The sequence below is a fragment of the Nelumbo lutea genome, chromosome 4 (assembly GCF_056320005.1).
Source record: "Nelumbo lutea isolate HS-2025 chromosome 4, American lotus-T2T, whole genome shotgun sequence".
Classification (NCBI taxonomy): domain Eukaryota; kingdom Viridiplantae; phylum Streptophyta; class Magnoliopsida; order Proteales; family Nelumbonaceae; genus Nelumbo; species Nelumbo lutea.
The window spans coordinates 9,599,073-9,739,352 of record NC_142687.1 but is presented as its reverse complement, the minus strand read 5'-3'; the positions used below and the strand labels follow the sequence as shown (position 1 = coordinate 9,739,352).

The 140,280-nt window shown below is 38.7% G+C and overlaps 7 protein-coding genes across 9 annotated transcripts; 5 read left to right on the top strand and 2 right to left on the bottom strand.

The window, feature by feature from the left end:
* The first annotated feature begins 15,579 nt into the window (after nt 1–15,579).
* On the top strand, nt 15,580–22,059 carry LOC148853815 (kinetochore protein). 3 transcript variants are annotated; one of them, XM_088986515.1, is made up of 8 exons: nt 15,580–15,890; nt 16,509–16,574; nt 18,555–18,701; nt 19,708–19,815; nt 19,906–19,995; nt 20,129–20,251; nt 20,554–20,728; nt 21,665–22,059. In XM_088986515.1, the coding sequence occupies exons 1-8, from the start codon at nt 15,722–15,724 to the stop codon at nt 21,678–21,680; spliced, it is 894 nt and encodes a 297-aa protein (XP_088842641.1). In that variant the 5' UTR covers nt 15,580–15,721; the 3' UTR covers nt 21,681–22,059. The 3 variants fall into 3 exon arrangements, with proteins under 3 accessions (XP_088842641.1, XP_088842639.1, XP_088842642.1); XM_088986513.1 differs by having other exon boundaries at nt 20,554–20,798; XM_088986516.1 differs by lacking the exon at nt 19,906–19,995 and having other exon boundaries at nt 15,598–15,890; nt 20,554–20,798.
* A 1,156-nt stretch (nt 22,060–23,215) lies between these two features.
* On the bottom strand, nt 23,216–28,745 carry LOC148853814 (short-chain dehydrogenase TIC 32 B, chloroplastic-like). Its single transcript, XM_088986512.1, has 8 exons — nt 28,594–28,745; nt 27,706–27,937; nt 27,422–27,501; nt 26,590–26,743; nt 24,366–24,444; nt 24,200–24,287; nt 23,501–23,547; nt 23,216–23,398 (listed from the first exon to the last, which is right to left on the bottom strand). The coding sequence occupies exons 1-8, from the start codon at nt 28,730–28,732 to the stop codon at nt 23,216–23,218; spliced, it is 1,002 nt and encodes a 333-aa protein (XP_088842638.1). The 5' UTR covers nt 28,733–28,745.
* A 7,854-nt stretch (nt 28,746–36,599) lies between these two features.
* On the bottom strand, nt 36,600–41,409 carry LOC148853813 (short-chain dehydrogenase TIC 32 B, chloroplastic-like). The gene is made up of 8 exons (XM_088986511.1): nt 41,108–41,409; nt 39,666–39,897; nt 39,382–39,461; nt 38,313–38,466; nt 37,791–37,869; nt 37,610–37,697; nt 36,987–37,033; nt 36,600–36,876 (listed from the first exon to the last, which is right to left on the bottom strand). Exons 1-8 carry the CDS (start codon nt 41,235–41,237, stop codon nt 36,694–36,696), a joined length of 993 nt encoding a protein of 330 aa, XP_088842637.1. The 5' UTR covers nt 41,238–41,409; the 3' UTR covers nt 36,600–36,693.
* Nucleotides 41,410–60,301: 18,892 nt separating this feature from the next.
* Nucleotides 60,302–93,538, top strand: FIP37 (FKBP12 interacting protein 37). Its single transcript, XM_088985708.1, has 14 exons — nt 60,302–60,704; nt 60,823–60,874; nt 60,975–61,036; nt 67,229–67,296; nt 67,423–67,459; nt 76,179–76,266; nt 76,467–76,531; nt 76,621–76,698; nt 77,101–77,148; nt 89,747–89,800; nt 90,666–90,827; nt 91,524–91,593; nt 92,425–92,480; nt 93,203–93,538. Exons 1-14 carry the CDS (start codon nt 60,678–60,680, stop codon nt 93,359–93,361), a joined length of 1,026 nt encoding a protein of 341 aa, XP_088841834.1. The 5' UTR covers nt 60,302–60,677; the 3' UTR covers nt 93,362–93,538.
* Nucleotides 93,539–101,775: 8,237 nt separating this feature from the next.
* Nucleotides 101,776–105,470, top strand: LOC148853811 (galactinol--sucrose galactosyltransferase-like). The gene is made up of 4 exons (XM_088985707.1): nt 101,776–103,316; nt 103,775–103,952; nt 104,208–104,575; nt 104,804–105,470. Exons 1-4 carry the CDS (start codon nt 102,108–102,110, stop codon nt 105,365–105,367), a joined length of 2,319 nt encoding a protein of 772 aa, XP_088841833.1. The 5' UTR covers nt 101,776–102,107; the 3' UTR covers nt 105,368–105,470.
* Nucleotides 105,471–119,808: 14,338 nt separating this feature from the next.
* Nucleotides 119,809–123,625, top strand: LOC148853810 (Raffinose synthase family protein). Its single transcript, XM_088985706.1, has 4 exons — nt 119,809–121,299; nt 121,720–121,897; nt 122,396–122,763; nt 122,923–123,625. Exons 1-4 carry the CDS (start codon nt 120,097–120,099, stop codon nt 123,481–123,483), a joined length of 2,310 nt encoding a protein of 769 aa, XP_088841832.1. The 5' UTR covers nt 119,809–120,096; the 3' UTR covers nt 123,484–123,625.
* Nucleotides 123,626–127,107: 3,482 nt separating this feature from the next.
* Nucleotides 127,108–138,425, top strand: LOC148853809 (uncharacterized). The gene is made up of 3 exons (XM_088985705.1): nt 127,108–127,783; nt 135,666–135,935; nt 137,001–138,425. Exons 1-3 carry the CDS (start codon nt 127,526–127,528, stop codon nt 138,135–138,137), a joined length of 1,665 nt encoding a protein of 554 aa, XP_088841831.1. The 5' UTR covers nt 127,108–127,525; the 3' UTR covers nt 138,138–138,425.
* Nucleotides 138,426–140,280: the final 1,855 nt, after the last annotated feature.

Sequence of the window (140,280 nt, the reverse complement as noted above, 5' to 3'; positions counted from 1 at the left end):
TACTAATCACAATTCACAAGTAAACATGTTATTATTCCATATACATGAGTGCGGATTATATGTTTACAGAACATTGGTGTGTTTACTCCTAATTGGTTACTAAGAGTTTACACTTGTACAACATGGTGAGCAGCAGATCCCGAGTGATAAGCTAAGCCCAGATTACAGTGAATCAGTTATTTGAAGGGAGACCCAAGCAATTGAACCAGCTTTAGCTGAATGTTCAGCATCCTCTCTTTCATTGCCCATTTGTGCCCGTTAGCCCAATCACAGCAGATATAATCATGGTTTTTAAAACTGGACCGGATCAGACAGTTTGACTAGAAAAAATCGAGAACCAATCAAGTGATCAGTTTTGATTTTCCCCAAAACTGGAAATTTGACCAAAACTGTTGATTTTTGTTAGAAAACCGTTGACCCAGGTGATTAATTGTAACTGTTACCGACCAATTTCATGCTTGATTTGGACTTGGGCTTTTCTATGTCAGATTGAATGAAATTGCCATTTGTTTAACAAGATGTCGCACCACACCTTATATAAAGGGCCCATTTGGGAGGGCTTCAGGTTAGATTAAACTGCTTTCACTAAGAGGTTGTTCGGAATCGTGGGTATTTATTAAATAAACGTTGTCACATAGGCACCATTTCAGCATTTCCCCCAATATGTGAATCACATAGGGACTTACAAAAATAGGCTTTGATTTATGTGCATACTTACCATTGGGGGAAACTTCATTTTAGTGCTTCCCCCTACGGATAGGTGTTTATTCACTATTTTGCTGATATAGTGCCTAATGGCACCTAAGTGCCAACAATTGGGTTTATTATTACTTTTCTCGATTTTTCAAACAAATCAAATACAAAATATTTAGTAAATAAATGTCCATGATTCTAAACACATACTAAGGCATTACTTGATACCTGAGACATTGCATGCCCACTTCGAGTCCACATAAACACCACATAAGATAGTCTGCTTCAACAGTCAAAAAACCTATTTGGTTAGACTGTTTTTAGTGATAAACAAGCAAAATCGAAACGCCTAGGAATCCACATAACTCACGACCGTTTGCAACACCAAAAAGGTGCTTTAAACAAGAGTGTAGAATTTCTCGCAATGATTATGTGACATGGCAGCAACATTATCTATGTGACCTTTTTAACATAGATGAAAACATTGCATGCTATCCTATATGGCAGCAACATTGCCAAACCATTGTTGTTTATTGTATAAAACACCTCACTAAAAGCAGCCACGGTATCAAATACCTATTAAATCAATTTCTTGGCTGAATGAAAACATGTTTCGACTTTCTTTTCTTTTCTTTTTTTTCAATTTCACCAAATGTAACATCAAAATTTTCCCTATGAACTTGCAAAGCCAAAACCGCTGTATATGAAATTCCTCCCATAAAGGCAAGTAACTTGTCATAATTGTATCTCATGCAATCAGGCTTGTCGATGTATCAAGACTTAGTTATATGTACCATCTGATGGCTACATTTTATTTAGAAGAGCAGATGGTTGAACAATAATTAACCAGAAACCGGGCTAATTCCCCCACCAACTTTCAATTCTCAAGGTCACAGATTTAAAACCAGTTTAGACTGTTTCGGGCTCCAGGCTCCGTCTGGTATAGGAGTTATTATTTAGGTATTCCAATTCTAATTATTTGGTTAGGTAGAATCAGAATTCTATTCTCATTTCTGTTTAAATAGTATTCTTATATTTGAGTGAATGGTCATTTCATATTTCTCCTCTGGAAATGGAATCTCATTCCTGTTGATTTCAATTCTCATTTTCATTTTTATCTGAATCAAACAAACTATAAGAATAGACCATTTTGATTCTAATTTTAAAGGATTTTAATTCTAATTATAACTAAAAACCAAATGAACCCTTAATGTAAAATATATTGGCCATTTGATCATTTTAACAACTAAATGACACCGCTTAAGCTATTATCAAAAGACTCCTAGAATCTCATACTTGCAAGCGTCAGACCTAATTTACCCTCTCAAAATCACAAACAACTGGGACCAACATTAGACAATAACGTTTTTTAGGCTCAGTTTAAAAAGAGTACAAATGCAAAATATAAAGTTTTGCACTCTATATATTTGCATTTATACTTTTTTTAAATTCAGTCTTAGGCTCAATTTAAAAGAGTATAAATGCAAATATATACAATACAAATACATATAAAATATAAGATTTTACACTCTACAAATTTGTATTTATACTCCTTCCAAAATTGTTGTGACTTTTAAAATTGAAAACTAGGAAGGGCTCAGACATTTAATGGATGTCTCTGGTTCAGTCTTCGAGTATTTGCTCTATCGTGAGCTGTGATTCAAGGGGCGGAACACGATATACCCAATTGAATCACGTAAAACAAAGAATTAAACGCGGACAAGATTTAAAGTGGTTTCGGCAATGTCTAACTGCCCACATATTAATATCTCAACTTAATTTCTTAGCTTTATCTCCTGCTAATAGTGTGCTTTCAATTACATGTTGAAAGAAACCGATTGGCTCGGTTTGACCTACAAATAAACTCCTGTACCCATTCAAATTTCAAACTATTTTCTTTTTAAAGGGGTTTAAACTTTAATGGCAAATAGGTTTAAGGTTATAATCCCAACCATAGGTTTTATCACCATCTTATTTCGAGGTAGAACCATAGAATAATGTTGCACTGGTGGGGCATGAAACATGCTATTGGGCCGGTATTAAGCACAGGTCTAGAAATTGGAGTTGGGTGTTTTTGCTACGAAGAAATCACTTTTCATAGCATAAAATGAATGACATTGATTGCCCATTTAGAAGGGCTTTTGGGATGCGGCTTTTAGCTTTTTGATGTAATTTCAGTTTTATCTATTGGAAAAGCAACCTGCTTAATGATTATTTTTTAAATTGAGCCTAAGGCCGTGCTTGATTGCAATACAAATAAATTAGCATTCTAACCTATTTTCGTCTCAAATTTTAACTTATTGATTTCAATACAAATATATAAAAAAAAAGTAAAATCCAAAATATAATTAAATGAGAATTTGCATTTCTATATATTTGTACGAATGCAAATAAAATTACATTGCAACCAAATTCAGCATAAGGTTCAAATCGAAAAGTGATGAAGGAAGATTTGGCCCGACCTCGTAATCACTCGACACATGGCGAAGGCAATAGCTCGGCACGACAGCACGCCCAAGACGCAAGCTCCGAAAAGGAACCAGCGGTCTGGACTCCCTATAAGGAGCCCGAACTCCCCGTAAGGAGCCCGAGCTCTCCCTTAAGCCCCGAGCCTTGCAAGCACAAAGGGCAACGACCCAAACTGGCCTGCCCCAAGGAAGTTCGGGACACACCTCTATCCAAACCCAAGACATCACCTCGCTCACCACTCCAGCACTTCGCCTCCAGGACGCCAAACTGAACAACCGTACCACGCCTGACATCGAGGAATTCCGTACCCAGGGGCGGTGCACCTAACTGACTTGGGATCTGACGCTTGACAGCCGCACTCCAACGGCCACCTGCCACCGCCACCTGCTACCGCCATCTCTAGTTGCAGAGATGGCTCCGACAAAGAGAGAAGTGGCGGTTCTGTCCCAGCAGAGGTGATGACACCCGAACTGGTAGGAGTGCAGGGATAATCATACCCGACTTGATAGAAACTTAGGAGTGAGTGTGCAAGGTGATTATAAAAGCTCCCTACCCCCCAAGAACGAGGTATGTGAACTTTGCGCCATCTGGTTTTATCTTGCCTTTGAGAGAATACTAACTTGAGCTTCGGAGCAATCTCACCGGGTTCCCCCCCGGAGTTCCCTCGTCTTCTCCGTTTCAGGTTCCCTGTCGCTCTGTTCAGAGGCAAGGCCGTTGACAGCTAGGACCGGCCGGATTGCACACCATCAGTTGATGTCGTCTGTGGGAAACGCTTCTAAAAGCCTCCCTCTAAAACTCTCATAACCTCTTCTTCTTCCAAAAACGCCAACACTCATGGCTTCTTCCAGCAATGCCGGACATGGCATAGAGACGAACACCACCGGGGAACCACTCCAAGTCCCCGTGGTGTGCATCAGACAGTTCACCATTCCCCTTTCGGTGGATGGGATCCTCAACTTGAATGCACCACAAACAAGTGGCGCCCGTAGACCTTCCTGCCATGAACATCCCTCTTCCACTCCCTATCAAAACAACTTTTGTTGAACCAACTGTTGTCCCCCTGGCGACCCGCCAGAACCAGTTCGACGACCTAATGCAATGCATGCGGGCAATGCAAGCCCAAATGCAACAATTCCAGCAGCATCAACTCCGAAACTGGTTAAGGCCTCCCCTCAGGGTGGATGCTCTCATCGAGGAGAAGCCTCCCAACTCCAGAACCCCCCTAACAGCCAGGCCTCATCCCCAGGCCGAAGGGAAAGGAAAATCACCCCCGCCTCGCAGCTAGCAGGCGGGTCAGGAACCTCACCCGCAAAGTCAGCACCTCGGCGCTCCAAGCTTGAGTTCCCGCTCACAGAGAACCGATTCAGCGCCCTAGCAGCAGACTACCAACATTCCGGGCCCATCGAGCTCGGCAACACAGAGGCCAGCAGTGCCAGTACCAGGCCCACTCAACAACGAAGGCGCCGACAAAGTCGTCGAACTGCCACCCGTGTCCTACCCGAGCTCAAAGGTAAGGAATAGACGAGCTCGGACGAGCTAAAAGCTGCCCCAATTCTCTCAGTTCCTTCCCCCCTCGCATCAGAACTCCTGGCAGTCCCCATGCCTAGAGACTTCAAGCTCCCACCTTTGGACAAGTATGATGGGTCCTTTGACCCCAACGACCACGTCAATGCTTTCCAGTCCCAAATGCACCTTGCTAGGGCCAGTGAATCATGCATGTGCGTGGCCTTCACCACCACCTTCAGGGGGTGGCCCGCACCTGGTATAGGAACCTAGCCCTAGGGTCAATAAGAAGCTGGACCCAGTTCATGCAGGTCTTCACTGCACACTTGGTTACCAGCAAGTGGTGCCCCAGAACCAAACAAAGCATCTTCGGAGTAATCTAGAGAGAAGGAGAATCCATCACGGGCTACATCAAGCGGTTCAATGAACCGTGCTTGTAGATACCATGATTAGACCCCGCGGTACAGCTCGCGGCGGCCAAGAGAGGAGTAACGCACAAGGAGTTTAAATGGCACATGGTAGCCAACCAACACGCGACCGTTGCCGAATTCCTCAAACTCGCGGACAATTTCATGAGAACAGAGGAAGATATTGAAGGGATAGGATATCCATCACATGGATGCCCAAAGATTTCGGAATAAGGGGGCGAATTTCAAAAATTTTTCTCTCCCTTCAATTGGGAATCGAATTCCCTATTTAGAAAATCATATTTTCAATGATCTTTCTTAAACCATAAACTGAACCAGATCTGAACCAAAAGGAGTAGGGAGGGATAATACCTGGTACAGATAAGCAGTATCTCCCAATGGAGGTGTTCACACCCAATGAAGGATCCAAAATCTGCTCCCACTGAAGATGGCACAGTGCAAGGTGGAGCAGAATCAACATTGTTCTTCCAAAAGAACTTGACACTATGCAAGAATCAATTGGATGGCTTGTGAATACAACTCCCACCAATCTTTTCTCTAGAAGATTGATATCAAGATCAAATCTTAATTTCTCCCAAGAACTGGAGATCGAACTGCTGTAGGCGGCGGCTGCAGGAAGGAAGCGGCAAGAGAGTATTTGCAGGGTGCAGAATTCTCTCTTCTTGTAATCTCAGCTCTGAAGACAAGAATGTGTAGCTTGCATGTCTAAAGGTTGCCGCCCCCTCCTCCTTTTATAATCTCAAAGGGATCAGCTCCTAATCCCATTAGGAGTTGCTAACCCAAATCATATTTGGATTAGAAGTCCCCTTAAGTGACAAGGGATAACCCTTATCTTATCTGCAGATTAGATTAGCCATCTCCTAATCTAATTAGGAGGCTTCCAGATCTAAATCTTATTTAGATCTTGGACTCTCTAAGTGGATAGAGTATGGGCCCAATCCTATCAGCTGATCCATCTCAGAATTCGCCCCTTAAGTGACTAATCAAATTAGCCCAATTCGAAATGGGCTTAAGGCCCATTTAAGGTTATGTATTCATTTAGCCTTCCAAACTGCTGCCCAGTTAGGCTTCCTTGTATGGTGTGGGACCCAAACATTGATCTACACATCAGCCACATGGGGTCGGCCCAGCCTTTGTTACAAGGCCTGGCCGAATACACGGTTATGGACAGTGCACCCCCTGAAACCCATCTCATGAGCTCTATGGGCCCAACACTTACCCTAAGTGGTCCCTGGGCCAAGCCACCTTGTAACACACAAGGACTGTGGGCAGATGCAAGATTAGCCCATCAGGTATTATCCTCAATGGTCTTACACTTAACCTCTCAGCTCATAATGATCATACACTGCCCGACAAGAGAGGACCTCTCCCTCGGCTGCAAGGAACAGTGTTGCACTTTCTGCTTATATGGATCCCGGGAATTAAAACATTTTGCAAACCTTTTAGAAACCATAATATATATACCTTTATATCTCATATAAAATATATTTTGCAAAACAAATCTCAACGATTGAAATCGGCTGCCAGCAGTCTTGGTTTCCATCAGAGAGAGTGCATCCCTGATCATTACCTTTGTCCGACAAAGGGGCTGATCCTGTCACTATGATCACCCACTGAGATGAATTCTCAGACTGTCCCAACATACCCAGGTTTTGACCCCCGCTAAGGATTTCACTGATTGGTACATCAAAGATAGCCTAATCCGACACCTAGTGCAGTATCATAATCGAGTCTAGGGGTCGGGTGTAACTTTCCAGTTTTTCCCATCAATCTCCAAGGTCCAGGGCAATACTGGAAATCTGCTCCAGTTCAAAGATTCAATTATTCCTACACTGTATGTGCTTGGGGTCTTACCCCGGCAGTTGAGACAAGCCACCCAACCGACTTGGTGGCACCACAGTGTCAGCCTTGTCAGGATAGGTCTCCCCAGACTGACCCACTGGCTGCGAACATTCTAAAATAACACGAGTCTCATTAAGTGTCCAGTTTAAGGGTATTACACAAAAACATACCAAGGGAACATGAATCAAATATGCATTTTTATTCATTTACAATAAATTCATAAAAGTACATCATCTTGATTGAAGCTAAGGGCATACAAAACTGTATAACAGAAGGCGGGGTCGAGAAAAGGAAAAGAGAAGGTGAGCCCTCCAACCCAGGTGACAGAAGAAACCCAGCCCGGGAGGCGAAGCCGAGCCAGCCATCCCGAGCTCCCTTAGCAGTTCGAATGGATTACACTCCATTAAACACGAGGCAGACCGAGATCTTGATGACGATGAAAGACGCCCCATATGTAAAGTGGCCACCTCACATAAAGGGGAACCCAAATGAGAAAAATAAAAATTTGTACTGTAGTTTTCATAGAGATCACGGTCATAATACCGAACAATGTAATAATTTCCGGGATGAGATAGAGGGACTCATCCGTCGCGGATACTTGAGAAATTTTGTACATCATAATAATAATAATAACAATAAGGCAGGTCGGCAAGGGGAGCACGGAAAGGATGCCCCTGAATCCAGCAGCAGACCTGCTGAAGCGCTGCAACGACAACCTCCAAAAGAAAGGCCAGTTCGGGGAACCATCCATGTGATAGTGGGAGGTTCGGTTGTAGCAGGGTGTACTTCGGCAGCAGCCCAGACGTCAGTTCGCGAGGCAGCCCGAGAAGAACAGAACCCTCCAAAGAGGCCGAAGACAAAAAAACCGATATTCTTCACGGAAGACGATGCACGAGGTGTCCACTACCCCCACAATGACGCACTCATTATAAAACTAAGGATCAGCGACTACGAAGTCAGGCATGTACTTGTGGATTCAGGTAGTTCGACGGACATCCTCTTCAAGTTGGCATTTGACCAGCTACAGTTGCGAAGAAGCGAGCTGAAGCCCGCAAACACTCCTCTGGTAGGCTTCAACGGAGAGAAAGTCAGGCCCCTCGGGAAGATAACGGTACCTGTGGAAGTTGGCACATGGCCTTGTGCAGTCAGACTCAACCACGATTTCCTGGTGGTCGCGACCCCCTCCCTATACAATGCCATAATAGGGCGGCCAATTACACATATTCTGCGGGCAGTGGTCTCCACCTACTATCTGACAATGAAGTTCCCTACAGACTTCAGTGTGGGGGTAGTGCGGGGCGACCAGCTTGAGTCCCGCAAGTGTTATGTTGCCGCCCTTAAGGGAAAAATCAAGGCGGCCAACGACCTCGAGCTGGAGCGGCCTACGGAGCAGGGCGAGGAACGAGCTTCGCCCACAGAGGAAACTATCACAATCCCAACCTCGGCTACGGATCCGGCTCGAACGCTACAGATCGGTGCTCCCGTCAAGGAACCTCTATGAACTGAACTAGTGAGTTTCTTACTTTAAAATTTAGATATTTTTGCATGGTCCGCGGTCGATATGTCTGGTATTGACCCCAGCCTTATAACTCACAAACTTAACACTAACCCTGTAGTCAGACCCATTAGACAGAAGAAACACAACTTAGCCCCAGAACGCTGGAGGGTGGTCGAAAAGCTCCTCGCAGTAGACTTCATAGCGGAAGTTCATTACCCAAACTAGGTAGCCAACCTAGTACTGGTGAAAAAGGCAAACGGAAAGTGGCACTTGTGCGTTGACTACACCGACCTAAACCGAGCTTGCCCAAAAGATTGCTTTCCCCTCCCCAGAATTGACCACCTAGTGGACGCGAACTCGGGACATGAGCGGATAAGCTTCTTGGATGCCTACTCAGGCTACAACCAAATCAGGATGGACCAGTCCGATGAGGAAAAAACCAACTTCATAACGGAGTTCGGCCTGTACTGCTACAAGGTCATGCCCTTCAGACTGAAGAATGCTGGGGCGATCTTCCAGAGACTTGTAAATAAGTTGTTCCGGCCCTTAATTGGCACAAAAATAGAATGTTATGTAGACGACATGGTCGTCAAGACGCAATTTTCACAGGAACTAATACAAGACTTAGATTCTGTCTTCCAAATTCTGCGTCAATTTAGCATGAAACTGAACCCAAACAAGTGCATCTTCGGTGTCACCTCTGATAAGTTCCTAGGGTACATTGTCAACCAACGCGGTATTGAAGCCAACCCGGACAAAATAAAGGTCATCCTAGATACGAGACCACCCAGAAAAGTAAAAGAGGTTCAAAAGCTAAACGGCCGTGTAGCTGCTCTGAGCCGCTTCATGTCCAAATCGACAGACCGTTGCCTGCCTTTCTTTAAAGCAATCAAAGGCAAAGGGTTCGAGTGGACCCAAGAATGCCAGCTCACGTTCGATGAGCTAAAAGTTTACCTCGCTAGTGTAACGACCTTAGCCCGGCCCGAGGAGGGCGAAGTCTTGGAACTGTACCTCTCGGCAAGCGACAAGGTGGTCAGTTCAGTACTAGTAAAAGAGGTAAATCGGGTCCAACGACCCATCTATTATGTTAGTAAAATTTTGTAGGGAGCCGAGACAAGGTACCCGTAGATAGAAAAGATAGCATACGCATTAGTAGTAGCAGCTCAAAAACTCCTCCCGTACTTTCAGGCTCACACTGTCATCGTCTTGACTGACAAACCTCTGAGGCAAGTCTTACTCAAGCCCGAGATTTTTGGTCGGCTGACAAAATGGTCCATCGAACTCAACGAGTACGACCTTCAGTACAAGCCACAAACTGCTATTAAGGCCCAAGCCGTAGCAGATTTTATTGCCGAATGTACGTTCAGCCCCGAAGTCCCCAGGCCGGTCGAGCCCGAGATCCCCAGTTCTGGTGAGCACGGTGCTCCCAAGCCAACAGAGTCTGAACCCTGTGAAGTAGCAGCCAATGTGGCATATCTTCGGATTAGGACAAATGCGAATTGGGATGAATAGCCCTGGATCCTTCACGTAGATGGCTCCTCGAACCAATAGGGCAGTGGGGCTGGAATAGTACTACGCGGCCCAGGTGGCACGAAACTGGAATACACACTACGCTTTGAGTTTGCGGCATCCAACAATGAGGCAGAGTACGAGGCACTGATAGCCGAACTGAACCTAGCGCAAAGAGTAAGGGCAAAGCACATAGTTATCTGCAGCGATTCCCAACTTGTAGTTAACCAAGTTACGGGCGAATACGAAGCGCGTGAGCTGACTATGATCGCCTACTTAGCAAAAGTAAAAGAGGCTCTACTTAACTTCCAGTCACACTTCATCAGGCAAATACCGAGGTCAGAGAACACTGAGGCTGACGCCCTGTCCCGGTTAGCTAGCATGAGTCACAACACCATGAGAACCGTGTACATAGAGGACTAACCTCAGCCTAGCATTCTCGGTGTGGCAGAGGAGGTCGCTCCCGTCCTTGAAGCAAAGCCGAGCTGGATCGACCCACTCACGAGCTTCTTGCTAGATGAAACCCTCCCTGCAGACCACAATGCATCCAAGAGGATGCAGTGCCAGGTAGCCAAATACGTCATAATAGACGAACGGTTGTACCGACGGTCCTACACGCTGCCCTACCTGCGTTGCTTGCGACTTACCGAAGCCGAGCTCGTGCTCTGCAACACTCATGAAGGTCTGTGCGGCGAACACTTGGGAGGCAGTGCCCTCACTCAAAAGGCACTTCGACAAGGGTACTACTGGCCAACGATGAAGGCAGAAGCCGTCGAGCTCGTCAGAAAATGCGACAAGTGTCAAAAGCATGCCAATATCCACCATCAGCCTACTGCCGACCTCAAGTACCTCACCAGTCCATGGCCCTTTGCGCAATGGGGCATCGACCTCCTGGGGCCATTCCCGCCAGCCATAGGTGGGAGAAAGTTCATAGTGGTGGCAATAGATTACTTCACAAAATGGATAGAAGCTGAATCTCTGGCAACAGTTACAGCCCGAAACATACAAAACTTCTTTTGGAAGAACATAGTATGTCGCTTTGGGCTACCTCGGGTACTGATCTCTGACAATGGCAAGTAGTTCGAGGATATCAAGTTCTAAGAGTGGTGCTAAGATATGGGAATTCGTCAGAACTTCACATCGGTCGCACACCCACAAGCAAACGATCAGACAGAAGTAATGAACAGAGCCATCCTACGCGGACTGAAAGCACAACTAGACCGAGCTAAAGGGTTGTGGGTGGATGAGCTACCAAGTGTTCTATGGGCTCACCAAACTATGAAAAAAACCGTCATGGGAGAGACCTCCTTTTACCTCACCTACGGCACTAAAGCGGTAATCCCAGCGGAAATCAAAATACCTACAGTGCGACTAGAAACATCTGACAATCTAACAAACGGAGACGAGTTACGTACCAACCTCGATCTACTAGATAAGGTAAGAGACCTCGTGCACATCCGAACAGCGGCCTACCATCAAAAAGTAGCTCGGTACTACAATGCCAGAGTAAAGAAGCGGAGCTTCCGCATCGGTGACCTGGTTCTCCGTAAAATCATGGTGCCCGAACCCGGTGTGGGCAAACTTGGACCAAATTGGGAAGGGCCCTACAGAGTAAAGAGAGCGCTCAGGGGGGCATACGAGCTCGAAACCTTAAAGGGCAAACAAGTACCCTAAGCATGGAACATCATCAACTTAAGGCGATACTACTTATAAACCGCCAAGCGAAGTGGACGGAATCGCTACCAAAGCCAAAGGGCTAGGATGCCAAGCTAACAAAGGAACCTCGGCATAGGCAAGTAAAGAAAAGTGTCAGCCAAAGGCTCAGGCGAAGCGGAGACTTAAGTATTAAACATCAAAACAGGTCGTGCGAGTGTAGTAACCCAGGCAAGAAACAGATCGAGCATATGATCAGTTCGGAAAATACGATCAGTTTGGGAGAAAGAACAACCAACACTTAACCAAAAGATTCATTTCATTTCAAAATAAGATTGTACATTTCAAAAAAAAAAAAATATATATATATATATATATATATATTGAGCTCGCAGGCCCGGAGGTACTTATTCTTCATTAGAAGTCACTTCAACAACACCCGAAGGTCCTGCCTCGCCCTCAGAGTCCGGCTCACCATCAGCAGTGTCGCCCATCTCCTGAGTGATGTGCAAAGTGGATATCGCACTAATATCAAGCTCGGGGTATGTATTCTGGATCATCCACCGACTTAGTTTAAAGCTCTTTCTGTACGAATCCACCATCAAGTCATCGAAGCACGACGAGGTGATATATTCATCGACGACCTACTTCTTAGCGTCCTCAATGCCTTGGGAAAATATCCGTGTCCTCTCCCTAATGTCCTCTTGAAGGTATTCAACCCGATGCTACAAATCCAGCCTCAGGTCCGCAATATGCTTCACAACAATTCCCATGGCCTCGGCATCTCTCTAAGACCTTGCCTACCTGGTCTGTGCAACGCGAGCAGCCACCTCAGTAGCTCGGGAAGTTGCCTCGGCAGCACGGAAAGCCTCTTCGGCAGCTCGCGCTTGCCTCGAGCTCCTCTCCACCTGGGCTGCCAAAGCATGGATAGAAGAGTTCACCTACCAAAAGGAAAGAACAAGTGATTAAAAGAACGACAATGAGAGGGATAAAAGCAAAGAAGCCCGACAAGAAATCTGACTCACCACTATGACATGAGTGGCAGCACGACAGGCCACCTAGTTCAATCAAAGATCGGTCCACGCCGCGACCTCCTCAAGGAAGGTGGCCTTTCTACTCTTCTAAAGAGCATAGTTCGGTGATAACACACTCTTGAATTCCCCTTGGGCTCCCAAGCCTGAGGGCCCAGCTCGCGTATAAGCGGACCCAGAGTAAGTGGGAGCACCGGAGTAAGTGGGAGCACCAGAGTAGGCGGGAGTCCCCATGTAAGTAACCTCGGGCTCCCTGGGCAGATCCTCTGATGGGTAGCCTGGTACCTCGGGCTCCGCATCTTGGGGCAACTCGTCACGAGTTCGCTTGGCGACTCGCTTCCTCCTCTTCATGCCTTGAAACAGGTGCCCACCATGAGTCATTTCCGAGTCCATCACACCTGCAAAAAAGAGTTCGGCATCAGAAAAAACAAAATAACAAAGCAAAACAAGAAACCTCTGAGCAAAGAACCTACTTGAACTCAGGCCAGCTGCAATGAGCTTGGCCTCCGTCAGATACTGATGGCATTTTAGCCCAAGCCGTGCCCATTGTCAAAGGCCCTTCACCGTCTCTTTATCAAGCGTAACACCGGAGTCAGGGGTGGCCATCCCCCACCCGGTCTGAAACGGCCACCCTAGTACACTTTGCACCCCGAAGTAGTCCCGCTTCCACATCGGGACCTTGTTGGGAAGTTCATGTAAGATCTTAAAACCCGGGTGAGAAGACATGTAATACGCCCGCCTACGCCCGGGAAGGGGACCCGCTTGCTTCTTAAGCATTAAAATAGAAGAGAATATCTCAAAGTCTAAAGGAAAGCCCTGTTCGCAAAATAAGGAGATTGTCCCCACCAAGTTATGAATGGAGTTCGGGTGAAGCTGACCGATAGTAACATCGAAGTGGTTCATGACCTCGACAAGAAGGGGGTGGAAAGGCAGTCGCAGCCCCGCAACGAGCTACTCCCGGAATATCACGATCTCTTCAGGACCGTGTTCCCAAGGAAAGCTACCCGAAGGTATAAAGTAGGCGTACTCCCTAGGCAAGTTGTAATAGGTAATAAGGGATTGGAGCCCCTTAGGCGTCATGGTCGAGGGACCAAACTTGTCTAAAGTCCGACCTCGACGAGAGGTGGATGCCAAACTACCCGAGGTGACTCGGCCTACGGGTTTGGACTCTTCCTCGAGCTCTACCTCCGGTTCGCTAGGATCACCAGGGGATGCAATTCGGTTCGTAGAACTTGCATCTGACCCACTTGAAGAACCATTTGAGCTATCCGAGCTAGACATCGGGGAGAAAAGATGGATTCCAGGAAAGTACTCACCCGGAAAAAGGCTTGAACAGACTACGGGAACTGAAACACGAGCAAAAAACCTTGAATGCGAACTAAAAGCTTGGACACAAGCTGAAACTTGGACACGAGCTCAAGAAGCAAAGCGCAGAAGTGACAAAAGCAACTGGGGTCCCCCATTATTTATACCCACAGTGACTGAGAACCAACATCGCAAATCAAAGCCAATCCGATGGCCCGCAGTCGCGCTGACCATACGTCCCCTTAGACCGAGATGTGATTGGCGCAGGTCTTTTTGAAATTGATAGAACGCTGGCGCATGTCTTTTTGAAACTGGTAGAACACCAGCGCACGTCTCCTCGCATTAAAAGCAACAGCGGCGCATATTTTCAAATTTGAAAAGACCCACTGTCACGTCTCCCAGCGGCTCGCTTTTTTGAAATTTAAAATAAGCGCGCGCCGCCACGTTTGTCAGCATTTTTAGACAGATTATCGCGCTTCCCGTCTCTTTGGCGCTTGAGAAACCCGAGAAATCCGGACTAACTCCTCACGCTATCAGTAAAAAATAGTTCGAAGTACGGGGCAAATCCACTTGCCACCTCGCGAACTCCTCGCGCCAAGGCAAGTCCCTTAAACACGAGGAGTGGGGGGCAATTGATGAAGGAAGATTTGGCCCGACCTTGTAATCACTTGACACATGGCGAAGGCAACAGCTCGACACGATAGCACGCCCGAGATGCGAGCTCCGAAAAGGAACTAGTGGTCCGGACTCCCTACAAGGAGCCCAAACTCCCCGTAAGGAGCCCAAGCTCTCCCTTAAGCCCCGAGCCTTGCAAGCACAAAGGGCAATGACCCAAACTAGCCTGCCCCATGGCAATTCGGGACACACCTCTATCCGAACTCAAGACTTCACCTCGCTCACCACTCTAGCACTTCGCCCCCAGGATGCCAAACTGAACAACCGTACCACGCCTGACATCGAGGAGGTCCGTACCCAGGGGCGGTGCACCTGACTGACTTGGGATCTGATGCTTGACAGCCACACTCCAACTGCCACCTGCCACCGCCACCTGCTACCGCCATCTCTAGTTGCAGAGACAGCTTCGACAAAGAGAGCAGTGGCGGTGCTGTCCTAGTAGAGGTGATGACACCCGAACTAGCAAGAGTGTAGGGATAATCATACCCGACCTGACAAAAGCTTAGGAGTGAGTGCGGGAGGTGATTATAAAAGGCTCCCTACCCCCCAAGAACGAGGTATGTGAACTTTGTGCCATCTGGTTTTATCTTACCTTTGAGAGAATACTAACTTGAGCTTCGGAGCAATCTCATCGGGTTCCCTCCGGAGTTCCCTCATCTTCTCCATTTCAGGTTCCTTGTCGCTCCGTTCAGAGGCAAAGCCGTTGACAGATAGGACCGACCGGATTGCACACCATAAAATAGAATGCAAATTACAAATATGTATAGAACAATCTTGAATCTTGTATTTACCTTGTATTTGCACCTTATATATTTGTATTTATATTCTTTCAAAAGTGAGCCTAAGGCTATATTTGGTTAAAAGGAACATACGAGTTTTGTGCTTGTTTTCCTTCATTTCCTTTCCCTACGAAACCAAACACAGCCTAAAAGATAATTTAATATGCCCGCCAAGGCGCCAGCACGCCCGAAAAAATGATGGAAACCGAGCAAAGGACCCACCATCGTCACTACTTCGTCAGAATTTGGACGCCCTCTCCTGCAAATGGCGGGCTAAATAAACTCTGAAACATTTCAAAATAAAACAACCGCACGCTACCTTTCTCTTGAAGGCAAATGGAGAGAAGAGCTGAGGATTCGATACTGAGGAAAATGGAGGAAGTACGATTAGTCTGCGACAGGGAGATTTCTATTCAGCAGAAGAGAATGGACTCCGCCATGATTTCTTTTCGAAATATTTCGCAGTCGATCAAGCTCAGGGCAAAAGAAACAACTGAAAATCAAGGTAAGATTGTTCTAGGGATTTCAGTTCCGTGATAGTTTTCTCTTTTAGACGCCGAATGTCGGAATTAGGTTTTTTAAGTTGCAATTTTGATCACGTTTAGTAATTGCAGGGTATCCTGAAGGTCCGAGGGTTTATTTCGCGATCCCGTTATTACTAGAATTATCTTTTGTTTCATTCGAATGAACTTTCTTTTATCTTAGGGTTTAAATTAGATTACGTTGATCCGTGGTAATTCTCGTGAAGTTCAGGTACATTTAACTGATGAAATTACCACCACTAAACTGCTTACAAACGCGAATAACATTTGAAAGGGGAAAAAAAAGTCGCCTTGCTTTTATGAGAGCGAAAATTCATTGCAAGTGTTTACTTTAAGGTTGCAGTCTAGTTTTCCCTACCAGGGGTTCCTATTGTTGCATACTAGGAATTTCGGTGGTTTGCATTCTTTAGCATTTTAGGGGAAAACAATTCTGTAAGTGTTCTTTTTCTTGGAAGTTCTGTAGTAATTGCTTAAATCTACTTGGTAAATGAAATGGAGATTTTATACCGCCAAGTACCAGTGTGCTTCGTTTATCAAGTATAGTAATTATGCTTGTTTATCTATCATTTTTTTTTTTGCAGTAAAACTTGGCAAGCTTAAAACTGAGCTGAGAGAACTGGAGGATGATTTGGTTAAAGCTCTGGCAGGTATGTCTGACAGATGGTAGTTTGCTGTTACCAGAACTTTTTTATTGTACATAGAGCCCATCCATCGAAGCTTTACGAGCAAGGGAAGGTAGGTAGGCCCGGCCCCCGTGACACCTCTCTGGGAAAACTACGTGAATTAGTTTGGACTAGCGCATTTCTGTCAATGCAATCTTTAGCTCCACTCTTCCTTCTTTATCCTCCTTACATAAGCATATTGTTTTACCTGCCTCACTGGAGGTGTTCTTACAACATTTAGGGTCATGAGTTATCACTGAAACATCATTGTAGATAATTTAATTGAATTAGTAGAATCATTCTGTTTTATCTATTGCTGGGGTATGGCACATTAATGAAGTGACAAATTAAAAATTCTTTTATCTGTAGTCTTTTCTTTTCTATGTGTATATGTTTTGTATGAATTACCAGCAAATTAATTAGCATATCAGTTACTTATGTTGAAGATTATGTAAGCCATTTCGTGTATTGGAGTCCTTAAAGAAGCAACAGGAAAATGCATTCTTTTTTTGGTTGGTACCAAGAAATAAGTTTACTAATCAGAAACAAGAAATACAACTCCACCCTCCAGCAGACTTTAGAGAGATAGAGGCATTAAGTATAGAACAGCCATTGGCTGTCATTACCAGTACATGAATTGAAAAAATGGAGCTGCTAGAGACTTATCCCTGTGAATGGCATTCCCCATTCTAAGGCTTTTTTGTTCACATCTATTCTTCCTAAATTGTTAACCAAACTGTTTGCTGACCTTAAGATCCTCCCGAATAGGAAGTTCAAGGTGGATACTAAAGCTCTAACTTCCCTAATCATAAATATTAGCAACCTAGGCTTATCTACCCTTGAAGGAAACCGACCAACTTCCATATGACAGTCTCCTTGTATAAACATCTGTTCCATCTAACATTGACAGTTAATTTCAACACTTGAAAAAGTGCAACAAGCTCAGCTTGTAAACAATTTCCCGATGATTTAAAAGGCACGCCTATGCACCATGCACCCCGGGCGCAAACTGGCCCTTGCACTTTTAAAACACTGCAATTTCCACTTTCCAATGGCCCTGAGCTCATTTGAAATTTCCCTCCATGGTCTCTAACCCTGCTTTCTTCCTAGATTATCCTGGATTGCCAAGAGAATTACAATAAAATTTCAGTTTTATTTCTCCTCTTTCAGGCATGTCCAAGGATTTAGGTGCTGCCTATCTTTGATTAGAGTGGCTTGCCAATTGTCATCATAGATCATTCCTGGAAGATTGAACCAACTGTGATCCCTTTGCATTCTTCCATAGTTGCTACACAATGGATCACTTGCATTATGTATAGGTCAACAATAATATTTGCTTCTTGTTCTCAAATATCCTGGAATTATGATCAGACCAAACACCCCAAAGAACCACTGCTGGTTGCTTGCTGCTCTAGTGCAATGCCAAAGACGCTCCCTGCTTGTGGTGTTAATAGGAGTGCACTAAGTAGAAAACAGTCCAACAATATCTGAGGGAGAAGGTCAAGTAGTCCAAAAAAAAAAGTGGTTCCATACCTTTGTAGTGAAGGAGCAGACAAATGCACTTTAATAATGCAGTTCAGAATATTGCATATGTGAAGTATTGGTCAAGGATGTTGTTGTGGCTTGTTATTTGGCTTGCTTCTTTGGAAGTGGCTATTTTTCTTCCCTTCTTTTTTGACTCTAAAAGTTTAGTATTGCCTGGTTGAGTCCATAATCTGTTTATTTATTTAATTTATAAAAGTATGATAACTTATCCTTTGTAAAATTCTGCCAATATATTTCCTTGTTTGGCATTTATTGTTTTGAACATCAAGACTTTCCATGTAAACCTTTGGTTTTTTTTTTCTTTTTCTGTTTTCAGAGTAAATATAATAGTTTTAGTGATATATATGGTGCTACAAGTGATCTTTTAAGTGGAAATGTTTTATTCACTAACAGATTGTTTCTTATCCATTGCATTTATAGTGAAAACCCGTAAGGAGGCCAAGCGTATGGCCATACTTGATTCCATTTCTGCTACAAAAGCTAGACTAGAAGAGCTTAGAAAGACAGTGCATAATCAGAAGGCCAGGAAGGATGAATATGCATCAATAATTTCTCAACAATCGGTTGGTAGGCTCTCATTTTTCCCACTTTTTTTTAAATGCTAGCTGGCCTTTTGCTTTGATCAATACTAAAATTTTGCATGCTCATTCCAGTGTTGTTGCAAGCTCTTATCTGAGGTTATCCAATTGAAGGAATTACTTTTCTTCTAATTAGCATCATCTTATTCTCCTTTCTTCAAAATGAAAATCAAATCCCAAACTATTGGCCATTAGCCTTATAGTAAACACCTCAAGATTACTTTGATGTAGAAGGAATGAAACATAAACCTATATGCACATCTATCAGTAACGAGCTTATATTTTGCTGTGTTTTCCACTAGAACTTTGAAGACTTGCCTGCTTAGACCTTAAGTGATTTTAAAGGAAAATCAGATCTTGTATTATTGTCCATTAGCATTATTATAAGTAACTCATCATTAGCCTTGATGTACAACACATGTTCATATTGACTATCTTATGACACTCCTATGAGTAGTTGATATTTCTCTTATGCAACATTGATACATGGCAATTGTTTCTTTGGAGAATCCTTCTATTAGAGTATTCGAGTTGATCTCTGAAGAGTAAGGATTTCTTATGAAGTAAATGACAAATCTTACTCTAAGAATTTTACCATATGAAGTTTCTTGAATATTCCAAATATCTGTATTTTACCATATGAAGTTTCATATGAGTATTTTGTACAATCGTTTGTCTTTTTTATTAGTTATCATGCCTTTTACCGAATACAAATATCTGTATTTTGTACAATGTGCAAGTCCAAGAAAATATGTCAGTGTAAGGGTAATTTCTTCATTGTGCTGTTTGGCCCTTACACCATTTTCCATCTTGAATCCATACTCTGGTTTGTTTCCCCCCTTATTTAATGGGTAATGATTTTCATTGTTGAGAATCTCCACTGCTCATATGAAATATATTTTTGTCTTTGTACCTTAGTTCTCAAATCCATTTTCTTTCTTTCTCTTATTATTTTCTTTTGTCTTTTTTTTTTAATTGATATTTGAAAACTTTAGCAACACTCAAAGAAAAGGATGACCAGGAGACCAAAAACAGAGGAGACATAGAAGAAGCCATTTCGTGGTACAATAGGGTCCTTGGCTTCCGGATTGAAGGAGGACGTGGTAACTTCACATATCACAGCTATCTTCCTTTTGATACAACTCAATTTGTATGTTCCTTTTGTAAACAAGTACATTGCTTTGCTTGTTTAGGAGTAAAATTTATATTCAGTAAGATTAACTTGAATGATCCAACTGAAGAGTATTCTTTCACCATTCGGCATGCAGATGATACTTACACTTGTAAGTAATAAATGCTATTATATCTATGATTATGAGCAATATGTAAAATTACTGTTTACCTGACCCATCTATAGTTGAACAGATAAATTGACATGTGCCTAACATTCTAGTTAATTTTCCTGATAATCCTTAGTGCTAGATTGTGATCCTCATTTGGATGGTACCAAGGAATTGATCCAAGAATTGAACCAAACAAATGGTTTGTTCAAGTTTGTGAGGATCATGAGAGAGAGGTTTCAAGCAGCTGCAGTACAAGGTACTATTCTTTGCCTCTTGTCCCTTGTTGCTTCCATCCTTTCTGCCTATGGCCCATTTTGTAGTTGTGTCCTGACTCTCACCCATGTGATGTCTGCTCTTAGAATCTCCTCATAAATGTGAAGTGCATCTATTATGTTAAAATTGATGCAACCTTTTGGGTCATGTTTATTGATACCATTGCTGATATTAGTTGAATGAGTTAATAAACGTCTATTGTGCTATCCTATTTCATATTTAATTGATGTGTATATTCCTGTTATTTTCTAAAATATGCTCTTCATTTCATTTGTGCTTCACCAGGAGTGTTGCCTCTGTCCACTTCTGTCCATCCAGAGTCATCCACAATCTCTGTATCTGCTCCAGCTTTATCAATCTCATCTGACAGTAAAAGTGACTCCCTTGGAAATGCTTCACAAAGTGAGCTGAAAGTCTTAAACGGAGAGTCCAACAGACCTTCCAAAAAAATTAACCACAGGCGAGTTGACAAATCAACAATTCTTTCTCCTGCATCTGCATCATCTCTCCGTCGGTCCCCTCGTTTTAAGGTAACCTATCAAGACATAGTTAACAACTAATTTACTTTTCCCCTCTAGTGTAAAAAATCTAACCAGAAAAACTAAGCCAATATAAGTGGATGGACAAAAGTTCTGGTTAGAAATTGGAGGTCCAATGCCTCAAACTCATACAACACCTCTGCTTTGATTCTTCAAAGTTATCTTTGTGTGAGTTTTCAACTTAGTATAGAATATGGGTTATGCAAGAACTTTGGTAAGATACAAAAAGGTTAAGAGATCATGAAGGTCCTCAACAAAAAGAACTTGATGACTGTTATGTTGATGGAGGACCGAGGCTTCAAGAATGCTATGCATAGGTGTTTATCTTGTATGTACCTATCGTTGTACCTACCAGATATACTCCGAGACCCCCCTCCCCTCCTCAAAGTAGAGAGAGAGAGAGAGAGAGAGAGAGAGAGAGAGAGAGAGAGAGAGAGAGAGAGAGAGAGAGAGAGAGATGCCAAAAGATTGATTCCCTTATTTCCCGTGTCTGACTATTTATACTGTTTTACAGAGCTCCTTCTTTCTTGCATTCTTTAATTCCTTTCTATTAAAACCGCTGCAAGTGGACGGTTAGTTAGCTGAGCTGTTGTGCTGATGTGGCCTCCTCTTGTAAAGCTGACTAACTGTCTTCTGTTCTGTTTCAGCGGTCTTAACAATTCTATTCAATATTCTTTTATCTGTTAAATGACCTCTTCCTGACATTGTAATATCTCTTTTGCTAGAGGCTACAAATTCTCTTTTTTCCCTTTTTGAGGCTATATTATAATTGCTAAAGAATTTATTCATTTTAATGTAAGACAACAAAGGATATATATATATTGTTAGTGCTTTAAGACAACTCTTTTATATGGCAGGTCAAGAAATAAGTAATGGAGTAGGGTTCATCTTTTTACCGGAAATTAGACTTTGCTCCTGAGATCAGTCATGTGCCCCATGCTCTAATTTGCTTATCTAGCTGAAACTCCTGACTGATGATAGCATGGCTCTCGAATTGGAAGCACAAGACCCTATTTATTATTTTTAGCGATATATGCTGAAGTTAAGAGTGGAAGGAACTTCTGTGATCTGACTGGAGGAGCTAGAACCAGAGATTGCTACCCATCTAACATTAGGACTTAACCATGTCGGTAAGGCTATCTGACCTTGCTGTGTACTTTCCTATATCAAGGTGTCCATGTATGAAATGTAAGGATACTAGTTTCAATACCATAATTTAACGAATAGCACCATTTCCCTTGGTTTGAAGTTAGCTCCAGATTTTGTTTTTTACTTGAATAGTTGAAGTTGCACATGCTACATCAACTGTCAGTGGATTTAGGTACTATGGAGAACATGGACACATCGAAGAGGAGGGACATCTCAGAGAGAAAAGTGTAACATTAATTATCCAAGCTATCACAAACAAAAATAAAAAGGAAAAGATTCAATTCATCAACACTTTCTCTTCTGCTGCTTAGAGAATGTCATCATCTTTGATCCTCTAGATGAATGTGGGTATTGGTTGATTACATAATGAGAGGGCAGCTTATGGTGGCTAGTTTTTATCCCATAATACATGTAACCTTTGTTTCTTGAATAGCGCTATCTCTGGCTTTGGTGGAACTAAACTTTGATGGTAGTTCCCTATGGAACCCAGGTCAGTAGGGTGTTGGACAGGTGTTTAGAGATCATAATGGTAATATTTGATTAGCTTACTATGGTCCAGCAAGGGTTGGCTGCAATCTCCTTCTGAGATGTCTCTTAGATACTTGAGAGTTAAAAGGAGTTAAAACAAACTCAAAAACTCATCATCCAATCTGAACTGCTCATTCAGATGGATCCCCAAGACTGCTTATAGTTAAGCTGATGGCTTAAATACAATGAAGGCCAATAAGTCTGAATGTCTGATTTAGATTGGGGTTTACCAGGGCCAGGTGCCTTGGGATGTTATCTTTCTGCCCGTTGCTCCCAGGGCTGTTGGGAGATGGGATGCCTTTACAATCCGTTAATTCTTTTATTGATCAAAAAAGTTATGAAAGTTATCTTCATTTACCTGAATTTGGAAACCATTCAGTTTTGACCACCAAATTGCTTTGATTTACCATGATTTGCATTGTAAACTATAGCTGTTGAATAGTGTATCTTGCCCTTGTACAACTTGCTACATATCTTCCTGCACAATGGTGAGTATTGCCTTGGGTCTTCTTGCAGGTTTCCATAATACTTGTGAGTTGTGTCAAAACTTACTATTTATTGATGTTATTTTTATTACTCCGTTCACTTTTACATTATTGTGTTGGCCGATACCTAGTCTGATGTCAATGATACAGTTCTTGTATTGCTTAAGCCAATATACATGTCTGACTACATGAATATGCATTATGCAAATACGTTACATCTGTGAATTGTGTTTGAAGAGAACCATCTTAGATTGTCAATTGGCATAATATGCTGTGGATAAATTCATGGGTTTGCTCCCAAAGTTTTTTTGCTTCAGACTCATCATTTGCAAGACTTGAACAGTGACTCTCATTACAGTCTATAAAATATTTCCCATTCACTCCATTTATTTGTTGGCTCAGAGCAACATAGCATGTTGTTGATGCGCCCTGTATAAAAATTAAAGGAGAAAAAAATTGAAATTAGTTTAGAACATGGATCTTTGAAGGAGAATAGGCAATTTTATGCAAATTACATGGCCTGGAACAAACCTGAGATGTTGTCTTTAGCAACTTTGATGCAAGAAAGAAGATTAAATCTGTGAAAGAAAATGTTGAAAAATTCAGATATTTGGTTGCTTAATTGTATCTCTGGTTTAAGTAGAAAACTAGAGGAGAATCCCTGTAAACACTAATGTCTAATCATATAACAGAATAGTACACCCCTCCCCCCCTCCCTGTGCTTTAAATTATTGAAGAAATCAATTTCTTGTCGAGGGTGGTATTACTTCTATCTTTATGTAATTTCTATGATGGGATAGCAACTGTCGATTGATGCAATTGATTCAGATGCTAAAATATGGTCACTTTTCAATGGTCTCACCAATTGAAGTGAATAAATTAGTTCAATTTTCCTTTCCTTTATTTATGCCTTTTGTGCGTTTTCTTGATTTAATGCATGGTCTCTAAATTTAAACCCCCACAACTTAGATGGTGCTTTTCAAATCAATGGTGCCAGTTCAGGCCATGTAGGCGTTAATCAGAAACCGAATTTATTGTTTGGTTGAGCCATTTAGCAGATAAATGTTTTTCTTGATATACGTGAGAACTGTTTATCAAAAAACACCAAAAATGATGTTTTTTTTAATGACGCTTGGCGCATGTGGTGCCTTATGGCGCTGATACCAAATATCCCCTTAGTTGTGAGCTTTAGCCCCAAACTATACTTCCCTTTTGTCAAACGACTCATACCTGTGATAAAGCCCTTATGATCGCTCATAATCCCAGTCTTCACTATTCCTGGGTGGACTGCGTTAATAGTTACTCTCGAATTCCTTGCCTGTAAAAGAGAGGAGATGCATTTGATTTGTGTCATCAAAACACGGAAAGAATAACGAGGACTATATGTATAGTTTACCTTGAGCTTGTTAGCCATTTCCTTTACATGCAATATATTAGCCAATTTTGATTGAGCGTATGCCCGTGTTCCATTGAAACTGCATAAACATACAAGCACCAGGTTTGAGCAATACCAAATGATCATGACAACTTCTAGGTCGTTGGCTACAGGCCTTGTTTTGAGTTGCTAGAAAGTTTGACAGCCCCTTCTTCCACAGGCTGTCTCCTCGTGACATATAAATCCATACACTAGCACTGTTGTTGCATGGAGTTCGTATGTACTAACGTATCATCTACGGAGTGCCTTGCTAAATTCCTAGGCTGTCAAATGTAGACAGCCAAAATTTTCCACCTTGGGGTGTAGTCCTGCAGTAACGGAGAAACTGCCTTGGATCTTATACTTTATGTTGTTGCAAAATGGTGTTTGGATCTACCCACTTAACACTGCATCTGCACATCAAGAACATTTCCTGTCTTTATATGTTACCATTCATGGAGAAGATGTTCTCCATGTACAGCTGTAATGTCCTATGGGTGTGGATAGGGTTTTTGTGGGTAGGAGATTTGGATTGTGTAAATTGCACCTTGTATTATATGATGATTGCAGTTCTATTTGCATCTTGATGAGGGGAAATTTGGTCTTCTGAATAATATCATGACACATGGCATCCAAGAAGGCACTTTGGCGCTGAGTAAGTGAATCACCTTGACAAGTCAACTTGTATCACCTTGCATAGATCGACCTAGAATACCTCGGATTGGTCTAGTTAATAGGGCTTTGAACTTGGGGCGACCTCCCAAACTGGCTGAGCTACGAAAAGTACAAGTGACCTACAAGGCATGCTCATTGGCTTGCCACATAGATCTATTACAAGTCTGAGATCTCTGGAGCATTGATGAGTTGATCGTTAGGCCAGCCTACCTGCACTGCACGCACCTGAATTAATCAGGCGGGCCTCAATCTCCATGCAGATTACGTAATCGTCGTCATTATTTTTTTGACTTAATAGAAATGACTCTACGAGAACATGAGACCCGTTGTAAGAGGTCTCTGAACACTCACGCCTATATAAAGGTCTTATTTCTACTTAAAGTGGTACGTGCGATTAAGTTCTCATACTCTAGATCTTCAAGAACTCTTAAGAATATCTTGCTGACTTAAGAATTAGAGTGCCCACCCCGGGTACAAATAACCCAGGCCTTCTCTCTCTCTCTCTCTCTCTCTCTTTCTATTGCAGTAACATCACAGCTCAGCCAGCCTAGTTTGGCCCAATTCAGCTCGGCCATCGACAAGGCAAGCATCCAATTTGGTGTCTGAGTCATCAAACACGTGGGAGCTGTCAGATCACACTACATCACACCTTTCGGAAGGAGTACAAATACAAATATATAAACTGCAAGACCTTATATTTTGTATTATTTTGTATGTATTTGCACTGTACATATTTGTATTTATATTTTTTACAATTTGGGAACAGTGAAAACACAAATATGTACACTGCAAATACAATACTCTTCCCAAACTGAGCCTTGTTTCTTCAGTTATAACCTAAAAGAGTGTGTGTGCAACTTGAAATGACGTAGACCTTTTGCTCCTTTTCTCACTACCATACCATGAAAACTTTGGTCTGATTATCCAAAGGAATTCGTGATCAAGTAACTAGTTGGATCACTAATCAGTTGTGGCTCAGTTGACAACTTCTTTGGCTGCTTGTAATGGAGACTTGGGAGATGATATATTGGCTGTAAATATGGTGGAAGGAATGAAACGGCCTTTCACTTTTTTCTAACTTTTAGGCCCCATTTGCTTTTCGGTAAGTTACTTACTCGCGTAAAAGCAATTATTTGGGTTAGTTTTTCCTAGGAAACACTTACCCGGGTAAGTGCATTTACCCATGCTCTTTTATTTCCCAGATAAATAAGGCAATGACCATTTTAGCCATAGTAATCTATTATTAAAAGGGGCATTTTTTGTCTCATTCAAGTGTTGACTACTTTCCCCCTATGTGAGGAAGTTATTTACCCACTTAGGAGATGGGCATCACTTTCCTGGGTAAGTGATACTCATGAAAGTAAACTTTCCCTGGTCCCCACATAAAGCTGAAAAAAAAAATATGGGATTCTTGACCAATGGAAACAAAAATCCCATTAACCAACTTCCCCCTCTCAAAATCCATAAAAAGAACGCTCCCTTATTTGTTTCTTTGGTTCTTTGTAAGGAAAGATTGAAATAAGAAAATTACTTATTGGGATTCAGCATATCATTGAAGCAGAATTCATCTCGCCTCACCCAGCTGTGAATTACGGAAGAAACGTTGATTATTCGTCCTTCAGAGCCTGTCTGAGTCGCTGTTTCTTCGATTTTGTCTAATAGCATTTCAATCAATAAATAATGTCCTGCCAAAGTATGATAAAACAATATATTCAATAAAGGCTAAAAGGAAAAAGTAAAATAAGAAAAACAGAACCTTATTTACAGAGAAGAAATATGAAACTCTAGTCCCTAGGTACTAATGCGGATGTTTCCCAAGCCTGCATTTTTGTCTACCGCATTCATCTACAGACTACAGAATACACCAAACGTTAGCAATGGAACTGGCCAGGAGTGGATGTTGGCTGGACCGATTTATTATGTAAACATCCATGGCCTAGATTCTGACTCAGCCCACAACATGGCCCGGAAGTATTAATTTGGACTATGGCCTATGCCCAAATATTGGGACGGGTCCATATCTTTTGCCACAAGCACTTAAGCCCATCTTGAGTTAAAGGTTGTGGGATTCAGGGTTATCGTGAACTTTACTGCCTGGAGTTCTAACTTCGAATCTTACGCCTAGGGCTTGGGGTTCATTGGGGTAACGAAAATATGGCCTAATTTCATGGATGGACCATCTCGTGGCACATCTTCAGTCACCGCCAAGACAAATAGGTTCTGTCCAATGTCTTAGCAGGACCTTGGCTCTAAACGGTAAAGATATCTAAGCTCTTCTTCTTCTTCTTCTTGTAACATTAATCTTTTCCCTCTCAACTTGTTCTAGTTCCAAGAGAGAAGGGATAGGAAAGTAAGGGGCTTACCCAAGTAATTTGTGGCAAAAGTCATCTCGATTTTGTCTTCAGAGAATTCCAAATTTTTTGAGTATTTCCCTGCATTGTTTCTGCGAAGCAATTTTAATCGAATAACTTCAGTATCAACTGGAAATACTAATAAGTGTGGTGTCACTGGTGTGAGTGTGACCACAAAAAAAGAAAAAAATGCTAATAAATTAATGTGAAACAAAACTCTATTTCCCTCCACAATTCAATTCAGTTGGAGTCTTTTAGAGATGAGAATGGTTGGAAGAAGGATATGTATGACTCACATGAGGATATTAAGTGGTAATCCTAGAGAAAGAAACTGAGAGCAGAATCTCTTGATTGAAGCAAATGAGCTAAGATTAATCTCTAACAACACAATTTCAGCTCGGGGGCTCTCCTTTTGGATCCTCTCCTTCACTTCACCCCCTTTCTTTAGGTCCCTTGCTGCAATTACAACCCTTACCCCTCTCTTTGCTAATACTCTGGCCGTTTCAGCTCCAATACCAGATGTTGCCCCTTTTACCACAAAGCACAAAGCAGAATTAGTACGATGTTCATCAAGAAGTTCATAACAATTGCAAATTGAACAGCGCATTGACACCCTGTCAGGTTAGGGTATTCTTGTAATTTGCTTTGACTTCTAACACCATAGCCTCAAGGTCTAAGGATTTATTGTCATGTTTACTTTGATTTTTTTTTTTTTTTAACCCTTGAAGGAAGTGCCACATCAGAACGTATAAATGAATAAGTTGCTTTTAAGTTTTCAAAATGTGTTATTAGAAATGCAGCTTCATCGGGTCGGGTCGGGTGGGAATATTGGGGGTCCGAATAGGATCGAGGCAAGCCTGTACGCTGTACCTAAGCAAACTCGTTGGCATCCGTAGAATCAACCCATCCTTTAGGTTTGAAATTTTGAACCAAGCAGAAGAAACCATGATAGCAATGTTATTAACTTACATTCAAAATTCTGGAAGAAAAACTAAATATCAACTGATCAACTCCAAAATTCTTCTGTACTAAGAAAAGAAAAAAAGATAGAAAAATCAGCTCAGAACTAACTGAACCGATGCTATCCGCATCCAAGCACATATCAAGCATATTTAAAAACAAACAAGAACAATATTGAAAAAAATTATTGTTGAAATTCCTCTAAATGAATCCTCTGTACTAACCAGTGATTATTGCTGTAAGCTGAGAAGGAACTAAGCAAGAACAATATTCAGTAACTTGTTCAGCAGTTGAATTCGATCCAAAACCACTTGGACCTGCGACACCTGCTAAATACCTTAATATTTCCTTCATGGAAGTCATAATGCAAGACAAACTCTGAGGCCAAGTAGCACAAGATACCAGCTAAGTGGATTATAACACCATATATACCATCTTCTCCATGTTATTTTCACTTATTTGTTGCGAAGTTTTCGCTCTTGTTTTACTTTTTTTTTTTTTTTTTTCATTCGGATTTTGATTTGTGGCGGACAACCGGGCAACAGGAAGTTGACTTTGGCTGCTTTTGTGAAAGAGGAAACGGTCCCATTCACGGTCGATATTAGAGCCACGTCATGGAAAAGTATAATAAGGAGGCGTGGCCTTCGATGAAACCTCACGATCAACGCTAGTGATCCTGTTTATGCCTCTCTCCACACACTAAGTGCACATTACCCGTTGATTCATATATGCTATTGTCATTGTCTCATTGAGGTAGATATGATCATGAGCTAATTAGACATTCAACAAGTATGGTGGGTTGATGAGTTGTAATCATGGTTGATGATGGGTTGTATCCATGAAGGCTCATTCATCAATCAAGCCATTCGCATGAATCAGATTATTCTGTGTGTCCTTCGTGAGCATGCCATAATCGGAGGAAGTCAAATGGGTTGTGGTTGGTAGTTTGGATTTGCATTGCTTCTTCATTGGAAATTATTAAATTTTAATTAATTATATATATTAATTAGTTATTCATTAAAATTTAGATTGTTTGGTTGCAGTTTGTTTGACCAACCGAACCGACGTAATTGGGTTAAGGAATCGGCCAATCCGAAATTGACCGATTATTAATGAAAGCCAATCAACTCAACTCATATTTGTTTAGTTGATTGATTCAAAAGACAATTAAAAACTAATTTGTTAAACTAGAAAACATATGGTTTGATTGGATAAAAAAATTAAAACAATCTAATTAATAATTATAATAGTATTATTTAAAAATATTTTTTTAATTTTTAAATTTAATTATATATAATATCAAATTAAAAAACCAACCACTTGAGTCAAATTAAATTAAATGGGTCGGTTTATAGTGATATTTTATTCTTATTTTTGTATCATTACGCATCTAATAATTATCTCATTAATGCTTGGACAACGATTGTTACCTGACTTTTATCGTTCTTTTTTATTATTATTTAATTGAAAATTTTAAAATAACCTCATGATCCAATGATCTCATGAAAACTGAAATCATCAACCGGAGGTGGAACCTTAGGTCATAGAGGAAACAAGCATGCCAATACAAAGGAGGGGATTACGTGGTTACAGCTTGCATTTCATTTTCATATGCTATAAGATTATTCTTTTTAACATATTTATGCATGCTTGACAGTAACGATTCTCTAAATTTGTATTTTTCTTTTTCTTCTTCTTTTGCCGCCTGATTTAATTTAACCGTACCATCTCCTTTTGAGTCTTTGACGAGTTGGATGCATAGTTTTCGAACCACGGTTGATCTGGATGGTCGGATCATTCGGCCTGGAACCGTTTAGGCAGCCTATTCCATTTTACCCTAAATTTGATTTTTGATTAAAAATTGTTGAATTGGTCAATAAATCATTGATCCAAGTGGTCAAACCATTGACCCATTCAATAGTTTTTTACCATTTTTTAAATTTTACTTATTTTTTATTTTGTCATAACAGACCATCCATTCAGACCGGATGGTTAAACCACCAACCTGGAAACCAGTGGTCAGAACGGTTTTGGTTCCAGTTCCGAGTCGTTTTTTAAAACATTGGTTGGAGGACGATTGACCATAATCCAACATTTGGTGAGTACTGGAATTATTCACTGAGCCACGTGGATGAGTGGTGGGTTCAGTTGTTCAAAAGAAGACCCCACAATTATATTTATACTACTTATAAAAGAGCCCATTCTTTCTGGAATTTTCATAGGATGTTTTATATTCCCCTTGTCTAAATATACAATGGGCATAAAGAGGGCATATATGTCATTTACTATTATTTTAGAAGATGCCTACTCATAGCTATCCAAAAACTATCCACTTAAAATTGTTCAGAAAGTGTTCATAAGTTATAAATAGATTTATCTTAGAGATACTGTCACACGAAAATACATATACATATTTACTAGTTTGATGAAATGTATTAGTCCCGAATCCTTTTGATCCAGACCAGCAATGTGAGGATCGTCTGACCTCTATTGGCCTAATGATATCAAAGCCTATCGGCTTTGTGTGGACGTCTGAACTTAGAAAGAAGCGATGTCGGAGATGGTCCCAACTTCGAATTCTATTTTTAATACACACAAGGAGCCAATAACATAGATCTTTCACCAACTTGCTATGAGCCATGGTATCTTAAAGGGGGTGTTCTTTTTTTGGATTTTGAGAGGGGGAAGTTGGTCAACGGGATTTTGATTCCCATTAACCAAGAAACCCATGTTTTCTTTTTCCAAAGGGAAAGTTTATTTTCCTATGTATCACTTACCCCCATCTCCTAAGTGGATAAATAACTTTCCCATTTAGGGGGAAATTGTCAATACTTAGAATGGGGAAGTTGGTCATTGATTTATTTACATGAGAAATAAAATAACATGGATAAATGCACTTATTACCTGGGTAAGTGCATTTACTCAGACAAATAACTTACCGAAAAACAAATGGGGCAAAAAAAAATGGTTTATATTAAGGAAGAAAATAACAAGTTAATTACTAACCGTTAGTTGCCAATTGCCGTTTTTATTGTTAAGCAAACTGATTTTATATTCAGATGCCATTTATTTATTTATTTATTTTTGGAAGGATTATACAAAAGCACAGGAGTAGCCCTCCCCAAACCCATTAAGGGTTGTAATTCGAACCATGGGTTTTAAATCGCAGGGGTTGACATGCTTTTCACTAGAGGATTTGGGTAACATTGACTGTTACATATATAACCCCAACACAAGTGAAAGCCTTATTGCCTTATTACCAACAAGCCAATTGGGAATTGGTATCTACTCCTCACAGTCCTATCACAATGTGTATTGGGAATCAATGTTTGGGTCACTGGTTTGACCGTCTGACTTGAATCAGTTAAATCGTCCCATATATATATATATATATATATATATATATATATATATATATATATATATATATATATGTATGTATATATATATATATGTATGTATGTATATGTGTATAAATATATATTTTATCAATAAATAATATAATATATAATTATATTTTAGATATGTTATATGTATTTTTTATATTTAATTTATATTTTTAAAATTTTATTTATAAAAATATTAAAATTATAATTTAAGGACAAAAATTTTTTCGCAAAAATAGCGGGGCAAGGGGCCTATGGCTCCTTGGAACACATAGATCTTGAAAATTTACCCAAAATAAAAAAAAAAAAATGATCCCAATTGGACATCAACAAGAAGATTATGGCCTCCAAAAGTTTGCATGCATTGAGAGTGCAACCTACAACCCGGTGGGCGGGTTGGACGGTTCTTGACCAAGTCAACGGTTAGTTTTTTATCATCTAACAGGTTTTGACTGAACCAAACACGAAACCTTGGTTGGGTGACGAGTCAAACAGTTCAACTAGTTGGATCAATGGCAGGTTGAAAACACAATCTCCCAAACAATAATAAATACAAGGGAAATGTTCCCAATGCATGACCGGATCTACTCCTCACACAGGGCGCCTCACACGCACATCTTACCATGCATTGGGAACATCTCTCGTACTTATAAGTTATTATTCACGGGAGATGTTCCCAATGCATGGTGGATGTGCCTGTGAGTTGCCCATGTGTGAGGAGCATATCTTGTTCCAATTAGGACATGTTGTGAGGTCGGTGTGAGGAGTGCCCTATGAGGAGCAAATCTAGGCTCGCTAAGGTTGCTCATGGTTTGGTTAACCGAACTGGTGAAATTGGTAACCAAAACCGAACTGGAGCCGATTGGTTAACCGATTCGATTAGCCATTGGTTCAGTTTGTCGGTTTTTCAATTTTTTATATTTATAATATATATTATAAAAAACATATAAATATATATAATGTTATATTTTAAATAATAAATAATATATTATATATTATAAATATATATATTTATATATAATACATATTTATTAATTTATAATATATAGAAAATACAAAATATATAATATACATTAATATATATATATATATATATATATATATATATATATATATATAATATGTATACTGATCAGTTCGATTAACCACCTGTTTTTTATATTGTTTAACCGAAATCAAACTGCTACCTTCGATTCTTTAAAAATACCAAATCGACCAATCCAGATTTTTTGTTTGGTTTTGATTGACTTTCTTTGTTTGGTTTCGTTTTTCAGTTTTTGTTGCTCACAAATATCACCCTGTACTTAATCCGCCCCCCGAAACTTTCCTTTCTAACAAAGACCTACCGTGAACTTTTATTTTTCCTTTATTTTATATTGTTTGTTATATTTTATCAGCTTTTTACAAAATGGTTAAGATAAGAATCTTTTTTAAGTTATTATCTGACTGAATGCTAACAGTGGAGAGGTGGATCTTTGTTGTAAATGAAGGAAAGTTTGGGGGGGGTAAGTGTTAGTGTGTTACTACTACCTCATTTACCCGATAAAAAGGAAAGATCAATTCTTCAGCAATTTTCCTTCTGAATGAATGCGAGAATGCTGATCATTCTTAATCGTCTAGATGAATGTGAGTACTGATTTAATTATTCCATCATAAGAGGGCAGATTAACGAGGTTAGTTTTTCTCCTCTTGAATAGCGCTATCTCTGGCTTTTATTAAACTAAATTTTGAGGTAGTTCCCTATGGAACCCAGGCCAGTAGGTTGTAGTGCAGGTGTATAGAGATATAATGGTAAGATTTGATGAATTACTCTGATGCAGCAGGGCCTGCAGGGGTTGGAAACTCAGTAAGAGCTAAAGTTGTATTTGATTGCAGTGCAATTTTCTTTTCTATTAGTACAAATGTATGGGAGTGTAAATGAAAAAACAATGCAAAATTTGATTTAATTTTGTTTTGGATTTTATTTTATTCTGTTTTAGGTCTTATTTTACTTCATTTGTACGGCAGTCAAATAAAGTAAGGTAATTTTTGAAAAGAAAAAGAAATTAAAATTTACACCCATTGCATCAGTGTAAATAAATTTGCATTGCAATCAAACACAACCAAAATTCAGAAATTTTAGAAGGGTTGAAAGTTGAAATTGTTAGATAATAAAAACTTATTAGAGGACCTCACCTAACAGCTTAAGTTTTTAAGTTGAATGGTTTATTGAAATGGCAATGGTATCACAGCCTATTGGCCAAGTGGTTTAATTTTTATCCTTATCGCACTCATTGTAATTAATTAAATTTCAGCACAAGGTATGGGTGGTCCTTTGTTTGTCCACACTTTCATGTGAGAGGCGTGTTAGAGAATAAAAACCTATTCAATGATCACACCTAAGAGCTTAAGCTTTAAGGTTGAACAGTGCATTGAAAGCAATGATTCAAATATTGATACGATATGTCCGATATGGAGTGTATCATATTGGTATCGGCCAAAGAGGATACGGGATGCACAACGACTAAACTCATATCCCTTGAATCACATGAATCATAGCAATACACATTCGTATTGGCCTATATCGTGTTGTATCAGCTGATACGCACTGGGCAATATTGATCAATGTGTTTCCCGCGTATTTATTTGTAAAAAATGTGACTGAAATTATTCAAACGCAAATCATCAAACATTAAAGCCTTATCCACGCCATTGATCCACTAGGCCACCTTTCACCTTATAAAAATAAATGAAATAAAATAACATTTTCTCATGCTAGTGTCCACATGTAATACGGACAAATAACATACATTTGTGTTTAACAATTCCAACGAAATAGAAAAATAATATTCAAAACTAATATTTAATAAACTAATAGAATAAATAATTTCTTAAATCTACATTTATATAAAAAAATCATTTAATCTCAAGAAATTTATATGAATAAAGATATTAATAATAGAATAATTATTTTAGTACTTAATATTTATAAATTTGAACAAGATATGTATCTTAATTTTTTAATTATTAATTAATATTTTAATTTGAACTAAATAAAAGTATATATATTATTTATAAAAGTAAAAATATTATTTACAGAAACCTCGAGAATATAATATAAATTGAATTTGTCAAATCCATTAATCTACATTTATATCAAAAAATGGTTTTTTTATCTCAAAATTTATGGAAATAAAAATATTAATAATGAAATAATTATTTTAGTAGTTAAAAATTATGAATTTTAGATTAATATTATATATTTTTATAAATTCTTAATTAAAATTTTAATTACACTTTATAATAGTGTGTTTATTGTTTACAAAAATAAAAATATTGTTAATTAAGCATTTGAGAATTAATTTTTAGTTGACTTTCAGTTAATATTAAAAATTAAAAATAGAAAAATAGAAAATAATCGATATAATAATTCAAATATAATAGTTGCGTATGTTTTGTGCCTTGAAATTCAGTAGAAAATAACATAATAATAGCTTTATGCATGTATTAATTTGTAAAAAAATATATAATATGTTCCAAGACTTGATTGATATATTATCAATAAAATTTTATGATTTTCTATACATCCCGCTATAAAATAATTGATATAATAATTCACATATAATAGTTGCATACGTTTTGTGCCTGGAAATTTAATAGAAAATAACATAATAATAACTTTGTGCATGTATTAATTTGTAAAGATTATATATAATATGCTCCAAGATTCTTGATTGATACATTATCAATAAGAACATATGATTTCTATGCATCCTGATGTATTAGTTGTAGTATATTTCTTCACATATGTCTTTAGAATATACATTTTCTATGTATGTATACATTAATTATAATATGGCTATTTTGATCTTAAAAATAATGCTATTAATATATTTATGGAATTTATATGCATTTTCGGGGTATTCATATTTTTCATCCATATCCATGCGTTTTCAAAGTGTATTTGTATCTAAGTGATCTGATATAATACCTGATATTGATACTTTAGTCCTTGGTTGAAAGAAACTAGCTTAAGGATAGGGGAGGAAAACACCCCACCGCACCTCCACTTTCAAAATTGCCATAGTACCCAATTAAACCTCACCTATATTCTGGTCCCCCTATCCACGTTTACTAACTTTTGGCCCCCCATCCATATTTGCTAGTTTTTGGTCCCCGTGAAGAGAAAATCCAAGCTCCACCCCTGCCTACGGAAGATGATGGGGAGGGGTTGTGGTTGAAAATGACTATAAAGTAGTTTAAGTTGGCCACAATCATACTTCTGGTGTCTCTTGTATACCTCTTAAGAACCAAAAAATAAAAAGAATTAAAAAATAAAAAACTCAAAACTCAGCATCCAATCTGAACTGATCATTCAGACAGATCCCCAGGACTGCCCACAGATAAGCAGAGAATTTAACCAGAATGGGGGCCGGTAAGTCTGATTTAGGTTGGGGTTTGCGAGGGCCAGATGCCAATATTTAACACTTGATTCATGGTCTTTCTGAGTAGGTAAATCAGCCTTGGACTGTTTGTTATCTTTCCGCCCATTGCTCCCAGAGCTGTTGGGAGATGATATGCTCTTACAATTCTTTATTACTCAATAAAATATTCTCTGTTATTGATCAAAAAACTTATGAAGGTTATCTTCATTTGCCAGGATTTGAAAAACATTCAGTTATGACCACAAAATTGCTTTGATTTACTGTATCACTGACATTGTAGATTATAGCTGTTGAATGGTGAGTAAGCCTTCTTGGAGGTTTCCATTATACTTGTGCCAAAATTTAGCATTTGTTGATGTTATTATTATTATATTTTTCTGTTTCTTTCACTTTTGCATTATTGTGTTGGCTGATACCTAGTTTGATGCTAATGATACAGTTCTGGTATTGATTAAGCTGATATACATGTCTGTCTGTACATTACAACTATGAACTCTGTTTGAAGAGTGCCACCTTAGATTGTGGATTGGCATAATATTCTGTGGATAAATGCATGGGTTTGCTTCCAAAGTCTTCTTGCTTCAGACTGATCATTTGCTAGACTTGAACAGTAACTCTCATTGCAATCTGTGAAATACTTCCCATTCACCCCATTTATTTGTTGGCTCAGAGCAACATAGCATGTTGTTGATGCACCCTGGGTAAAAATTAAAGGAGAAAGAAAAGGGAAGAAATTGAAGTTCTTTAGAACATGGATTTTGGAGGAGAAAAGGCAATTCTATGCAAATTACATGGCTGGGAACAAACCTGAGATGTTGTCTTTAGCAACTTTGATGCAAGAAAGAAGATTGAATCTGTGAAAGAAAATGTGCATACCTTTAAACCTTCATGTTTAAGCAGATACCCAAACAGTACAACTATGCTTTAAATTCTTGAATAAATCAACTTCATGTTGATGGTTTTTTGGTTCTATCTTTGTATGCTTCCTGCTATGAGGTAGGAATGGTGTCACCATTTGAAGTAAATAAATTAGTTTATTGAGTTTTCTTTGTTAAAGAATAAAAATCTATTTTAGGGGCCTCACCTAACAGTTATGCTTTTAGGTTAAACAGTTACTTGCATGAGATGCATGGTATCAAAACTTGTTTGATCAAGTGGTCTAGTGTTTGATCCTTATTTCCTCTATTACAATTAATTAATTTCAGCACAAGCTATGGGTGAACCTGTTCTTGTCTACACTTGGCTTTTGTGTGAGAGGATATGTTAGAGAGTAAAAACTTATTCAGAGATCTCACTAGCTAACATCTTAATTCAAGACAATTAAGTTATGAGCTTGAGCCCGAAAGTAGTAGCAGTTGGGATCGGAAATTTAAATCCTTACTTTCAAGACTAAAAAAAAAAATTGAGCGTCATTTCCCTTTTTGTCATACCTGTGATGAAGCCCTTATGATCCCTGATAATCCCAGTCTTGACTATTCCGGGGTGGACTGCGTTAATAGTTACTCTCGCATTTTTTGCCTGTAAAAGAAAGGAAACACTTTTTCTTTTGACTCCTGTGTCACCAAAACGGTGGCAAGAAGAACGAATAAAAAAATATGTAAGAGAGCTTACCTTGAGCTTATTGGCCATTTCCTTTGCATGCAATATGTTAGCCAATTTTGATTGAGCGTATGCCCGCGTTCCATTGTAACTGCATAAAGCCATAAACATACAAGTGTAAACATTTTCTGACTTTGGCGCCCCACAATACCTCCCACCCGTGTATTGGGAACATCTCCCATGATAACTACGGGAGATGTTTTCAATGCACACTGAGATGATGATGTGAATGTGGGGCGCTAATATGATCTTCATCTAATGCACATTATTGTAGGATCAAGGGGGTTATATTAAGAAAAAAATGTAGGCCTAGGTAGGAGTGGTCATGAGTCAAGTTCTTTACAAGCTATTTGAATTTGACTCATAAAAAGCTCAGCTTGTCTCGGTTTTAATTGAGTTTCGAACCAAGTTTAAATCCAATTTATAGGATTGATTAATAAATGAGCTGAACCCGAACTTAATAGAATTCTGCCGGGGAGTCTCACTGAAGCGAATTACTTTTTGAAAAGAAAGATGGAAAGATAAGAAAATTACTTTTTGGGATTAAGCATATCACTGAAGCGAAATTCATCTCGCCTCACCCAACTGTGAATTACGGAAGAAACGTTGATTATTCTTCCTTCAGTGCCTGTCTGGGCTGCTGTTTCTACCATTTTCTCTAATAGCATTTCAGTCAATAAATAATGTCCTGCCAAATATAATGAAACAATATAGTCAATAAAGGCTAAAGCAAAAGTAAAAGAAGAAAGATAGAACGTTCTTTAGCCTTTTACACAGAAGAGAAGAAATGAAACTCTTTTCGAAGAGGGGTACTAAGTACTAACTATTAACTAATGCGAGTGTAGTGTTTCTCAAGCCTGTAATTTTTGTCAACCACGCTCATCTACAGAGTACACACCCAACGTTAGCTATGGTCTATGAACCAGGCTTGTAGCGGGTGTTGGCTGGACCGATTTATTATGATCTACGGCCCAGATCTTCACTGAGCCCACACCATGGTCCGAAGTCCGAACTCCCAAGTGTTCATACAATCATACCTAAAGCTGGTGTAAAGGGAGTATGGGACCAGCCATTATTTTTTGCCACAAGTACTTAAGCCCATCTTGAGGTAAAAGGTTGTGGGGTTCAGGGTTGATGGTTGATCTCACCTTGCTCTATCTTGACTTTTACTGCCTGGAGTTTCTAACTTCAAATCTTACCTGGAGCCCCCAGGCTGGAGGTCCATTGGCTTAACGAAAGCATGGCCTATTTTCTGGATGGGCCATCCCGTGGCACATCTTCAGAATGCTTTTTGGACTTGACACGTTACCATAGTTGTAGGGTAAAAGACTAATTGCACTTAATATTCTTTTGACCACAAGGACAAACAGGCCCAAAAACGTTTCAAACAGCCTAGGCTGTTGGGCCCCCAATAGAAAAGGTATCTACCACATCTTCATCTCCAGTCACCACTAGGACAAATAGGTCTTATCCCATGTCTTGGCATGACCTTGGCCCTAAAGAGAAAAGATATCCAAGCTATTTTTCTTCTTTTTCTTTTTCTCTTTCCTTTCCAAGTTGTTCTAGTTCCAAGAGAGAAGGGATAGGAAAGTAAGGGGCTTACCCAAGTAATTTGTAGCAAAAGTCATCTCGATTTTGTCTTCAGAGAATTCCAAATTTTTTGAGTATTTCCCTGCATTGTTTCTGCGAAGCAATTTTAATCGAATAACTTCAGTATCAACTGGAAATACTAATAAGTGTGGTGTCACTGGTGTGAGTGTGACCACAAAAAAAGAAAAAAATGCTAATAAATTAATGTGAAACAAAACTCTATTTCCCTCCACAATTCAATTCAGTTGGAGTCTTTTAGAGATGAGAATGGTTGGAAGAAGGATATGTATGACTCACATGAGGATATTAAGTGGTAATCCTAGAGAAAGAAACTGAGAGCAGAATCTCTTGATTGAAGCAAATGAGCTAAGATTAATCTCTAACAACACAATCTCAGCTCGGGGGCTCTCCTTTTGGATCCTCTCCTTCACTTCACCCCCTTTCTTTAGGTCCCTTGCTGCAATTACAACCCTTACCCCTCTCTTTGCTAATACTCTGGCCGTTTCAGCTCCAATACCAGATGTTGCCCCTTTTACCACAAAGCACAAAGCAGAATTAGAGGATTATTTCACCAAGATCATCAATAAAGCCCTTAGCCTCTTACAATTGCAATTGAAAATTCAGAAATCACTGATAATTGCCTTTCTTTTTTTCTTTTTTTTAAGTTCTGTTTCTATGTTTATGGAGCAACCACAGAATCAATTCAGAAAAATAACCACTCATCAACTTGTTAGTGAATCATGGTCTTATCAAAACAGAAAATATATTAAGAAAACAAAATCTCAACTAATTACAGAGCATCCAGGAAAAAAATCAAGTGGGTCGTCCACCCACCCAATTCTATCAAAACAAAAGTGCATGAGGTTAAGAAATATTCCATCTCTCTCTTATTTTATTTGTTTTTTTTCCAGAAAAATAAAGCATGAAAAATTCTTGAGATATCCACGAGGTTGTTGTCAGGCATAAACCAAATGAGTTGTTGAAAGAAGAAGAAAGAACGAAAGCATGACTATTATTGTACAGAAAAATTCTGAAGAAGTAACCCAAGAAAAGACAAGAATGTTTTATTAAAAATTAAAAAAGAAAGGAACTTTAGCTTAAACAAATATTATAGACCCATGGAAGAATAAATTAGTGGAACAAAGTCTACAAAATCTCAAATATAAATTACATGATTAGTTTATAAGTGTAGAGGACAGTAGTCATCTGGGTTGGACGAATTGGAGGAAACTATTCAAAAAGCTGAAGCATGTCTCGCAACAACTGTGGGAATGTACCTTTAACAAGAAGAAGTATATTCACCCCTTTATTTATATATATTTCTAACAAATGCATATCTTTTCCCGAAAACCGTGCAATACATTAAATGGGTTCAATCCATACATCAGATTTGAAACCAATCCAAGAAGAAGAAGAAGAAGAAGAAGAAGAAGAAGAAGAAGATATCTGCCTTAATTCTTTGAAGAAAAGCAAGATAGAACTGTCAACTTATACTCGAAATTCTGGAAGAAAAACCGAATACAAGCTCCACAATTCTGTGCTTGAAACCAAACCAGATAAGAAAAGAAAAGAAAAGAAAAGAAAAGAAAATCAGCTCAGAGCTAACTGAACTAGTACAATCTGCATGGGATGGAAGCACATATCAAGTATATTTAAAAGCAAAGAAGAAGAAGAATATTGAAACAATTACTGTGAAATTTCATTGCTTTAGTTCTTCAAAAAGAGTCCTCTGTACTAACCAGTGATTATTGCTGTAAGCTGAGAAGGAACTAAGGAAGAGCAATCTTCTGCAACTTTCTCAGCAGTTGAGTTCGATCCAAAACCACTTGGACCTGCGACACCTGCTAAATACCTCAGTGTTTCCTTCATGGAGTGCAGCAACTTCTGAGCGTCACAAAGCAAGAGAAACTCTGAGACGAAATAGCACAAGGCTCTTGCTCGGTGAATTATAGCACTATCTGTATATATATAGGAACCCACTCACTCAGTAATCAACTTATCTTTACCATGTCTAATCTAAATTTTCTTATTTGTTGTTGTCAAATTTCGCTTTCAATTTGTTTACCTTTTTATCGTCTGGATTTCGATTCGCCGTTGGTGCTGAGCTCCTTTTATAAAAAAGAGGAAATGCTTTGTTTATTCATGGTCGATCTTAAAGCCACGTCATTGAAAAGACAAAATTTTTCAAAATAAGGACGCGTGGCCTTGCCATCCACCGTTAATAGTGTTGATTAAAAGGAGCAGAAGTCTCTTCGCTGCCTTGCTGGCACTGGCAGTGCCACAAATTCTTTTACCTGTAGCCTTTTAAATGATGAGAGAAATGAAAATCTCACATTTTAAGATTCAAGAGGGGAGAATCAACACTAGTGATCCAGTGTGTGTTGCTACACACACACGGTGCACCACCTACCCATTGATCTATATGCTATTGCCACTGACGTACGTAGATGATCAGGAGCTAATCAAATATTGCACAACTCAGAGCATATTGATCAAGTTCTGCCATGTAAATCATGGTTGATGATGGGATGGACTATATATGCGCTGCAGTGATTGAGTTTGCAGTATGTGGGACCATGGATTGGCGCATCATGCTATCATTTATGATGTTATAGTGCATTTCTTCCACCATCAACTCAAATGCATTGCTCAAATGGAGCTTTTTATCAAATTAAACCCCATTAATCAAAGTGTTGTTCAACTACATCTGGAGCTGAATCCATCCATCAATCAAACGATTCTCGCATGAATCAGAATCAAATCATTCTCTCTCATTGTGAGAAAAATGTGATACTCCCAAGATTGCTTTTAGGGATAATAAGGTGTTTGGATAAGTTTCAGGGTTAGGGTTTCTGTTTTGTAAAGCCTAAAAGCATAAAGGCTTTTTTTTTTAGTTCAAACATAAAGCCTGGAGTTTAGGCTTTTGTGAGTTAGGGCTTTTAATTGTTTTTCATTTCATGCTATAATGTTTTTAAAAAGGATTATTACCAAATTTTTCAAAACACTTTTTTAACTCAACTTTGTTTTGATAGACTGAAGCTCCAAACGGAGTTTAAAATCATGAAGAAAATGAAAATGGTAATTTAATAGAACGAGTTGGTTTCAATGTGATTTTTAGCTCAAAAATACATAGTAAAGTAATTAAGGCTGCACTTGGTAAACATCCATACAGATTCATGTATTAACCAAAGCTAAAACCATCAATAATTGATTGCATCAGTGGACACTTTACAGTTTACACTTTTAATTAAATGATTCTATTATACACTTTGTAACCTATCTTATCTTCTTCCTCCTAGCCCGAGCCCTAAATCCAACTAGGGTTGGAAGAATGCACCAATTTAAATTTATCACAAGCAAAGTCTCAACAATTTTTTTTTTCTTTTTTTAGTTTAATATCTACCATCGCAAACAAAGAGAGAGATTCATATATTGATTTCAAATTCAAACAGGAAAGCACACATCAAGAACATCTTTCTCATGAATATAACATATAAATATGGAAGATATTATCGATTTTACGTTTTTTTTATGCTTTCAAGTAATCTGGGGTGGAACAACTAGGGTTAGTAACATGAATTCATCCTCAGCAGAGTAAAAGATTAAAAAGAAGAAGAAAAAAAAAAGAAAAGTTTGTTTTGAAATGTCAGATTTAATTTGGTGCTCCAGATTAATAGGCTTTACACACATGGTCATCATTTAAACTGACCCTTGTTCATCAAATTGTTTCATGAACAGATTAGAACTGCTAGGATCCCTCACACGTGCACATCATTCAGCTTGATTGATACCCGAATCGAGAAATTCAAATGGTGAGGAGAAATATGAGTTAGAAATTTGTGAAAATAATGCTTTAACTCTCAGTGGCCGAATTGGTGTGGTGTGGTGTGGTGTGAACGTGGCTCTAGTGTTTTCTTTGTTTGTGAGTGACTTTCTAATGGGGTTGGAGAATGATGGCTCATGTTGGATCATGTTGGATGTTTGACGGGCTAAAGAGGACATTGAAGTTGACTTTTCAACCATTGGGGTCTGAAAGTGGGCCCTCTGGTCTCCTCCTTCGCACACAACACTCATAATCCTGCCAAACTGTTAAGAAGCAATTTTCTATTCATTTTCACATGTTATCTTGATTTACTGCCATTCGTGCATGCCCACAAACACAAAGGATAAAAGAAAAAAAGAGAAAGATAGATTAGATGGGAAAGCCTTTCTGTGCTATCAGTGCATGTTGGAACTCAATTACTCAATGCCAAATTGCCATGATTCCACCAAAACAACAAGTTTGGGGGATCCCTGTAAAAGGAAATAGAACAAAACAACAATAGAACTGTAAATGTGATATTGTATATTTCCATTGATCTAATACCAGACATTGTTTGCTTGGATTCAGAGCAAATTGAATCACATTCACACTCAATATTATGGTTCTTGGGATTTTTTTTCTATTTTCCTTCTGATCATGAAAATTTAGGTTAGGGTTTATCTAGAGAGTTTGTCTGCCATGATAAAGGCAATTCCAGGGGATCGATGTCTACTCGTGCATTCATAAAAAAAAGTAGGGGTGATCATGGGTCGGGCAAGTTGCGATATCTTATAATTTATACAAATATAAAATATTTTATATAATATATTATGTATTGTTTTATAGTTTTTATATAAAAATATATCCTAAAATAAAAGATAAAATACACATATGTATATATGTATATATGTATATATGTATTATGTTCATGCCTGATGTTTTTTTCGCTTCTTGGAGCTATACAACATGCGGTAGCCCCTCCCCCTCAACCCTGGTGCAGGTGGGATTCAATCCAATGTCTTCACTAGAACCAGCTGGAGCATAGAGGCCTTACTAACCAATCAATTGGCACCTTGCTATAGTAAGCCTGATGTGAGCAGTAAAATAAAGGGTTAAGTACACTGCAACTCAATGCAGAATTCTGAATTACAACACCCTATAGTCTATTAGTAGCCTCCCCGCCTCTGCCCCCCCTTCCCCTATAAACGGCATCATGCCCGTGAATTTGACATCAATTCATAATCAGGATTCATCCCCATGTACGGTGGGGTTAGAAAATTCTGACTTGGACTGATCAGTCATTCTCCCTAAAATAAATGTTTATATTTCATAGATAAATAACATAATAAATATTTTTATTTAATTGTTAAAATTAGCAATAATTGCTCGTAATTTGTCTACATAGAAAAGTTAAATTGTCAATTCATGAAGTCATGGATTGGGATGTTTAACTTCATTCTTTGTTTAGAAGTTGTATTTATTAATGCCACCTAACTATTTTGTCCTGCATGCCTTTTACCTTTTCTTTGCATAAGCAACAAAATTCTCAATATAAAAAAAAATGTGTATTACCAAATAATAATGGTATTACAAATTTACAAATTTGATCGACAACAAGAACAGCTCAATTTGCAGTTCTAGTCTTGAGTTTGGTTAGAAAATCTTAAATTAATAAATGCATTCTATACGTGAAAGCTCAGACATTTTTTTTTTCTAAAACTAAAAAATACCATGTATTTCTAAAGTTCCAAAAATAAGTGAAATATGTGAAAATATTAACAAAAGAAAATTAATTTAAATTTTAAAATACGGGGCCAAATCATTTTCTATTTTTTTTATAAGGTGAAAGCACATTTAACTCTCCAAGCTGCTTACCAAGAGAAATCCAAGCTTAGTGGTTGTAAAAGCACATTTACAAAATAAACTATTAAGCTTGGATTTCTCTTGGTAAGCAGCTTGGAGAGTTAAATATTTTACAAATAATTCAATGAAGAGAGGCTTTTCTTTTTATAAATAGTGAGTTTGTCGTACACTATTGGTTCCAAGCCTATATAAAGGAGGAGGGTTGCATAAAGTTGGCAGCCAGCACTAAAACTTCTTCCAAACTCACGCATGAATATGAGAGTTCACATCTCCGCCCCACAGCACATCCCTGCCGTGTATTGAGAACATCTTCCGATAATACGGAGATGTGATATCTGAATATGGATCCTAAAATGCAATTTCTTTATGTGTTTCTTCTTCAATCCAATCATTTCTTCCTTTAAAATTTATTTTTCTTCCCCTTTTGACAATAGTTCTACAAAAAAAAGAAGAAGAAGAAGAAGAAGAAGAGGTTGCCTAACCAAGTGTCTCCATTAATTTGCCAAGAAACAATAAAGGAAAAAAAGTAAACAATAATCTATAATAGTCTAAACATAATCCTGATAACCCTAGGGCCCAAGTGCTACAAGCATGTCTCCCTCTATCTCTAAAATTTCTACCTGAATTGATGTACTGAATAAAATAAAGAAAAAGTTACCCACCAAACATAATATTCTCTCAATACATTGTGCCAATCTACTTGTAACTGTCCATAAAAAGAAAGTTAGAGGGAAAACTGAAGATAGATGAAACTTTCTTTGTTGGGAAAATTTTGGCCGTCAAAATTTAACAGCCTGTGCTGCTAACAGGGCTTTCATTGCATGACACAATACACATAAATTAAAAAAAAAAAAAAATCACTGTCCATGTTCGACAGCCTGGGCTGTCAGCTGTCAACAGGGTTCTCTATGTATAACACATTAATTCACCCAACAATGCACAATGCATGCATCCAGCATATATACTGTTACAAGGAGGAGTCTATATGAACTAGCATTCTCATATGGGGAGAGTCAGCCCTAATGACAGCCCAGGCCGTTGAATGTGGACAGCGATTTTTTTTTTTTAATTGTATATTAAAAACAAATCGCTATTTGATTTTGAATGTAAGATACCAAACGATGGCATAGTTTCTCCCTGCATTGGCCCCATATGAACATAGTAAGATAAATGGGAAAAGGTTGTTTGTCTTCATCACTACGAAACAAATCTAAGAAAAAGAGTTTGGTCTCAAGTGGATCAAATCCGAAGAAAAAGAATGCCCACAGCACACTATATATTTCGGTTGTGGGATTCCAATGTAGTTTAGGGTTCTGCGTTGAAGACAAAAACATACTTCCTCCTTGCCTACAAGAGCTTTTTGAAACTTAGAATAAGGAGCTCTTATCTTATCAACATTTGGATGGTGGAAAGGCGACAGGGAATGTAGTGGGGCAAAAAAGCTGCACCCAAATGCATCGGTGCAATACTTTACCAACATGAGTGGCTGAAACATCATGTAAAAGTGGAATGAGAGATGAGAAGTAGATGTCATGGCCAAAGCTAAACCATTAAGCTTTGATTCAAGTTTGCAATGATGAATGATGTAGACTTGTATGAAGCTTTGTTCTCGGCACCGGCCTAAGTTAGAGAGAGTGATTTACTCATTGATCTCACCTGTTTATAATTGTTGTTTGTTTTGCACTGCACTTGATTGAACTGATCAAATCAGAAACAGTTTTGAATTGGGCTCTAAAAAAAGGGGCTTCCCAATATCATCTGATGCTTCTCGTTCAGCTTCCGGCCTTGATGGCCGTATCCGGACTGAACCCTTTTTTCTGCTTTGGTCCATAAACCAGTGAAGTAGAGTGGTTGGTTATTCAGACACCACCGACCACAAAGTGAAGGAATAATTTGTCCTTTCGAAGGAGGAGACTCTGTTTCAATCCGGTTGCAACTTATCAGTGATACATTTTCAGTGGAGAAAGGGCTCTCGGAGGTCTTGTCTGGTCTATTGTCGAGGAGTGGGGGAAATCTTTGCTTAAAGTGTTCACATCCGGTTCAAGTGAGTTTCCTACAAGTGACTGATGCTGTCTCTTGTCAGACATGTCTCTGCGATTTACAGCTGGAGACTAGCAGGTGGGTACGAACATTTCAACTCCTCAAGGTTTTGATTGGTTGTCTAGAAAAAGGTGGCCTTACCCAAAGTGAAATGTTATCATCAAATCTGAAATTATTTTTTTCTCTACATTTGATTGAATGGTTTTCAGACTCTCGCTGTAAATTTACTCTCCAATGTGTAGCTTTCAATACTGTCTAAAATCCCCAAAATGTGTCATAAAATCTGAAATTATTTTTCTCAACTTTTCAATGCTTTTTTTTATTATTTTTACTTCCCAATGTGTAGCTTTCAATCTTGTCTAAAATCCCCAAAATTTGTCATAAAATCTGAAATTATTTTTCTCAACATTTCAATTCTTTTTTAATTTTTACTCCCCGAAATGTAGCTTTCAATCCTGTCTAAAATCCCCAAAATGTATCATAAAATCTGAAATTATTTTTCTCAACATTTGAATGCTTTTTACTCCCCAAAATGTAGCTTTCAATCTTGTCTAATACCAACTTTGGTCATATGATGTTTCCTTTTATGTTTACTTTTTTCTATTTTTGATGGCCATGAGATTGACATAAAAAACAGTGAATGAATGAATGATGGCTCAGCCCAAATCCAAAGACCCAGACTGAGTTTGGGCCTCATGGACCTTACGTGATGAAATTGACCTAAGTAGGCTTTGGCACCATGAAGTTGGGCTTGGCATAAACCGAGCCGTTTGCTTTCTTTCTCCCTGTACCCTGGGTGTTACAGTGCTCTCTCTAGTGCATCTTTCCCCTTTGGGTTTGTAAAGAAAATAAATCATCCAAGAGAGAAGGATCGCTACTAGTCCAACCAACAGCTAGTGTTCCCAAACCTTCAACTACAAGGCTGCAACAGATGAAAATAGGTAGGATTAAAATATTTTTACCATCTGCTGTGCATACCATATAGCTAGAAGAGAGATCACTTGTCATGTGTGCCAGGTTGGATGTTCATATTTTCTAAGATTAAATTTTAAACATTAGGGAGAAAAGTAGGAGTTTCCAAAAGAGTGTTTTCAGAATTAGACCAGACCGGATGGTTAAACCAAGACGGGTGATTCAGAATTCGACGATGGTTTTGATAGGGATTGATATGCATATATCAACGGCATTCTTCTAATGCTGATGGCTTTCAAATTGATGGGCGTTCTAATGTTTATACTCTCTAGTCAAGGGAGAGATCCAGCCAACAAACTATGCATCATAACACTATCAAATATCAAACTTGTGAATGCAAATTGCAATGAAGTACATAGAATATGGAACAGATGAACAGATGTCATGTTTCTTCTCCCCTAAATTCTCTTGCTTTGTAATCTCTTCCAAATGGTAGTTAATCAATATTTGTATTTTTGCTTCATTGTTTTCTTTCTGTGCGTTTTTTTTTTTAATCCATTATATTATATATAGATGGAAATTGTATCCACAGATAATGTTCCTTTCATACCATATACACTATTTATCTTGATAAATGTGACAATATAGGGCATGGAACAGTCTAATCAATTCAAAGTTCGGGGGACCAAATCAATTCTACTTAACACCATAACAATTTTCAGTCTCTCTCTCTGAGGTGGAGACAGAGCAGGATCCACATAATGCCCGGTGGAGATGGGTTTTTCATGAGGATTCTAATCCCCAAATTTTTTTAGATAATAATATTTTTTAAAAAATAAATTTATTTAAAATAAATAAAAATTTTAAATTATAAATAATATTTTAAATATATATATATATATAATATCAGAATCGGGATAGGACAGGATCTCAATCCCCATCCCGACCCAATAATGGAGAAGTCGGATCCCCGTCCGAGATAAAAAAAATTGCAATCCCTAAAAACAAATCGAGCAATACACACTCGGATGAACAAAACAGTGTGTTGGATGGGATTCGTGTTGTCTCTCTCATGGACTCAACTCAAGTGTGAACCTTGTTCATTTCCTGGAATGGAAGTCGTTGTTCTACTTCTACTTGCATATTAGGGGATTAATCTGTCCGAGTCCGGTTTTATTAGTAAAATCGTTCCATGATAAGCCATTGAAACAATCGGTGGGTCGGGTTAAGTACTTAAGTAGCAATAAATCTACCTTGTCAGCTTTATAATATTCAGTTTTCAGTAATTCAGTTGAGAATAGCAGTAGTATTCATTGCCTCATTGGACGATGTGGATTGTGTTCAATAATCACATCTCAACCATGAAGGCTGTGTTAAGCCAAATAGGCAAATATCCATTAGCATATTTACATGATACCATCAATGGACCGAGTTTTGGTCCAATCCAATATAAATTCATCATTTTCATTCCGAATTTGATCCAACCTGACTCTGATAGAAAAATGGTCCAATCCTAATCATTTAAAAAAAATGGTTTGGTTTGAAATGGATCTAATCCAAACGTATTAAAATAACTTGTATGAATGGTGTAAGTACGGTCTTATGATGATTGAATCCCATCTCGTTTGAAATGGTTTTCACACAGCAGTTTCCCGCAATTCAAGATGGGCCCATATAGAAAACACAGAACCTATACTTGGTAAAAATCCAAAACATAGACATGCACATTTTAAACACTACTTTTATGATTGTTGAGTAAAGCTACTCCAAGTAACTTATCCGAAACAAGCAAGTTCGACCATCGCTGTTTCTCTGTATAAGTTCAATCAGAACCTAGAAACCCTTCCAAATGGGCTCTAAACCTTGGGTTGGACCACGGCTGACAACTTAGGCGGGACTGAATCTCACAATCTAGGAACCTTAGTCTTGGAGCTGGGCCTAGTGGATTAAGCCCAGCAAATCCACTTTATCATGCGAAAAGCATGTGTATACTTCCTAATATATATATTATGTTTCTTAATATATATTAGTAAGTGTACACATGATAATTTTTTATGATGATGATGTTAATAATATATAATATGTTTCCAAATGTTTATAAAAACTTATTATTTGTCACATTTTTTTTGTTTAATATGATGAATCTACAATGTTAGAGATATAACCGAATGCTTTTTCTATATTTTATTTGTGTTTTTATGCATTTTATTATGACATCAAGGGCTAACATATAACACAAAAATGTTGAATTGTTAACTCACCACCAAAAAAACAACTTCATGTTTGGGTTGGTTTTAAATTTTACATTTTATTTTCAACATTAATAAAACAATTACTTATCATTCTTGTTTTTCTTTAATATGATTAATATAAAACTGGATGAAGTGCATAAGTGTTTTGTCCGTTTTACGACATTTCTATTTTATTACATATATTTTTGTGTTTTTTATCCTTTTTCTTCATTTTACTTGTTTAATCAATATATCAAGGGTTGACACATTTAACTAGAATGAATTATCAACCCAATACCACATAATTTTTTTATTTCTAGGTTGGTTTGAAATTTAGGTTGCATTTGTTTGCATGTAAAATGTCACCACCGGTTTGGTTTTGTTGGCATTTGGAGTTAGGTTTGGTTTACATCATAAATCATGTAAAATGTCACTTATAGCGTTGTAATAAATGAAGTTTTTCAATGCTCACTTTTTTTCAAACGGTTCAGTGTGAAACTCCACTGATGGAATTTTACATCGATAAGATTTACACTCCAAGTAAAAGCAGCTTATATATTTCATTCTAACATCAATAGGAGTAATTATTTATCACACTTATTTTTCTTTAGCATGATTAATGGCATCTCCCATCTTTTGGTATATACAGATAATGCAACTTTAGTAGAGCTAGCAAACACTGATCGAGTATCCTTTTGGTTCGAGCAGTTGCATAGAAGACATTTGCGACGTCTAATAGACTCTTTTGTTTCTATAAAGTTTATACATATTTCGAGGCAGCTCAACCAAACAGCTCATCTTTTCACTTACTTAACCTGTAAAGGCCAGTTTACTTTGCACTTTAACTCCAAACATTCTTAGCATGTAACCTTTAAGGCTTAATATATTTTGCGTCTCTTTTGACAAAAAAAAAAAAAAAACACATAGATGGAAAAATAGTTTCATTTTTTATGAATTAAAAAAAAAAACATATGTATTTTATATCATTAAAAGTATTGGATATAGATCTAGTTGATGGAATTTACTGGTAAAAAGGATTATATTAAATAAATTCCAAGATTAAGTATAACAGATAAAATGCAAAAAACAAGAGTATCCCTAACTTCTCATTAAATGTTCAAAATATGTCATTTTCTTTCCTTTTTTCCTTCTCTCTCATCTCTTTCTCACAATTTTGATTATGAACCTTGTCTTGGAGACTCTAGTTCTTGTCTCTACAATTGATGGAATCATGCAAACCCAATTTGTCAAATATGTGTGCAAGCTTTGAACACATCATGTCTAAGATTCTTGTCCCTAGAATCAGCCCTGAATGTTCAAAATGTTGGGCCACACCCAAACTCATCGTTGTGGGAGCTTCCAAAACAATGCTTGCTTTATGAGTTCACATCTCCGCCCCACAACGCCTCTTAGCACATCTTTTTCGTGTATTGGGAGCATCTCTCGGTGATAGTACCACTCCCAATGATGAGATGTTCCCAATACAAGGTGGGGATATGCTGTGGGGCATTGTGGGGTGGCTCGTTGTGGGGGCAAAGATGTGATCTCTTGCTTTATATGTGATTTTCATCATTCGAGTCTAATTCCGATTCCAATAAGCAAAATGAACAAAGAGAAGCAATAAGAAATAATGAAAAAATGGCTACAACTTATAACTAACCATTAAATGGGTGATGGATCCCATCATTGAAACATGAGGAAAAACTTGCTTGCCAACTGTTACTCAATGTGTTGACGGAATGATAGTCAAGTTTGTGTAGTTTAGTATAGATTACTAGTGGGCCCCATGCGATGCACGGGGTGGGGCACTCCTCCTTGGCCCTTGCCCCCATAGTCAAGACACTCCACCCCATCCTTACCTTGTTCCCTAGTAGTGGGGCGGATTCGAGGTGAGGCACCCATTCCCTGTCAAGGATGGGGAATCTCAAATTTTCCCCACCCCGAGGAAACCATCTAAAAATAATATAATTTGTGGATATTTTACAAATAGGATTATGGGAATTTTGAGGTATTTTAGGAATTGGATTATGAAAATTTGGGGGCATTTTATAAATGGAATTTTGAGATCCTAGGATTATAAGAATATGAGGAAAACTTATAGATATTTTAAAAATCAATATTAAATCTACTGATATTTCACTAATTTGCCATTGGGTTTGGGAAATTATATGCAAACTTCATTCCTAATTTGGAGCAAAAATACTTTCCCCATCCCCACCCTATATCTTTCTCATCCCTATTTAAAATTCAAGAAAACTTGCCCAGTCAGGGTAGGGCCTAGTTTTATAGGAAAAATTTCCATCCTTACAATTCTAATATTTTTTATAACTAATTAACTATAGTAAATTAAATAACAATAAATTATAATATTTTATGATAATTTCCAAAAATTATTGAAATTATTGTTGATTAGCAAAAATGTATAATAAATTAGTTATTTATAATATCAATAAATTAATGTGAATTAATGTAAATTGTTTTCTCTTTAAGCCTAAATTATTTACTATTAACCAATGTGATGTAATTATAGTAAATTAATGAAATTATGGTAAATTACATTAATTTTAATTAAAAGTAAATTATTTGTTGTCAATTGATGTAAAACCAAGTATGGTTGAAGTCAACCAGGTGGTATAAATTGGTGTGGAAAGATTTAATAATTTTCCTAAATTATTTCATAATTATTTATTAAAATGATAATAATGGGTTGTTATTTAAATAGATATGAAACAATTTCTGATAGATTAATTTCCTAATTTAGTTTTCCTAAAATTGTAATAATTATATAGTTGAATAATAATAATGGATCATTACTTAAATAGTCATGGAGAATTTTTTTCATATATTAATTTTATATTTTTTTATTATTTATTTAAAAAATTAGGGATTATTAGTTCAACAATTTCCCCAAATTATTTGATATTTGTTAACTATAAGTATTAATTTTATAGAAATTAGTAAATTACCCAATTAGTAATATCTTTTTATGAATAAATAATGATTGTAAAAAATTAATGAAAACTTATTAAATTGCAATGGTTAATGTAAATTACGCTAAACATTAAAAATTTGAGCATTTATTAATTAACCAAATTTTAGTTAACTGACCAACTCCCTAACCCGACCAAATCAGTTTGGCTAGCCAAACAATCTCCAACCGAAATGAATTTCCTAGTGAATGCTTCTAATTTCAATTAAATTAAGAGTTTAATCTCTAACAAATAACAATAGTTTAATTGATAATAATTATTGAAAATTTATAGCAAAAATACACAATTGCTAAAAAATATATTTATAACAAAAATATAATAAATAACTAATAAAAAGCTTTGATACCTCTAAGTTAATTAATCTACTCCCATTATTTTAATAATATTTATTTTTTCATTTATTTATATTTTATATTCTTAATATAGATTTAGTCATGCTAAATATTTTGTCATTTAAATATATTTAAATAATATGTAAAATATTTAAAAAAATTTATTATGGGAATTTCATTACATAATGTTATTATGCAATATTAAATATATCTTTATATAATTATTTAAGATACTTAGTTATTGAAATATTTAAATAATATTCTAATTTTTATGTTAAACTTTATTTTTATTATTTGAATAACATTTAAATTGAATAATTCACAAGGTTATAATTTATATTGTTATTACATAATTTCATGATGAATTTTGTAAAAATATAATAATATGAATATTATTAATTCTATTATAACTTATTTTTGTGTTTTGAATACAATTTTAAGGTTAGTATTTAATTTCATTATAATATTTAAATAATTATAAAAATTTTTAATTGAAACTTTAGTTTGATATATGTAGATAAAAAAGTGGGGGAGAGGATAAATAGGAATTAGGGATAGTTTAGGAGAGAATCTCTCTACTAAATTAGAGATAACTTAATAGATAAATAGGAGTTAGAGATAATTTAGGAGATAAATAGGAATTGGAGACAATTTAGGAGAAAGTGGTACCACTTGGCTAAATATTAGAAAAGCAAATCCCTCTTTCTTCATGATTGTTATAAATAGTTAAGCCTATGTTATTTATTTATTGGTTTAATGTATATACTTCTCCAATTGCTACATGTGTTTTTATTTTTAAACAAAGGAACTACTGCATGCTAGAGAAGATTAAGAACACATCAATGCCCCACAAGTTCCCTATATGCACATTTGTGCATTGGGAGCATCTCCCATGCTTGTTATTGGAAGATGTTTCCAATACATGGTTGAGATGTGATACATGGCACTTTATATGAGGCGCCAATGTGTGAACTCGTGAAGACTTGACCTTTTTATCGATTTAATTGGCAATCGTCAAACTCAGAGACGATTCTTGGTTCTCCCTTCATTACTCAAGCAGTGTAAAAGAGGGGTTTAGGTACTGAGATGTGTGTGTGTGTGTGTGTGAGAGAGAGAGAGAGAGAGAGAACGAAGCATTGTTGTCTATGCTGGCAACAGAGCAAATCCATCCTTCCCCCCCCCCCTCCCCCGAAACATGAACGAAAAATGTTAAAGGATCATTCTTTAATTCTTCTCCAACTCCCAAAATTAAAAACTTTGTTTATTTTCTTTAAAAAAAATCTATAATAGACCCAAACCTTCCCACCCCATTTCCCTACACAACCTACTTCTTCTATTCCCACCTCATTTTCTTGTTTAACTCCCCCCCCCAAGAGAAAATTCCTGGCTCCACCATTGATTATGTCAATTATTAAGAAAACATGTTAGCCTTAACCCAATTATTCAAGGAGTTTCACAACAAGATTATGTAAATCACATTACCCTTAGCATATGTTTGGTTATGTGTGTGTTTTGTGATAGGCATTTTGATAAACTCCACAATGTCATTGCCAAATCAGCATTTTTTCTCATCATGTTCATCCATATGCATAGGTTGGTTTTCATTTATGTGCGCACCAATCATTGGGGGAAGCTTCGTTTTAACGCTTCCCCCAACAGTTAGGCGTTTTATTCATTGTTCCATTGATGTGGTGCCTAGTTGTCAATAAAAGGTTTGTTAAGTACTTTTCTAAGTTTTGAAGACAAATCAAGTACAACATTTATTTAATAAAAAAAACCAAACACATATTTAATCAAAGCTATATTTTTTCTTGAAGGGGGCCAAAACTAGTAAAACATGGGTACGAGATCAAAATATAAGACTTAAATGAGTATTGTGGGGATTTTCAAGGCATAGGGGGGCAATGGCCTCCCTCTGCCACCCCTTGGCTCCGTCCTTGAGTTCAATTTTGTGAGTTTAGATAGGAGTTTGGTCTTTGGAGCTCTTTACAAGGCAATGTAAATCTCTTGAAAGTACAAAATGTTAGTTTGAGGAATAATAGCGATGGGAGTGTGTATCTCCTCGAATAAAACAACAAGGAATTTGGATTGCGGATGATGGAAAATGAAACATACCTGAGAAGAAACTTGAGAGGCTTGAGATTAGAGGTCAGAAGCACATTTGACATTTATTGCAACCACCGATTCAAGACAAGCCGAGACTTGAACAATTTTTTTTGAACACGCCAGTGCTTTAATCTGATACTGGCTTGACATGATGTTTTGTCTTTTTCACTAAACACTGGCATGTTTAAAAATCATTGGGGGTCTCGGGTTTACCCTGTGATGAGGTTGCATGAAATGTGTTTTCTTAGGGTCTGTTTGATTACTAGGAAAGTTGGGCTAAGAAAGGATAGGATGAGAAGAGGAAAATTTATTTCCTTAGTTATAATGCGTTTGTTTGCTAATAATTTTTTGTGAGAAAATCCACTTTCCAGTGCTCGCTTTTGCAAGAAAAGTTGTATGAGAAAAATCATGTTCAATTATAAATATGCATGTAATTTACTTGTATGATGACATGGCATGAATATAAACAACTTGCACCCCCCAAATGTATGACACGTGCGATTAAACTTGCCACATGGCACTGTAGTGTTATTAAACATGCTCATTCAAAAGTTTTACTAAGAGCAATAAATGCTTCATTATTTGGACTTGCTCATTCATCATAAAACTTGTTCATAGGTCTACTCATCCCCAAAAAAACCTATGCATGCATTCATAAAAGAAACCACTAGGAACTAAAATTGCTCCATTATTTGGACTTGTTGGTACATCAAAGAAGTTGCATTTAATAACTTGTCTCGTCCAAAAAGTCACACATTCATCAATAAATCATCGAATACCTATCCTCCAAGTTCAACAATGCATTCAATACGTTGTTGAAATGATGGCTCACAATTTCACCAAACCGACTGAAATGAAAGTCAATTGTTCTATTCCTAAGATTGTGTGACAGTATGTATAGGAAGTGTGCAACTTGTTCTTTTACCGTGTACTTCATTGTATCATGTAGTTGTCTTATCTTACAACTAATCTTGCATATCCTTGCAAAGGCTACTTTCCCCATTCTCAAATGGATATAACAATCTATTTCTTTTTGTCCATATTAAATCCCTCTGTTCTAAATCCCAATTCATTGATGGCTCCCTATCAATGTAATCCACATATTATTGCAACATTGAAAATGTGATTGTAATCGTAGCAAATTTTGCTCCATTTATTTATGGAAAATAAATAAATAAATAAATTGGGGCATTCATTGCAGAATGCCTATATATTTTGCATGTTGAAAAAGTAGTCAAAGAAAAGAAAAAAAAAAAGAGCAACCATCAAACATGAATAAGTGTAAGTGTATTATTCTCTTAATTTTTTATTTCAACTTTTTTTAGTATTAAATTTGGAATAAATGTAGATTTACAAATCTTAAATTTGGGGTTATACAACAAGAACTCAAAGATCCTTGAAACACATAGTTTTCATATACTAGCTAATATAGAGAGTTTCATTAAGAATGTTGAGAAGTTTCATTGGTTTTTAGCCACAATTTAGGACTATTTGATAAATTGAAAGAAACTCAACTACAAATTGTGCCATCGATTTAGGACTACTTTATCAGAACTCAACAGGGAGCAATTTTGTTTGTGCCATCGATTTAGAGGAATTCTTGAGAATTTAGACAAAACACCAAGAGATTTATTGACTTTTCTATGGTAAGATTGTCTTGGTTTTATTACATATGAATTTTGATTTCAGGTTGCAAGTATATAGTTATCTCATATAGACTTGTACAAGTGTTCAGAAGAAACTCAACTACAAATTGTTTGGAATGTCATTTGCTGTCTAATACATGTAAGGCGCTGCATGGGTAGCCTCCAGATAATAAAATAAGCTCACAAGTCACATCTCATGAAATGTCAATAAAAATAGATGTCATATTGATGGCTGATGCATGCTTGGACTGGTTTAATGAGAACTCAAACTTCTAACTTTTGCCAAGGTAAGGTGTCTATACCCCATCCACCACAAAGTTTTTTTTTTTTTTAACTTTTAATTAAATGGTGTGATTTAACAAAATGGTGATTTCCAGTACTTAAATCAATTGGATTTGATCATTTATTGTAATAAATATATGTGGTGCACAAATATAGCAAGGACTTAGACATTGTGAAGGATATACCTCTGTGTTTAAAACAATAACATTTTAAATATTCGGTTTTGTTTCCCTTGAGATAGGCACCAAAATAGTTCTATATTGTTACCATCCAGAAAGATCACTATGATTAAAAGGATTTAGACTTTGTGAGGATATATGTGTGTTTTTTTGATAAATGAGGATATATCTGTGTGTTTCAAAAAATAAAAGAAACAAAGCGGACATGAGTTCAATTGTCATTGTCACTGGTATTAGTATACATTCCACAAAAATCTCATGTAAAATTTGTCCAATGAATATTATTCACATGCATAGCAGAAGTTATTTCTTTTTATATTTTCCATTTTTTTTTGGTCAATTATCTTCTTGCAAAGTTCAAATGTGTAAGGGGGAGGGGAAGATAACTCGTGAAGTAGCTTGGTAAAAGCTTCACTTTGAACAAAAGTGTGTGAATTGTTTTTTTGTTTTAATTTAATTCATAATAATATCACCTAAACAATACCAATGAGTCCCATCCTGCCTCCACTTAATGTAATACCAATGAAGGTCACAGTTTGGTGATCGGCAATCTAATCTCATATACTTGCTATGAGGAGATGATTGAATCAGGATTTTGACTGGAGATGACCAGGAACAGTTTTACTTGGAAAAGCTTCCACTCGAGGGTGAGTGAGAGCCATTCTTAGAACTACCAGAGGCCATTTTCTTAGAGATAAAGAGGAGTATGGGTGGTTAACGGTAAGTCATACAGTGAAGGGGAGAAATGGAAAGGGGAGTCCTTCATAGAGAAAGCAAAAGCTTAGGTTGCATGTCATCTGTTGTCTTATACATACCACATTTGTTTGGAATCAGAATAACCCCATGGTTAAGATGCAGCCCATGTTATCAAAACACTCAAATGAATTTATGAATTTTGTTTTCGAAAAGAAAATGAAAAAGAGGAAAACTACAATCATCAAAGTTTTCTTACTTTACACAAAAGTAGCGTCATCCAGAGCCAGAGCGGAAGTGGAAGCTTCTTCACCTAGGAGGAAAAGTGGCTCTGTTTGTATCCTAAATTGGGTGAGAGGGAGAATCTTCCAGGATTCTCTATAAATCTATCGTCAAGGCTGAAACTAAAAAAAAAAAAAGTAAATCAGTGAAACCAATTTCATTCTCCAACACTTCACTTCTTAGAAAAATGAGAGAGAAAAAGAGTGAGTAATGAAAGAAAGAAAACCTATTGGATTCGAAGTTTCAAACATCACACTCTCAGTGATCCACACAAATGTGGTTAAAATGTCAGATCTGGACATGGATGCATGCTCGTGGGGAGTGGGGTTTCATTTTGGCAAAACCTTTGTTGGAGACAATGAAGAAAATGGTTGAGCTTCCAACCACTAAGGGGGAAAATATGGGGTTGGGGAAGAAGGAATCATGGACTGAAAAAACAATAAAAAATGGTAGAACAGGGTCACTAGAGAGAGAAGAGAGATATTCATGGATCTTGTGTTACCTTTCAGAGAGATGGTTGGAGAAGTTGCTAGAGATACGACCGTTGGACTGCTACTTTGAAGAGAGAGGAAACTATCAATTTCTTGCTCTGACAAAGGCCAACAAATTTTCTTAGTTTGTTCTTTTCCCATCGGGGTCGCATTGCTTTGGTGCGATCCTGCTCACTTCATCTTGGGGTCTCGCATCCCTCTCGTTTCTCATCCCAAAACAGTGTATAACAACAAACAAACATGGGAAAGGGAGAATCATTTAGGAATATTTCCTTTTCTCATCCCTTTCTCAACAAACAAACATACCTTAGATACCTCTTGAGAGATGAGCATAAGTGAATGTTTGGCGTTTTAAACATTAAAGGGCAAATTTGACATTGTTTAAACCTTTGAAATGGGTTGTTAATGATTCTAAACAATTCAAAGCCAATTTTTTAAAAGCCGACTCAGACCGGATCTGCTTTGATCACTAGTTTTCATGTCAACGGTTTGGCCATCCATTTAAAATGGATGACCTGCTGCAATTTAAAAACATAAAAACAATAATTAAAATAATAAGTGAACAAAAACCATTGTCCAAGTTGAATAGGAAAATGGTTCAATCATTGGGTTAGTGGATCACTAAAGAAGTCAATAGTTTTTGGCATGGTTTTCGAACCGCCACTGACTTGGATGACCAAACTATTCAACCTAGGAATTGTCAAAGTAATTGGTTTCATTTTACCCCAAATCTGGTTCCTGGTAAAAAATGTTGAATCGGTCAATAATCCATTGACTCAAATGGTTAAACCATCGACCTACCAATCCATTCAGCGATTTTAGCCATTTTTTATTTTAATTATTTTTTTAAAACATTTATTGTCAGATTGGGCCATCCATTCAAATCGGATGGTCAAACTGTCAACCCAGAAACAAATGGTTAGAACGATTCCATTTCTCGGTCGTTTTTTAAAACCATTGTTTTTAGTATAGAAACGATTTAAGGATTAAACGGAACCGATTGCCTAAACGTTTTTTTGACCGAACAGTCCGACCGTCCGATCAACGACGATTAGATAACCATGGTGAAAGCACATTCAAGAATATGAATATCTATCACACGACAGTCTCGTGACGGTCAAGAACGTGTTGCTGGCATCTGCTTTGGCAATTCCAATTTCGCGTTTCATGCGGCACGTGTACCGGGTATGCCCTAAAATCATCACTGCTCACGGGCATCGCCGTCAGCAGGGGTTGTAGTCCTAACGCCCAACGGGCGTCCGGTCCGTCTGCTTTGTTTTTCTGGGTTCTCAACTTCTCACAATGGAACCAGGAATAAAATTGTAAACCAATTTGGCGCTTTTTCTCCCAAGTTATAACATCACGTGTTTCTCCGTCCCCGCCTATCTCTCTGTATTTGTTGGAAACTGCATTGCAAATCCAAGCAAGCGGGGACTAGGGTTTTTTTTTTCGCCGGTGTCATGGCTTCTCATTCCCATATCGATGACGTAAGAACTTCAGTTCCATTTCTCCATCTCTACTCTTTCCGTCAATATATATGTTAATCGACTTAGGGTTTTATTTTTTTTTATGACTATTCGTTTAACTTATTGACCTGAAATCCAGGAGGATGATTTCGGTGGTGACTATCCTGGAGCTCACAGCACCAGACGTTCAAGTTTGTTCTTCTCATTTTTTTTGTTGGGTTTGGATGTTTCATATGATCTGGATATGAAATCTTTATTGTTTTCACTTCACGCTACATTCGTGGAATTTAGGTAACAAAAGAAGTTTTGGAGATCTCGACGATGACGATGACGACTTTTTCGGCTCTAAGAAGGTACTGCTAGGTTGTTTAGAAGTTGCAATTTTTTGCCTTCTTGTGAGTTTCATTTAATTTTGACATGTCAATGCGCCTCAAATTGCAATTACTTAGTGGTTTTTGTGATGCTCTGGGTTGCAGTTTCCTTTCTAATTAATTATACGGTATTGGAATGTCAATGTCGTAATATCTATATAGGCTTTACTTAAAGGGGCGTGTTTTAAAGATCTTCCTGAAAGGGAAGCACTTGGCGGCACGAGATCGGTACTGCAGAACTTATGGCTGCAATGCTTTCTAGTTAATGGTAAAAACCAGTGGAGTTTGGTCTGGTGGGAGAAGTGACTGGTCGTTAGTAAGAGCATTCCTTCCAACTAAGGGTTTGCTTTGCATTCTTTTCTGGTGCCCAAAGCAGAGAGGTCTAGTCTGCAATTTCAGTTCATACTTACCAAAATAAAGTTAAAAAGGAAGGAATTCTTTAGAGTCCGAGTTGGGTGAAATCCGGCTGTTTAGAGTTTACTTCCAACTAAAGTTACCGAGTGGTCACTTGCATGTATTTAACTGTTGTTGCCGTTTTATAGTGTATTGTGCAGCCTCGAACTTGTGCCTAACAGGGCCACCATGGGCAATGCAATCCTTGCAAGAAAGAATGATATAACATTTTTAGAACAGGACATTTGGCATAGGTTCTAATAAATTGTAAAAATTGTCTAAGAGCTAACCTCTGTCATCCTTGGAAAATTTTCTGTAGTGTTTTCCGTTATTTTTCTCCCATTCATCTGATTTGCTATGCTAATATGTTGCTAGAGAGGGGAATTTTTATGTCCTGTAATCACAGATGCCAGCATTTGGGGGATGAGGTGAGATAGGAGCAAAAACTAATTTTTGGAGAAGTGAGCTTCATTTTAGTCAAGCTCATGATAGATCCCATCTGTTGATGTTTTTGTTGATTAAAACATTTTGAACCATGAGGGTAACATATAATGTTGAAAGCGACAACTGGATCAGAAAATTCAGAACAACCATCCTTTGAGAATCCTGAACTCAATGATGATTGGGGAAATGGGGTTGAGGCATTGCTGGAGCAAGAAGAGGATGAAATTATCACCCTTCTAGTTGAAGTTCCTTTGGATGAATCTATAATAAGAAGGTGGATATAAAATTGGTGGTTGAAAGAGAGGTTCAACTTCACAAGGAATTGGGATTTGGGGATTTGGGGCTATTCTTTTTAGGTGGTGCAGAGGTTAGCATTAAATCAATGGTGTTGATGTAAATATTACTTTCCAAGGATTGCTGAAGAGATACAGTTTAAATATTCCTTAGACTTGATGGTGATTTACTACCATTCCTGCAAATTTGAATTTTGAACTCATGGAAGTCATCAAATTATGGAGGTGTCAAGGTCTTAATGTTTTCTGGATTATTGCTTGGATGACTAGCAATTTTCTTTTTGCCTTGTATAATGGCTAGGTATCTCACTCTCTCAATAGATATAATTAATAGGTGCTCTGAAAAGATAAGCATCCTATGTCTGTTTGGGTGGAACAGTCTGATTGTCTGGGATGGGGCTGGATTATTCAGTAACTTACCATTCTTGTCAGGGCATTTTTTGATGCTTCACATTCCTTATGGACATCAGGATTTGCTCAATTGAAAATTTTATTTTCTTTCAAAACATCATTGTTTTGAAGGTCTAGAGAGTACTAGCACTGACCACATGCCTGGTTGCTGAAGGATTGGAAATCAATTGGATTTGTAGTTGATGACCTTGGTTACCTCGAGATAAAGTCAAATTTAAAGAATATTACAATATCGTGACCAGATCCTAGTTTTCTCCTGTTAAGGTTATAAATACCATTCCCAAGCAGAGCTTTCTAGTTTCTAGCATTGGTCAAAAGGATGCTATATCTTTAATGAGGTATCTGACATCAAATGTTGGTGAAGCTTTAAATTTCAACTATGACTCTTTATTATGTTTAAAATAAGCACACAAAGTATTAGGTAGTAGCTTTGGATCAGTTTTTGTTTTTTAGTTTAGATTTGTTGTGTTTTGTATGGTGAGGTGCCATCTTGTCACCTCTTGGATTGTATTTCTTTATTTCAATTAATGAAATTTCGCATTACTCTTCAAAAAAAAAATAGTAGCTTTGGCGTGTGACATTTAAGAACTGCCTTTGATGTTAGCTGATCTTATTTTACTATTCAGTGGGAGCAACCCATAAACAATCTTGTAAAAGCCTAATGTGGACTTTTGGAAGCATCTATAGTGGCAATTGGCACCTTTAGACAAAGAGTTTGGGTGATCTTTTTGATCAATAAAGAGTTCCAAATATTCTTCATACATGGCAGAGAAAAAGTGCTACTTAGCTTCCAAAGAGCACATGCTGACATGCATAGAACATAATAATAAACGAAAAGGATAGAGAACTAGAAATGAATAAGCTCTTAGAACTAATACTCAATTTCTTATGCAAATACCAACCTCTAGTATGTTCCCTTAGAGGTGACCGACAAACATCTTATTTATAGACCAAGTAATAAACTACTAAATTTCAAGAGGACTCCTATGGAGATTGAATGCTCATATTCCAATTCCTATTTGATCTTTGCACAGGCATTGAATTAAATAGTTTCTTTGGAAGAGTGAAATACAAACACCATCATGATCACGCCATCTTATGGCCACTAAGATTGATTGATCACCTGCTTAATTATAGCAATTTGAGCATATACTATGGCTAGAGTTTTTAAATACTGACTACAGTTTATTTTACTAGATTTGCCCCCCTTCATGGTGTAAGTATATAGTGGTCGCTCAGACCGTCAGAGTACAGAGGATACCGAATTAATACCACACTAACGCTTGTGATGAGTTCATATCTCATCAGACGTCTGCGATAAGTTTATAACTCATCGCATGACAACGACAAACTCGTACTCGAAATGGGTTGCGATGAACTTTAGACACGCACAAATTTGTGATGAACCTTAGACACACACAAATTTGCGATGAGTTTTAGACATGCGTAGAGTTGCGATGAGTTCAAAGCCATTGTAGAACCGTGACGAACATAGAATCACTGTAGATCGGGAATAAATATTAGTTACACGAATTACGCGTGTGACAGGATGACCCATGGGCCTAGTAAAGGCGTGCTTACTAAATGATGGCCTCACTCGTGCCATGTCGGTTAAATGGGTCACAAAAGGAAATAGCATACGCGGATTATGAGAATCCTCGGACGAAAGGAAAGTTCATCCTGGAGATATCTTGAAACTTGTAAGACACGTGGTGAAACCTTGGCGTTGTTCCCTGACAACTGACAGCGAATCCAATATTTCCATTCCTAGAGGGAATCAAATGCTTTTGGCTCCTTTCGTGACCTCGGGATCTCTCCCTATAAATAGGGGTCCATCTCGTAATTAAATATCATCTTATCATTCACATTTGCCCTGACCTCTAGCCTACCTCTTGCATACGGTCTTCCTTTGTCTTTCAAGGAGACTCCCGTACGTAGCCTCACCATAGTGCTCACACATGGTCCTCAAAGCATATAGGAGGGCAACAATGGGGTGCCTACTGCCTAGTCACTTGTTTTTTTTTTTTTTTTTTGATAGGAAATGGTAACTTTCATTAGATAAAACCATAAGAAACAACTGTCACTTCCAAAGTAAAAGGTGACCCCTGAATAATAAAAATCTTACAACATTGCACAAAGCAAAAACTCCCGATTCATCCCCTGTTTTGCTAGGTAGTCAGCTAAAGCATTTTCTGACCTCCTAGACCAATACACTTTTGCATCCAGCTCCCTTGTGAGGCTCAATAATTCCCTTACCTGTTGTCTAAGGGACCATGTTCCCAAACTGTTTGATTGCAGCCATCCTACTACTAATTTTGAATCCCCCTCCACTTCCAACCGTTGGAAACCCAATTGCTTGGCCCATCTGAGCCCTTGGAGGAGTGCCAAAACTTCAGCGAGCTAGGATTTTTCCTTCCGCATCTCTAAACACACCCCCTATTCTAGAAGGTCCGGGGGTCCCAATAGAGCTGCCATCAAAGTTCAGTTTGACATGACACTGCAAAGGAGGGGACCAAACTTCTTGTATGGTAGGCGATGAAGTAGAAGATCTTGCTAAAATATTCCAGCCTCTAATCAAATCATCTGTAGAGACATCCTTGAACAATTCAAGAGTTTTCGGCCGATGTACTGCCTTGATCGTGGTCCCTTCAATAATTTCAGGAGCTGATTTTTCTTTCCCTTGGAAAATCTTATTGTTTCTCTTCCCCTACTGCCTAGTCACTTAGGCAATTGGAATTTCATAAAATAAAAGCTAATTTTTGATGGATAATTTTTTTAATTTCTATTCTCTCTTTTTTCTCTTCTCTAAGCCCTTGGATCTTCTAAATTTCAATAGTAAAACTTTAAAGCAAAGTATAAATGTGTATATATATATTTATATTTGAATGTTTTATAATAAGGCATTTGCTTTGTCTTTTTGTCACCTAGGTGAGCACCTTATCACCTAGGCGGGTGCCTAGTTGCCTAGATGGGTGCCTTGTTGCTATAAGTCAAAGCATTCAGGCGAGACACCCAGCCAAGGGTGCCTAGTGGTCCTCTTGTTCATATATAGATAATAGATCACATTGTATATCACTACAAGGAAAATGAGTCTCTTTTGCCATTGTTTTTTCTGATATATTTGTCAAGGTTGGTTTTTTCCTTTTGGGTGATCAAGGGGATCTATATTGGTCAAGGTTCATATAGATAATGGTATGGCAGAAGTTCTCTGTTTGTTGCCAACCTGACACAACCCTCGTTTGTTGGGGCTTGGGACCGATAGTGTAAGACCAGCTCAGCAGTAGTGGAGTTAATATTTGGTTAAGATTGTTTACAGTAAATGAATTCCATGGCTGTTATTAGTTGTATCTAGGTTCTTTTGTTGTTTAGGCATCTTTAGTCTCTGCAATAATAGTTTCTATTAGGTTGTGCCTTATGGAAAGGAATCTGGCAAGCAAAACAGGATTTCTTGAATGGTATTAAATATGAAATTGGTGAAGGAACTGAGGTTAGATTTTGGTTGGACCCTTTGTGTGGGAAAGATGCTTTACAGGAGCTCTACATTTCTCTGTTTGAAATAGCTCAAAATAGGAGGCAATGGTGTCTGATATTCTGACTCATCATTGATGATAATGGAGTATGGACTGTGGAATCCTCTAATCAGGGGAGATCTAAATGATTGGACTTGGTGAGGACAATTTTCCTTGGGCTAGGATCTACAGGGGCTCCCACCAAGGTTGTCTTTTTTGTTTTGTACTGCCATTCTTAACAAGTGTATGATGGCTGACAATTTGCTGAAGAGGGGCTGTTATTGTAGATAATACTAATTGTACTTTTTCTGATGAGGGGATGGAAAAAGTACATGCCTTTAGTATTGGACATGTTTGGAATTCAGTGGTGTTTCCTTGGAACTATGGAGGATGCAGTAATAAGTTGGCATCTTACTAGCTAAGTAATAAAGGAAAGTGGTGTGGGGAATCATGCCTTTACATCTGGTTTGTACTGTATGGAGGGAAAGGAATGGTATAATCTTTGAAGGAGAAGAAAAGAGGGAAGAAGACATCTTAAAAGTTCACTTATAAGAAAAAAAACGACATCTTAAAAGTTCTTTGGTGCAGCATATACTACTGGGTGGCAGCTCACAGACTTTTCAGGAACAAACCATGTAATTCTTTTTTTATGATACCCTTTTTTGTAAATAAAGTAGTATTTTTTGAAATGCAGGTTCTGGGATGCACAATTTCTGGCTGTGTTGGTTGTAGTGGATGTGTATGCTTTGTTATTTCAATACAATACTTCACACTTTTTCTCAAAAAAAGTTTCTATTAGGTTGCCTAAACAAATCTTCAATGAGTCTTTTCATGCTATATCTAAAAGGCTTGCCCAAACTTTTTTTTTCTTCTTTTAGGTTTCAGTTGATATGAAAATTTGTTCTGTTTTGTTTCTATCATTATTTGCTTTAGTTGTTTATTAGACCTATTTACTAGATATTCTTATATCCATGGAAATCCTTCTTGTATTTTCCTCAGAATGTGTACTCAATTGTTCTGAAATGAGAGAACTCTGAGTATCAGAATATGCTTCATGATATGATTGCGTGGAATTTATTCTTGCAAACTTAGGAAAAACTTTTTTTTTTTTTTTTTTAATGAAGGGAAACTCAAAAATAGAGGAAACTGCACCTGGTGTTGCCACGGGAATGATTTTGTCTCTTCGAGAAAGGTAATAGTTATATTTATTTGTTTTATTTTATTTTATTTTTTAAAACTGCTTGGTAGCTTCTAGGCTATTAATTTCATTTTTGCTATCTGAATTCTATATGCTTATTGGTGTTTTTTTCTCATGCAGTCTTCAGAATTGTAAGGATACCCTTGCAACCTTCCAGGTATGTATAGTATATTAATATTTCCAATAAATATTATCTATTTCTTGCTTTATTGCATTTGAGTTTTGAGTAAATCCTTGTAATCTGTCATGTTTTCCCATTTCACTAGGTAGATAGGTGATTTCTAGTTTTGGAAAAAATTGAGAAAAGGTTAGCGGCTTGGAAAATAAACTATATGTCTTTAGGGGGTAGAGTGACTTTATCTAGAGCAACCCTAGCGAACCTACCGGTCTACTTCTTGTCCATTTTTAGGGTACCTGATAGGGAGGCTAAGAAGCTGGAGAGGCTAATGAGAAATTTTATTTGGGAGCCAAGGGAGGAAAAGAAAGATCATTTAATTAATTGGAGAATAGTTTGTAGGAGCAAAGAGGAAGGTGGACTGGGGTTAGGTAGGTTAACTCTGAAGAATAAAGCCCTATTAGGAAAATGGTTGTGGAGGTGGCCTAGAGAAAGGGAGAGGTTGTGGCATGAAGTGATAGCTAGTATACATGGAAGACTGGAAAACGGATGGGATGCGGGTGTATCAAGACAAGCAACGTAGGCATCTCCTTGGAAAGCAATCTAAAGTATCCTCCTTCAATTTCTCAACTTTGTTAGGTATGATGTCAATTCTGGTAACCTTGTTTTATTTTGGGAAGATACTTGGGTGGGGACTGCTGCTTTAAAGGACCAATTCCCGTCTCTTTATTCTATTTCCCTTTACAAGGAAAAAGTTATCTCTCATTTTCTTCCATCTCCTATTTCACCTTCATCCTTAAGTTGGGATTTTGACTTTCGGAGAGGTTTGAGGGATTATGAACTTAACAGTGTCTCAGATCTGTTGTCTCTTCTTGGTAGTGTCTTTTTGGACCCTCTTAGTTTGGATGTGAGATTATGGTCCCCTAATCCAAAAGGGTACTTCTCTTGCGCTTCTTTTTTTAAGTTCCTTTTCTCTTCCCCGAGTCGGTGGGGTTTTTTGACCAAGGGGATTTGGTTTAGACCTATTCCACCAAAAATTGTTATTTTTTGCTGGGAGGTGCTTTATAGAAAGATTAATACCTTGGACTGCTTGCAAAAGAAAAGGCCTTTCATGTGTTTATCCCCTAACTGGTGTGTACTTTGCAGGGCTAATGGGGAGGATTGCACCCATCTATTTGTATCTTGTTCCTTTTCTAGAGCCATTTGGAGTTGGATTTTTTCTTTGTTTGGGTGCATGTGGAATTCGTCCACAGATTTAAGCCAGCTATTCGATCATTCTTTTTTTGTGTGGCCTACAAAAAAAGGAAAATGATGTGGAGATGTATTAGAGCAGCCACATTGTTGACAATTTGGGAAGAAAGGAATGCAAGAGTATTCAAGGAAAAGGAAAGAAGCATTCAGGCTGTTGAGGATTGATCTTAATTAGGGCCATTCATTGGCTGAGAACTATGGACTTCTTTCATACTTTTTCCTTTGATGATATTTTGAGAAATTGGTTAGTGGTGGTTAGCAGCCATACAAGGAAGGACAGGGTTTCTGCAGTGTGGACCCCTCCGCCTGAAGGATGGGTAAAGCTGGATTTTGATGACAGCAGCAGCCAAGGAAACCCAGGCTCATCAGGAATAGGAGGGGTGCTAAGTGATACGGAGAGCAATATATTAGCCTTGTTTTCAGGTCCTGTGGGATTAGGAGACTCTAATAGAGCTGATATTTTGGTGGCGGTACAAGGTATTCAGATTGCAGAACAATTAGGAGTTCAGCATTTGGTAGTTGTAGGAGACTCTCAAATTGTTGTGGGATGGCTGACAGATCCAAATTCAGCCATGTGGCGACACAAAGATTTATTAAGGAAAGTCAACTGATTTACAAGAAATATGACAGTTACCTTTTGTTGGGAGGGAAGATCAGCAAACACCTTAGCGGATGGATTAGCTAAGCAGGGGGCTACTAGGGAACATTTATTTTGGGCTGCTTTGTAATTGTATTTATGACTTGTTCTGTTTTTTATTTGATGTAATACTGCCCTGAAGAGGTAACAGCTCGTACCTCTTTTGAGTTCCTTGTACTTTTCTGAATTAATAAATTATATTATTTCATCAAAAAAAAATTCTTTGATCAATGTAGAACTTGTAATGCAACTCCATAGGAACCCCTATCTGATGAAATATGCAGCATCTGTCTTGATTAAATTCAATAAAAGTAATATGTTATTTGTTTTTTTCTTAGAGATGCATTCTCACTCTTATGTTCAGGAAGAAACATCATGCCAAAAATAGAAATCTGGTTCTGTTTGGTTGTGTGCTTCTCAATTACCTTTTTGGTGCAGTTCTCATTGTACATGGGCTGATATATTTGGTTTTCTTTTTGCAATACAATACTTCACCTTCTTCAAAAAAAAGCTTGCTCATCAGGTTGGAATGTGTTGATTGTGGAAGGGGACTGCCAAGGGGTCATTGGTTGGATGGACACAAGAAACTGTATGTTCTGGCCCCTTATAAACTACATTGAGGCGAGGGTGTTGTCTTCCATGATGAACAACGTGCTCAGGTAAACATGTGGGTTAGTAAAGAGCCCAGCTGACACGTTATCAAGGGATCAGATAGGAAGTCAGATCTGTTTATTGGGGCACAAGGCCTGGGGGCAACATTTTAAGAATTCTATTGTAATAATTTTTGTGAGTCAGCTTGCTTCTGTTGTATTATATCAATAAAGTTCTTGGATTGTGTAAATTGTTAAAAAGATGTAATTTGGTCCTGTAGTCAAGGATGAGCTTGGATTAGCTGAACTCCACATGCTGTTTTGCAAGCTGTGGGGCTAATCAAGTGAGTCCATGCTAGTTTTACATGAGAAGAGTGATTTTCATGTGCAAATCCTTCTTCAAAAAGGTGGTTGTTCCACAGTTCCTTGGTGCAGTACTGTAATTTTCAGAAGGAGTACATTGTGTGAAAGGGAAGAAATTGTGTGGACTGAGGAAAAGAAATAAACCTGTTGTGGTGTTGGACTGTATTGCCCTTCTTTTTGTGGTTGTTTGCTTGTTTAGGTGTAATTTGAAGTATCATGAATATTGAAGACTCTGCCACATGGCCCACATCTAGTGTTTTCTCAATGCAGAATGGGATGGGTGGGGGTATAGATTTATCCTTTCCTATGGTTGTTATACCACTGGATGGAACTGGAATGGTTGAAGGGGATCGGATTTTACATTATTGCAAGAGAAAACATGGGGTATATAAATGGGAAAATTAAAGAACCTAATTCCAGGAGTGCAGAACATGACAGGTGGAACTAGGAAAACAACATGGTAATGTCACGACTTTTAGTGTCTATGCAACTTCAAGTGAGAATGAATTTTATGTGGGCTGAAACAACTTATGAGATCCAGGAACAAGCAAAATCAACTTATTCTGAACTACGTCACTATGTAGAGATTTATTAGTCATAGGCAACATCATCCACTTGTATACAGGGGGAGATAAGTTTATCCGTGTACTACTCTGACCTCACTTCCATCTGGAAGGAGTTGGACCATTATCAGAGTGTGAATTGGAAGTGCAATGAAAATGCAAAAACTTACAAGTGTCTTGTTTCACAGTAGCTGAGTTTTTGCCTTTCTCCTAAGCTTGAATCTTGTGTATGACTCCATTGAAGTGCATATACTAGGAAGCAAGGATCTCCCATATTGCTAAGAGGTATATGCCCTAGTACAGTCAAAGGAAAGTAGAAGAAATTTGATGAATAGTTCTAGGGGAGATTTGATTGATTTGACAGCAAAAGGGAATGCTGTTACAAGTGGAGGAAATTCCGTTAAGAAGGGGGATTTCCAAAAAGGGGTGGATGACAAGGACAAACTATGGTGTAACCATTGCCAGAGGTCTTGGCACGCTCGTGGTACTTGTTAGGATCTTAATGGGAAGCCGAAGTGGGTTCATTAGTTGAGTAAGAAACAATGTTCAAATTGGAATAAGAAACCGTGACATCAAGGTTTAAGGAAGTTCAATGTAGCAAACATGACCTCGCAGGAGACTTAGCCCTCCACTACTACTGTGACTCAGACAGACCCCTCTAATTCTGATCCTAGGGAGGATATCATTAATTCCTTCCGTTACCATTTGGAGCTGTATGGTAAGGCAATTCACCAAATGGAAATTACACCTCCTCCCTCAACTTTATTTGCATCTACATTAAGTAACTTTGCCACAACTTTCCATGTATCTTCTCATTTCCCTGACTCTCCTTGGATAATTGATTTCGGAGCGTCAAACCATATGACTAGTAAGTCAAATTATTTTCAATCCTATAAACTTCTCTCTAGGAGGGATAAGGTGAGACTAGTTGATGGCTCATTCTCCACCATTGTTGGTCAAGGAATCATTTCCCTTCCCTTTAAGCTCACCTTTCTAATGTTTTGCATGTTCCAAAATTACCTATCAATTTGTTGTTTGTTGGTAGTATCACCAACTCATTAAATTGTTCAAATAACCTTTTTCCCTTCTTTTTGTGTAATTTTGGATTTGGCCTTGGGGAAGATGATTGGTAGGGGAAGTCTGGTGGATGGGATTTACATACTAGAGAATAAGGCTGGTTTTGCGGTCACAAAGTCCAAGAGTCAATGTAGTAGAGTCAGGCCTATTTATGGCACAATCGTCTTGGTCATTTATCTTTTGAGTCATTAAAAATTTTGTTCTCGGAGTTGTTTAAGTTAGTATTAGTGTCAGAGTTTATATGTAAAACTTGTCAATTGAGTAAACATCGAGCTCATTTTTCTTCAAGAAATAATAAGTTTGAATTTCATTTCCATATTTCTCATTTTGATGTTTGGGGCCATGTTATTTTACCTTGAGACTGGCTACAAGTATTTTATTACACTTATTGATGATTACTCTAGATACAAATGGGTGTATCGCATGCGAACTAGAGATGAAGTGCCAAAAATTATAAAATATTTCCAGCAGATTATCTTCACGTAATTTTAAATTGAAATTCAAATCTTCTAATTCGATAATGCCAAAGAATATTTTCATAATAACCTCATGGAGTTTTTTGCTTCATGTGAATCACTACACTGTAGTTCATGTTCCCGAACACCCCAACAAAATGGTGTTGCTGAAACAATGATTTAATTGGCGCACCTAGTTGCACAGGTGAGGTGCATTTTAGGGTAGGCGTCTCACCCAGGTCCCAGGCGCAACACTTTCAAAAGGTGCATGCCTAGTGCACCTAGGCGTGCACCTGATGCACCTCTTGTGCCTTAGACCAGGCGTGCACCTTTGAAAATTTTACGTTTTTTTTTGCTTTTTTGAACCTAGCGGTTGGGTCGGGGGCGCCCCGACCATGCCTCATAGTTGCTAATGTTGTTCATTCATTCTTTTTAATAAAATATCTTCTTAAAAGGCAATTAAAATTATAAGATCATTATTTTTGTGTGAGAACTAAGAATTTAAGACCCTAACATGGACTTGTTTGTACAAAGGCGGCCCATAGAATCAAGAATGTAATATGTTTTACATCAAATTAACTACTTGAAGTAATGCAATTGGGGAAAAAAGAGAGATTGTGGGTTTTACATGCTTAAAAATGTTTTATATGTTTGATTTTATTTTTAAAATTTCATTTGACTACGCCTTACATGTTATGTTTATGTATTTTAATTTTAGATAATAGGTTTTTTAAAAGATTTATTTTAAAATTTAAGTTTTTTATCAACATTTATTTTAATATTTGTTTTTTTTTTTTGTATTTTTTGAACTGTTGGCATTTTTTGACATTTTTTTTATTTTTAGCATTTTTTTTGGTATTTTTGCGCATTGCCCCTTGCACTTTTAAAAATCACCATCTTCTTGAAGTGGCTCGGGGATTTTTGATTCATATGAATGTCCCAAAACGTTTATGGCTTGAGATTGTCTTATGTGCTATATATCTCATCAACTGCATTCCATCTCTATGGTTAGAGTGCAAGACCCCACATCAGCTCATGTTCCCCAAGGCTTTGTTATTTCCTATTCCTATACGCGTATTCAGTTGCCACTGTTTTGTTTAAAACATGTCTCCAACTTGTGGTAAATTGGATCCTCGTGCTATTCCTTGTATTTTCTTGGGGTACCCCATTTCTCAAAAGGGGTATTGGTGTTTTGATCCCGTCTCTAAGAAATACTATGTTTCTATGGATGTATCTTTCTTTGAAGGTGAGCCTTTCGTTCTTGTTTCTCCTCAAGGGGAGTGTAGAAATGAGGAGAAACAGGTTCAGTTCCCTCCTCTTCCCTTCCGTGTTTTCTTTTGTCGCCACAAAGGCCAATGCCATCGGACGTATCTGAAAGCTGTACCACCAATGCCATCGGATTCCCTGGGGGTGGATCCTACCCAACCAGGTTCCCTTGTTCCCATTGATGTAATGAGGAGAAACAGATTTAGCTCCCCCCGCCACTTCCTTCTCTCTTCAACCTTCTTTTTTCTTGTTAATACTTTACAAGGATGGCAGTGTTTTGGGGGGAGATGGGGGAGAGAGGGAGGTTTCGAATGGCACAAGCCTTGGTAGGTTAGTGCTGTTGCAACGTAAGATTTCTGGAAGAAAAACACTTTTAAAAGAGTTGATGTCCAAAAGAAATAGCTCCTCTGTCCATCAAATTGTAGGGGAGTGACTTGGAAAGTTCACCTCACTACATTAGCAAACAAAAAGAGTTCATAGCTCAGCTGGATGCATCTACCTTAGCACACGTTACTGTGTCTATGTTGAGGTATTGCTGTTGTCAGGCGTGGGCAGTGGCCGGAATTGCAACGGCAGCACAACGATGTGGAACTCTGGTAGGTGGTGGGCACTGTTGTGTGACTGGAGTGGAAGCAAGAGGAGAGGGAGAGAGAGTGAAGAGGAAGAGATAAGATTAGAAGTAGAGCAAATAAATAAAAAATTATAAAAAAGTAAATAAAAATTAATTTCTGTCTCCCATCAATCTCGGTTAAGAAAGGACCAGCACTGTCGCTTGCTATGTTGCACATGGGAAGTGTACTTATCATGTAAAGCTGATGTGAGGGCCGTAATTGGTGACACAGCCCCCACTACAGCCTTCTCCATTCAGCTAACCTGGACGTGTCAAGAACATAGTGAAAACCTTGGTGGAATCAATAAAAGGAGCAATTTCTATGATATCGGAAAGGCATGATACCTGGACAACTTTATCCAATCAGGAACCCACATAAATTTTGAATGAATACTACTTGATTGATTAAGTTTTTTTTTGTTACAATTGGTTATCATTTTTTAGGCATCATAACTTGTTGATATCATAGTTTTACATGACAACTTTTTGTGGAAATCATTCATTAGTCTAAATCCAGAAATTATCATGCTATTTTCTTGATCAATAACAACGAAGTTTTATTGATCAGATAATAGATAAGTCAAATGGATGATCAACACCAACAGTCTTGGTATGGATGGGGAGCAGGGTTGCAAAATCTGAAATACGACCAAAAAGGCACAAACCTTCTACCTTCTAACCACTGAATGGATGATGAAGTCACTGAACTCATTTAATGTCAACATATTGGCTTGGGGAATAATTGATAAAAAAAAATATTGACTTGGGGAATAGGAGTCAGGTCTGTTAGCATCTAAAAAATGGGTTTCTTTGAGCTAGTTATTTTTTCGTCAGTAATACATCTTGTACCAAGCTAGTTACCAGTTATTTGTAGGTTCAAACAACTATTAAATAATGGATATGACACTTGATAGAGAGGAATTTTGAAACTTGATCATGTAGTCAACCCTATTTAGTTAGGATAAAGCTTTTTGCACTTGTTCTGGTAGATAGTGGAGTCACAAGTGGTGTTACGGCTTGAGTTATTTACTGCTTCATGCAGGTGTGCAGTGTGCTTAGGGGGTTCCAAGGGTAAGTTGGAACTACAAAGCACACCCATGTTCCTTTTTCCTTTTTTCTTTCTTTCTTTCTTTTATTTGGTGGTGGCTGTCTGGTAAGGGTCATTTCTTTGGAAAATGGTAAAATCTTGGATTGACAAGCATACAATGTGGGTTTGAAACTGGAGCGGCCACTTGGTGCAAAAATTGCTAAAGGTTAGGCTTGTATCCTTTCTACCCCTCTCAATACCCTGGATGGTGAGGGCTCTCATTGGGTAACAGCTGGTAGATGTCTTTTGGTTGTGTTGATTGCTTAATGGTTATTATTGGTGCCTTTGGAATTGGAGTTCGACTAGGTTTTCTTGTGTACCTGAGGAGATTTGTTCTGTTTTGAGAGTTAGGTGGTTTGTGGTTGTTCTCTTATTTTTTTAATATCCTTGCTCCTGTGTATAAATACTGCTTGTATAGTTCTATATATAGTAAATTTTAGTTACCATAAACAAAATGTGTTGTATAATTTACTCAATGGGAAAATATGATTGTGTAGCTGACTCATATAGTTGGAATAAGACTTTGTTGAGTTGAGTAGAATTTACTCAATATCATCTAAATGAGATTATGTCCCTCGCCTCTATCTTTATTGTTGTTATTGCTGCTGTTGTTGCAAAATTTTTGCTAGAAATGAAACTTTACACAACTAACAAGTAGATTTTATTCGTAATCTTGAGTCATGGCAGTTACCGAAACATCCTTTCAAAAATATTTCTTTGGAGGTTGTTATTTTTGTCTCTGTATTCATGCAATCTGGGATCATACATGCTGATTTTATACATTAAAGATGGCTTTTTCATCATTATCTTATACTAAGAATGGAAAGTCAACTTTGGTCGATAATGTGGCACTTTTTTCCAGACTGAGCTTGAAGCAGCAAAATCAGAGATTCAGAAATGGCATTCTGCATTTCGAAATGAGCCTGCTATACCTATAGGCACATCTCCAGGTTAGCACTTCATATCTTCATGTGATTTAAGTAGTATATTTAATTTGTTTTTCCCCATATTTTGGCTTGCATTTATTTTTATTGAAACTGAGTAGTTGAAACACCTATATGATGCATATTAATGTTATTTAGTAGTTACTACTTATCAATAGAAACAAAAAATTCTAGTTGCATTTGTTTGACTCTTTCTATCATTGCAGAACCTGGGTTAGTGGTTAGTTATCTTCAAACCTTGAAATCCTCAGAGGAATCACTGAAAGAACAGGTGGGTAAAGTTTTTGCTTTCTGAACTTTGTAAGTAGGGATCGTAGCCTAAGCCTTACTTGATTTCTGATGTTGTTTATTTCTAATCAGCTTGAGAAGGCAAAGAAAAAAGAAGCTGCCTTTGTTGTAACTTTTGCAAAACGTGAGCAGGAGATAGCGGAACTGAAGGTAATATGGCTGTCCACCATCACACTTCCATCTGTACATATTTGTAAGATAGGATGTAAAATATATTATTTCAGCATTCCATCTGCTTTAGAGAATCATTTGGAAGAGAAACATATATAACAACTTAATTTCTTTATTGAGACATGATGATTGGTTCCATATCCTATGTATATTATTGCTCATCGGTTTCTCAATCATATGTACACAGAAACCATCATCCTCTGAAAAGATTGGAATTTTCTCCAGCTTTTGATAAGTGCACCAAGTTTGCATCCAGAATGATAGCTGTTAGCACAAATATGCTGGAATGAAAATTACTCATATGTGTTTGGCAGTGGGTTCTGTACTTTGTAGAGAATCTCTGATTTGATCATATGCTGAAATTCACTTGTTAATTTCCAGTCTGCAGTTCGCGATCTGAAGGCACAATTGAAACCACCATCAATGCAGGTATTGTTACTTAAGTTTCTTTCTTTCTTTGTTTTTATCTCTGGGAAGGAAGGGGGTATAGCTGTATAGGTATCTACTTGTGGCTATTATTTTGATTCTAGTTCTAGCTCTTCACTAATGCCAAACTAAATGCTATATTGTTTCTGCTTGTCTTTGTGATGAAAGATGCTGGTCTTTTTCGTATTTTTTTTTGGACAACAATAGGAAATAGTAATTGTACCCTGCTCCATCTTTGGGTGGCAAGTCGTCCAAGTTGTTAGCCAATTTAGGTGCACACATGATTGAATATTAAAAACATTGGGTTTTGTTGATTACTGGAGTGGTGCTAAGACCTCTAAACCGGTTGGGCTTTTGACTGCTGTTTCTCTTATATCTAAGAATTTGTCATGGCACAAGAACTACATTGTATGTTATGTTTTGTCCACAAAAAAGTGGTCGTATATGATCTGATGGACTTAGCTAATCCTGGAAATTACCAAACTACTACCTAGTGTGTTGATACCAACCTATATAAAGTTCTTATGGTAATACTGGCACATTGCGTGTGACAATGAAAACTATTTCATTTTCTAGGATGCCATTGTGCTGACATTTTGCTTATTCTTTTAGACTAATAGCTTGGTGTTCACATTAACAAGCTGTAGGATGTTAACCACTTCCAGGACCAATTAAATGTTTGAATGCAAGCCATACCAAATAAGATTTTTCAGATTAAATCTATATGCTCTTAAGGCAGTTTTGGCACAGTGTTTCCGTTTTGATCTGTCTTACCACTAAATTTCTCTAAAGGCCTAGGCTGGCCTAAACTAAAGCACTGCAGGTTATATTTGGATAAAACTGGAAGTGGATGAAACAAGACTTGTACACATAAAAAAGAGGTGAATTGGTCATAATGTTGTTGTTAATAACTTTAAAATCATCTGTCCGTCAAGTTTTTGGGTTTTCCTTTTTTTTTTTTTTTTGATCATTAACAGTGAATTGTATTAATAAGATGGAAAAGCTGAACTACAAGGAAGGAGCTAAAAAATCTCAACTCCCAAATACCCTATGAACTCGAATTCATGAAGCAATTACAAAACAGCCCAAAACATTGAGTTTCTGTTCACCCCTTCCCTAGCTAGACCATCTGCCAGTGCATTAGCCCTTCTCACTATCCATGTACAACGGATTTCAATATCCTTGGCCCTTTGAATCCCTTCAAGAGCTCCTAGGATCTCAGCCCTCAAGGAATCTCCCACCCCAATTGGACCAGAGTACATAGCTAACAGGTTCCCATTTTCATCCCTTATTATTCCCCAAACTCCGGAGGGCCCTGGATTGCCCATGCTGCTGCCATCAAAATTCAGTTTGGTAAGCCCCTGAGGTGGAGGTGTCCAACAGGAATTTAAGGTCTTCTTGATTGAGCCCAACTCCGCAATCTCCTTCCACTTTCTGGCCATCTCATCAACTGAGAACACTGCAAACAACTCCAAGGTTTTCAACCAGTGAATCACCCTAATGTGAATAGTTTCCAGGATTACTTCCAAGCTTCTCTCCTTATTAGAAAATACCCTTAAATTTCTCTCCTCCCAAATAGTCCAACGCACTGCAGCCCTACCACATCTCCACATGATCTTGGCCCTTTTGGTTGACCAATTAAGAATGGAAGTAAACAAGCTTTGCACATCCGAAGGGGGAGTCCACTTGCAACCAAACAGAGAAGTAAACCATTCCCAAACGACTTTAACAAACTGTCAAGAAATTAATAAGTGATATCCGGACTTACCATCAGATTTACAAAGAACACACCAGTGAGGAGACAAGCATCTATTGGGTCTTTTTAATCCCCTATATTAACTCTTTCTAGAAAGGCTTTCTATTAGAAGCACTCAACCTTTGGAGGAATAGGTCGACACCATACTTCTTTAACAGAAAAAGACAATCCAACAGGAGAAGGGGATAAAAGGGCCTTGAAGAAAGAGGCACAAGAGTAGGAACTTGAGGGAGTGAGTGTCCATATTCTACTATCTGACTTCAATGGCTCAATGAAGACCCCTTCAAGAATGGATAATAAGGTTGAAATGCAAGCTAATTCTGTGTCCTTGACATCTCTTCTCAAGTTCAAATTCCAACCGAACCCAGAAGGTGAATTAGAAGGAACAAGAAAAGAGGAAATTGGCTCATTTTTAAGGGTAGAGATGGCAAAGAGGCTTGGAAATTGATCTTTCAAAGAGGAGTTCCCAACCCACACATGTTCCCAGAATTTAATGAGGTTACCTGAGTGTAAGTCATACCTGACACATGGATAGAACAAGGGCAAGATGGCTTGAATAGCTTTCCAAGGAGAAGCTCTTGTAGTCCTTGCTAAGATCCCAGAGTCCCATCCATTGCCTGCCAGCCCATGTATACTTCCTACTATCTTAACCCACAGTCTTACTTTCTCCAATGAGAATCTCCACAACCATTTATCCAACAGTGCTAAGTTCCTAACCCTTATATTCCCAATTCCAAAATCTCCATCCTTCTTACATCCACATACCACATCCCATCTGACCCTATGGTCCTTCTTCTCCACTCCCGGCTCCCAAAGGAAGTCTTTCATTAGTTTTTCCAGCCTACTAGCCACCTTAGCTGGAATCTTAAAAACTGATAGGAAATAGACAAGAAGGTTGGCAAGAGTAGACCTTATCAAAGTGATCCTCCCATCGAGAGAGAAATAATTCTTCTTCCAGTTGGCAAGTCTTTTTTCAAACCAAAGTTCACCTTTCTGAGGATTATCTCCCAATTGTAAACCAAAGGTAGTTTAAGGGCCAATTGGAAACTACCCCAGAATGTCTGCACATTCACAAACCTCCCCTCGCCCATATTGACTCCAATTATACAACTCTTCTCAAAATTTACTCTAAGGTTTGACATTTGCTCAAAGAGTTGTATAGTAAGCTTCAGGTTTCCAATTCTATTGATGTCCCCTCCTTCACAAAACAGAATTGTGTCATCTACAAATTGAAGGTGTATAAGTGGTATATTGTCTCTTCCAACTCTCCATCCTCTTATTAGCTCCATAGAGTCTGCTTTGGAGATCAATCTCCCCAACACTTCTGCAACCAAAGTAAACAAAAAAGGGGAGAGAGGGTCCCCTTGCCTAATCCCTCTCGAAGCTGGGAAATAGTCCACCACTGTCCCATTTACCAAAATAGAGTAATGACAATCCCTAATGCAACCCATCATCCATTTTCACCGAGTTTCTCCAAACCCAAAGTTCAGCATCACCTCTAAAAGGAAAAACCAATCAACCATGTCAAAAGCCTTTTCCAAGTCTAATTTGCAGACCTTCCCACTTCTCCCGGATCTCTTGAAATCCTCTAGGCTCTCATTTGCTACAAGAATCTGGTCTGTTATCTGCCTTCGCTTGACAAAGGCTCCTTGGTTATTTGCTATAACTGCTGGGAGTACATTCCTAATTCTAAAGGATAACACCTTGGTGATGATCTTATAGAGGCTATTGACTAGACTGATCGACCTGTAGTCTTTTGAATGATTTGCATCACTTTTCTTGGGAATCAGAGCAATGAAGGTAGAGTTTAGCCCAGGGTTGATTACTCCCCTGGTATGATTACTCCTCTAGGCTCTCCTTTGGGTTTTCCTTTTATTGCTAGGTGCTTAGCTACTTCAATATGGGACCCGTCATGAAGAGATTGGAGAAAAGGCTCTCAGCTTGGAAAGCCAAAAATTTATCCAAGGAAGGTAGGGTGACATTTGATCGAGAGAGCTTTGGCCAGTCAGTCTGCCTATTACGGTATTACTTATCTATATTCTCCATTCCCTTGAAGGTTTGCCAAGAGAATTGAGAAGACCTAAACAGAATTCTTGTGGTAGCATTGGTTTGAGAAGAGTAAAGTTCATGAGGTGAACTGGGACCAAGTGTGTACTCCATTCGAAGATGGTGTGCCGGGTATAAAGAAATTAAGAAAATAAATCTGTTCAATGCAGCTCTGCTTGGAAAATGGATGTGGAGATTTGGCAGGGATAAAGAAGCCTGGTGGAGGAGGCTGATTGCTTCCAAAAATGGCCTGGGTAGAAAGAAAATAAAGTAGTTCAATGTAGCCCTGCTTGGAAATTGGATGTGGAGATTTGGAAGGGATAAAGCCTGGTAGAGGAAACTGATTGCTTCAAAAAAATGGGGTGACTAGTTGTGATTGGGACATCTTGTGACCCTTACCTCATATGGCAACTCAGTCTGGAAGGGAATTAAAAGAATTTACAACCGACTTCTGAAGGCATTACTTGCAAAGTGGATAATGGAAAATGATTCTTATGAGGTTTCAGGGGCGAGGTAGTGTGGTCATCCAACTGTCGAAGAAGTCTTCAAGATGAGGAACTTGACAGTTTGTTAAATTTGCTTCAAATCCTGAATAACTAGGTGATAAGGGTGGGGCCGGTGGGCCAAGAAGACATTTGTCTTCCACTTGGATTTCAGACACTAAGGCTCATACAAAAGTAAATTTCCTACTTTGGGTGGCTTCGTTGGGAAGATGCCTAACCAGAGTTAACCTTGCAAGATGGGGGATGATAATAGAGGATCAATCTTGCATCACGTGCAAGCAGGACCTGGAGAGTACAAATCATTTGTTCGTCCATTACAGGTTGGTTAGGAGCTTATGGACCCATTTTTTAAGGCTGAAAGCTTAGCTTGGGTGGCTCTGAAATCTCTAAAAGTGTTTCTGCTGGCCTGACCAATCCAGGGACTGGGAAAAAAGGGGTAAAGTGTTGTGGGGGCTGGTTTTGGCTGCGTTGGTTTGGTCATTATGGACCGAAAGAAATAGGGAAAATATTTGAAACAGTTGTAGTGCTGAGGATGAGCTTCTCAGCTGCAGTTTGGGAAATCCAGGGCCTTCTGGCATTGGGGGAGTTTAAGGAATAAACAAGGAAATATAATAGCCATGTTTTCAGGTCCAATTGGAGTGGGAGACTCCCTTAGGGCTGAGGTAATGTCAACTATGGAATGGGGTAAAAAGAGCTAGAGACCTGAATATCAATTAGCTGGTCATAAAAGGAGATTCTGAGATGGTAGTGGGCTGGTTAAAGGAAGACAAGATTGGGCTCTGGAACTACAGCAATGAGAGGAGAAAGTTTAAGTGGTTGACAAAGGACAGTGATATAAATTGTATTTGGGTAAAGAAGTGGGCTGCCCCAAAATTCATGCAAATAAGTCTTTTGTGTCCTTAGGCCTAGTACATTCCATTGCCTTTTCATAGGATCTATTAGGGCCATTACTCAATGATGGTGCCTTTCTAACCAGGTCTTGGCCTGGATTGGTTATGGCCAAACCTTCAGTATTTTATTGAATGAAGTGATTGCTCATATTAGAACTCGTGTTGTTACACCTGTCAGCCTGAGATTTTTCCATTACACCAAGCCATAGCCCCACTTACCTAAAATATGCCATATGCCCCATCCAAGCTAATTCATTTGCTAAGGAGTTAGAAGATCTTCTAACCCGTTTTCCAAATTGCATGTCAGCACCTTCATGGGGCTTTCCACCTCCAACTTAATGATATATAGAGAGTAACCTTCATCCCTTGGAGAACAGAAAGAAGCTCATCTGTGACTTCATTCCAATCACTTACAGGCCCAGTATATTCTTGTGCAAAATTTTCATTATAATATCTAACCACAAGTCTTTCATGATTTCCTGGAGTTACCTACAACAACCATGTGTGTTAAGGCCTTGTTTGGTGGTACTTTTTAAAGTACTTTTCATACTTTCAAAAGTTGAAAGTATGAAAAGTATCGAAACATGTTTGTTTGGGGTGTTTTTTACTTCTAAAAAACATGAAGTAAAAGTACAAAAAACATGAAGAGCACGAAGCCAACTTTTACTTCGTGTTTTTTTCCCACCACATGGTAGCATATATGAATGCCACGTGAAAGTATAAACCCATTAATGTATTTAGTGACATGTGGCATGCAATATCATTGATTTAATTTCAAGTACCGTGTGCCATTCATCTATGCTACCATGTGGCATCCACATGTCATTGATCCAACATTCAAATGCCACATGGCATCCATATATGTTGCCACATGGCACATGTGGATGCCAGGTGTCATTTGAACATAATTTGTGACAATTATGTGCCACATGGCATTCATCTATGTTATCATGTGGCATGTAATATTATCGACTTTTAAATGACACATGGCATCCATATATTATTATTTTTATGAATGAATATAATTTATTAATTCAGAAAAGGCAGTACGGGGAACTCAAAAGAGGCACGAGCTGTTACCTCTTCAGGGCAGTATTACATCAAATAAAAAATAGAATTAGTCATAAATACAATTACAAAGCCGCTCAAAATAAATGTTCCCTTGTAGCCCCTTGCTTAGCATCCATATATTATTGTCTTACATTTAAATGCCACATGGCATCCGTATATTTTTGACTTACATTCAAACACCATGTGGAATCATATATGGATGCCACGTGGCATGTATACATATAAAACATTTTGTTGTATTCAAACGCCGTCATTTACTTTTACTTTGAAAAACATGTTTTTGAAAAAATTCCATCCAAACGGTTTGTGAAAATGAAAAGTATACCATGTACTAAGAGATGATGCTGAAACGAAGAAGCTGCTGAGAGGAATGTTCGGAAGAGGGAGGTGGAACTGAGTAGTTGAGAAGGGAGCTCGAGTGAGAGAAATCTGAGAGAGAGCTCGAGTGAGAGAAGAAAATTAGAGGGGGAGAGAGAGCTTTGAGAGAGAGAAAGAGAGCTGAGAGTTTCGAGGGAGAAAGGGGTTGGACATTGACAGAAAATTTAGAGAGAAAGAGGGAGAGCTCTGAAAGAGGGGGTCCGTGATAGAGAGAAAAGTCGAAGGAGAAGCTGGGAAAGGGGGTCTGTTTACTCTCGCGGTTCTCTTCTAAAAAATTGAAGGCTGTCAAATGGGAGGTCGAGAGAGAAAGCTCTAAGAATCGAAAGTCGTTAAGTTGCCGGAGACGCTATCCTGCCTATCGTGGTTGCCCATTGCATCATCAAATTTCTCAGGTCATCGTTAGTACTTATTCAGTGATCGTCCGAGCCAGTCAAAGTTCCCAAATCAGCAAGTGTCAATTGTTTCTGGCCACAAGAGAGAAGTCTGGATGCATTCATACCAGTGCTCTCTGTTGCTATTCTCCCCCAAGTTGATGAGATTGGTTATATTTTAAACCTTTCTGCTGGATGTTTGTGGATACTCAAACAAAATGGAGTTCAAAGGACAAGAAGGGTTCTCACCTACCGGTAAGTGGAGAGAAGCTCTAAGAATAGAAAATAAAGAAATGCTGCTGGAGGAGATATTCTACCAGAAGGACTTTACGATCAAGATTAGAGAAGGAAAGAGAGGAATGGTTTTGTTGGTGGGAGATGTTGTTCCTTGGTTTCTAGGTTTTTTAGATGGAGCTGCCCAAGTGAGTTGGAGTGAAGTGTGGAAAAGTACGCTAAGGCAGGTCAGGAGAGAATATGTAGTTGAGAGAAGAAAGAACAACAAAGGATGGTTTGTTACTTCGGAAGAAAAGTTCGACACAAGGAAAAGTTAAGCAATAATTATCCCTGAAGGTGCTCGGCAGCAGGGATGGTTAGCGGTGGATAATGCTATACATAGGAGATTAGTCAGCAAGGAATCAGGGATCATGAAGGTACATGCAGAGAAAGTAGTTGGTGGACAGAGTAAGAAAGAAGAGATGATAGAAAGAAGAAAGAGACTGGAGAGGTTGGGCTTAGAAGACAGTGGAAAACTAAGGGAAGCCAACAGTGGTGTTTACAATACCAGAACCAAAAATCGCTTTGGCTGGGGAGAAGGGAGCTTGGGAGAAGAAACTCATTTTATCTGCGAGGAAGGAGGTAAAGGACTGGAAGGGGCTATTAGAGGAGGCGTCGTTGAAGCTTGGGTTAAACCTGGCGGTCAATCTTATTCCATTCAACGATAGAAAAGCAGTCCTTGATGTGGGGGAGATGTCGATAGACTTCACCATGCTGGATACGAGTTAAGGACCTGTTAGAATTGAAAATTGGTGCCTCCTTTCGAATGAGGTTGCCATCGTAGAAGGCAGTTTCAAGCTGAAGCTGCTAGGGCTACCTTTTCATCTCTGGCAAAAATTCACCGTAGAGAGATTGGTGCGAGCGATGGGTGGTGTTCTCCTGTCGTACAAGACTACAGATTTGAGAGTAGTTCTTTTGAGAGTTGCTGGAATGAAGCCTGAGGAAGTTCTGAGGGTACTACAACTATGCGTAGAAGGATACTGGTATAAAGTCCGGGTGAGTTCGAAAGTTGAAATGTTGCAGTGGACGGGGAGGTCGAAGCTTGAAGGAGATGATGATGTGGCAAGATGGATTACAGTTGGTGGGACTGAGAAAAGGAAGTTTGGACACATGGCAACTGCTGGAGTGAAGCTTTCATCAAATGCGGAAGCTGAAAAGTCGAATGTCGAAAGTAAAGAGGCATTTTTGGAAAAGCTTTCAAATTTTTTTGAAAACAAAAACAACTTTACAACTGGTTTGTCCTATGCGGAGTTGGTCAAAGGAGTAACCTGGTCAAATCAAGGGGCGGTTTGAGTCAGGTTCAAGTTCTAGTTTCTCACTACATATTCTGACCTAACTGGCTCAGTTTCGGGTCAGTTTGTTCATAATGAGATAAGGGTCCACAACACTTCTTCGAATTCTTGTGACCACTTAAGTGGTCGCGTGAGTCATTTTTATAAGCAACCGTTGATAGACAATTCCAAGTGTCTATCTTCTTCCTCACGAGATTCGGCTATTGGGGACCGGAAATCTCTTTCAGCCAGCCAAAGTTCATCGAAGAAGACTCTGAGCTGGTTTCCGGTGACAAAACATAGAGAAGACGACCAGGATGGGACGGAGGGAGATAGGCCAAATCCAAGATATTCCAGGGGGTGTAGGGAAGACGATGAAGATGAGGATGGCAGTTGAGTTAGTTGTGGTAGCTCAGAGGAGATTTCAGACTCAGACGATGAAGCGAAATTTCAGTGCGGCGAACGTCAAGGAGAGTTGGAAGACACCTCAAACACTGATATACTATACTCAAAGCTTGCAGCAGAGGATCCCTTACTGCATAAAACCTCCACTGGGTGCAAAGAGATGAATGTTGCTGAGTGTGCTTTGAAAGACAAGGAGGAAAATCGAATACTAAGGAAGAATCAATCCAGGACAGTAACTTAAGACAAGGGACATGCAAGAGAAATTCGGTTGCTCACCAAAATTTGAGTAGAGATGGCATAGATGGGGATAAACGACAAAGCCTCGGAAGTACGAACAAGGGTGAAGTTAGCCTAGGTGGCGATCAGCTAAGCCCTATTCAGAGAGTGGGAGGACTAACCTTGTCGATTGTCTCTTCTCCTATTCTTTCAGACCCAGGTATGGCCTGTGATGTCAGTATTTCAGATCTAGTCGTGCCTCTGTACTGAATACCCAAGGATTAGAGGTTGAAAATGAGGAGGATGGGGAGTTACAGGGTAAGAAGATGGTGTGGGTGGGTAAAGCAGATTCAAGTGAATTAGCTAGGGGGGAATCTAAGGAGTAGGCAAATTGTGATGAGTAGGCAAATTGTGGATCAAATCTTAATTGCAAATGAGAGTGTGGAGGATCACAGAAGTAGAGGGGAGAAAGGGTTGGTGTGTAAGCCGGATTTGGAGAAGGCATATGATCTGGTTGATTGGTCTCTGTTGATGGAAGTTTTTAGAGTCTTTTGGGTTTGGGCAAAGGTGGTGCAAGTGGATAAAAGGGTGCATTAGAACTTGCCATTATTCTGTGTTCGTAAACAGCAAAGTGGTGGATCACTTTCCAGTTGTCCGGGGTATTAGGCAAGGGGACCCTTTCTCCCCGTTCCTTTTTACCCTAATTGCTGAAGTGTTAAGGGAGGCTTATTGAGAGGGCAGACTCCAGAAATCTGATTAGTGGTTGGAGAGTGGGGAGGGATAGGGTTCCAGTCACTCACCTACAACTTGCAGATGACACAATTCTGTTTTGTGATGGCAAGGAGATTAGTGGGGTGAGCAATCTAAAGATGGTGATTAAAGTGTTTGAACTAATGACTAACCTCAAAGTAAACCTTGATAAGAGTTGTGTGATTGGTATTAATATGAGTGGAGGAGAGGTGGAGGAAAGGGCTCGAGCAATAGGTTGTGAGATAGCTCATTGGCTACTGAAGTATTTAGGGCTTCCTTTTGGGGATAATCCTAGAAAAAAGGAGTTTTTGGAATCCGGTGATTGACTGATTCCCTAAAAGGTTAGCTTCTTGGAAGAAGAATTACTTGTCTTTGGGGGTAGGATAACCCTGATTAAATCAACATTGGCAAACCTTCTAGTCTATTACTTGTCGGTGTTCAGAATCCCTAAAGGAGTTTGTAGGGAGTTGGAAAAACTAATGAGGGACTTTTTATGGGAACCCGAGGAGGAGAAAAGGGACCATAGAGTTAGGTGGGAGCTAGTTTCAAGAGCTAAAAGTGAAGGGGGACTGGGGTTGGGGAACTTGAAGAAGAAGAGGATAACCCTGATTAAATCAACATTGGCAAACCTTCTAGTCTATTACTTGTCGGTGTTCAAAATCCCTAAAGGAGTTTGTAGGGAGTTGGAAAAACTAAAGAGGGACTTTTTATGGGAACCCGGGGAGGAGAAAAGGGACCATAGAGTTAGGTGGGAGCTAGTTTCAAGAGCTAAAAGTGAAGGGGGACTGGGGTTGGGGAACTTGAAGAAGAAGAATGAAGCTCTGTCAGGGAAATGGTTATGGAGATGGTCCAAAGAAAAGGAGAATTTGTGGGATAAAATAATCCTAAGTATTCATGGGCAAGAGGCAGCTGGCTGGGATCCGGGACTATCATCTAGGGCTTCAAGAGCCTCTTCTTGGAAGTCCATTCATGCCATCATTCAGTCTTTTCTTCCCTTCATTAGGTATGATCTTGGTTCTGGTTTGTCAGTAAATTTTTGGGAACACACTTGGGTGGGGGATTTTCCTTTGAAAGAGCAGTTTCCCTCTTCGTATGCTCTGTCTAGGTTTAAAAATGAACCAGAAGCTACCTTTGCTACTCTATCTAATTCTGCTATTGGTTGGAACTTGGGTCTTAGAAGGGCTCTCAGAGATTTTGAGTTGGAACCTATTCGAATTTGCTTAAAATCTTGGATGAGGTAGCTCTTGAACCTTCCCGTGTGGACTCTAGGGTTTGATCTCTTGTCCCTTCAGGTATCTTCTCTTGCTCATCTTTTTTCAAAGCATTGACACAGCCTAGTCCGGTACTTGGGTCTTCTTTTCCAGTCTGAGAAGGTTAGGGTATCCCTATCCCTCCTAGGGTAGGTGCTTTTTGCTGGGAAGCAATCCTATAAAAGTGTAACACTTGTGACATTCTTCAAAAGAAAAGGCTTAATTGATGTTTATCTCCGCATTGGTGCATCTTATGTAAGAATAATGGTGAAAGTTGTTATCAGTTGCTTGTTTCTTGCCCTTTTTTTTCAGAGATTTGGTGTTGGTTCTTTTCTTATTTGGTTGCAGGTGGCCCTCCCCTTCAAGTGTGCAAAGCTTGTTCAGTTCCACTCCAGTGAGGGGTTTAAAGAAGAGAGGTAAAATTTTGTGGAGATGTGCTAGAGCTGCTATTTGTTGGACGGTTTGGGAAGAAAGAATCCAAAGATTATTTCTTGACAAAGAAAAAAGCAAGGAAGCCCTCATAGAAATTGTTTATGTTAGGGTGGCACACTGGGTCAAGTCTTTGAAGCTTTTTGAAGCCTATTCAGTAGGAGACATCATTAGAAACTGGGAAGAAGTGGCTTGGTCAGCTCCTATGTCTAGTGCTATTAGACCTGTTTGGACTCCACCAGATTTGAGTTTTATCAAATTGAACTTCGATGGTAGCAATGAAGGTAATCCAGGCCCTTCTGGCATAGGTGGTATTTTCATGGATGAAGATGGTCGAATTATTGCTATGTTCTCAGGATCTATAGGCTGGGGGGATTCTCTGAGAGCTGAAATCCTGGTAGTTCTAGAAGGAATAAAAAGAGCTAAGCAGTTGGATATTAGTAAGCTGCTGGTGGAAGGAGACTCTCAAATGAAAGAAAGAAAATCAAGCAGCCAACTAAGAATATGATTGTAAGTGTTCAATGGGCCAAGAGGAGCACTAATTCCATGGATGACACCTTGGTTAAACAGGGGGTGGGAAGATCTAATTTCTTTTAGGCTATATTGTATGTAATAGGTGTTTTCAGTTCTGTAAGTGAGGGTTAAGATGTCTTACCCTTCCAATTTGGTCACTGTACAGTGGGTGGGGAGATCAGCAAATACTTTGTCAGATATGTTAGCTAAGCAAGGGGTAAATAGGGAAGAATTATTTTGGGCTCAGTTGTGATTCTTGTTTTTCTTTCCTAGTTTACTTGTAAGATTCAAGGAGGGGCTGCAGCTCGCGCCTCTCGCTGGAATGATGTATGAACTCACTCTAAATTTGCTTCTGAATCAATAAATTTATTATTATTCATAAAAGAAAACTGCATATAATGCTTTATATTATCTATAAAAATGTGATTCTTAATATCTCTGCAACTAGTTTGATGTTTTTGTATGTTTGACTCTGACAGGCAAGGAGGTTATTACTTGATCCAGCAATACATGAGGAGTTTACACGTTTAAAGGTGTATGCCTTATCCTTGCAGCTGTACGTTATGCTTGTGAAAACTATTCTACTTGTTTTGTATTCTCCATTTGACTGTTGGAGGTAGAACACAATGGTTTCTCTTTGATAATGAATAATAAGATAAATTTCATTAACAAGGAAAAATTACAAGTCTATTAAATACTATATGATTTAAAGTGTGTCTTTTGGTTGCTTAATCCATCACTTCTCATATGCCTATTCAGGGATCTAAGGACTAAGGATCCGTTTGGTTTCCAGGAATAGGTGCCTTGAATCCCCCTGTCAAAAGTAAAGAACGCATGACAAAAAGCCCCCAAACCCTAATATTAATAAAGTAATAATAATAATAATAATAATAATAATAATAATAATAATAATAATAAAAGTGGGAAGAAAAGAACTTCTGAATCTCTGTATGTTTTTTCTGGATCATGTTGATGTAAGTAGTTTGTCTTTGGTTGCTTAATCCAGCACGTTATAGATGCCTGTTGAGGGACCTACGGTGTTGGAATTTGGTTGTTAAGTCATTTTATCCACTCTTTCTTGTGTAAGAACCTACACTTGTTTTCTAAGCATTTGTTGTAAGATCTATTTTATTGTATATTGTGTTCTTGTTTTTTGATGTTTCCCTATATTTTCTTGGCTGATAAACTTCTTTACATGGGATTTTTTTGCTATTAATCGATATTTTTTAGTAGAAGTTTCCTTGGAGTCGTGGTTGCTAATTGCTTTCAATCTTTGATAATCTATGGATTGATAGTAAATAATTTTATTGAAGCTATGCTATTCTTTGAGATTGGAGGACTATTTACTTGTATTCTTCTCAACAATGTTCATTTTTTCTTTTTCTATCATAATGCCAGAATTTGGTTGAGGAGAAGGAGAAGAGAGTAAAAGAGTTGGAAGATAATGTTGCAGCTGTCAATTTTACTCCTCAAAGCAAGATGGGGAAAATGCTGATGGCCAAATGTAGGACCCTACAAGAGGAAAATGAAGAGATTGGAACATTGGCTTCAGAAGGAAAGGTATTCAGAGGAAAAACTGCTTCATTTATGAGGTTGCTCTGTTTTACTTGTATTGATCAAATGCATTCATGTTTGTTATGTACTCTATTTTTTATATTATCTGAAAGAAATGATCGAGTGTTCTGTAGCAAAGTTAGAGATCCTGAAGACCTAATACAGCTTGCAGTGAATGGGCTTGCTTCTTGGATTTCTGTTATACCAGAGTTTAAACACCAGCATGTATTTCAGCTACTTTGCTCTCACTCTATTTGGGATTTGTAAGCTGATTTTCTCCCCAGTGGGGTCCACTGGGAGGCTGTTGTAACACTTTCATCTGTTATTAATAAAATTTTGTACCTTACCTTTCAAAAAAAAAAAAAGCTAGAAAAGCTTGTTCAATTGGGGATATCCAGAGCAGCCAATGCCTGGGTATCCTGCTCTTGAATCTATTTCTGATTGTATACCCTGCTCTTGAATCTATTTCTGATTGTATACCCTGCTCTTGAATCTCTTTCAAGACAAGGACCTTCTCTATCTTTTTATTGCTTTTATAGATAAAATTTCTTTCATCTTTGTTACTGATTATAAAGGGTATTTGTATTTGGCATTTGAAAGTTAATGCAGCTAAGCTTTGAAATGTTCTTGCATCAATTTTACTAGTTTTTTTTTTCCATTTGCTTTTTTAGCTGCCAAATAGTAACACTGTTGAGTTTGCAGATCCATGAATTAGCAATGAAACTTGGTTTACAGAAGTCCCAAAATGCAGAGCTCAGAAGTCAATTTGAAGGTCAGAAATATCATCATACTGTTTTTAATTCTTCAATCGGCCTAGTGAATTTTGATTTTATTTATACTGTTTTTGTTGATGTTTTTATTTTTTGAAACTCAAGGATCAACAAATTTGACTGTAATTAGAATATCAAATTTTCTCATTTATTTAAGGTTTAATCCTAATTGTTTTGTAATTTTTCTGGTTAGGCATGGTCAATATAACAGTATAAAAATATTCTATGAAACTGTTGGGGTTAATTTTTTATACTTGGCTCTTTTGATGCTTGAGAAGTTGAGTTATTATGTATTCCTTTTTTTTTTGAGACTTGAGAAGCTGTTTTAATTCTTAGTTTGATTTTTGATTGCATGGATATTCTGGAATGTATTTATTTAATGAATAGATTGGTTCATTTAGGTAGAGAAGGTTAATTATTTTTTATTGCATCACTATAATATTTGTGTTTTATCTTTTTAGATGAGTGATGCTTATTTCATATGCCTCTGCACATAGAAAAAGTGTATATTAAATTATTCAGAAGATTTATCAGACTTCTGTGTTACCGTGGATTTAGCTTGTTCAGGATTTGCTTTCTTCCGATACATAAGGAATTGAAAACAAAGCTTTTGCTGTAAAAGGGGTAGAAATATTATACAGTTATAAAGTTATATCCTCATTTTTTATGTTGAGACAGAAAGATCGTAACAAAAAAAGTCCTATTCTCGGCAACCCTCTGTGCTTATTCTTGTTGTGTTCGTATTTATTTGTTTACAATTTGTCTTGGAGAGAGAGAGATACAGGGCCTTGTTTTATAGTTTAAGGTAATGCTTTGTGTTTGTATGCATACAGGTTTATGCAAACACATGGAGGGTTTAACAAATGACATGGAGAAATCGAATGAGATGGTAACTGCTCGTAACCATTTCTACTTTTTATGCTTCAGTTTGAAATGGATGAATGATAAATAATTCCTATTGACCAAAAATCATGTGCTGAAATTTAATATAAAAATCATTATACTGTAAAGTGATGTTATATAATATATTATATTTTTCCATCATCATTTGGTTGACAAGCATGTTGCAGAAGTCGATTATGACCAATTCAGCCGTAGCATTGCCATTGAGGTTTTCACTCGTTGGCAGGTGCAGTTTTTTCATACGAATATGGATCTTTCTACTGTCCTGATGGCGTTCCATTTTAGTGGATGACACTTTCCCATTAGGTGACGTCCAGAGTCCCTGATTTGCCGTACCCCAAAGTTACCTTTTGGTAGGTTTACTGCAATCAAAAGTTCTAATCGGATTCGTATTTGGATATTGTCTGATCCGATTCGGATTCGATCCATTTACACCCCTACAATCAAGTGATTTTTGCATAACCAGAGGAGAGGCTCTTTGATTTGGACTCTGGACCTTAGTGATGGCACATGATGAGCTTAATCAATTATACTGTTGAATGAAAGGAATAAAATCCAAAGCAAGGTTCAAAGTATTGATCTGTCACGATATGGCTCAAGGGATGTTTTGGTATTGTCTGGTAGCTTTATCAAGCGATTCCTGTAAACACGTTAAATTCTGCCTCTAGCATTGCTGTTGCAAAAAATTTAAAAGCTATTGTATTTCAGGTACTTATCTTACAACGAAGACTAGAAGAGAAGGATTTGGAGATCAACAGGCTGAGGGATGAACTGTACCAGAAGGAACATATGGTAGAGGACAAGGCTGATATGTCAAGTGTTAAGAAAGAAAGTGATGAATTGAGTTCTGGTGAAGCTGCAAGTTGAGATGCTCCAGTCTTTTAAACAAATTTTGTAGAAACTGGTCTGGTTATTTTGTTCCAGCATCTTGTATGTATTTAGGAAATAGTTCAAGTTTTGCTCTTTGAACTTTGAAATTATTCCATATTTCCATTGAACGCTTGGGGAATAAATTAATGAGCTAAGACTTCATCTTTTGTGTAACTACGTAGTTGGTGAAACAGATTGAATATGTTGCAACTTCTTATTCATGTGAAGGAAACAGGTCAAATGCATTTGCATCCACAATCCATGAGTAGGTTCCTCATGAGCAAAGATCAACCATTGGTAACCACGGCAACGCCATTAATCTGAGGCTCTGAGCTGCATTGGATTGTCACATATCTTGTGAACTAATAAGCCATTTTGGTTTTCCCGTTGGTGCTACATACAGATTTAATGAGGGCTTGAATGAACTTAATAGGCATGTCTTTCTGAAAACTTCTTTATATGCCAATACTTCGGCGAAGTATTGAACCCAGGTGTTAGATCTTCAGATGTCAATTAAGATCCCTCTCTAATAGCAGGCATAGGATTGTATGTACAAATATGGTATATGATATCTGCCATTTTGTAATAAATTAGTCTGGCTATGTTGCAAATTAGGGCCTTGTCTGGTTCGTCTTTTTGTGGAGGCTGCTGAGTTTTCCTTCTGGTTAGAAAAAGATCTAGTTGTTGAAAGTAGCAGTTTCAAAAAAAACATGGAAAGCCCATTTGGGGCTATTTCTGAGAGGCTCCAAATGGAAATTTTTGCCCAACTGGTCTTTGTACAGAAAAAATGTGCCTTAGCCAAATCATCTTGAAATAATTAAGATCTTAATTCAAGATTTTACATTGGTTTTTGGCTGTCAAGTCTGTCAGAAGATCTTCTAAAAAAGACTTGTCAAATTGCACTTAAATTTTTACAACGGGCGAGGACTATGAAATTCATTTAGAAGCACGAATGCACGTCAACTGTTTATTACACGATTACTGGATATATGGACCCACTAACGTGTTTACTTCTTAGTAGGGGTGTCAATCGACCGGTTTTGAGTTGGAATCAATCTGATCCAAATCTTGTCAAATTGGATTTGGACGACTCATTATAATTATTGGATTGGGCCATCCAAAATAATTTGGTCCATATTCTTATTCGTTTGAACCAAATCTAAACCAAATTTCCAATAAAATCCTATCATGAAGCTAAATCCTTGTCCAATTTGAAACATATCAAAACTGGTCATAAAATCACTTTTATAGAAGTATGAAAAGTACTTTTACAAAAGCATTTAAAAAAAAATACTTTTACGAAAGTAATTTTACAAAAGTACTTTTATAAAAGCAGTTTACATAAACAATTTTATAAAAGCACTTTTATGAAATCATTTTTATAAAAGTACTTTTATAGAAATGCTTTTACGAAAGTACTTTTATAAAAGTACTTTTACAGTACTTTTATAAAATCTATTTTGAGAAAGCACTTTTATGAAAATACTTTTATAAAAGCACTTTTACGAAAGCACTTATATGAAATAACTTTTACGGAAGCACTTTTACAAAAGTATAAAAGTACTTCCATACATTTTTATAAAAGTACTTTTATGAAAGCATTTTTACAAATACTTTTATGAAAGCATTTCTACGAAAGTACTTTTACAAACACTTTTACGGAAGCACTTTTACAAAAGTATTTTTATAAAAGCACTTTTACAAAAGTATAAAAGTACTTCCATACATTTTTATAAAAGCACTTTTATAAAAATACTTTTATGAAAGCATTTTTACAAACACTTTTTATAAAAGTACTTTTATAAAAATACATTTGTAAAAGTAGTTTTATGAAAATACTTTTATCAAAGCATTTTTACAAGTGTTTTTTGTAATTTTCAGATTTTCTTCATTTTAATATATTTTTTGTAATTTTTTTATATAATTTTTTATATTTCATTCAATTTGGATTGGATCCAATCCAGTTCATTTACATTTTAATGGATTGGATTGAATTTGATTTATATTAGATTTGGACTGAATTAGGTCCGGTCTATTTATAAGTGGATTCACATTGGACTTATTGACACTTCTACTTCTTAGCCTGTTCACGTTTTCTTCGTAGCAGATAGGGGGTGGATTTTATTTCCTTTTTATGCCAATCTAATTATGCTCTCGATTACCAATTGACACCTCTACTTTTTTTACATATCATACCATGGTGGCGTGGTGTTATTGTTGTTGGATAGAGTGTCATGTTCCTATTTGCACTCGAGTCGACATTCTTTACTATGACGAACAACGGTGTTTCATTCCACTCTTCACATTCATCCCAGAACTCACACCGTCCAACCCCAGTCGTTGTAACAATTCTATTAAACTTATCCAGTTTCGATAAATGTATAAAACAACGACTTCTGTCTCCTATTAAATTCGTAACTATCCGGATGCTCGGTTCCCTCTAACAGACCCATGTCTTGTCATCATTCTTATGTTTATGCTATCTGTTTTTTTTTTTTAAATATCTTAAAATAGGTAAGAAGAAAAAGAACCTGGCGGTACCACATTGCTTGCTGTTGCTGATCTGATCATCACAAAACATACATTCTAGAGAAAGAGAGAGAGAGAGAGAGAAAGAGAGAACCTGCTTGTCGGACTTCTTGGATCAGCATTCTTCAAAGTTCAAACTTTCAAACTTCCAAAGCAGAACCAACCGCCCATGACGCCTTCTTCCCACATCGTAATACAAGGTAGACGGACGTTCATTGGTACAAGACTGGGAACTGGCCATTGACCAACTTTATCCAATATGACGTGGCAGGAAATAAAAAAAAAAAAAGAATAAGAAAAAGAGTTCGCTCGCTCACCGCTGGTTGTTTTGGTTGTTGAACTTGAACCACATCGGTGGGTAGTTGAATCCGTTTCCCTCCGTGCAGGAACAACCTTTCAACGTGGCAGTAAGTAATACGCATCTCGTGGCACCTTATCTCCAGTGTCGTAGAAAAAGTTCGTTAGCTGTAAATGCTTACACGTGTCTGAGGTCGGCATGCCACCGACACGGTTTGTCTTGTTACGTACCATGCCGAATCAATTTACTTTGAACACCAAAGATTCACCTTCAATGTCAAATCAATTTACTTTGAACAAGAATTTTACATTTTTAATAACGCTCTCCTTTAATTTATGCTGGGGACCTTGACATACCCACGTTACTACTGAAGGTGCACTAACTACTCTTGACTGTTGAGATTCGGATTAACATGTGAAACTTCACTATGTTCAAAATTTTTATAGTAGGGATCTACTCCCTGCACTAAGAAGAAACAGTAGTGGCTTCAAGCCATCACATGAAGCAAGGTCCCAATCTACACCCTTCTAAGTACTTAATTAAGCTTGCAATTTAGTTTGGCAACTAAAAAGCTGCTATATTCAATGTCATTTTAAAGAGAGTAGCAAGCAAAACCAGCTCCTGATATGATTTGTTGCACTCTATTCCTAGAGTAGGGAAAAAAGTCTTAATCAATGTTTTCAATCCATTATTGACTCGATCCATCGAACCGTTTGAACTATCGCTCGGTCAGGATTACGAATTTGGTTCAGTTAAGACTTGTCAGATAATAAAAAATCGTTTACTTGGTCAAGAACTATTCGACCTAATCGATTAAACCGTTGACCCATTTGACCCAATGATTGGGTCATAGGTTGCACACTCAATGCATACAAAACTTTTGAAAGCCATAACTTTGCACTTCGATGTCAGATTTATTTATTTATTTTGATAACTTTTTGAGATCTATGCATCCCAAGAAACCATAGGTGCCTTTCTCCGCTATTTTCATGAAAAGAAAATCTCTTTTTTGATCTCAAATGGCAATTTTTAATATTTTTATAAATAAAAATTTTAAAATTAAATTAAAAAATATAAAACAATACATATAACATATCTAAAACATATTGTACATTATTTATACACATACGTATACATACACACACATATTAAATCACTGGTCTTAATTAAATCTGTAATATCTGCCATATCTTGCATTCTCTTGCCTAAGGTTGTTTGGATTGAATGGAACTAAAGGGCAGCCTAGTGCTTAATGCTTCCACCAATGCGGGATGTAAGGGGATTAGATGTATACAATCTTACCCCTGTACATACAAAGGCATTTTTTTAGGCAAAAGCGGATCAATTCAATTATCTCGAACCAGTAATATCAGAGGATACAAGAGAGGTGGCCAGTTCAGGATGAACTGTTTTCAGGCAAAACCAGTCCTCCTAACTAAAGAAACCGAGATAGTGATTACGGAGCTGATTTTCCACGGTGGATGAACTGTTTCCACCAACAGAACCTGAACTATAACCGGAGCATCACCTTCAATAATCACATTATGAAGATTTAATTCCATTGCGAATTCCAGTCCATAGAGGAAAGCCAAGGCTTCCGCTTCAAGTGATGTGCATGGCTGCAAGGAGATTGCTCTAGAAAACCGGTGAGAGCCATTGTGGTCGTGGTCACAGAGCACAATACCAACCCCCCGCAGCCTCAGTAGTCGTAGCTCCAACAACATTAATTTTTATGCAGTTCTGGGGAGGTTTAATCCATTGTCTTGGGACATTTTCAGACAACTACTGTTCATTCAGTGGGGGAGGTGGACTTCGACTTGTCTGAAGAATGGAATTGTTGTAGGCTTATTGCTCTGATGAGAACCGACTGGGATTGAATAATTGATGTTCAAACACCTTCTTGTTTCGCTGCCACCATATGAACCACATCAGTACAACAGCATTCAAAAGGACATATTGTCCTTGCTGAGTTTGGTCCATTTTCCACCACTCAGCTAACCTCTGCGCTATACTTTTGCTCGAATTACAGTCCATGTGCATACCTAAAGTGGAACCAAACCAGATCGGCGAGACAGCAGGGCAAGTAATCAGAACATGTTCCAAACTCACCTCATTGCCGCCACAAAGCGGGCACTCCATCTCATTTATAACCCGGTGTTTAGCTAGGCTGACTTTAGTGGGTAATGAATCATACAATACTCTCCAGTCTCCAAATGAAAATCTTGACACGAGGAGGAATAATTTTCTGTTTCCACTACAGCTCTCCGTCGATCACACCCATATTAGATGTGCCTGAGTTTTCAGCTCCAGTGCCTTTAAGCATGAAGAAGTTGTAAACTCTCCATGGGTGGGTGTGACCGTTCAGACTAGGAAATCATGAGTTGCAGTACCTGGATTTGGGAGCCGAATTCCAACTATACGTCTGACAGTATCCTTATCAAAAACTGAGCTTAATTCATCTCTTTTCCATGACATAGAGGGGTGGTGGACAAAATCTGCCACTCGGCCAAGTCCAGGTTGTACTTCCATACTTTTCAGACCCCCAGAAACAGAAGTTATCCAAGGATTACAACCAGCACCTACATCCCATCCATCGCCTATGATCCATCTGCAAGCTTTCAGCAGAATTTTCCGGCAATCAAGCATACTAGACTAGGTTGGAGAGTTAGCACTCTTCTTGGTTGAGCTCCAAAAGGATCCATGTTATAAGTACTTCGCACGGAGGATCTTCGCCCATAATGAATTTGGGTTTTTACAAAAGCGCCAGCACAATTTTGATATAAGAGCTTTATTTCTCCGTGCCACATCAACCAAGCCTAAGCCTCCCAATTCTTTAGGCTTAAGGATGATATCCCATGATTTGAGATAGCGTCCCTTCCCTCTCTCCTTTTTTCCCCACCAGAAATCTCGGTAATGTAAGATTTTACACTCGCACATGAATTCCAAAATCTACTTATCACATGTGAGTCTTCTTCCAAATTAGGTACGAAAATTGATGAAGGAAAATTTGGCCCGACCTCGTAACAGGAGGACGCGTGGACGTGACTTGACATAAATGACAACTCAGCATGATCAGATCGGCACGTGGACGTGACTCGACACAAGTGACAGATCAGTTCGTTACAAAGCAACCTTGGGTACCTTGATACCTCGAACTGAAGTCACCCTGGTATCAGATTGCGACCAGGATAACGATATCAAGTCCGTTACAGATCGAACCCGGACAGACGGGCCACCTCGGAAAGAATCCACCTCAAGACAAGCCTACCTCGGTGTAAGATCACCTCAGTACTAAGGCACTTCGGCATTCAGAGAATGTCGGGCATCTTGCCACCAAATAGCTCGGCACTTCACAGGCAGCTCGCTACCTAGTCAAGCTAACCTCCACATGACAACCCCGAGAATCTCACCATCGTACCCCGCATCTTACGGGACGGTACTTTGTAACGGCTACATTAGCTCACCCATTCCGTGATTCAAGCGAAGATGGGCAACCTTATCGGTTGGTGGCATTTCACCCACCTAACACGCAAACGGATCCTATCACAGCAAGGATCTAGGAACCACTCCACCAAACCCGTGCAGACTCCGGTATATAAGGACCTCACCCCTTAGGGGCAAATATATGATGGACAATCTCTGTTTTCTAGCTTTCTAACTTTCTGATATCATCTTCAAACTCTCTACTACCAGGTGCTAACTTAGCCATCGGAATATCCCCGCCGGATAAACCACCCCGGGATCTCTGACTCCTTTCTTGCAAGAACCTCAGCTCTCGTCGTTATTGGCAGCCAAATCGTCTTCAACAGGAAACAATCGGATTACGCCACATCAGAAATTATTATTATATCATCAAGTTTGATGGGTGCTAATTATCATGGGAGATCAACTACTCTTATTTATTATTTAACTACAGGAAAACTAAAAGACGTAGGAATTATTGCATGCATCTATCATACTCATGCCTACACAAACTTTCGGCTTTGACATCATTGTTGTGTTTAGATTCCTTTGCACAAGCCATTAGCTTGTGGACCGTTCCCTTGTGTTATTTCCTTCTAATGTGGGACTCTACACTCACATGTGTATCCATCATTAAAGGCAACCTGTTTACAAATGGTATGATGTTTGACCTTTTTTTTTTTTTTTTACATTTTTCACTATTATATTGGCTCTTTTGAGTGACACTAATGGATGTATACATGGTAACTTTAGATGATGATATTGATGAGGATGATAGTAATAATATGTTTCCATATGTTTTGTATAAATTTTTTGTATTTTTTTTGTAATTCTTTTATTTTTCTATTTTTTAATTTATATTATTTAATTATAACTAGAAGGATTAATACATTTGACCCAAAATGTTAAAATGTTGATTCATCAATAATTTAAATTTTTGGATTGGCTTTGGATTTTATATTTCATTTCCATCATCAATAATATTTGGTACACTTATTATTAATTTTTTTAATATGAATAATTTGTTACACTTATTAAAAATAATTCTTTGTTTTTATAATTTTTATGTTTTTATATTTTTTCTTGTTTAATTATAATATCAAGATTTAACACATTTTCTGTAGAAGGTTCAATTGTTGAGCTGACACCAAGTAGAAAAATAATTTCGTTTTTTTATTGAATTTTTATTTTTTATTTTATTTCGATTATCAATAAAACAATTAATGATGAATTGGGGTATAAAACTGTTACCGAAGATAAGGATTAAGATAGGCTCCATTTTTGTTTCAGTCACGAAATGTGGAAGCCAAAGCCTTGTTAAAAGGAAGATAATGGGGCTTTTAGGTTGAATTTATCTGAAGGCCCTGAATTGATAAAATCTCTGATTAAAGAAAAATGGTACCAGTGACTCAGTGACTCAGTGAGAGAGACCAAGTTGTGACTTGTGAGTCTCATGATCACATCTGCCGATTATTGTTTCTGTTACTCATCTACCAAATGTCTTGGTTTACCGAGAGGACAGTGCCGGAGGGAGTCTTCTCTCTTTCTGTCTGTCTTTTGAACGTTTAGTCCCTGTCATTTTTATAACATCGGAAATTTAATTTGGAATCAATTAGAAAGCAAAAGAAAGTTTCCGCTTCTAAATGCTGATGATGGTCGGATTGGAACATCTTGCGGGACCCAGAAAAGCACACATTCCATTACCCACGAAAGAATAAAAGAATAAAAGAATTTAAGTATCTATCCATCGAAATTCAAAAACGAAAGAATTAAAAGAATTTCTCGTTGTCTCCCTTGCTACAAGTCCTAAGGATGGAAACATGGGGTTGTTCGCAATTAATATCCGGTTTTGTTTTTGTAAAACCAGGATTAAGGTTTAAGTAAGGACCACCGCCTACAAGGACTCCACGTCATTCTTCATTCCTGTCTGAGTGTCTTCTTCAATCACTTCGTTCAGTTCACTAATCTACTTTTGCCCTTTTTTTCTTAGGGGGTCGGTCCATCGGAAGCTCAAGCCTGAAACTACTGGAAGTCACAGGCATCAAAGCCAAGCCCGGACCCACACGAATTCAATAGAGAGAGACATAGATGTTGTTGACCCGTTTGCCGAGAAACTTCGGCCGTAGCCCGTAGCTTAGAGAAATAAACCTTTCCTGCTTTCAAGTTTCAAGGAAGCTGTCCAGGAAGTCAATTTGCAACTGTCCAGTCTAGGATAGGATAGGCAATCCACAAACAAATCTTGTGAAGATTATTACCTTATTGGGTATTTTTCTATTTCCAGTTCCCCCCCTCCCTTTTTGTTGTCTATTTAAGGCGGTATTCCTGGGCCTTTCCTTGCATGCGTTGATCTTGATCCAACTCGGCTATCTGTTTTGTGTTTTCTGTCTATACACACCTATTTCATCTCTTCATTCTTTTGTGCGCGTGTTATACTAACTTGGATCTCCCCATCCCATGGCCCCTAGTTTGCTCAAAGGATCCACAGACCTTATTGGGGTCACCGACGATGGCCGGCCATCGTCGGTTACTCTCGATGGTTCGAATTTCACTGCCAACGGGCACCCCATCCTCACCGATGTCCCTTTGGATATTGTAGCCACTCCATCTACAGACAAGGCAACAAACACGGTCGGTTGTTACGTGGGTTTTGATGCCGAAGAATCGAAGAGTAGGCACGTCGTCTCCCTAGGCAAACTCAGAGGTATTAAGTTCATGAGCATCTTTAGATTCAAAGTCTGGTGGACGACGCATTGGGTGGGAGACAAAGGCAGCGACGTCGAACACGAGACCCAGATCATGGTTCTGGACAAGTCGGACTTCGGCCGTCCTTATGTTCTGTTGCTTCCCCTCATTGAGGGGTCATTCCGTGCTTCTCTCCAACCAGGCGTTGACGACAACTTGGACATTTGCGTAGAGAGCGGGTCGACACAAGTGACAAGCTCAAGCTTTAGGAGCTCACTGTACATGCACGTTGGAGATGATCCATATAGTCTTGTTAGAGACGCAATGAAGGTGGTGAGGGTCCATCTAGGAACCTTCAGACTCCTGGACGAGAAGACTCCTCCAGGAATAGTAGACAAGTTTGGTTGGTGCACCTGGGACGCATTTTATCTTAAAGTACACCCTGGCGGAGTGTGGGAGGGGGTGAAGGGTCTGGTGGAGGGCGGTTGCCCGCCGGGGCTGGTGCTCATCGACGACGGATGGCAATCCATTTGCCACGATGATGACCCCATAACCGACCAAGAGGGCATGAACAGAACATCTGCCGGGGAGCAGATGCCCTGTAGACTCATTAAATTCCAAGAAAACTACAAATTCAGGGGCTACCAGAGTACCTGCTGCAGGGCAAACAAGGGCATGGGTGCCTTTATCAGGGACTTGAAGGAGACGTTCAAGAGCATAGAGTACGTATATGTGTGGCACGCATTGTGTGGCTACTGGGGTGGGATTCGACCCCATGTCCCCGGGATGCCTGAATCCAGGGTCATAGCCCCTAAGCTCTCTCCTGGATTGCAGATGACCATGGAAGATCTGGCCGTCGATAAGATTGTCAACAACGGCGTGGGGTTGGTCCCACCTGAGATGGTTCAGCAGATGTACGAGGGGTTTCACTCGCATCTGCAGTCCGTCGGAATTGACGGGGTCAAGGTGGATGTAATTCATGTAAGTTCTCCTTACTCAACTTTTAAAAACTTAAACACTTCCTACGTCTTTACTTTATTCTCATATCTAATTTATCAGTCCTTTGACTCACTTCGTTAAACATGCATGTTCCCTTCCCGATAGAGCAAAAAAGAGTTTCCAAGTGTCACTCAGATAACGTCAGTGTTACTGTATTAGAGATAGGCCTTTTCTCTAGAAAAGTCTGGACCCCTGTCTGGATACAATGTTTTGTTTTTTTTGGTAGAAATCTGAAACTAGGAAGTCTCTTATCTTTTAGACGGTGACGATGAAAATCTGTGTCTACTCTAGAAAGAAAAACATGAGTCGGGGCGGTGACGTGTCACTCGCCCATCCCCGATTCGATAAACACCGCATTTTCAAGCGACATGTGGAAGAAGGAAGAGTAGCGACGATAACAGAATGCTTTGTTTTGTTTTGCTTTGCTTTGGTGGATGCAGCTGCTAGAGATGTTGTGCGAGGACTACGGCGGTAGGGTGGAGCTAGCCAAGGCTTACTACAAGGCCATAACGGAGTCGGTGCGGAAACATTTCAGGGGCAATGGTGTCATTGCAAGCATGGAGCACTGCAACGACTTCATGTTCCTCGGAACTGAGGCCATCTCACTTGGCCGCGTCGGTACGTAACATATATATAATAGATGATAGAACACTCATCAAGATAGGAGAGAGCTAGGATGGCTTTAATTTGAAGCTACAGGGATGAAAAGAAACCATTAGAATGGAATATTTTTGTATGATACGATGGATGATTAATTAAGGCTAAGGCTAGCTTTTGATCTATCTATCTATCAATCCATCAGTAGATGGATTAATAAAAGATGCCAAGCCAACTGGCCCAACACTAATCATCTTGTGTTGCAACTTGCAACAGGGGACGATTTTTGGTGCATTGATCCGTCTGGTGATCCAAATGGTACATTCTGGCTACAAGGGTGCCACATGGTGCACTGCGCGTACAATAGCTTATGGATGGGGAACTTCATACACCCTGATTGGGACATGTTTCAATCCACCCACCCCTGCGCAGAATTCCACGCTGCTTCCCGGGCAATTTCAGGGGGCCCCATTTACGTGAGTGACTCCGTCGGACAGCATGACTTCCGGTTGCTTAAGAGCATAGTGTTGCCCGACGGCTCGATTCTCCGGTGCGATTTCTACGCACTTCCCACTAGGGATTGCTTCTTTCAAGATCCATTGCATGATGGAAAGACAATGCTCAAGATATGGAACCTCAACAAGGTACCGTATTGACTGTCCTTGATTTCTGTACTCTATCCAAAAAACCCCCCACTCATTTCGTATAGAATTTAAATGGGCTTCTACAGATAGGGCCTAGGGCTGCTTTGTTTCAGGCCCAAAATGGGCCCAAGCCAAAAGTCCCCTGGCTGAACTGGGCTGACTATCTAGGCCCGCCCATTCACGCTCCAAAGGTGTCTGAGACTCAGACTAATTTCGAATTTGTGACAGTTCACTGGAGTATTGGGAGCATTTAACTGCCAGGGAGGAGGTTGGTGCCGTCGAGCTCGAAGAAACAAGTGTGCCTCCGAGTTTTCGCGTTCCGTGTCGGCTATGACGAGCCCGAACGATATTGAATGGCAAAACGGAAAGAATCCGGTTTCCACTGAAGGGGTACAAGTATTTGCTGTTTATATGTTCCGGGCGAAGAAGTTGGTGCTCTTGAAGCCGTGGGAACAGATGGACATTTCATTGGAGCCTTTTAATTTCGAGCTACTTACAGTTTCTCCGGTGAAGTTATTATCGAACAAAATCCAATTTGCTACGATTGGATTAATCAACATGCTTAACACTGGCGGTGCCATTCGATCACTGGACTTAGACATCAAGACAAACTCGGTTCGAATTGGAGTGAGGGGAACCGGAGAGATGAGGTCGTTTGCATCAGAAAAGCCAAAAGCTTGTCTAATTGATGGTGAAGAGGTGCCGTTTACGTATGAGGAGGAACACATGGTTGTGGTTCAAGTTTCATGGCCTACTTCTTCTGAGTTATCTGTAATTGACTACCAGTTTTAGAATTGGGGGTGGAGATTGGATCCACAAAAATGGATTGATGTTTGATTTTTATGGAACTAAATATATGTAATGTGAATACTAGTAAAGCGTGCTCTTTTATTTATCATGTGTCTTATCGCTTGGAGCAATAACTTTCTTGGCAACCAATGTAAACAAAGAACCAGTATGAAAAGTGTGAAAACCTTTCTATACAACAGCCATGACGGTTAAATTTAACGTGGGAGGGAGTCAGGCCATAGAAATCAATCATAGCTCTTAAAAGGATATTCTCTGCAATTGCGCAATGAGAATCATTTATGAAGTTGGAGGTAGGAATCAGGCCATATGACTGATCTGATAGCTCCACCTCTTCTAGGTCATTCACTTTTTTCTCTATAATACAATGAGAATCATGAAGTTGGAGGTGAGAATTGGGCCATATATATGAGTGATAGTTATCATAGATGGGTATATTATTTGCAGGGAAAATCTATGATGCCGGCCGGGCCATATGAATTATATTGTTACTGTGCTATCCATTAAAAATGAATGTACTGTGTCCTTATTTCTGGTGACTTTATTTTTATTAGTGCGAGGACACGTGCTATTTATTTATGCAGATAAAGGAGTAGTTATAAATTAATAATATGTTGTCAAATTTAATTTTTATAACTGCACCAAAATCTACTGCAAGATTTCATTAAGCATTGAAGAAATGAAAGATTACATCTGAGGGGAGGTGTCCCAAAGATGATTACAAACAGAGTCACAAAAAGAAGTCATCAAAACGAAACCTATTCTCTGTAACAATATAGTTATGATTGGTAATTTAATGCAAGGTATTTCTTTGAAAATGGATAATAAGATCAATTTTGTTCACAAGAAAAAAATCTTATGAATCGATATTAGTTTTTTTTTTCGATATTGGGTTTGGCATTCTTTATTTTAAAGACTTATCTCCCCCAGATAAGTCCTTGAAATATTTAAGGAATGACAAATGAAGCCTAAGAAATGCCAAGACCCTCGCTGTGCAAGGTTACGACTGTAGCAATGTTATTTTGTGGGCTGAGTTTCAGGTTTCAGCCCTTGAAACCTTCTCAGTTCTTTACATGAAATCCATGACATTTCTCCATCCATGAGGTGTAGGTGGAGATGGATCCCTAGAAATCTGAATCAAGTGCCTGATGGATTAGCTAAATCTGGTTTGAGAAGGGACTTTTTGTATAGTGGAAATATGAATGCCTTGTTAACTGTTTTGAGCACTTGTTCTTTTGCTTCTCTCAAGGCCCTATATATAACATATCATCTCATGTAAGTAGTTTATCTTTTGGTTGCTTAACCCAGCACATAATAGAGATGCCCGTTGAGGGATCTAAGGTGTTGGAACCGGGAACTCATTGCGAGTATTTCTGCCTAGTGTGATTTGAGGTTGGAGTGGGACTGCGCTGTGGGGATTTCAAGCTTTGTTAGTCGTGAGCATTCTTCAGCGCATTTCTTTTGGTCTTTAAGCGCGGGAATTTGGGCTTGCAGACGCAATCAGAGTGCGTTGTGGTCACTTGCTTGAGTGTCTTCAACGCATTCTTCATAGGACCCAAATCCACGTACTTACAGAGGGATCTAGGGTTTTGGAACATTGTGATAATGCTAGAATTTGGTTGAGGAGGAGAAGAGAGTAAAAGAATCTGAGGATAATGTTGCAACTGTCAACTTTACTCCTCAAAGCAAGATGGGGAAAATGCTAATGGGCAAATGTAGGACTCTATAGGAGGAAAATGAAGAGATTGGCATATTAATTTTAGAAGGAAAACTACTGCACTTGGACTGATCAAAATGCATGCATGTCTCTTATGTACTCTATTTTTTAAATTATCCAGCGTTAAAGTTCTGCACCTGTATTCAAGAATAACCATCATCATCCATATCACAGATTTACTTCCAGGGTTTTCTTTTTTCAGACAAGGAAAATTTATTTTGTTTGTGACGAGAACTCCAGAGGAAAACATAAATGAAACAGGAACATATATTTAATAGGAAACCTTGATTGATAATTAGAAAACTGTGTCAAAACCTGGTGAAATATCACATTATATGATTACGTTGAGAGGACAAACATCCTACTAGCTGCAAGTCTAGAATTTAATTTCAGGTATTTTAGGCTGCAAACTTGCCAAAGCAATTTTCCAAGTTCAATAATTTGTGTTGGTTCTGGTTCATCTCCTATCAAAAGATGTATGAGTTCCACAGGCCAGACTGTTCTGCATCTCTTGTTCTTTTCGGTATTTGAGCTATGCTTTCAATAGGTTTTGTGGTGCCAAATACAAGATGTTTTACTTAAACTGAATAAAATTGTTTGACTTGTCTATACCAAAATTTAATTGGTTTTTATTTCTCTGGTATCACTGAACAATGTCTTCATATATGTTTGTTAATGGGAGAATATACAGAGATAACAGAGGATGGAAAATGCAGCCCCAGATTAGGCATATTGTTGTCACTATGATTCATCAAAACAAAAATATTGTTGTCAATACAGAAAAGACCTTTCCTGTGTTCCTGGAATTTCAAACATTAGATTTTTAAGTATTCATCTTATCTGGACAGTCAAGGACAAATTTTGTCCAACTCTATTGACTTCTTTAGCTTATACAGAGCTCTGCTAGTTCTGTTGCTTCATCTTATGGTGTTTGACAAGCCTCATTTAGTTGTCGAAGATGCTAGTCATGGCTTCCTGTCAAGGTATGCATTTGTGAGAAGATTAACTGCTTCAGTATAGTTTTCGTCTTTATGTCCAATGTAACTATTTGTATTACTAACAGATAAAAGGAATTCATTATCTGAAATCATGATAAGAAAAGAGTATAAAACCTTTGCCCCAAGAATTGAGAAAGACACAAGCATTGTGTCTATGACTACTAAAATTGAATCTAAATAGCAGAACTATAACACACCCCCTTGTATAACAATGTCATTTTGGAAACCTAAAGAGTGTTGTCATCCAGGTTACAACTTACAAGGTCCCCCACTGCTCTCTCTCTCTTTCTCTCTCTTATTCAATAATTATATTAATCTTAAATGAACTGAACTTCCATTTTTTTTGGTCGTCTTGTCTTGATCCACCCAAGAACTTTTCCAACCAATGTTTCAAAGAGCTTGGAACATCGTAGTCCCTTTTAATTTATCACACCTGATAACATTGAGACCTCCAGAAAACGTCACCATTGTAGTTCCTTTTATCAGTCACCAATTGATCATATAGATAAAGAAGAAGAACATGAATTGTTTTTATGATTTATAATTTTGGTTGTTTTTAATGATTTATAAGTCATAATAGCTTCCAATTTAGTTTGTGATGTCTCCTGCTGAAATCCGTAAATTTGAGACTTAATGAATGTATGTGTTTGGTCTGTTTTCCTTTTGTTTCATTTCTCCCCCACAACTAAAGCAGTATTATATATTTTTATTTTGTATTGTCAGCCATTGTTAACTACTGCAGGCTATTGTTTTTTAATTGCAGGACAATGCAAATGGCGGTTGGAGTATTTGGTGGTCAGGGCTATGCAGATGGAGTGGATGCTCCTCCCCTTATGGTGGCAAATGCTGGAAACATTGACCGTGCCACTATTTCCAGCTTGAATTGCCAACCTTTCTTAGCAGTGGAGCTTTGTTTAGAACATTTTGTATGTCATGATATATGTGTTCAATGTCTTACAGTAGGAGGCAACATAGAAGCCTAGTTGAAGTAGATATTATGTCTTTTTTGAGTGTCAGTTGACTATTCTTTGATATCTCACTAACAACATGATTTGATGAATCACTGAATGAATTTAATTTTCAGGTAAATATTTGAGGTCTATGAGTTCGAAAAATTAGGGTTGCAAGGGATAGAAAATAGGTAAATTTCAGAAAACTTGAGGAAAAAGTTCTTTTACTGTGCAAATTTTGGGTTGGGAAGATTGTACAACATATATATATATTGTGTAAATATGCTTTAAAAAAATAAATGTATGGATTCTATTTGAAATGCATATATTTTGAATTCTATTAAAAAGTTATTTACAAATTTAATTTTAGTATGAATGAAATGTACATACAGGGGATATAAAAAATCACAGGATTGTAATATTGGATTTGAAAGTTAAATAGGTTTAATGGCGTTTACAAAATGCCACCAAAGATGCATCTTATAGTAAGACGACTATACTAGCGTATATAAACATGGTTTTTAAAACCGACCCTGAAACCAAACCGGTCAGGGGTCTGGTTACCAGGTCGAACGGTCAGTCCGTTCTGACAAAAAAAATAAAAAACAGTCAAAACCGTTCAAATGGTTAACCGCCTGGGTCAGCAATTTGCTGACCAAAATCAACAGTTTTTTGAGAAATTCCGATTTTGGAGAAGAACAGGTCCAACCGTCCAGTCCGGTCCGATTTTGAAAACTATGTATATAAATGACATTGTTTGTAACTCAATAGCTGCGTTTATGTAGAGCCACCATATGTGTGTTATATTTATAGTGACATTTGTATTTGCCACAAAAGGCATGCAAATTAATTTTTTTTTTTAAACTTATAATGGCATATAGAAGCGTTAATAGCAACGTTTATATATATATATATACCACTAAAGCCTATACCGGCATAGTTTTTAGCGGCACATAATGGCATATAAACAGAGTTATAGCGGTGAAAATAAATTCTGCTATAGTTGTGTTTTGTTGTAGTTAATGGAAACTCTTTAAAGCAAGTTTTTAAAACTGACCCGAGAATGAATCGGTTAGGGTCCGGTTTTGGGGTTGAATAATCCGGTCGTTTGAACCGAACAATTAGGCCGTTTTAATAAAAATTAAAAATTTTAAAAATGGTCAAAACGGTTTGAATAATAGACCTGAAGGATGTTAATTTGACATTAGAGAGGAGAAAAGAGATAGGTAGGTAGAGAGATGCAAAGTCTGAGGAGGCAAAGCCCAATGAAAAAAGGAGGGGATCTAGAGAAGCTACAAAGGGTCGTGTAGTGAATGGCAAGAGCTGTAATTATGAATTCCGCCTAGATAATTAAATTAACTCAGTCTTAGACCCGTTGCCATTAATAAGATTGCCTTGAAAATGTTGGGGGTTGGAGACATATTGTGTTTTGGCATTTTTTATTAGTATGCTAATTATTCCCATGAGTTTTTTAGGGTATATTTTGAATCGATATATGAAAAAAGAGAGGAATGATTTGGGTCATTTTTTATCCATATGAATAAGACTGCATTTGACATTTATGGAAAACTATGAAGCCATGTTTGATAAACTCCTGGAAAATCAAAGAGTGCATCACTGTATTCCAATCACAAGAAAGAATGTTAGAATCTATGTTTGGTGAAAATCCATAAAACATGCCACTACATTCAGGAAGATAGGTGCTCCACGGCTCTATCATTGAAACTCACCTCTCGCAAACAAACCATACCAAACGGACTCATATGTATAAGTTGAGGAGGTCCTTGTTACGGACCGCATCAAACATGCCTAGCTGGTGTAGAAGTAATATGCTCTATGTATAGGCGTCTCATAAGGCTGCCAACAGGTCGAGTCTAGATTGAGCCCAAATAGAACCACAACTGATCCCATGAAAAATATTAAGGATCCAAAATCAAATCAAACCTGATATATCTATAATTTTAGACCTAGAATCAAATTCATCGGTTCTTAGAACAATTGCATCTGACCCAATAAACCTAATCAGTTCGATCCAAATATCCGCTACAACCATCAGGTGCTGCTTCTAGTATAAGGTAAACGAAAAAGGCATGAAGTCACGCTCTATTTAAGTACCAAACAAAATGTCACTCTCCGTTATAGTTAAATTCCTTACTAAAAAAGCTAAATTGTAAATTCCTTTTGTACCATTAGAATTAAAAATAAAATTCCCTTTAATCCTCGGCTTATTCTGTCCTCAAAAGCGGCCTTACAGCAAGAAATGAACCACTGGCGCACTAATAGCATGTGTGAATCAATTAACATCACATATCATTCCATTGCTTCATGTGTTGTTGGATGAAGTATCTATTATTCCTATTCGCACCGGAGACTGGCCCATTCTTTAGGCTGTGTTCGGGTGTAGTGTAAATTTATTTGCATCATTATAAATATATGAAAGTGTAAATAAAAAAATGTAAATTCTTATTTAATTTTGTTTTGAATTTTATTTAATTTTTTTATTTTGTAAATAAAAAATGTTAATTTATTTCATCTATACTGTAATCAAACAAAATAAACTAAAAAATTAAAAAAAAAAAAGAGAGATCAGAATTTACACTGCCATAATTTTGCAGCAGTATAAATTTATTTGTAATGCAACCAAACACAGCCTTAATTTCTAACATTGACTAATTGTCATAAATTCTGTAGAGAAAGAGACAGAGACAGAGACTTGACGCGGGGGGAGAGAGAGGGAGGACCTGGCTGGTAGAGTGGTAGGGTTCACAGTAGTTTCTCGCTAGTCGCTAGTCGCTACTCTTGAATAGAAATTTTATCAGCGTTTTACAAAGTTCGAATTTCCAAAGCAGAACCGCCCAAGACGCCTGGGGAGTGGGGAGTGGGGATTCAGGAACCGTCCATTGGCGATCTATGTCCAAAATGACGTGGCAAGAGATCACTGGATATTTTGCTTCTGAACCAGTTGGGTAGTTGAATGGAAACCGCGCATTCTCGGTTTTCTGACACCGTATCGTTCCGTGTAGTACAATTATTCAACGTGGCAGCACTAAAAAGAGCCGCGTGGCACCTTATCTCTACCGTCGTATAATAAACTAAGATCGACGATAGACGCCACATTTGTGAGTTGTAAATGCTCACACGTGTTTAGGGCCGGCATGACACGTCAGTACGTCACATTTTATTTTTATTTTCGGATTATATTGCAGTTCCGGTACAAACTGTAGAAGTTGAAGCATTCCACGGCATCCACCGTCCATTTAAAGACTCCACGTAAAAGGCAATTATTCGTCCCTCTTCGTTCCATTGACGTGTTGGGGAAGTAGATTCAGTCACTCTCACTTTGTCGTTTGCCTCTTTTTTTATTTCCTTTATTTCTCTTTATTCTTCTACTTTTATCGGAGTTATTAGGCCTGCAAATCGATCCGATCGGATCGGTTCGAATCGAATCGAATATGGGTACATCTATGGACTTGATAAAACGGATTCTTCTACTTTTATCGGAGTTATTAGGCCTGCAAATCGATCCGATCGGATCGGTTCGAATCAAATCGAATATGGGTACATCTATGGACTTGATAAAACGGATATTGATGAAGGGTGATTTGGCACGACCTAACAAGAAAGGGATACGTAGGTGCGATCTAATTAAAGGATGACAATTCAGCTAAACAAGTCCAGTTCGCAACATTCGCAGTTCGGGTACCCAGCCACCTCGGCTCTAAACCCGCCTCGGTGTAGAGGCACCTCAGGTATCCAGTCTAGTTCGGGACTAAAGAATCGAATTTCCATCTCGGAGCTAACGGGTCGAAGCATCGTATAACCAACTCTGGAGGCCATCCCAACAGATCCTGAATCTCTTGGGATCACGATGAGTCAACAAATCCCAAACCTCCTGAGGTCACGATAAGAACTCATCCCGTTTCCGCCTGAATCGGTGTTGGACGATAAGTCTCATCCACGTACCGCCCTCCTCCAAAAGTGGAACCAACCTTATCTCTATAGCCCGGAGAACCTGGAGCTCTTTCGTGAAGCACACGGCTACTCCAGTATATAAAGACTCGAAATCTCAAGGCAAAGGTATGTGTGATTACTCTACTCACTAGCACTCAAGCTCTTAACCATTTAGCTCGCATTTGCAGCACAATTACTGACTTAGGCATCGGAGCGACCTCACCAGGTTAGCTACCCTGGGTTCTCTGATCTATCGTTTTGCAAATCGATCCAGCCGACGTCCACCTGGAGTTCGGATCGCCCTCCAAATAGGAGTAGTTAGATCGCGCATCATCAATTGACACCGTTAGTGGGAACCGATCGAGCTCGCATGATGGGAGCTTCAACTAGTGCGGCACCGGTCTCGGTCAGAGCAAAACCGACCTAGGACGAGGAGCCATGGATCCTCCACGTCGATGGCTCGTCCAACCAGCAAGGGAGCGGTGCAGGACTGATACTATACGGCCCAAGTGGGGTGAAACTGGAATATGCTCTCTGATTCGGGTTCGAGGCATCCAACAACGAGGCGAAATACGAAGCGTTGTCGTCGAGTTACCCTTAGCGAGGGAAATGAAGGCCAAGCACCTCATTGTATGTAGTGACTCACAACTGGTGGTTAACCAAGTCACTGGTGAGTACGAAGTCTGCGACCCTACTATGGCATCTTATTTGGCCAAAGTTTGAGAGATCCTGCATAGCTTCGTCTCCTACTTAAACAAACAGATTCCAAGGTCCAAGAAAGCCGAGGTCGACGCCTTATCTCGACTAGGCAGCACGAGCATCAACTCTATGCGAACAGTATCCATTGAGAATCTACCTCAGCCCAGCATTCTCGAGGGGGCAGGAGAGGTCACTCCCGTATCACATGCGGAACCGAGCTGGATTGACCAGCTCATGAGTTATCTATTCCACGGGATCCTACTTGCAAAACGTAACGCAACCTGAAGGGTAGAGAATCAGTCAACTAAGTACGTCCTCATAGATGGACAGTTGTACAAGAGGTCTTTCACACTCCCTTACCTGCGTAGCTTGCGACCTTCAAAAGCTGAGCATGCACTTCGTGACACCTATGAAGGCCTGTGCGATAGACACTTGGGGGGCAGAGGTCTCGCACAGAAAGCATTAAGGCAAGGCTACTACTGGCCCACGATGAAGACAGATGCACTCGAGCTCGTCAAAAAATCTGAAAGGTGCTAGAGGCATGCCAACATTCACCATCAACCTGCGACCGATCTGAAATACCTTACTAGCCTATGGCCCTTTGCGCAGTGGGGAATTGACATCCTCGGTCCTTTTCCCCGAGCAACAGGGCAGAGGAGGTTCTTGGTTGTAGCATTAGTTTACTTCATGAAGTGGGTGGAAGTTGAACCCTTCATGACGACCACAACCCGCAACGTACAGAACTTCTTCTTGAAAAACATAGTATGTCGCTTCGGACTACCTCGGGTGCTGATATCCGACAATGGGAAATAGTTCAAAGATATTAAGTTCCAAAGTTGGTGCTCCGAAATGGGGATCCAACAGAATTTTAGCTCAGCGGCACACTCACAAGCGAATGGGCAAGCAGAGGTCACTAACAGAGCGATACTTCATGGACTGAAAGCTCGCTTAGCTCGAGCCAAGGGGTTATGGGTGGACGAACTACCCAATGTCCTTTGGGCCTACCGAACTACCATTAAGATTGTCATAGATGAAACCCCTTTCAACCTCACGTATGGCGCAGAAGCGGTGATCCTGGCGGAAATCGAGGTACCCACACTACGGCTGGAGGCTTACAATAAGGAGACGAACAATGATGAGCTTTGTACCAACCTAGACCTGATAGAAGAGGTACGAGACCTGGTTTACATTCGAACCACAACTTACCAACAAAGAGTAGCTCGGTACTATAACGCTCGGGTCAGAAAAAACACTTTCGTGTCGGCGACCTGGTTCTTTAGAAGGTTATGATACTAGAGCCCGGCATTGGCAAGCTCGAACCGTACCAAGTCAAATGGGTATTCGAGGGAGGTACGAATGAGCTCAAAACCTTAGAAGGGAAGCAAGTACCACGAGCATGGAATATTGATAACCTAAGAAGGTACTACTCGTGAACTTTCAACCCAAAGATGACGGACTAGAGAGAGGACTGCGAGTCACTCCCAGAAGGCATCGAACTACGGTGCCGAGATGACAGAAGACCTCGGCACCGAGACAAGTCCTAGTTGCCTCTTCGGCATAGGTAGAGAAGTCTTAGTCGCCTCCTCGGTATAGGCAGAAAAGTCCTACTTGCCTCCTCGGCATAGGCATAGGCAGACAAGTCCTTGTCGCCTCCTCGGCATAGGCAGACGAGTCTTGGTCGCCTATGAGGAATAGATAGCTCGGGTGTAAACCCTACGGTGTCTAATTTACCTCAGTGTACAGTAATGTAAGGTTAATCTCGCACGAAGCCGAACTCGTTAGCTCGGCACTTAGGGATAACCGACACTTAGACAAATAAGCGACCTAGGCATAGACAGTTCAGGTATGTACCCTACAGTGTCTAATCGTCCTGGCATACAACAATAATTATATCGTTCTTAATAGTGTCGAGCTCACCAGCTCGGCAGCAACCTATACTTAGGAAAAGTTCACTCCTATTTGGTTTAGCTTGCTACCTCGGGAGTAATCTACACTTAGATTTTTTTTTTTTTTGTGCAGGAAGATTGCCAAAACACTTATATTTCATTAATATAGAATTCTGAGTACAAAGAAAAAAACTACTATAACCGAGCTGGGAGGCCCGGGATGTACATCACATATAAAGAGGTCCAAGAAAAGAGGCAAGGTTATGCGTCCAAACTGCTAGGTAGGTCGGTTTCCATGCGATCTTCCTCTGCGTCCTCTCGGCCTGCCTCTCCTGACGGGCCCGCCTCAAGGACTTCATCATCGCTTTCCTCTTCGGAGGAGCTGGGTTCTTCGTTAGCCGCTTTCGCCATCTTAGGAGTGACATCCGACATGGAAACAGCTTCGAGGTCGAGCTCGGGAAACTTCTACCGCATCAGCCAATTGCACAGTTTGAAACCAGACCGATATGAGCTTGATCCATACTCAACCTGGAAGTTGTGAAACTTCGAAGACTCCTTTAAATCTTTGATGGCACGCTTTATCTCTTCAGCCCGTGCCTCCTGGATAGCGGTGTCGAAGATCTCGGTGCGCTCTTTGATCATCACATCGAGGTTCTCATTCTCGCGCTCAAGTTTCCCCTTCTCCTCCGAGAGTACCATGCTTAGCTCCTACTGGCTCTTAGCTCCCTTCTTAGCTCAAAGAACCTCACCCCAAGCTAAGTCCAGCTCGCGGAGTCCAGCTCGCGGTAAAGTTTTCGTGCATTCTCCTTGGTTTCCTAGGCTTACTTCAGGCGGATCTTGGACTAGTAGACAAGTGAATGAATGGAAGAGTTCACCTGGAGAATAGAAAGCAGATGTAAGTACCATTAACAGATGGATAAGGAAATAAAATAAAAAGGCGAGGTACTCACCACCATACAGTAACTGGCAGCCCTGCCCCCGAGCTGACTTGTGGGCATGTCAGCCCATTCTACGACTTCAACAGGAAAAACAACGTCTTTACTTTTAAGGAGCCCGAGCTATGGGGTCATTATGCTCTCCTTCGAGAGCTAAGGCTTGGGCACTTAAGCACTCTCGGGCTTGTGAGGCGGAGCTCCCTCGTCCTGGTCTTCACCCAAATCCACGATAGGAGGTTGGGGACGGACCTCCTCCTCCAGAAGCTCGACCGAGATCGGCTCTGGCACAACGACCTCGGGTGGGGCGGGAACTAAAGGGTCGGCCCTCCCGACGAAACTTCTTTGAGGCCTTCCTCTTTTTCCCCCTTTGGAAGCTCCTCAAAATGTTTTTTGCATCGACGTTCGACATAGCTTCGGCAAGAGAAAAAGGAAGGGGTTAGTCACAAACAGAAGTAAGTACAAAATGAGAAAGAGTAATATGAGCGCAGCGGTGGAGGCCTGCCAAGAGGACTCAGCCCAGCTCGTATAAGCTTCTCCTCGGCCAAGAAATCTTTCATTTCCAGGCCGAGGTCCCTCCAGGAGTTAACGACCGCCCAAATCTCTACATCTAGCCTCATCCCAAGGTCATTGATGGCCACTCGCCAGTGATTCGGGAAGGGCCACCCCTCATTGTTCCGGACGAAAAAGTACCTCCTCTTCTAGGTCGGTACTTTGTTCGGAATACCGAATAGGATTTTTAACCCGGGGCAGGTGGAGATGTAGTAACTTTGTCGGGTATTTCCACGCAGGCAAGCAGGGTTCTTCTTGATCGAACAGATTGAGCTAAAGGTGTCTAAGGAAAGATGTCGGTTATACTCGTGGAACAAATAGATCGTGCGAATGGAGTTTGGGTGTAATTGGTGGATGGTAATGTCAAAGAACTTAATAATTTCCATAATGAAAGGGTGAAGCGAAAAGCACAACCCGACTACGAGTTACTCCTCAAAAACCACGAGCTCATGGTGACCATGAACCCAAGGGTACCGACCCAAAGGAATACTAAAAGTAAGGCTGTCAGGAAGGCGGTAACAGGCTACCAAGGACAATAACCTGTCTGAGGTCATGGTGGAAGGCCCGAAGTCATCCGGATCCTGACGCCGAGAAGAAGATGGGACCCCCTCTCTGGAGGTCGGTCCTTCCACCCGAGCTTCAAGTTCCTCAGGCCGAGATGGCCCGACTTCGGGTAAAGGTGTTTCTCCTAAGTGGTGAGGAGAGGAACTGTCTGGCGAAGAGCTGACCTTGCCAACGGGAGCCAATAACTGCACCTCGACACCCTCGGGCTCACTAGAATCACTAAGAATCCTATATATACTAGCACTAAACATATCGGAAAAGGAAAAGGAAATGAGAACAAACTAATGAAAGAAGACAAACTCACCAAAAAGACGAAAACAACCTCAAAACACAAAGGAAAGAGTGGTGAGTTGTAAAACTCTTATGCGACCTCGGGAGAGCTCAATCACAAGATTTTTGTCGAAGAAAGGGGCCCTTCGGCCCCCTATTAATAGTTCACCGCATGGTGATCAACCGCTGAGACCTATGCGATCCAATGGCTCCCATGAAACCGGCTACATGACACCCGAGGACGAAATCGGTTGAGCACGCTCTTTGACGTTCGCGGAATCTATAAACAGTGTGACGTCTGCGCATGCCTGGGACGCGATCTAGGTCACTTCGTGGTTGAGCCAGATGGTTGAATAGGTCCGACCAATGGCTCACTCTCCAAATTGACTAGACCTCATGCCAAGTCCACCTAGACCCTTTATGAACTCCTCGCGCCGGGTTGGGACCCCTGGCACGAGGAGTGGGGGGCAATTGATGAATGGTGATTTGGCACGACCTAACAGGAAGGGGACAAGTAGGCGTGATCTGATTAAAGGATGACGACTCAGCTAGGTAAGCCCACTTCACAACATTCGCAGTTCGGGTACCCAGTCACCTCGGCTCCAAACCCGCCTCGGCATAGAGGCACCTCGGGTATCCAGTCCAGTTCAGGACTGAAGAATCGAAGTTCCAGCTCAGAGCTAACAGGCCAAAGCACTGTATAACCAACTCCAAAGGCCTTCCCAACAGATCCCAAATCTCTTGGGATCACGATGAGCCAACAGATCCCAAATCTCCCGAAGTCACAATAAGAACTCATCCCGGTTTCGCCTGAATCGGAGCTGGATGATAAGCCTCATCCACTTACCGCCCTCCTCCAAAAGCGGAGCCAACCTTATCTCTACAGCTCAGATAACCCGGAGTTCTTGCATAAAGTACACAGCTACTCCAATATATAAAGACTTGATATCTCAAGGCAATGGTACGCGTGATTGCTCTACTCACTAGTACTCAAACTCCTAAGCATTCAGGTTGCATTTGCAGCATAACTATTGACTTAGGCATCAGAACGATCTCACGGATTAACTACCCCAAATTCTCTGATCTATCATTTTGCAGATCGATCGAGTTCGACGTCCACCTAAAAGTCGGATCGACCAGTTAAGAATAATCAAATCGCACATCATCATGTACCATTTTCATTTTAGTGATGAAACCATTCAAAAATAGAGGCTCGGATCGTCCAACTAACAACTGGTCAATTGTTAGTAAAGATTTGAAAGAAAAAAAAAAAAGAAGAGGTGGACTTCATTTTGATTTCCTCACGAAGTGTTGAAGCCAAAATGTTAATAGCAGAAACAAATAAGACTATGGAGATTTTGGGTTGGATTCATGTGAAGGTCCAGAAAAATCTTTTTATCATTTGATCAAAGAAATTGGTAGCAGTGCGAGTGCGATGGTAGACCACGTTGGGTGTTTTGAACGAGCTCACATCTGCCAGGCAATTAATCGTCGGATTATTGTTTGTCATATGTCCAGAGGGGAATATTCTCTCTTTCTATCTTTTCAAAATTTTAGTGGCTGTCATTTTATACCACTACTCGAAAATTTGAATGAGATGGCAAAAGAAAAATTCCCAAAAATGCACATATTCCATGCCGTTCTAAAAGACGGGGTGAGGGGTCCACAACGTTCTGCATTCCTGGCTTCTTGATCGCAAGTTGCTAAGTTCGCTACTCTCTACTCTTTTAGGTGGGGTCCAGTGGAAACTGAAGCCTGAAAGGAAGGAGGCTTGAAGAGCACACACATCAAAGCCAAGGCCCCCACTAGAACGAACTTAGATTCCACTTGTATGGCCGTAGCTTATATAGAAATAAATAGACGAAGAAAAGTCTTTATTAATTACAACCTTCAACAAAGCCATCCCCACTCACAAGGACAAATTGAGACCGTGAGGTCTAGGATGGGCAACAGGGCAAACCACAAGGTCCACAACCCAGTCTTTTAAAAATTATTATTGGGGCATTTTCTGATTCCAGATTCCCCCCTTTTCCCTTCTTGCCTTCTCTTTATAAAGCGGTGCTCCTGGGCCTTGCATGTGTTCATCGCTCTCGGCTCTCTGTTTTCTGTCTGTCTAGTGTCTAAAAACAACTACTCTTTCTCCTCTTGATTTCTTATATTAATTGTTCCCGTGTCAATACTTGCGAGATCTCCCCATGGCCCCTAGCTTGATCAAAGGATCCACTGACCTTATTGGGTTCGTAGACGACGGCCATCCGTCATCAGTTACCCTTGAAGGGTCGCATTTTACGGCCAACGGACACCCCATCCTCACCGATGTCCCTTCGAATATTGTAGCCACTCCATCTACAGACAAGGCAACAAACACGGTCGGTTGTTACGTGGGTTTTGATGCCGAAGAATCGAAGAGTAGGCACGTCGTCTCCCTAGGCAAACTCAGAGGTATTAAGTTCATGAGCATCTTTAGATTCAAAGTCTGGTGGACGACGCATTGGGTGGGAGACAAAGGCAGCGACGTCGAACACGAGACCCAGATCATGGTTCTGGACAAGTCGGACTTCGGCCGTCCTTATGTTCTGCTGCTTCCCCTCATTGAGGGGTCATTCCGTGCTTCTCTCCAACCAGGCGTCGACGACAACTTGGACATTTGCGTAGAGAGCGGGTCGACACAAGTGTCGAGTTCAAGTTTCAGGAGCTCATTGTACATGCATGTCGGAGATGATCCATATAGTCTTGTTAAAGACGCAATAAAGGTGGTGAGGGTTCACCTGGGAACCTTCAGACTCCTGGACGAGAAGACTCCTCCAGGAATAGTAGACAAGTTTGGTTGGTGCACTTGGGACGCATTTTATCTTAATGTACACCCTGATGGAGTGTGGGAGGGTGTGAAGGGTCTGGTGGAGGGCGGTTGCCCGCCGGGGCTGGTACTCATCGACGACGGATGGCAATCCATTTGTCACGATGATGACCCCATAACCGACCAAGAGGGCATGAACAGAACATCTGCAGGGGAGCAGATGCCCTGTAGACTTATTAAATTCCAAGAGAACTACAAATTCAGGGACTACCAGAGTACCAGAGCAAACAAGGGCATGGGTGCCTTTATCAGGGACTTGAAGGAGACGTTCAAGAGCATAGAGTACGTATATGTGTGGCACGCATTGTGTGGCTACTGGGGTGGGATTCGACCCCATGTCCCAGGGATGCCTGAATCCAGGGTCATATCCCCTAAGCTCTCTCCCGGTTTGCAGATGACCATGGAAGATCTGGCCGTCGATAAGATTGTCAACAACGGTGTGGGATTGGTCCCACCTGAGATGGTTCAACAGATGTACGAGGGGCTTCACTCACATCTACAGTCCGTCGGAATTGACGGGGTCAAGGTGGATGTAATTCATGTAAGTTCTCCTTACTCTTTTAAACTTTTAAAATTAACACATCCTACATCTTTAGTTTATTCTCATTTCTGAGTCTGATCTCATCAAATAAGCCTTCTTCCTGATTTAGCAAAAATAAAATGGGAAGGTGTTAGAATCAGCGAACCTGAGTATCGAGCTTTCTCCAGAAAAGTCTGGACTCTGGAAACTAGTATTTTGTTTTTTTTTTTCTTTGTAGTAGAAATCTAGAAACTAGTTGGCTTGCATTCTTGTAAGACATGCATTAATTAAGAGTCGTATCTTATTAGACGGTGACGGTGAAAATCTCTAGTTTGGAAAGAAAAGCATGAATCGGGGTCGCGACGTGTCACTATCCCCGATTCGAACAAAAACTGCATTTTCAAGCGACGGTAACAGAAGGCTTTACTTTGATGGATGCAGCTGCTAGAGATGTTGTGCGAGGACTACGGCGGTAGAGTGGAGCTAGCCAAGGCTTACTACAAGGCCATAACGGAGTCGGTGAGAAAACATTTCAAGGGCAACGGTGTTATTGCAAGCATGGAGCACTGCAACGACTTCATGTTCCTCGGAACTGAGGCCATCTCACTTGGCCGCGTCGGTACGTAATCGTAAATCGTAATGTAACAACCATTACTATTACTAGACTTCTAGTCCCCGTCACCACCTACCAGTCCACTCCAATTCATGAATTTCAAGTTTACCAGGTTCTAGAAAACTCTCTAATATTTGGCATCTTTTGCTTGGGTACTGTTTGGCATATTCGAGATTATTCTGGGGGGCCCAATAGATGATGTCTTATCAATATCAAGCTACAGGGATGAAAGAAGACCATATGATAAGATGGATCAAGGATAAGGCTAAGGCCAGTTTTTGATCTATTTTATGAATCCATCATTCCATGATCTGATTGGATAAAGATTCGAAACCAAGTCAATAATTTGTGCATGGTGTAGGACCCTACGTAGGATGTATACCACTTTGTCTGTAAGCTCTGGCCTAATGCTGCCAAGCGACGAGTGAGCATATTGGGGACCCCATCATTCACCAAGTACCTCGTGTTGGTTTGTTAATTTGCTTTGTACTGGCGCTGCAACAGGAGACGATTTTTGGTGCACAGATCCGTCTGGCGATCCAGACGGTACATTCTGGCTGCAAGGGTGTCACATGGTGCACTGCGCGTACAATAGCTTATGGATGGGGAACTTCATACACCCTGATTGGGATATGTTTCAATCCACCCACCCCTGCGCAGAATTCCACGCTGCTTCCAGGGCGATTTCTGGAGGGCCCATTTACGTGAGTGACTCCGTCGGACAGCATAACTTCCGGTTGCTTAAGAGCCTGGTGCTCCCCGACGGGTCGATTCTCCGGTGCGATTTCTACGCACTTCCAACCAGAGATTGTCTCTTTGTAGATCCACTGCATGATGGGAAGACAATGCTCAAGATATGGAACCTTAACGAGGTATTATTTTGGGCCAAGAACCTGAGCTATTATTTTGGGCCTGTATGGGCCCATGCCTAAAGTACTCTAGCTGGATGGGCTGGGCTGCCATCTATAGGCCCATTCGCTCTCAAAGGTGCCCGATAGATAGACTAATTTTTTTTTTTGACCTTGCAACAGTTCACTGGAGTATTGGGAGCATTTAACTGCCAGGGAGGAGGTTGGTGCCGTCAAGCTCGGAGAAACAAGTGTGCCTCCGAATTTTCTCATGTCGTGTCGGCTACGATTAACCCGAACGATATTGAATGGACAAACGGAAAGAAGCAAATTTCTATTGAAGGGGTACAGGTGTTTGCTGCTTATATGTTTCAGGAAAAGAAATTGGTGCTCTTGAAGTCGTGGCAGCAGGTGGAGATTACTTTAGAGCCTTTTAATTTCGAGCTTCTCACAGTTTCTCCGGTGAAGTTATTATCCAATCAAATCCAATTTGCTCCTATTGGATTAGTTAAAATGCTTAACACTGGTGGTGCCATTCGTTCACTGGACTTCAATAACGAGACAAACTCGGTTCGAATTGGAGTGAGGGGAACCGGAGAGATGAGGTCGTTTACATCAGAAAAACCAAAAGCTTGTCTAATTGATGGTGAAGAGGTACCATTTACATATGAAGAACACATGGTTGTGGTTCATGTTCCATGGTCTACTTCTTCTGGTTTATCTGTAATTGACTATCAGTTTTAGAATCAGGGGGTGGGGATCGGATCCACCAAAATGGATTGGTGTTTGAATTTTATGGAACCAACTATATATGTAGTGTTAAATAACAGTAAAGCGTGCTCTCTTAGCTCTTAGTTATAATATTATGTTGTGCATTGTGCAATAACTCTTAGGCTGTGCTTGGTTAAATTTGCATTAGTATAAATGGATGGGAGTGCAAATGTAAAAAATACAAATTCTTGTTTAATTTAATTTAATTTATTTCATTTGTATTAAGATAAATTTTGTAACAATAATATATCGGAATTTACGCTCAAATCATTTGGGCTGCCATGGTTTTGCATTAGTGCAAATGTATTTGCATTGCAACCAAACAGAACATTAGTGTTTGCTTCTTGCTTAATTCCAACATCAGATTTCGATATGTGTATATCAAGCGGCATATTGGTCAGTTCATAATGCTCTAATTTCACATCAAAACCTAGACAACAAAACTAATGTTCAGAAACAATTAAAGAAAAACCAATGTTTGAAACAAATCCATCAAAGAAAAAAAAAAAGGTTTCTCAAAAGCAGTCAAAAGAGAGAGGATAAAAGTCACACTTGAGGCTAATGGTAATACTCTTCAGGTAAACTGTCTTTGAGCCAAGACAAAGATGACCTCCATAATCTAGATTCCAAAACCCTCTTTTAATTTTTAGAGATTCTACCCATGAGGTTTTACAGTCACAAAATTCACTTCTGGGATCTTTTTGCTAAAAATTTATATCATCTAAGATACCACACGCCTCATGTTCAAACGATGGAATCACAATTCCAAAAGAAGCATGCCAAAAAGCTTGGTTGATTGCCTAAAATTCTACAGTTTCTGAGTTGGACTCTCTCACCAAAATCAACCTCAAGGCAAAATGCAGAAACTTGTGGGATTGGATTAAAAGTCAATTTAAAGTGGAATCGACGAATATCTGGACATCAACCAAAGACAACCTCATTAAATGGCGGAGATCTGAGGTTGAATTTCTGGTTTCCTCCTCTTTTTGATATTCTCTATTTCTTATGCATTTATAGGAGAAGTAGGGTCATTACATTATTTTAGTTTATGAGCTGACTTCATTGAAAAGAGTGAACTATTTATTGTAATCCAAAATTTTTATGTTTTGTTACAATTCTTTTCTAAAGAAACAATCGATTTCGGAATTCATTCAAAAGATTGAACTGGTACTATATTTTATATTTTCTCTTAATCTTGGCGACCACTTTTACGTACTCATATTCATTCTAATCCTTTTGCAAAGAAGCAAATTTTGAGTTCTCACTCTATGCAGCCTAATGAAAATGAAGGAAGAAAAAAAATGTGAATACCTTTTTAAAGCACGAAAGTAAAAAGTGTATTTCTTCCTTAAGCAAATCTTTTGACAGCAAGACAGCAAGATGGATTGGATTCATTGCAAATTGGAATGGATTCTTGAGCAGACCCTTAAATGATTAAGATTGAAAAGAGGGAAAGTTCATTTTCGTGAGAATGAATAGAAAAGAAGGAAAATATAATTCGAATTTGGAAGAATGGAAGCTTGAGAACTGAAGATAGATGGTTGCTAGAGATTGATAGAGAGAAGATAATGGAGAGAAATTTTTCTTTTGAGTAAAACACAATTACAAACGGACGTGGGTTTGTGGGTGGAAACGTGTCTAAACCAACGAGTATCTACTTTTTGAATGCTGCCCCTGTTAGATGCCACATGGCTTACTACCCACTCTCACATTCTGAGAAACTAACCACTTTAATTCTTTTTGAGGAGTGGATCGACTTCTCTTTGAAAATAGAGGAACTCACTTCTAATATACTATATGATTATATAACATACGACACTTGTATAGAGGTAGTTTTGAATTTGCAAGTTAGTGGTCTATCTAAGTGGAAAATTCAATAAATTCCCTCCTAATTTAATTTTTTGTGTATAGGTGTCCGAATGGAGATGTTCACATGTTTGATTGGGGGAGGCTTTGGCCTGATTTCATTACTTTAATATATATATATATATATAAGCACTTTTATAAAAGTATTTTTCTGAAATTTTTATAAAATTATTATTATTAAAGTACTTTTATGAAAGCATTTTTATAAAAGCACTTTTACTAAAGCATTTCTATCAAAGTACTTTTATTCTTTTCACTTTTGATTGGATATTTTAAAATTTTAAAATAAAATGAAGGACAAAAGAGTCACAAGTGCTTATTTAAATGTTTATATATAATATAACCCTAATTAACTAAGTGTCCATGTAAAAATCCATGGCCAACTTTGGGTGATTATTTTTTCCTTTTTGAAAAGTAAATTCATTAGAAGAAATCATACAAGAACCAAACATCAATGTAAAAATAAAACATATATAAAAAAAAAAAACAATGCAATACTAAAAAAGTATAGATTGCCAAGGTTAAAAATATACGGAGGGTTGCGATAAATCTAGTCAAAGGTGTTTTCAGGAACCCAATTATTTTATTTATTAAATAATATAAAAATAAAAATCTGAAAAAAAAAAACTAAAAAATTAAAAAGTGTATGTTAAAAAAAAACTAAAAATTTAAAAAACGTATGTTAATGGCAGATCTAGGACTTTGATAAATGAGGGCATACCTTATGGCTTCACCTCTTAAGCCTTTTAAAACCATGAAAAACGACTCAATTAAAAAGTCAAATTTCATTTGACCCCCTAGGCCCCTACTATTATATACTTGAGTGGGGTAATTGTAGAAAAAGATTAAATTTATTGATATACATATAAAACATTTTTAAATGCCAGTAGGGGCAATTGTGGACACCAACTTCTACCTATATTCGCCATTGCATGTGGTTTAAATCACGGATACACCCTTGCTAGTACACAAAGGTGTATGATACTTTCATCCATGTAGATAGGGGTGTAAATGAATTGAATTTGAATCGGATCATGCAATATCTGAATTTGAATCCGATTAAAAAAAATTGACATTCGAATTTGATTCGATATCTGATGGATATTGAAAATTAATATTCAAATTTGAATCTGACTAAATATTTGAATATTCGATTCAATTCGAATTTAATTAATTAATTATCTTAGGCAATTAATAAATACATAAAATAAATATTTTATTTATATAAAATATATAAATATATAAAATATATAAAACATTTAAAAAATTTATAAAATAAACGACCTAATTCAAATATTTATTGAATTGAATCAGATTATACTCAAATTCAAACCCCATTAACTATTGTATTGGATATGAATAGGATATTCAAATTCGACCTATTAAATATTTGAATTATGAAATAGATTCGATTATGTCAATCCTCCAATTGGAAATCGAATTTTGGAACAGCATTGACAACAGTGCTACATGACCATACAGTTAGGGATAACTGCCTTAGCTCATACGGATCGTGGCTCCAGCATTCCTCGGCCTCCCACAAGCCCAGTATCATGTTATCATCCCATGCAATAGCAACCGCAAGGGCATTTAGATCTACTGTTAGGTGGGTCCTTCCGTGCCTTATCTTATACCACGTGTGTTGAACGAAAGCACATAAGCCAAGACGATTGAAACGTGGTTGATGATAAGAAATCAATCAAAATGCTAACGTCCCACTCTGTAAGCGGCAGTGCGGCACTGTCTGGAGTCTGGAGTGATTTTGCAGTAACCTCTCTACCTAAGTAACCCTGGTCGAGATCAGATTGGCGCCCCATTTAGGTCAACACACAAACGCCCCACACCACCTATCGCCCGTTTATTGGGAACATCTACCCATGATAATTACGGAGTCGGGAGATGTTCCCAATGCACGCATGTTCATGTTGGGGGTTGTGGGGCGCCAATCCGATCTCGCCTGGGTCCCATTTGCCAATTACAGAGCCAAAAAATGAACAGAAATAAGAAAAGACCAGTAGTACTCTAGTAGATTTCTCTCCGTTTCATTTCCTTCGTCGGTCAATCGAAAGATCTTGGAACTTCTGCAATATCTCCGAAGCTGCAAAAGGTTTATTGGATCTACAGGTGGTGTTTCAGAAATCGAAGCTCCATGAATTCGTCTCAGTTCATGGATAAGCAGGTCATGGGTCTTTCGGGATCCCAAAACAACGATTTTTTGGACCTTCTCAATCCTCATGAAGAACATGGCGGTGGCGCGAAGAAAGAAGAAATCTTGCCCAGCTATGATTTTCAGCCCATTCGACCCACTGGACTTCCTCAATCGGCAAATCACGAAGGGAGCAATGTCGGGGGAACTAGGGTTTGGAATTCGGCGGATTCGAAGGCTACCGCATCTTCTCAAATTAGAGTAGGTTTTCTATTTCTCAGTTTTAGTTATTTCGTGAAATAGTTAATTTGTTAGGGCTCGTGGCCTTTTTATCTCTTTAAATTTTTAAGTTTATGGTTTAGGGTAAATTGACAACACTTTGTTGTTAATTTGTTCCGGTAATGTCTTAGAAGTAACTTGCCAGGGAGTTGTTGCATTAAGAGGCTGCTGCTTCTTTATGTAGTTGTTATAGAATGTATTCCATCAGTAGATCTTAGGAAGTTTCTCTTCATGCTTCTCAAGTGGCTTTGGAGAATCAGACATACAAAGAAAAAAAAAAAAGAAAGAAAGAAAGAAAATAGCGGCACAAGTAGAGTGGTCAAATTAAATTGCATAAGTTTTCCTCGCAAGCGATGATTGATGCTTACGTCTTCATAAGATGCGATGATATACTGCACCATATATTGGTGCTGGTCTTGTAGTAAGATCCTTGAATAGAAGAATGCTGCTGTATGTAGTATCAAATGGAAATTGGGCTTATACCCTGAATATATAATAGGGTCCAAGTAGTGCAACTAAGGGAACTATTCTGTATCTACCTGTGTGAGAATATGGCATATTTATATGGTTCTTGGTGGTAGGAAATTGCTAATCTGTATTTAGCAGTCTATTGTTCTTATCACCACCCAAGCAAATATCTATTTTCTTCTATATAGAGGATTCCTCTTGTTTGAATTAGATAGTGCATATGGCCTTTAGCAACTCGTAGCATTATTGATACTGACTCTGCGTAACAACTCTTTTAGTGAATATTTTTCTATGAGAGGATTTTTTATACATAATTGATTTTATTTTACATGGATCCAGAATCTGGCTTCTAATATTAATACCCTTGTTGTTTAGGATGGGATGTATTAATTGATTGTGTTATTTGTCACCCGGTAGGTTGTTCAAATTACATTTTTCGTTTAGAGTTGCTAAAAACTAGATTCCAATCTCATGTTTCCTAACAGCTTAAGGCTTCATTTGCCTTGTTGAAATATTTTAGGTAGCAATCTAGCTAAAGGATTTTGTATGAAAATTTATTTATTAATAAATCAGAGACAAATATGTAGTGTGCAAGTTCAAATTTCAAGTTCTAACTTTTTTTCTGAATCAGTTCTTGTAACAGTTTAATTGGATAAAATCTTCTCAATAGTATACATGGCCATATGAACTGGACAGTTAGCTTGAGTTCTTTGCAAGCTGTGATATTGGAATGAACCTTAGGTTTGAACTGCAGGAAAAGATGTTTAGGCCTGTAGGCTTCTATATATCAGTTGTTCCATTGAATCCTCTAGTCATAATTTTTGTGCATCTAACTGATCCAAATCTCAACTCCCAACATTTCCTTTTCATTGTTCTTGTTAGCTTGTTGACACCCTTCTCACAGTCCCTCTCTTACCCAAAAAAATCATTGATGCCAGTCACCATATGCTTTCAGTTATATCCTGTTTACTGTTTTCTTCTTAGTGCTTGTAGGTATCAGTTTATCTGAATTTGAATTTGAATTCAATTCACTTAAGGGTGACAAGAATTTAATCAATCAATAATTGGTAGTATATAATATATTAATATTTATAATATATAATATATTATTTATTTATTCAAAATATAATATTATATATATTTCTAGTATTTTATTATATATTTATATATTTTTCTATAATAAATATTGTAAATAATAAAAACCTGAAAAACCGACGAACCAAACCAACGGTTAACTGAACCGGCCAACCGGTTAACTGATCGACTTCGTTTCGGTTTTGGTTACCGGTTTTCCAAAAACTAGCAACCCCGGTTTGGTTTCAAAGAATAGCCTATGGTTCGGTTAATTGGATCGAACCATGAGCACCCCTAATAATTGGAACGGATATGGATCCACCCCTAACCAAGTCAATTCAATTTGAATGTATATGCTTATATATACTTAAAATTTATATTCTATCTATAAGTAAAGTTGGTTTGAATGTTGTGTTTTTACTGGAGTCATTGGTTTAAGCTTCATAAATTTTATTTTCAATATATTTTGTTTATAGTATACAAAATCAAAGTCTTTTTTTTTGTTCATTTTATTGATAGTATATAATTTTTTATCGTTTTCAGTTTAATTTATTAATGCTATACAATATCCTATTGCAATCCAAATTCAACCTGAATCTTATATAAATCTGACGGATAAGATTCAATTCCGATCCAAATATAAATGAATCAAATTTGCATCCACCTCATTTCTGATTGAATCCGATCTGTTTGCAGCCCTATGTCTCTCTTGACCTTTGTTCTTCCTAGTTTATTTCTATGCCTTGTGGAAGAACTGGTTTTCATTAATAACCTTTTACATACCATTCCTCCATGCGAAGAATTTCAGTTCTTCTTCCAAATTTCGTTTATTTCTTGAATCCAGATATTCATCAAAATTGTGGTTTTCTTTAATTTTAAATTCTACCAATTCATTCTAGTGCATCTATTAACTCCACTTGTCTTTAACATCTTGATGCGAACACTAATGACTGTAAATTCTATATTGTATGGTCAGATGTTTGTGTCTGCTTATGCATATTTGTCCTTAGGAAAAAGAGGTCTATCTAGCTCTGATTTCTTTTCTTTTTTCTTTTTTTTTTTTTTGACAAGTAATCTAGCTCTGATTTCATTGACAAGTCATCTTCATAATCACTAAGCCTTGTTCAAACTATATGGGGCTGGCTATATATAAACCCTATTTTGTCATCCCATTCTGTACAGTATTATATCCATTGTTAAATTATGAATGCTTAAATAATTTCTTATTACCTCCACCCAAGTCCTTTTTTGGCCTGCCTCTGGCTCTTCTAGCCCCTTCAACCTGTAACAGATCACTTATTTCATTGACAATTATAGGTGCAAAAAGTTCTTTTTAGTCTTTTTCAAATGCACTCTTTTCTCTAAGATCTTAAGTCCTCAATTATGTTCTTTTATGGTAATCTGGTTCCCCTCTTATAAACTTTTCCTTTATCTGTGATTCTTGAATTAATTCATTCATTGCTCCTTAGTTGCTTTTATGATTCACAAGCCAACTCCACTCCTTGCCCTTGTTGAGCTGAATTAAAACTCAACTTTGGTTAGCTATTATCTCTCCTGCATGTTGGCAGTAACATGTGTGGCCAAGTTTTGGTAGGTGTTCTAGCCTGAACTGGAAATATTGGATCAAAATTCATGAAAAGGTATGCCATGAGCATATTCCTGTGTAGCACAAAAAAACTTGGAGAGATTTCAAAAGGAACCTCAACGATTCTCAATGGCACCATTCTGACTCAATTCAGCATTTCAGCCTTAATATCCCAACTATTTGAAATCTACTAATCTATCAAAAACTATTTGGAGTCTACCGTGCAAATCCTGTCTCATCATTGTGCTTATCAAGGGCCATATTTTATATCAAATTGTAAGCCCTTAGATCATTTCTTACTGCTTCAACAACATTTTCTTTGGATTCCCCTTGTTCTGTTAGAGTCTTCTACTTGCACAGTTGCACCAACTCACTCTTTCTCGCTGGTGTCATCTTGTCACTAATTGGAGCCAGTCCTAAGTCCTCTCTGGTGTGTTAACTTCTTATTCCGTCTTTTGTAGTTTTTCTACCTACCCATGTCAACATCATCATCTTAGCTATACTCATTTTTTAAACATGTATCTTGATTGTTCAAAACACTGTTCCATTATAGCAATGTGGTCTATTTCTTTTTAGTCTCATTAATGCATTCCAGCAGACAATATGCTGGATGCATTTCTCCTCTTCAACCCCACCCTGGTCCTCTTTAGTTTCACCATTGGGTTTTGAAAGTGTACCAAATAGAGTTTCGAATAAGATCTGAATGAAGTAGCTCATGAAGAAGAGGAACAAGTGTCTGATTCCGCATTAAAGACTGAGGACATTATAAGAAAATGGAAGGAAGTGGCTGTGTCTGCTCCAGGCAGGTCAAGAATAAAGTGGAGTGGCAACCACCACAATTTCCATTTGTCAAGATGGACTTTGATTGGTGCACCTTAGGCAATCCAGGTGTATCCGGGATAGGAGTAGTAAGAAATCATTTGGGTGATCTTTTGATCATGTTCTCTGGAGCAATAGGTATTGGGGATTCAACTAGGGTAGAATTGAAAACTGTGTTAGCAGGTTTGAAAGAGGCAAAAGAAATGGGACTTAACAAGCTATTTGCAGAAGGAGACTCCAAGGTTATAACAGGTTGGTTAGGAAGTAACGAGGGGCCATGGAAGCACAGACATGAAATCAGAGAAGCAAAATAGATGTTAAAGGAATTGGGAACTGTCATTCAATGAACTCCAAGGTCTTTTAATAATCTTGTAGATGGGATGACAAAACAAGGGGTAACAAGGAATTCTTTGTATTGGGGAATAGTACAGCAAGGGGGAAATTGTATTTGATACTGATTGTTACAAGGATGGTTAGCTGAGGCTAACAATCCTTTCACTCTTATGTACTCTAAGCTTTACTGATTAATAAAATTTTCATTGTTACTGATTGAAAAAAAAAGGAAGAGGAACAAGGATTTTCAAATTGACAGAAAAGGGGGAAGAAGAAATTCATTTCTAGAATTTAGAGAATAAATGAGTTGAAAATTGAACTTTTAAAGAGAAATTTGGCATGAAACTAATAGCTAAAAAATGAAAATTCAGAATCTTGGATTCATAGGAAGATAAAGAGAACTGGAATGCCAGGAGGCTATTAATACAGTGGATTACTGCTAGGGTGGACCACTGGGTTAAAACATTGGAATCTCTACACCTTTCTCAGCAGGTGATGTCATTAGGAAGTGGAGGGAAGTGGCAAGCACATCATCCAAAAAGAATTTAGTCTACAAAGGTGGAGGCTGCCAAACAGAGGGTTCTTAAGGCTTAGATTTAATGGGAGTAGTAGGGGTTGAAAAATTGAATATTGAAGGGAATTCCAAAATGTTGCTACAGTGGCTGAAAAAGAAAGAGGCTGCCTTTTGATGCTATGGTGGCGCGAGGTTCTTTGGACTTCCATGTCAATAGCTTGGCCAATGCTCTAGCAAAACAAGGGGCTGAGAGGGAACAAATGTTTTGGGCATAATTGTAAGAATTAAAAGGAAACCAAAAGGGTTGAAATACAGACTCCTTATCTCCAAATAGTGTATTTGTACATATTAGATTTGTCCTAATGTTTATAAAATTTTACTGCTATTGATAAAAATGGGAGAGAGAGAACTAGAATGCAAGTAATGAAGGACAAAGAGAACCAAAGCAAAATAATGGAATGGATACAGAAAGATTCACCCTCAAACTAAACTTTGATGGGTCAAGTGAGGAGGAGGTCCATGAAGTAGTTTTCTCAATTGATAAATCTAAAGGTCCAGGACCCGGCGGTTTCTCGATGGCTTTCTATCAAGACTACTGGGAAATCATAAAAGTTGACTTGATGGATGTTTTTGCTGAATTCTTTCATAAAGGGGAAATTTCACCAAGAGCAAATGCTACTTTCCTAGCCCTAGTACCTAAGAGGAAAGAAGCCAAGATTCCAAAGGACTACAAACCTATAAGCCTTGTGGGTAGCCTCTATAAAATCATTGCTAAAGTCTTCGTTGGGAGATTTAAGATTGTGTTTGCCTTCTGTAATCTCCCAAAATCAAGGAGCATTTGTGGAAGAGAGACAAATAATTGACCAAATTCTTGTGGTAAATGAGTGTATGGTTGAAAGGAAAAAGCAGGGAGGGGAAGGATTGATTTGTGAGCTGGATTTGGAGAAAGCCTATGATATGGTGGATTAGACTTTTCTCTTGGGATTGATGGAAAAAATGGCTTGGGAGAAAGATGGAGAAAATGGATCAAAGGTTGTATTAGTTCGACACATTTCTCTATACTAATCAATGGAGTGACTAAGGGTTTCTTCCCGGCTAAAAGAGGTCTAAGGCAGGGGGACCCTTTGTCCCACCCCTCCTTCGTGTTCACCCTTATTGTTGAGGTATTGACTCACTTACAATTTGTGTGACATAATCATCTTTTGCAAGAATTGTACAAATCTCAATTTAAGGAACTTGAAGAAAGCCTTAGTTGATCGCTTCCAAAGGATACCAAATTTAAAAGTCAACTAAGGAAAGACTTGTGTGGAAGGGGTTAACTTGAAAGAGAAGATATTCTTTGGATGGCTGAAATTTTAGGTTGTGAGTTGAAAAACTGGCCCTTAAAGCATCTTGGTTTGCCTTTGGGAGGAAACCCAGGAGCAGATATCTTCTTATCTTTGTGGAAGAGAAGCTATGTCTCTTTGTGAGGAAGAATCACTTTGATCAAATCAACCTTAGCCAATTTGCCCACTTACTACCTGTCCACCTTTAGGATCTTGACAGAAATAGCCAAACAGCTAGAAAAAATGATGACGGACTTCTTATGGGAGCGAGGAGATAAAAAGAAAGACCATTTGATAAAATAGGACTAAGTGTGTAAATCTAAGGAGCAAGGAGTATTAGGTATTGGAAATTTGATTGAGAAAAATACAGCTCTTCTAGGAAAATGGCTTTGGACATTCCCCATAGAAGGAGATAGATTGTGGTACAAGGTTATTAAAAACATTAATGGTGTAGCGGGCAATGGCTAGGATGCAAAATTAGCGTCTCATACTACTTCAAACTTCCCTTGGAAAGAAAACTTTGAGGTATTGCCTACCTTTCTAAACTACATTCGTTTTGATGTGGGTTGTGGGATTATTCTAGGAAGACCTCTGCCTTGGGGACCTACCACTTAAGTTGCAATTCCCAGCTACTTTGTTATCAAACCATAAGGCTGAACCTATTTTGGCTTTCCCTCAGAACATGTGTTAAACTGGGACTTTGAGGGGGGGGATTGCTCAGATAACAAATAGAAACTAACCCTATTTTAACCCGTCTCAAATGGCATGTGATTGAAAATAGATTCTCGTGTTGCTGATCAAAAAAAAAAAAGATTCTCATGTTTCTTATATTTGATCCTATGAAGAATGTATGAAAGTGGTTATACTTTGGACAATGTGGGAAAAAGGAGTTCGGGATGTCATTGTTTCTAGTTTTTCTCTTTTTTAACTGAAAACAATGATGACAGCTCAGCCAATGAATGAGGGGGAACCTATTGAATCTGAAAGTCTTAAAAAATGGCACCAGACCTGGCAGGTAAAGGGGCAGAGTGTTGCATGGTAAATAAATTTTGATTTGGGTTGAGATCTGATTGACAGGTCTCCAAATCCAATATTTGATGTTTTGTGCCCCATATTAATTAGTTTTTGATTGAAGTTGCTAACCTGATGCAATCCTCCACCTCCATCTTAGCTTGGGAAGCGGGGGTTGAAAATCCTGTGCAAAGCTCAAAACTGGTGGACTTAATTTCTAAAGCAATTTGGTAAAGATTAAAGAGAAATTATCAGCAGTTGGGACCATTTGAACGAAGTTAAGGACTAAGAAGGGAAAAGGCATGGAAAATAGAGCTAAACAAATATATGTGAATAGTACAAATTCAAGAGAATGGTAGGATAGCATTGTAGCCAACCCCATCTAGTTAGGACAAGGTTGGTTGAGTCGAGTACATAACTTTTGGCAATCTATGCCTTCCTCTTCCGGTCTTCCCTTGGTTTCTGTTTTGTTTTATGTAATTAGAATATAGAGATTAAAATTTTATACCTTGAGACAATATAAAAAAAGAATTAAAGACCAATGAAAAAGATCTTCTGTAAGATTCCTTAGATCCTTGATGTTGTGTTATTATGTGGTACTATAGTTTTTTTAGAGTTTTACTGATTGTTATCTATCAGACTACTATTTGTTGGAAGTACAAAGATAGTTTAATTGTTGTGTATCTTTTTTATGCATGACTATTCTTGCTGTTTGGTTTCCAATGATCCATACAGAACTATGGTTCTTTAGACTCCATGAAAATCTCTCCCGAGGAAGACAGGAAGGCCTATGATGCAGCAACAGTCTCTGAGATTGATCGAACGGTGAAAAAGTATGCAGATAATCTGCTACATGCATTGGAAGGTGTGAGTGCACATCTAACGCAGCTGGAGAGCAGAACCCGCCACCTTGAAAGTTCAGTGGATGATTTGAAATTATCTGTTGGAAATAATCATGGTAGCACTGATGGAAAGCTGAGGCAGCTGGAGAATATTCTGAGAGAGGTTTGCTCCCTTCCTGTGATGCTTTTATTTTAAGCCTGACGCAATTTTTGTTTCATTTTCAATTTGTTATTCTTCTATATTTGGCCTTTATGCCAACCAATATGTTATACATATTTGAAGTTGTGGACAATATATGTCAACTACTTATGTTGAGTTGAACTTTATTTAATGAAATAATGAAAGAAGAATTTTGAATGGTAAAGATACCAGAAAGTTGAGTATCAGTGAGAGTGTTTTTTGTATTGTCCATTTGTGATTCCCTTCTATCTTTCACTACATACCGTTGGATGGTGCTCTATCGCATCCTTATGTAATATGACTTATATGGGACTTACCACATTCCATCCGTTCCATATAGAACTTTATCAGTACAAGTTAGAGATTACTCAGATTCACTTACCATGTGAGCACAGACTAGCCTGTTTGGCTCTTTATCTCTTCTTTGAAACATGGTTCCAAGGTTTCCAAGTAAAATATTGAATGATATTTTCTTTTGATTGATAAAATATTGAATGCTATTGGTGTAAACATATTATTCAAAAAAAAGTGTATTACTTGATATGGTGGCTAATGGATGGCCTTGGAGTTATATTACTTGGAAATGGAAAATTTTTTCCCTGCAAAGAAGAGTTCAACAAGTAATGAAAACTCTTCTAAAAGAATCAGGCAACTATAGATTCAACTGGGAAAATAGCATATGGGGTTCATGGGCTTCTCCCTTCAGTCATACAATAAACTCATTGGACAAATTGATCTGGAACCAAGTGAAAATGGATTTCACAGCCATGCCCAAGAGAAAGTGGATTCTAATGGTGCTGCTTGGACCCATGACCTTATTTGTATTTTCATAGGCCTGTAGCCAAATTCTTTATTTGTGCTTCAGTTGATTGTCACCAATTCCTTATCTATATATTCTTTTGATGGGTGATGGGTGATGGGTGATGGGTGATAAGAAAAAGGAAAATATTTTGTTGAATTTTACTCATTATGTATATGCTTTTTTTATCCTGTTTCCTTGATCATTCTGCAATATGCAATTACTGTCTATCAACATTTTGCTTGTAGGTGCAAACTGGTGTACAGGTTTTGAGAGAGAAGCAAGAAATAGTTGAGACCCAGCTGCAGTTTGCAAAGTTTCAGGTGTCAAAGGGAGATCAGCAATCTGAAGGCCAAAATAATGCTTCACAGCAAGATTCTATGCCGCAAACAGCATCTACTACTCAGCAATCTTACCAACCACTTACCCCACCTGCCGCTCTTCCTCAACCACCTGCACCACTTCCTTCTCTCCCTCCTCCAAATGCTCCTCCACCCCCACTGCAACAGAAACCTCCGGTTCAGCTTCCTGGTCAGTTACCGCAAAACCAAATCCCTTCTGTCCCACAGAGAGAGCCCTACTTTCCATCTCCTGGTCAGACACCAGAGGCTACACACCAGCAATACCAACTGCCTCCACCTCAGCAGCTACAGCCACCACCTGGTCCACCTCCTGCACCACATCAGCATTATCAACCAACCCCCCAGCTTCCACAATACTCTCAGCCACCCCAGCATCCACAACAACACCCACCTGTTGGCCCTGTTAATCCATCTCCTCCACAACTCCAACCACCTATGGGACAACATCCTGAAGAACCCTCTTACTTGCCATCTCAGACTTACCCTCCAGGCATCCGCCAACCCCCCTCAGTGAGTCAGCCACCATCTAGTGGAGTTCCTCCCTCCCAACAGTTTTATGGTCCACCCGCCCATTTATATGAGCCCCCATCAAGCCGACCTACTTCAGGGTTTTCTCCTGCATATGGTCCACCTTCTGGTTCTACTTATAGCGACTCCTATCCATACAGTGGATCACCTTCTCACTACAGCAGTTCAATACTGAAATCATCTCAACCTCCTCCTCCTTCAGCTCCAAGTGGTGGAAGCAGTTATCCGCGTCTCCCAACTGCTCAGATATTACCACATGCGCTGCCAACGGCCACTAGCATTGGCAGTGGATCAAGTTCTGGTGGGACTGGAAACAGGGTTCCGATTGATGATGTGGTTGACAAGGTGGCAACAATGGGATTTTCAAGAGACCAAGTGAGGGCAACAGTGAGGAAACTCACAGAGAATGGGCAGTCGGTGGACCTGAATGTAGTGCTGGATAAGCTAATGAATGATGGTGAAGTCCAGCCCCAAAAAGGTTGGTTCGGCCGGTGACATGATGTGTGATAGCATCCAACTTGATTTGTTTTGTATAGAGTGATGAACTGTTTCATAGACCGTCTTTTCAATGTTGGGTTCTTCTTTTGGTCTGAGTTGGTTGTCATTTCATTTCGTGTTTATGTTGGTTGTTTACTATTCTAAAATAATTTCCGCAACAGTCGATGATCTAAGATTTAATTTTGTACTTGTCTATGCAACATTGTTTTGTAAAGGCTTTGCTTGTTAGCACTGCAAATTCATTTGCAGTAATACAAATGCAAGGGAGTGCAAATTCTGGTTAAATTTGCTTCATGTTTTATTTTACTGCATTTTACACTGGAAACACTCAAGATAAAGTAAATCCTTAAAGAAAGATAAATCAGAATTTGCACCCACATTCTTACCAAAAAAAATTAAAAAAAAAAAGTTGCACTCATATACTTTTGCACCAGCACAGATGAAAGTGCATTATATACAAGGAGGCCGGTGTGGCATGGCATGTGGCATTTTAAAGTTCGAAGATCAAAGTGGCATTAGGCCTAGTACAGGATATTAATATGAATTTTTTTCTTAAAAGTTTCTTATTCTTGTAATAAATTTACCTTCCCTCTCTTGTAATTAAAGTTTCTTTTTCTTAATAAATTCTGCTGTTACTAGTCAAAAAATAAAATAAAATCCTCATTTAATTTTTCACTTTGGGCCCATGTATGTGGGGCAATACCATTGGTTCCACAACCTGATGAACAACTATTACATTTAGGCATTCAGCTACTCTTTTTTCTCCTACATTTATTTATTTTTTCTACAAAGTGGAGATAATATTTTCTCTCTAATTTAAACGAAATATATTAATATTAAAATTCGAAATGTGTGTGGTGTAGGATTATGGATTTGAATGAGGGATTATGTATTTAATTATGTTGTGTTCAAGGTTTAAAATATTGATACGCCCGATATGCCGGTAGGGGCGTATTGTGTGAATCGATACTGTATTTTTTTTTTTTTATTTTTTTTTTTTGAAACTGGTTCAGGGGGCCGGTTTAGGGCTTCTCCACCCCCTGAACCGGTCAGACCCCCAATATACCCACTATAGGGGCGTATCGGAGGGGTCCTGGAATGATACGTATCGGCAAATACGGGTCAATATATGTGGATATTTTGAACTTTGGTTGTGTTGTTTGGGCTAATTGTGGATTGTATTCTATTTGCATTGAGATTGTATTTAACAAATTGTACATTGTGTTTAAAGTTGGATAATGCATTAGTACTGATTATGTGATATTATTTAGCTTGTTTATGGTTTATGTTTTATTATAATTTTTTTTAGATTGAATAATTATTTATTTGAAATGTGGAACATTTATGATAGATTGTTAACGAAAGCCAAAACTTTGAGACTTGAGATTTAAAAAAAAAAGTACATTATTATCTTTTTATAAACAATAGATTTTATGTGTGTACCTTGGAACCGCCAAGGCTGAAATTTATCTTTAACAGGAATAGATTATGGTTCCAAAAACCTAAAATCAACCCCTACAAGATAGTTTCCAAGTTTTATTTTGGAATTGAACCAAGCTGACCATGTTCAACCCTAAAAATCTAATATCAGTATTTGAAAAACCACTCTACTTCTTAAACATCTTACGGCTGTAAAACAGTATCCAATTGTCTGAACTCAAATTTGGATTTGACCCGGGTGATCTGAATTCAGTCCATTAATAATTGGATCAAATATGGATTCACTCTTACACGCATACGTACACGTGTGTATTTTAAATTTATACCCCATTAAATCCTTCCTCCTCTCATCTTAAATCTTTCTACTCTCAAATAAAATAAGGGTATAATTGGATGGGCTGGTAGATTTAAGGAACAGACTAACCCTATCCTTGGACACAACATGGGTCAGTCATATGTCGAAGTCAAAGTCCACTTTTGCCATTAAAATCTTGAACCCCACCATAGCTAAACCCAACAGAACTTAAAATGGCTTAGTGGGTTTGGTAAGTTGGTCAATTTGAAATCATTCCTCACCTGACCCATTATATATGCATGTATTATATATATATATATATATATATATATATATATATATATATATATATATATATATATATTGCATTATTTTATGTTAAATACAATATAATGTATATTATAT

Bases quoted from the DNA above. Each gene is read 5' to 3' on its own strand.
- FIP37 (XM_088985708.1), top strand. From the start codon at position 60,678: ATGGCTTCTCATTCCCATATCGATGAC. The intron at 60,875-60,974 runs GTTTGTTCTTCT...CGTGGAATTTAG, and splicing joins TCACAGCACCAGACGTTCAA to GTAACAAAAGAAGTTTTGGA. The intron at 76,532-76,620 runs GTGGGTAAAGTT...ATTTCTAATCAG, and splicing joins AGGAATCACTGAAAGAACAG to CTTGAGAAGGCAAAGAAAAA.
- LOC148853810 (XM_088985706.1), top strand. From the start codon at position 120,097: ATGGCCCCTAGCTTGATCAAAGGATCCACTGACCTTATTGGGTTCGTA. The intron at 121,300-121,719 runs GTAAGTTCTCCT...TGATGGATGCAG, and splicing joins TCAAGGTGGATGTAATTCAT to CTGCTAGAGATGTTGTGCGA. The intron at 121,898-122,395 runs GTACGTAATCGT...GCGCTGCAACAG, and splicing joins CATCTCACTTGGCCGCGTCG to GAGACGATTTTTGGTGCACA.
- LOC148853815 (XM_088986513.1), top strand. From the start codon at position 15,722: ATGGAGAGAAGAGCTGAGGATTCGATACTGAGGAAAATGGAGGAAGTA. The intron at 16,575-18,554 runs GTATGTCTGACA...TTGCATTTATAG, and splicing joins TTTGGTTAAAGCTCTGGCAG to TGAAAACCCGTAAGGAGGCC. The intron at 20,252-20,553 runs GTACTATTCTTT...GTGCTTCACCAG, and splicing joins TCAAGCAGCTGCAGTACAAG to GAGTGTTGCCTCTGTCCACT.
- LOC148853814 (XM_088986512.1), bottom strand. From the start codon at position 28,732: ATGACTTCCATGAAGGAAATATTAAGGTATTTAGCAGGTGTCGCAGGT. The intron at 27,938-28,593 runs GTTAGTACAGAG...TTGTGGTAAAAG, and splicing joins GCTTACAGCAATAATCACTG to GGGCAACATCTGGTATTGGA. The intron at 24,445-26,589 runs GTAATTTTCTTA...ATGTTTATGCAG, and splicing joins GATATGCTGAATCCCAATAA to TTTCAATGGAACACGGGCAT.
- LOC148853811 (XM_088985707.1), top strand. From the start codon at position 102,108: ATGGCCCCTAGTTTGCTCAAAGGATCCACAGACCTTATTGGGGTCACC. The intron at 103,317-103,774 runs GTAAGTTCTCCT...TGGTGGATGCAG, and splicing joins TCAAGGTGGATGTAATTCAT to CTGCTAGAGATGTTGTGCGA. The intron at 104,576-104,803 runs GTACCGTATTGA...AATTTGTGACAG, and splicing joins AGATATGGAACCTCAACAAG to TTCACTGGAGTATTGGGAGC.
- LOC148853813 (XM_088986511.1), bottom strand. From the start codon at position 41,237: ATGAAGGAAACACTGAGGTATTTAGCAGGTGTCGCAGGTCCAAGTGGT. The intron at 38,467-39,381 runs GTAAGCCCCTTA...TATATTTGGCAG, and splicing joins TTTTGCTACAAATTACTTGG to GACATTATTTATTGACTGAA. The intron at 37,698-37,790 runs GTAAGCTCTCTT...TTTCTTTTACAG, and splicing joins AAATGGCCAATAAGCTCAAG to GCAAAAAATGCGAGAGTAAC.
- LOC148853809 (XM_088985705.1), top strand. From the start codon at position 127,526: ATGAATTCGTCTCAGTTCATGGATAAGCAGGTCATGGGTCTTTCGGGA. The intron at 127,784-135,665 runs GTAGGTTTTCTA...TGATCCATACAG, and splicing joins CCGCATCTTCTCAAATTAGA to AACTATGGTTCTTTAGACTC. The intron at 135,936-137,000 runs GTTTGCTCCCTT...TTTTGCTTGTAG, and splicing joins TGGAGAATATTCTGAGAGAG to GTGCAAACTGGTGTACAGGT.